Here is a 144,179-nt window from a genome sequence, read left to right on the forward strand (position 1 = left end):
CTGGATATGGACACGAGTTTTCTGTTCATTGTTACTCACTTGTTATGTCTAACATATCTCATGGATACGGTAACAGTTTGGTTATGAAGTATCCTCAAAGGCTCATGTGTTGAAGGCTTGGTCTCCAGCTGATAGATTCAATCATTGAGATATGGTTGGATCCTAAAGGCTCTGACTCAATCAGTGGATTAATACATTGAAGTAATCAAAATTTGATGGTATTATTGGTAATTGATCAATACTTTCAGCAGTATGGCTTAGTTGGAGGAAACGGGTCATTCGGAAAATGCTTTGGAAAGGTATTTTCGCTATAGTGCCTCCCCCAACATACACATCTCTCCCTCCCCACTCTCTTTTTCTTTGCTTTACAGCTGACATGACATGAGCAGTTCTATTCCATCACTACACTCTCCCATGATGCTCTGTGTCACCCCAAGCCCTCAGGGATGTAGCCAAGTGAAAATGGGCTAAATCCTCTCAAACCAAGCCAAAATAAGCCTTTGACCATTTTAAGTTGTTTTTCTCAGGTATTTGTCATGTTGATGAAAATCTGATTAACACAGATGTAGATAACTCTTATCTTCCTATGTGGCCACAAATTAAATATCATCTAATGAGTATTATCTGTAGCATTATCTATTTATTCCTTCTATCACTTTTCTATGTCATGCTGCCTTACACACTCCCAAACAAATGAAAGCCATGAAATAAACAGCACATGGCATTTTCTCAGAAATTCAAATGGCAAAGACCCAGAAAGTACAGGCATATCTAGTGACACAGCCAAATTCCTATCTGGGAGAGGAAGTGAACACTTTGTTTCTATCACTCTCATATGTGGAATCAACCACTTTTTCATCGTATGTTGAATTTCTACCTCTAGTTTCAAAATTAAAGAATGGATTTTTTAATATTCATCTAATTATCTCAGTTGTATGGGGTTTGTTCCTAAAATATGACTTTGACAAAAATATATAAAAGATTATACTTATTAGAACAAGAGTGGTAATTCTCCTACTAGCTGTATCTGCTAAATTAAATTCTAAATTAAAATTCAATGCATTAATATCAATTCATGAATAGTTTTAACTTCATATTTGTCTTGTTGAACACTACATTGTTGTTTGGCAAAAATTATAACAATAGCAACAGAAACAATCCTAGTACTGTCTCCAAAGTATGTGACATCAGCAATATAAAACAATGCAAAAGACACTGCTGTACATGTAATTTAATTGTCTGAATCCACATAGCTATAGTAAATTATGCTTGTTGTTTTTCCCAGGGAAACCAATACCAATAGGAGTGCAGTTTGTTCTCTGCCTCTTGCTGTGATTTTTGCTAGTATCTCAAATAGTATGATATGGGCCTACTTAGTCCATTTGATGGAAGCTAATTCTGTCCAGGAGACCTTGTTAATCTTTTTCACTGGAAGCCTATCAAAAACTTGAGATCTATGATAATAGTTCAAATAATAGCTCAAAATAATTTCTCCATAGGATAAACTATAGCTGTATCAAGATGTGAATATGTAGTTAAATGTCAAGTGTGGGACTTTTATTTTTACTTGACCAATTGATAATAACAGGTCAGCATTGAGAGCAATAGAGCAGGATACAGAGTCAGCTTTAATCCTTCTAATATGGAAATATCAAACTATACTCTTAATTTCAAAAAAGTCATTTAATTAAACTCAAATACCTATTTATCTTTTATTTTGCTTTCAAACTGGGCTGTATAATACTGATATGAAGAAGAAAACAATAGCTCTGTTGTAGCCTATTTAACAAAACATGATGAGCATCTAAATGCCTAATTTTTCATTGGTCAAAATCATTCACAAAGTGGGTGCATAATGTTAATAGCGAATACACATTTTTAAAAGATGTAATTATATCTTTCTTTGGAAAGTTCAACAGTTGGTAAAAGTCTTGCCACTGTATTATTTTTTCTGTTCCTTTTAAAATGAGAAAGTAGTAGAAAGTCACTGACTCAATAAGTTTTATAGAAAAGTATTTCTTCTTGTATAAAATATAAAAGTGGTACAAAATTTGGAAGAGTTCCTACCATTAATTATTGAGTTGGAATTTTTTTATGATTGCTTAGAATTTATTATGTGTCTTCATTGTGTTAAATGTATGTGCCACTGGGTTATAACAGAACTACCACACATGCAAAAATGTGTTACATTCAGTTATAACAAAAACAAATGTAGTTTGCTCATGATATTTTTCACTAAATTTAAAAAGCTGTCTTTACAAATATAAACAATCATTACTGAGGTAAATCATTATTCAACAAGTATTTTCTCCATATACACAATATACTCTGTACTACACAAAAATATTCATTCTTTAACATATGATGTCTATTGAGACATATACACTGTTCTTTGAGAGAAGAAAACATACATAAAGAAAAATAGTCTAAACTTTTGGTTGCTATAAGTACTTATACTCATGTTGCCTACACAACTAGGAAAGGCAGAGTCTCTGTCTATAATTTACAGTGTATGGGTGAATATGGTTAACTGGTTAACACATAGGTCACCAGACAGGTGCAGCTTGTGGTAATCTCAATGAATAGAATGATGGGATACTCATATGGGTATAGCCCATCACACAGAGGAGACCAGGAAGAACCTTAAAGTGTGGAGTGACACACTTTTCAGTTTGCCAAGGACAAGCCTATTTACACTTGTTCTGATATTGTCTGATTAGCCTTTTCCCCAAACAGTCAGAATGACTGAGGTAGAGTGGAACATTAAAGTAGATTAGACAGAATGATTGTGACTCAATCATTCATTGGTGATAGTAACTGAAATCAGGAACTGTGGATAAAAGATATAAACACACTAAAGAACTTAGCATTTCATCTATGTATTCATTTACATGTTTGTGCTTATATCTAGATTATTAAGTAACAACTGTGATTTAAAGATGCTAACAACAGTATAAGGCAGTAATTTCTGTTTTGGGGGATTATGGGTCTTGAGGAAAAGGAAGACATAGAATCACATGCATATTATTTAGGATTACATGGATCCCAGAGCAATTGCCAATGAGAAGATGGACCATGAAGGAAGGACAGGTCACTTTTACCTGTCAACAAAATCAAAAGGATTCACAGTGTAATGGACCCTGGATCTTCTATTAGGAAGTAAGTGTTAATCATTTGACAATTAAGACATATCCCTGTAGGTTCAAATTCTTAAAATTGAGAAAAGAAAAATGTAATTTTCCTTCATAAATTTCTTACAATTTTCCTATGGAAAACTATTTTTATGCTATTACCCATTAATATTCTTTTGAGTCCCAGTTCACGTGACAATACAATCTATGTTAAAATGGAAATGATGTAGATTTTTATGTGACAACCTGGAAAACATATCCCACTGAAGACTATCTGTCTCTGTAAAAATACTTCTTTGTTCATTTTTTATTAGCCTGACCTTTATTTATTTCTGGTAAACACCATAGCATTTTTTATTGAACATTGTTAAAAATCCTCCAAGTATGACAAAACATTTTAGATTAGATTTGTTTTTGTCAGTGTTCTCAAAAATGTTTGTGAACACATCTGAAATACAAAATAAATTACAATGATATTAGCAGGCTATTATGTTTTTATTTGGAGGTACATAATTTTTAACTGTTTAAAATAAAACTATCCATGTACATTTTATTGCAAACAGTAGGTAAAAAATTCTGTTCTACAGAATGCTATTCTAAGTTTTATATTTGATCAGTTTTTCATATTTATCACAAATTTATATGACATTTTCTCTGGCAAAAATATATGGTTTATTTTCAAATGGGGTTTTTCAAGAAATAGCAGGAAAACTTGTGCTACTGACTTACTAAGTCCTCAAAGACTTCTGGTCATGAGCATCAGAGAATTCTACTATTCCATGCATAAGTACGTTAGGACTCTTTCTACTTTTGGTTAATAATTGTGAGCCACATATCTATTTTTTTTTTCTTTTTAGTCTATGGGAATGGTTGGTGCAGGTAATAATTTTCTTCAGCTTAGAAGGAAAACTGGAAGGATCTCATAAAACATCTAATCACGCTTGAATTACGAAAACTAATCATCAACTTTGCAATCTTGCTCTGCTGGCCACTACTGTAGTGCAGATTCAAAAGGCAGACAATATGGACAGAAAATCCATTCAATTAATTACATTAAAAATTAATGTGCTAAAACTTAGAGCAAAAGTAAAACATATGAAATCCAAAGGATTAATGTCATCATTTCAGCCTTGTATATACTCTAAAGTCTGTGCATTTCACGATATGTGCAATTACATGGAAAGGAAAAAAATCAGTATATTTAAACTCTTTTAATGATATTACTACTAATGTATTTGAGAGAAAATTTACCAATCTCTGCAATATGTTTAAAATCACATCCCAAATTAAAATAGATGCATTTATGGATTGATTTGTACAACTGAAAAAACATTAGTGACAAAATCTGAGTGGTAGATATAAACTGTTCGCTGTAAAGTACCTTTAATATGATATACTTGGAATTTTCATTATAAATTTTGAAATAACTCTAAATAATGATCTATTACAGTGAAATTATATAAAATTACAGTGTAATCAGGTCTTGTGGCTCACACCCATAATCCTAGGTACTTGGGAGGCTGTGATCAGGAGGATTTGTGGTTTCAGGCCAGCTCAAGCAAAAATTTCTGGTGACCCTATCTTAACCAATATCTGGGTGTAGTGGTGTGTACCTTTCACCCCAAGTGAAGCAGGGGTCTGAAACTGGGAAAACCACAGTTCAAGGCCAGCGTGGGCAAAATGTCTCCCATCTCAATGGAAAAAGTTGGATGTGGTGGTACACTCCTGCCATCCTGGCTACTGTGGTGAGCATAAATAGGAAGTATGAAGGTCAGGTTGTCCTGGGCAAAAGCCAGATCCTGTCTCCAAAAACACCAGAGCAAAAAGAGTTGGAGGCATGGTCTGAGTGGTAGAGCCTAGCAATTTTAAACCCCTGAGTTCCAAACCCCATTACTGCCAAAGAATTATATTGAAATGAAGGGTACCAGCAGGGAATTTAAAAGACACACATCAATGAATTAAAAAAAAAAGAAAAGTATTCAACCTCATTATCAGAAAAATTAAAAAACATAATGATGTGGTATTAATGCACTCTTTTATTATTTATTAAATATTCAATTATGATACCCAGTTTGTGAATGAAAAGGTGAGGGGATTATATATACTGTTGTGATTCATGTAAGTCAGGTTATCTACTTAGAAGTGCTCCTTTTCAAGTGTGTTGAATAAATTCAATGAAATTACCTTAGATTCATTCTTCAATTCAAATTTTAGGAATTTACAACAAAAAAGAAAACAAGAAATAGCATGCAGTTCTATTTTCCAATAATTTGGAATGTGTATTCAAAATTTTTATTAAAGTTGAAGTTTAGCAGATATTTTAATTTTGTATGGGCACAAGTGTGAAAATTATCATAACAATATAAATTATTTACTGATATGCATTTGTATTATGATATAAGCCAAGCTGTACTAGAAATTCTTAAAAGTTAATTCTAACTGCTTAAAAGAAAGCATACATTTTATATGAATAAAACAACATTTCAGGAAGTGGAATTCTGAGATGAATGTTTTGATATTGCTTTATGAGACACAGAAGTGATGACATCATCATCTGTGAACTTGATGAGCAGAGAAGTCTTTAAATGTAGCACTATCCAGTAGCAAGTGGATCAGTTATGGACATTGGGCAACAGAGTTAACTCTACTTAGCCTTCAAGATCATGCCCTGTTCAAAATATGGAAAAATGATTTTTTTGCAATTAAACACTTCCTGGCTCAATAACTTCTGAAAATTTTAATTTAAAATCCTCAAAAGCATGTTAAGTTAAAGTATTGACTTATAGTTTTAATCAACTAGAAAAGACTGTACTTCCTTATTTCAATATTAGGAATTAAAGCTAGAAATTCAATCATATACATGCATTCATAAAATAGACAAGGTTACTGGCTTACTGTTTTCTGATGTCTGAATTGAATTAGGGCCATGTGAGGTATTTTTTGGGTGTGATTTTGACTTCACTGGTTATTTTAAATTATTAAGGAATGATAATGGGACATATCGTCTTAAGCAAAAACAACTATAATTTACAATATTCCAGAATGAGGGTGAAATAGGGACCATCCACTAGTGATTGAATCACTCATATAAATAGTATCAAAATGCATTTAATTTAGATTTCATATTTTAATATACATAGTATGATTTAATCCTTGTGGAACTTATGAAGTTAATGTTTTGAGGAACTTTAAATTCTCTCTCATTAACCTGCAATTAATTAATTAGGTAATAGCTGACAATAATATTGAAATTTGCCTCCAGAAATTTTCTTAGGAGACTTCACCCTGGATTTGATTCGTATTTTCTCATGAAATTTGGCAGTCTATGCAAAATTGTGAAGGCGAAGTAGTTACTTTCCATTACTTTCCTTTTCTAGTCATTGTTTAAAACACTGTCACAGCTGACAGAAGCCATGTTAACGCCTTTCTGAATTTACTGTTTCAACTACTCCCACTTTGTGCTTTTTGAGAACTCCTTCACCAATTTCACTGCAGTGTATCCAGTACAACCATTGAACATCTCTGTGGTTTTCTGATCTTCCCTATTTATTTTTGTCTTTATTTAAACAGCATATTCCAGTGTACAATCACCACCTGATATTCCATCTTTACAGTGAATTTCCATCGCCTCAACTCTGCATTGTTGTCTGACAAAATTAATCTACTTGGAATCTCAAATGATAAAGTAAAAAATTGTGGCATTAAAAAGCACACACTTACATTATGTTGAATGTTTCTTATCAGACTTTGTATGCAAAGAAAAACAAATTCCACTTTTACTGTTTAATCAGAAAATGTAGTTATTGGGAATTCTATTTCATCTTATGGGTCAGTCTAGTTATACACTGAAAGTGCCAATGGGAGAGCAAATTAGATTTTCCTGTAATGAGAACAAGCAGCAGGAGCAAAACACTAAAAATTATATTTTATACTTTATGTGTATTATTGGAAAATAAGAATGTATCTTACAGTTCTTAAAAATTCTTTATTTATGGTGAAAATATATCCAAGGGAAGGAAAGAAATTACTACTAATTAATACTATGAATTATTATTAGTAATTAATATTATTACTTAAGAATTGCATAAAACTTAATTTAACATTGCATGAACCCATTTGGAGAAATTTTAAGTTATATGAATCAACTCATTCTTTTTAATATTCTAGTCGAGTTTCCTTTTTCCAGGTGTTAAAAATATATTAACAATTTCATGTCATTTTAACAGGAGATTCTTATTTAGTGTAACATTTCATTTATACTCACTACCACCTATCATTTCATCTATCCCACTATCTCATACACTGGGAAAAGTTTGAATCGCCACACAGCAGCATGTAATATCGTATTTTAAGTTCACTCTTTAGCAGGTGTCTAAAACAGTACAAGTTCATGTTTCTTTGTTGTCAAAATGTGCCAAAAACTTCTTTAAGAAATTATTTTCTTTAAGGATATTGTAAATACATTTACTCCTTTGAATAAAATACATAGTCTAAATATGTATCATGTTCATAAACAAGTTATATAAAATTACATTTGTATGAAAATAAAATAAATAAACCATAAATAACATATACACATATATCTTTTAGTGCATTGCATTTTGATTTTTTAAAAAATTTTTGTTAGCATATAATAGTATACAGGGTGATACATTGTGGTAAGACCCCATTCTAAAATGTTAATATTTATTTATTTCATTTTTATATGTTTTGTGGTGCTAGGGCTCAAACCTAAGGTACTGCCCTTGGTAGGCATGCGCTCTACCAGTAAACTACGTTTCTAGTCCTTGGGGTTTTAAGATAGTCTCACTTTTTTGACCAGGCTGTCCTAGAACTCTTGACCCTCCCCAGTTCTGGGATAAGGGGAATGCGCCAGCACACCTGGCTTAGACCTCACTTTCCTGCTCGTTTATACTGCTCTTTTTTTTTTTTTTACGGTAACAGTGGCTTGAACTCAAGGACTTTAGCAGGAATTCTACCACTTGAGCCACTCTCCTGACCTTCTTGAGTTGATTATTTTGGAGACAAGGACTCACTTTATGTTTGGGATAACCTGGACCACCATCCTCTTATTTCTGCTTCCCTAGTAACTGTAGACAACAAACGTGCATTGCTGTGCCCGACCACTGGTTGAGATGGGGAGGTGGGTTCTGGTGAAGTTTTCCCCAGGCTGGCAAGTTGAAAAATGCGATCCTCCAGATCTCAGCCTCTCAAGTAGCTGAAATCACAGGCATGACTTGTTCCCCCAGGCTAGACTTTTTTTTCATGTACACCCAAAGCACTCCCATCATAGGAGTGTTGCAATTTCTTAGGAAACACATCAGTCTAGATTGTTCCCATATTCCATCCTACTGGCTACAGTGCCCCAAGAACTAAGTGTGCTCCATTATTATCCACTGAAGGAACAAACGGCTTTTCTGAAAATCACACATAGAAAATGGAGTCAGGGCTCCAAAGCAGATCTTTCTCTCAGGCTGAAGAACCACTGTTTAGAAAAGATTGCAAGGATTGTCTAACCTCTTAAATTTTATCCTTCCACCCTCTCCAAAGCAGAAACTGTGATGATTCTGGGTTTCAGCTAGTTTATTGGAGTGATCAGTGATAAGGGAGAGCAAGACAGAGAAGGAAGAAGAGCCAAATTAAATCCAATCTCAGGCCAACATTTCTATCGCATTTTTCCTGCCTCATTCCTCTTTACCAGTAAAGTTATTCTTAGGCTCCATATTTTCCACATTTTACCTGGGCCATGCATGGATAAGTGGATGAACAACCAGGTATAAAATAGTTACTCAGTTATTTGTTCTTATTAGTTAAAATAAAATTCAATTCCTAATTTATCATTTTTACATTTACTTATTTGTGTATATTTGTGCCCCCCTAACCACAAAACCTGCCTTTCTGCCCTCTTGTTCTCCGACTTTATTGAAAGATAATAAAAAAAAAAACATGGCATTTTTGGTAGTTTGAAATGAAGATAGGTATACAGAGAGATTCCTTGTGTTGCTTCAATGCACATGTATATTACAACCCAGATTGGTTCATCTCTACCAGACCTCTTCACTACTTCCTAGTCCCCATCCCATATTGGCCTCTAGCAGTTTAAGGTTATTATGTTCAGTCCTATGCAGTGAGCACATCAACCACATTCAAATATTTGGTTTTCTTCCTTTTTCCTATCCCTCCCATGCACAGTCTCCCCTTAGTGTGTGACCAATGTCCAATATTACTGCATTTGTTTTAGGTCTACAATCTGCATTGCTCTGTACCAGAAACTGATAAGCCCGGAGGTCAGCATAGGTGAATCATACTCCCTTCTAATTTCCAAAACCTCAAATTCTATCACACTATTTTTAGACATCAGAAGCTTTCTACTCAAGTTTGCATGACTTCATTTTTCAATACTCATACATGCACAGGGAATACCAATTTTCATTAGTTTTTGGGTTAACAGTATAATCTCAATTGTTGAGGATAGAGGGGGACACACACATACGTACACATAGGTACACATCAATCACTTGCATTTTCATGTTTATTATTTTCCTAGTATGATACTTTGATAGTATCTAGCGCTGTGAACACCACACCTTCCACTTCTCTCTGTCACCATGTCTGTTTTCCATTGGGGGTTTCGTAACCTCAGTGCTATAATCTTTCCCTTCATATTCTCATTTCTTCTCCATTGATGATAGTATTTTAGAATCTTCCTAGCTTTTGCAACTTTCTAGTTTTATTAATATTTTAATTTCGTTATTATTATCATGTTATCTAGCTTTATTATTTTCACAAAATGATTATGATGCTCGCCACAATCAGGCTCTCATGATCTAAGTCAATGCCAATTCTGAGATTTACTCACAGGCATACTAATTACGCTTTAAAACATCATGCTTATAATAATCAAAATATCTGTCTGTGTCATTTATTCTTTTTCTTAGCAAAAAGCTGATTAGCAGTCACAGGACTCAGCAACATTAATATTCCCAAGATGTATGGTAGAAAAGATTCATTACCTTTAAACCACACTGGAGTCATTGAACTGAATCATTTTATATGATTACAATTATCTTTGAAGCAATGTACTCATATAAATCTAACTAAATGCTTAAGTGGCCTATTGACCGGAAGACACTGTTAGTCTCTGGCTTGATTTTAATATATTAATGCCCACAAAATAATGCATACTTTCTATTGTGAAATTTTCTCTGTTGTGTTTTGGATCAAATAGTCATGTAAGTACAATTAGGATGAAAAAAATATATGGAGCTTTCTTTCTTCTTCACTACTCTTATCTAGCTAGCTAGCCAGCTATGTTTAGATAAGTGGGTATGTATATCCTTTACTTACTGTGATGAAAAACAGAGAAGATGCAGTGTAAGTCCATTTTCTCCATAATTGCAATTTAACACCTTAAACTTTCAACCAGCATAGCACACTCAATGGATTGTATGAAAATTCATGGTTAATTGAAGTATATCTTCACATGTTGAATCTAGCATGTGTACTTAAGAAAGACTTTCAGGGTGGTGGCTCAGGTCTGCAATCCTAGTTGTTCAGGAAGTGGAGATCATAGGAAGGATTAGGCTGGATGTCAGCCAGGGTAAATGTACACTATTTTAAAAATAACCTGAACTAAAAATGTGTGGAGTCATGGCTCAAGTGGTAGATCCCCTAGGAAGTACAATAGCCTGAGTTCAAATACCCCCAAAACTGAAAAAAAATAAAGAATTTATGAATCTTAAGTTTCTTATTTCATCTTCATTTTTTTAACAAAATTCCTTAATCAGATAAGCAGGAAATGGCAATATTAAACAATTCTCTAATATCACTGCTTTACTTGAAAAATTATATTGAATAACCCTGGAGAGTTAAAAATTTATTCATAAACCCAGATTCTCTAAATTCCGTGTTGATACACATAGGTCATGACAATGTGTTGAACTTACAATTTATCGAAAGATTCGTACACCTTTAAATTAAGATTTCTCAACATCAGCTACTCACAGAAATTATGCACAGAGCTTTAGCAAACCCTATTGCATGGCCCTGAGACATGCCAATTCTGACCTAATTCAGCCTTCCAGGGCTGGCTGGCAACCTGCAGTGTAAAATGCTCCTCCCACTGGTGCTAATGTGGAGCCAAAGTTGGAAAACATTTCCCAGGAGAGAATCAATAGGAACCTAGAGCAAAATGTGCAAAAAAGACAAGGCCTTTAAACTTGCCACCTTCTCATAAATTGTTTAGGGAAATAGGAAATCACATTGACATATATGAAATACCTGATAAAGGCTCTGATGAAGCCTATTATCTTAATAGTTTAAATAAAAAAACTAAAAACAGAGCACTCTTAACAGTACAAAATATAACAAATTATTTAGGTTTATCTCTCAAGCATTTTAAAAGATGAACAAGTTGGTAAAATAATTAAATATAACTGTGCCTGGATTGGCATGCTATTTAAAAGGTAAAATGCACATTTGTAGATATAAAACAAATATATAAAATATAATCTTAAAACAGTACTAATCTAAGCACAGTTTAGAACTGATAAAATCTGATGAATTAAGGTTCCCTAATAATGACTCAAATTGTTGTATGGTCCATCTATTGGATCACTGTCCAGAAGAAAATTCAGACAGAAATAATGAATTTACTATCTATGCACTAATTTAAATTGGTACTTGCAAGCTATAAACAAAATTTTATTTATAACTGTGTAGTGGGATTTTTAGAAATTTACTTAATTATCTGATACTTTGAGTTCAGTAAAGAACAATTATAAACTCTACACTATGAAACATTAATACAATTTAATTAAAATGTATTATGAATGATGGGATTATGTAGCCAGACCTTGTTATATTAATTATGTATGTTTTCTTTTCATGAATTTTATAGAAGGTATTAATATTTATCCTGATGCTTTATTTATTAGAATGTAAAGATGTAAATAATCTCATATAAATTAAAATTATGTTAGTTAATTAGAAAAAAATGCTTATTCATCACGTTCCTTTCCTTTTTAAAATTCTTTCCTCAGTTATCTTTCTCTTGTTAAAAGCTCACTAATTATTATCTTCATTATCAGAGCTGTTCTGATAAGGGTTTTCCATGAGTCCCATATGTGAATATAATTAATATGTAAACAATATAATTATTTTAAAACTTGAAGTTATTTTTTCTAAATAGCTCTGAAGTTCCTTTGAATTAATAGAAATGGAGGCATTAAATTTTATCAAAAGATTTGGCCTTTATTACTTTGTGTTCTCAATCATTTGTACTTATATATCATTATTCTCATGCTCCTGTCTGTGTTATGGATATGATAGTACATATGAGATAATATTACTTATGGGCTTAAGAGGAAGGGATATATGTAGTAAACATTGCCTGGAGTACAATAAATGTTGAAAATATTGATATATTTGTCAAGTGAATTTGAAAGGAAAGTGAAGAAGCTGAAAAGAGAGACATACTGAGAAAGAATCTGTGATCTTCACAAGCAGCAGGTCTTTATTAGGGAGAGGAGAATTGAGAGGAGCCCTTGGCCATCAGAGTAACACTCTGAGGGGGCAACAGCATGTATTTCTTGTAGGCTGGGGATTTTAAACATCCTGTGGTGGGAACAGGGAGGTTGGAGAGGGTATTAGGTGGTTGGGAAAGAGGATGGGAGAGGTGTTGGACTTTAGCGGGAAGGTCAGTAGGGTTGGGCAACTGTGGGTGTTGTTTTCTTGACATTCCAGCATTTGCATTGTTTCAGTGTTTCATAACATTCTAACATTCCAGGCTCTTTGACATACACACACACACACACACACACACACACACACACACACACACACACATATATATACATATATATATACACATACATAAGTGGCATAGGGGCACCCCCTGTCTCCTGGATACTTCCTGCTGGCTAGGGGTTGGGGGTGATGTGGTGATTATTGAGCCTGGAGAGTTTGTAGAAGCATGATGGCCTTGAACTGCTCCCCTGTGGTAGCTGAAGAAATGGCAGTAATACATTCCGGTACAAATTTTTGGAGGATATTAATGAGGCATGGTAGGAACATGACAGCCAAACAAACAAGGAAGAGAGGGAACACCAGTGGGATGATCCATGGGTATAAGGAAGAAAGAATATTAGTAGGCTGTAAGGATGTTAGCTGTTGGCCTATCCCTGAGTTTTCTTAACACCATCCCTAACTATGCCACACTTATTGGTGAAGAAACAACAATCCTCTCCTGGGAAGAGGCAAAGTGAGGAGATCTAATCCCCTCCTGTTTTGAACGCAGGATCAAACTGAGAAAAAATAAGAGGTCCTAGTAGAGGGAAGATCCATTCTATTCATTTAGCCTGGGAAGACCACTGTTCCAGCTGTCTATTGTTCATTGTCAGAGATTGGCATCCAGTTTCCAAAATCCTTTAATGACATCATAAATGATCCTGGACTGGCTGAAATAAAAGCAGCTTTGACATAAAAATGGCATTTATGGACATGGTTTTAAGTGGCAACCTGTATAAAGGAATGTTGTTTTCAGGAAATAAAGTGAGACATGCAGTTAAATACACATAAGCTAATGGTTATCAGCATAAGGAAAACCAAGGGACCTTTGGGTACAGACATTTGCTGTAGGTTTAAGTAGACAAAAGAACTGACAGCAGGGGACAAAGGTATGTGCAGTAAATGGTTCCAACCACAGGTGTGGCCTGATTGGTCATTACCTCAGTGTTTGTTGTGGGAGAGGTTCCAGAGTTGTTATCTGGAGGGTATTCTATAAAAGCAGTTTAAGTCTAAAACTACAAACACCTTTATTAAACAGAATACAGAGGAAGAAAAAGTCAGAGTGCTCCCAGTTATATAGATGGCCTAAGGGGAAATAATACCATGAGCATGGACTAGTAAAAAGTTAAGTTTGGAGCCAGCAAAAATAATTTGTTTTTTACTTAAATAGAAGGCCTTGGCCAAAAATATGAGTTTGCCTTCTGTCAGAGGTGCCTGCAATGGATTGAACATACAGGAGCCCTGTGTAAGATCACTTCTTTAAAACCTTTTGGCTTTAGTAACTTTTGAGAGTTCTAGCACAGGTGAGTCCATGCAGATTTTGAAAGCTTTTCTCCTCTTGACTCCAAACTGTCTCTGAAAAGTCTCCTCCAAAGATTTTGTCAATTAACCACTTTGGTTAATGAGAGTCACTCTGTGTAGGAATACATTTTCCTGGATGTTCTTGGCATTGGAGGGGAAGCTTCAGACAGGACATATGGGAATCAGTGCCAATTAAGACCCATTTGGTCCAATTTTAAGCAACAAAAGAGGTTTAGAAGAATTGTGCTTATTAGGCATCCATTTTTAGTTCTGTCTACACTATAGATGATATCCTGACAACTAAAGAATTTCAACAGACAACAGTTAAAAGTTTTGAAAAAAGCCAACAAAAGCAAGTATCTAGAAGTCTGACCTAATTGAAAACTAGGTACTAGGTAAAATTATTTTGGGGGTTTAATTGCAACCACTCTAAAGAAGGATCCAGAATGAAAATGAAAAGACTTAGAAGAGACATCATTAAAATGCTGAAAAATAGTTTGGGAACTATTAGAACATACAGTTATTTCCATTGCAGACTGCATTTTTAGTAAAATAAGTATGACTGACAGCATTAAAACCGCAACACTACATGCTCCTTATCAAAATTAGGAACACAACGACACAAACTTGCAAAGTCTAGCTTCATTAAGTTTAAATTTCTTACAATTAGGGGGAACAAAGTCTTATTTTCTAATGTATAAGTACATTTCATGCACTTACAGTAACACTTATTTGACTAAGATCTACATAGTCCAGGTTTTAAGTAGCAGGATTGCCCAAATGGCAAGGTTTTCCTGACTGTTACTGTTTACAAACAGCACACCTGCCAAGAGGGTTATTAACCATTTTATATGTCAAGAGTTTAGATGTAATGCTCTGGGATAAAGAACTTTAGCTGGTCAGTTAAATGTAAAGCTTTTGTACAGCAGTGTTGTTGGATTTGGGTCATATGCTAAGGGGAGAGCACATATGGGAGGTATGGGGATAGGTAGGAAATCCAAAACATGAAAGTGTTTGATGTCCCCACTGCAGAGGAACTAATACAGAAACCTTAAAGTGACAGAGGTCAATATGGGAAGTTCAGGTTACTAAATAGATCAGGAACTAGTGAAAAGGTCAGGAAGACATGAATCAATTTGGGTTGTAACACACTTGTGCATGGAAGAAATGCTTGGAATCTCTCTTTACAGGTGTCCTTATCTCAACTAGCAAAAATGCTTTGTCTTTCTTATTATTGCTTATGTCTTCTCTTCAACACAATTGAAGAAAAGGGTAGAACAGGTTCTGCCTGGAAACGAGGGCGGTTTGAGGGAGAGAGAGTGGGTGGGGAATGGGGGGAGAAATGGCCCAAACAATGTATGAACATATGAATAAATGAATAAAAAAACGTATAACGCTTTTGAGTAAGAGAGCTTTAGCTCATCATTTTACATAAACTTACTCTTTTAACATTGCAAATGTCTGTACAATATTGAGATAAAGTCTAGACACAGAACACAGGTATAAGGTGATCATTTAAGAGACCTTTGCATGAGGAAATATGTAAATGAACTCTGATTTAGTAGTACATAAAAGCTTGACAAGATCAACAGAAAACATAAGTAGGTACTTTAATAAAATCTTTCCATATACCAGCTTTTTGTAGATGCTACTCAGAGCAGAACAATATTAAGACAGCATTATTATTTTAGGGTCATAGAGAGTTAGATTTTAGTTTGACATGACCCTAGAAAATCTTTTAGGCTACTCTTGGATTATAGTGAACTTTAATTTTTTCATTTACTGAAGCTTTTATTATACACTTTTAAGTCTTACTCAGAACCTTTATATAACATTCTGAGCACTCTGATGGTTTGTACTTACCTCTCCTGTCCACATTTGGAACAATCTTTAAGACAAACCCTTCTTTACACAATCCTTTCTCATCCAAAAGCACTCTTTTTTCCCTTTAACTTTTTCCCAAAAATACACTCAAAATCTATCTATATCCCTTCTATTTGTTGACTTTGGAACTTGTATTTAAAAATAACTTTTACAAGAATTTTAAATTTAAATAAAAATTTTTAGTTAGTCTTATATTTTTACTATATTTATCCATATATAAAGGCAATTTTAAACTGTTTTTGTATACAATAAGTAACTTATAAAGACACCATTTGTTAATAGATCTAATTATAAAAAATTAAATGTAAATTACTTATGACAAAATGAAACAGGTTAAGATTACTGTCCATAAAATTATGCCTATCATTTAGTTAGACCTAATTAACATAACGTTTGAAAAACTGGTTTTTCTTAAAAGTAGCAGCAGAAGAGGTGGGGAAGAACAGGAGCCTTTCATTTTTTACATTAACTATTTAATAAGAATCATCCTAAGGAGGTTTAAACACACGCATTTGCAAAGAAGTGAGGCCTGAGGATAAAATGGCCACCGATTCACAAAATGGTGACATTATTACTCTATCATTCCCCTATTTTTTTCTTTAATAATGATGAGGGTAGGGGCTGAGGATTAGGAATTGGGGCAAAGCATTGGCCTCTTAGCTGTTTCCTGCAGGCAGGGGATGTTGTATGGGGCAAGATCCTCAGACTCCTGTGGTGTCCTGGTAGGGGCCCTCACATCAGTCCTCCAGATGGTTTTGGAGAGGCTGATATCCCTGCAGTTACAACTGGTTAAACTTTTGATTAGCAATAGCAGACATGCAGTATGATACAAGGATGGAAGCTAAAGAATAGGAGAGCAAGAACATAGGCATTAGGATGGGCATTGGCCAGGAGAACCACTGTGAAATGTTGTTCCCTAGAGGATTCCAAGTGCTCATTCTTTAAGAGGTGCTGCCACTGGGGGATCCCATTGAACTTCACAGCAGTGGGTGTTGTGAGAATGACCAGATGAGGGCTGGTCCACCGAAGTCCCAATGGACAAGATTGAAGATCCTTTAGGAAAACAAAATCCCCTGGTTTAACAGAAATTGTTATAGGGTGGGGCAGGATCTGGTCTGCATGCTCTCTGAGAAGTTCCCTGACAAGGTTAAGATAAGGTAGATAGTCAGCCAGAGGAGCAGGGTCTATTGGAGGCAAGTTTCCTAAGAGAAATGGGCAGCCATACATTATTTCAAAGGAACTCAAGAAGGAAGGGCTTCGGGGGGTGGTCTGGTGCTGGGGTGGGGCGGGGGGGTTCTCATTGCCCAGGGATTTGCAGGCTTTCTCGGGTGAACTGGTTTTGTTTGCACCTTTATTGGGGAGGGAAACAGTCTTGAGAGCATTATTATGTAAGACCCAAATAGAAATATTAGAATGAGGATAAAAAGGTGTCGGCAAAGGGCTGCATATCTAGGGATCCAGATTCTGCAAAACCCTGTAACTCCCAAGAAAGCTCTAAGCTGCTTTATGGTATGGGTGATAGAGAAATGGAGGATTGGGTCGATTCCATCATGACTCAGGGAGTGAGTCTGTACCTTTAAGACCACACCTAGGTAGGTGACCTGTGGGAGGCAGGTGTTGACTGTCAGGATTTAGGTTAACTGTAACACTCTTGGATAAAAGAGAGCTCTAGCTCATTATTTTATATAAATTTACATTTTTAACTTCATAAATATTTGAACCATACTTAGATAAAGTATAGACACAACACTGTTACAAGGTGGTCATTTAAGACACATGAGCAAATATGTAAATGAATTCAGATTTAGTAGTACTTAAAGCTTGACAAGATCAGCAGAAAACATAAATAATTTCTTTGATAAAAATCTTTCTCTTTAACAGTTCTTTGTAGATATTACTCAAAGCAGAACAATATTAAGATAACCTTGTCATTTTATAGACATAGAGAATTAGATTTTAGTTTGACATGATCCTAAAAATCTTTTAGGCAACTCTTAGATTATACTCAACTTTAACTTTATCACACACTGAAGCTTTTTATTATACACTTACGCAGACCTTCATACAACATACTAAACCCTTTCATGGCTTGTCCTTATCCTTCCTACTTGAAACAATCTTTAGGACAAACCCTTCTTTACAAAAACCTTTCTCATCCAAAAAACCATTCCTTTTTCCTTTAACTTCTCAAAAAATACATTCAATACTTATCTATATCCTTCCCAGTGGTTTACTTTGTAACTTGTATTTTAAAATTAACTTTTATAAGGATTTTAAATTTTTTTAAAATTTATTTGGTGTTGGAGTAACTAATTAGTATCCCTTGTTTTTTTTTAAGGAATTTATGATAGGCATAAGCCCTCATGGCCCTCAGGCTTGAGGGTTATTGTTTTTGGTGTGGAAACTGTGAGAGTCTTTGAGTTTTATTTGAATAAAGAGGCCCATCCAGGCTCATCCTACAGTCATCCCATCAATCCACACTGTGAGATCTATTGGTTCCTGAAGGAGGGGGCAGCAGAGATAGCTGCCTGGTGTGTGTGTGGGGGGAAGAATTTGAGCTTTTAGTGCCCCATCCAAGCAGGGGCACTGGAGTTTTAGGAACTATGAGGAAATATTGACAGAAGAGAAGTTCTCCCCAAGAGCAGGCCAGAGGCCAGGTAAACTAGTGCTCTAGGGGCTGGCCAGATTTGCCCCAATGATAACTTTTGTCATTGGATTGGGTACCGGGAGAGAAAGGAAAGACAAAGAAACAAACTCCACTGTCTAGCAGGAAAATGACGGTTAGCTTTTCTGCCATTATGCCTACACCGAGGCTCCTCAACATTGATTCCAGGAAGTGGAGTGTGGACAGTAGGCCGGGACCCATCAATCCATAGGAGGTAGAAATTTGCCTTCCATCTGGTGACAGTGGCACTTAGAACTCCAGTGATTACCTTTTCAGAGAGGGCAGGGTTCTGGTTGTGGGTGGGGCTAACTCCTGGGCTGTCCCCCCTTAAGCATTCTCTGCAGAAGTGCCCCTCCTGTCCACCATGGTAACAAGTTCAGGATGCAAGCCCCAGTTGAGTGGGGCCCTCTCTGAAAGCAGCAATGAGATCATGATGTCTCTTATCTTTTTCTCTCCTGTTAGTAAGTTCCTGCTCATACAGACATACAGACATTCTTTCATCCACAGACTTTGAGATTTTTATGAATATCTGGAGCAGAGTTAGAAATTTATCTTTGAGGAGAACCTCTCTCACCTGTGACTCTGAGTCCACTATGGTATGCTTCCTGATAGCATCCTTAAAATGCTGTAGAAAGGTAAGAGTTTTCTTCAGGGTGTTGCTGTACTACAATTACCAGGAAATAGGTTAGAAGATTGACTTTGGCCCTTTTTAGCCTTTCCACTATGAGATGGCTGAAGTGACATTAACTGCATTTATTTTCCTTACCTTTTTTTCTGCTTTTTATTTAGTAATTCTGGGGAATTGAACCCAGGGCCTTGCACATGCTAGGCAGACACTCTCTGACTGAACTATGCCCTCATCCTCAAATACTTTTTTTACCTGTTTATCTGCAATGGGACTTGAACTCAGGACTTTATGTCTGCAAAGCGGAACTCTACTTCTTAAGCCATATCATCAGCCCCTTTTAGTGTGGATCTGTAAAGGGGAATGCCTGTGCTCCCCACATTTCTAGTTGCCACAGGAATTGGGGCTCATTATAAATGGTAATCATTTCCAACCTAAGTGGCCTGGGCCAGAACCCATTGCTTTTCTAATGAGAAAAGTGTCTGATCTAGTAGAAGCATAATATCCTTTTATGTCAATTCTAAGGTTTGGATCACAGAGATAAAAGCTTGGATGCATTGTCTGGGCATCAGTGTAGCTGTCCAGATGTTTTTTAATTTCCCTTAGATCTGATAACTGGAAGGGGACATAGACTTGCCCTCTTTCTACCATTACCTGTTGAAGGGGGAAACACCCATTAGGAGGTTCTGAATATTAGGGTGACTAAGAAGGTAGAGCAGAGGGTGGAGCAGTAGGGGTGGGCCTTGTCACTGATAAGGGGCTTTTTTGGTCTTCCTTCCCCATGTTCATCCTGTGGCTTACAAAGAATGGCCAGCATTTGAGTATCTAAATAGAAAGTATGGAGCCAATCTGGGTGGTTTCAGAGATGAAAATGAGAAGTTTAGAGACCATAGTAATGCCCATTTTGCTGTTCCTGAGACTATAACCTTGAGCTAACAATTGACTTACAAGGGTTGGGTCTGGTGGCCCAAGATGTGAGATAGGGCTGGAGCAGGGCTTGAGCAAGGCATCGTCCCCTACACGTACACACAGGAGAAGTGACCCTGTCTGCCTAGGCCTGATTCTGTGGCCTATTGTCCCCACCCCCTTCCTGTGTACTCGTGCCTTCATGCATTTTTTTCTAGGGGAAGTGGCGGCAGGCCACAGGCACTGTCATGTGCAGCTAGTGGCCTAGGATGTATGTTGGGTCCTCTTTATGGATTCTCTTAGCTATGGCAGGCATTCCTACTGTGCCCAGTGGCTGGCAAAACTGTGCATGAGAGCAGCTGTTTGTTTTCCCTCCTCCTCTTGTGGGGGCAACATTAGGACATGAGTGTGGCAACTGCAGTTTTATTGTAAGCACTTTTGCCTCACTGGTGCCTAGCAGTTGATTTAAAATTGCTTTAGACTGAGGGGGCTGACAAACTACTGGGAATAACTTAAATCATAAGGTACCATGCTACAAGTCTTTCGTGGGAGGCCACAGTCCCAGTAAGCCCATGGAGGGGAAGGCAGACAGAGAAAAAGGACACATGTTGAGACCATGGAGGAAGCAGAAAAGGTGTCCTGACATGTTAAATAAGGGAGAGGAAGACAGAGCCTGGAGGCATGACACACGCCAGAGGAACTAGCAATCACCTGTGTCTCTAGGTCGCTCCCATTGACTGGTACTGGCACACTTTCAGCAACATGAAACCTCCACTCTTGGGTCACTGTCTCAGGCAGAAGGAGCATTAGACAGTGTGGAGAAGAGAAGCGGTCATCAGATGCCATAATCAATCAGGACTCCCCCAACATAGGGCTTACCTGAATAAATCCTGGGCTTGGTCTCGGCCCACAGGGAAGTAGCATGAGGTCCCCCAGAGCCAGAATTGCCTTGAGGCAAGAGTTGGCAAGGAGCGGGAAAGTCCCTCAGGAAGATAGGAAGAAACAGGCATGGTAAGCAGTGCAAGGAAGTCTGCTTACATGGGAAGGAGGAGACTCAGGTGAGGATTTGGTTGGTTTAGAGGCTGGTTTAGAGGCTAATGGAACCTGCACAGGGGAACAAGAAGTACAAGAAGGAGGGTTTGATGCAGAGATAGGAAAAGGAATGGACATAGGCTATTTCCTTCCATTTACCAGCTCACTCACAGAAATTGTATAAATCCCTTAAAATATTGGGATCAAAAGTGCCATTAGGTGGCCATTTGGAGGCATTGTCTAATGGATATTGGGGCCAGGTCTGATTACAGAGAAAAATGATCTTTTGGGGCTTAAGATCAGGTTTTGGGTGAAGGGTCCTAAGGTTGACCAGGAGACATCCCAATGGGGAGTCTGAAGGAATATGGGATGGTCCAATCTCCATGATGAGTCCTGAACTGAGGAGAGGATATGATGGGTGTCCCTGAGATATCGATCCCTCAGGAAAGAGTAGAGATGGGACTCCCAGGAGGGATATTTCTGTCACCAGGGGCCCACAATCCTAGGGGACCCAGTCCCCAGGGATGAGAGAGAGCCAAGACCTAATGCTAGGATTTCAAGGAAATGAGAAAGTGAGATCACAGCTCTGCATGTGAAGAGGACTCACAAAGAGAGGACCTTGAGGGAGGATTGCCCAGTAGTGGATGGTGATTGGAGATACGCTGGGGTAGAGGAAATTCCCTGTGAGCCCTGAGGATAAAACGGCCACTGATTCATAAAATGGAGACATTATTACTCTATCAGGCCTTATGTCATTGTGATTTCTAATTGATTTTATATTTCTAGCCCTGGGACCATGTGAGTCACTCAGGGTGCAGCGAGAACTGACAATATGACTTAGGAAGGACTTTTCTTTCCCTTTCTCCCTGTCCATTTCTGTCTCTGTTGTCCTCACATGGATGGCCAGTCCAGGAGAGGAGACAGAGGCTCTGGAAATGGAGTAGGAGGGGTGAAAGTAACCTCCACTATGGCTGATACAGATTTAGAGAAAAGTTTAAAAGTTACACACTACTTATATCTTGTGAAATTAGTAAAAAGGAAAGGATGACATAGAGCTGGGTTGAAGTCAGAGGAGGAGGTTTTTAATGGTGATGTAGCTGTGGATGGCAAGGTGTTGGGTGGAAATCCAGCCATGGAAGATGGTCTCTGGTCGGGACATCAAAGGAAAGGGTGGGAAAGCAGTGAAAAAAGGAGAGAGACAGTGGAAACGGTGGGGAGGAAGACTCCAGCCTCCATTCAGGGCCAGAGAGTGAACCTGGGAAAAACTGCTTTTCAGGTAACAGCAGAGAGCTGGCATCAAACCTACAAGCTCCAGGAGTTTGAACAAAGGGAGGGTTGGGACTTGAGATAAAAGAAAGTGTGAGTATAAGTGACCTCTTACCATTTGCAGTTTCTCACAATAACATTGTCAAGGTCTTGGAGGACAGTGGGATTAAAAGTTTTAAATTTGGGACATTTAAAGGAATTATCTAATTTGTATTGAAGTCAAATTTTAAGAAATGGATCAAGATTTTTCATTTTAGATTGTCCTTTAGGTCCAATTTCGTCAGATTGTATAAAAGACATACCAGGGGTGAGTCAGAGGAAGTCTTTAAGTGGGTACTACCCATGGCTAAGGTTAGGAAGATTTCATAGGGCATCTCCCAGAGAAAATTTACAAAACCAGAAAAATGAACCTTAGGCCTTAGGTAGACATTTCTAAACGAGGTAGCCTGGGGCTAGACTCAACAGGGGCCAAATGGCTGAAAGGTGAGATGGAGAAATAAGAATGACAAAGGCATGAATGACCAGAGACCAACACACCGAAATGCCATGGGGTGCCAGATGGAGAGACTAGATTTTATGTGTCCTTGTAGAAATTGGTGCTGGTGGTGAGTGTGTAGAGTGGAATCATCAGAGGGCCCTGCAGGAGGTCACAGTGGAAGGGGAAGTCAGGGCCATATGTATGGTCAAAAGGCCAGGCCCCAGAGTAGTGTGGCAGAAAATATAGTAGTGTTAGAGTCATGTAGAGGGTAGTGAGGTGGGAAAGGTAAGAGGGAGAGAGAGAGGGGTTCAGAGAGAGATCAGGCAATTTTGGGGATAGAGGTGGGCACTGGCTTCACCCCTTGTGGGGACTTAGGTGTCTCTTGGCCTTAGTGCCTCCATATCAAGCCCAGACTGGAGACCCCATGGGGGTGCACCATTGACCATGTGAGGATTGCCATGCAGTAACCCAAGAAGGTCATTCCCACCACTCGAAACTGTCTCCCAGGCTTTGGCACCAAATGCAAAGAAAGTGAGGAAGCTGAAAAGAGAGACATACTGAGAAAGAATCTGCAACCTTCACAAGCAGCAGCTCTTTACTAGGGAGAAGAGACCTGAAAGGGACCCTCAGCCATCAGAGTAACACTCTGAAAGGGGCGACAGCACGCCTTTCTTACAGTCTGGGGATTTTAAACATCCTGTGCCTGGAAAAGTGAGGTTGGAGGAAGATGGGCTTTAGATAAGATGGTTGGGAAGGAGGATGGAGGGAGGTGCTAGACATTAGCAGGAGGGTCTTTGGGGTTGGGCAGGTATACATTTTGCTTTCTTGACATTCCAGCATTTGAATTGTTTCAGTGTTTCTTGACATTCCAGAAGAATTAATGTCATTATTTAATGTCACAATGATTTCTTAGGAGATGAAGTGAAAGAACCTGGTTGCATCCTTTCCATGGATATTATTCAAGTAATCAAGTCAGCAAGAATGTTTGCTAAAGTGATTAGAATTATTTTTTTATAAAGAGAGGAAACATTGTAATGTTGGAGACTGGCAATTAAAATATCATGACAAATGTAGGGTGCTTGAGTAAGATATTTTAAGAGGGAAAGTAAGCAATAACTAAATCCAGAAAAAGTCTACATGAGAACATCAGCAAAGAATGATCTAATTGTCAGCCTATCAAAATTTTTTAAAATTCAATCAAAGATAAATAAGTTGACAAGCTTTAGAGTAAATCTAATGGGCACTTGAAAATGCAGGTAACATTGCTTTGAGAACAGCCATGTGTGCAACAGGTGAGGACCCTTGTGGCCACGGTTCTTCATTCAGTATTGCGTTTTCCCTTTCAAGTGATGATAAGATGATTGACAAAAGCATCACCTTGTCCTCCCATGACGTGTGTGTGTGTGTGTCTGTGTTTCAACTGACACTTGAAATTTCATTTCCTTCTTTTATACCTTTAAGTCAAATTTTTGACATTTTTAACTGATATGGTTTACAATTAACCAAAATATTAGGCTACAAAATAAAAACCAAAATTTATAAAGTTGATACTTTTGCAAGCTTTTCTTAGAAATCTAAACAATGCAACTTGGTGTCCATTAGTTCAAAAGCCAATCATCAGCTAGGTTCTAGCCTCATTGAATGCACAATGTGACAGTCTTTACATTTTAATGTTTACCTTTTTGTTGTCTTTAGACTTTTGTAAACTCACAGGGAACACCTACACTTTTAACAAAAATTTAAAATTGTTTTGGCAGTACTGGGACTTGAACTCAGAGCCTCTCACTACAAGCACCCTACTACTTGAGACATGCCCCAATCTTTTTGCTTTTAGTATTTCTTCAGATATCATCTTGTATTTTTGCCCAGCTGGACTTGGACTGCAATCCTCCAACTTCTGCTCTCCTGCTCCCATAGCATTACAGGTTTGTACCACCATGCCTGGCTTATTTTTGAGATGAGCTCTCACTGACTGTTTACCAGGGCTCACCTTAGACCATGATTCTTCTAGCCCTGAGATTATAGGTAGGCATTGCCAAACTCCAACTCACTTTTCACAATTAAACCTGAAATATAATCTAAAATGTTTTTGGACAATATGAACCACAAAATAGATGGTAAAATATTTTTTAAAAAATTAAAAATTTTTCACTACACCGGACTTCATCAAAACATGCGAGAGTATCCAAAAATTCTTTTTCATTTAAAGAATCTTGCTGTCTGCATTCTAAGCCTCCATTAATCTATTGTTCCAATAGTTGGTGAAAGTATTGTGGGTATTTCCAGAAATACCTGGCCACATCTATGACTGTTACATGATTCACAATAACTTGTACCAACAAATTATATGTGTTGGCTGTAGTCCAATGAATGTTAAAACTCACAAAAAGGTATAATAAGCTGTATTTCTCATACATCACTTAGTATAAATGTAAATCTGTGATGAAGTGCATAAAATGACTTGGTATACTTAAAACTTGTCCACATAAGTTTTAGTCTATATGGCAAGAAAATCATTCATGTGAATAGATAAAGAGAGTAATTGCATAAATTATAGCAAATAAATGACAGTGCTTATTTTTAATTTGTCATTATTCTAAATTCTCTACTTGTAAATTAATCACCTAATACTTATCAGAATGCATGTATGTGTTATTCATTTAAATAAAATCTGTAAATATTCTGATACAATCTATAAGTGTTCTGTATGTACTGTCTAAATATTTTTGAAGGTTAATATTTTAACAAAAAATGCAAATGGACATGCAGATACACAGGCAGAGCTTAGTCCTGGAAACAGAGATGAGATTACACTGTTTCCCTTATTCCACTAAAGTATCACTATGTGCTACAAGAAATTATAACCAAAATCTCTAAACAATGCACAGAGTGGGAGAAAATATTTGCAAATTATACATCTAACAAGGAGTGGATATTCATTATAAATAAAGAACTCCAAAAACTTCAAAGCAACAAAACACATGATGTAGAAATATCCAATAGACTTTAACAAACATCTCTTAAAACAAGTCCTGTAAATGGCAACCCCATATATGCTAAAATCCAAGTGAAAAACAATGAGATATCAGCTTGCCCAAATAAGAATGGTTCAAAAGTAAAACAAAACAAAAAATAGCTTGTGATGATGTGGCTGTTCAGGTATTAAAAGTGAATTCTTATCATTTTTGATATTTTGAACAGAACTAGAGATCAATATGTACAGTGTAAGGAGGTACACACAACATTAAAGAATGTATGCATCATATGACACCATTAGCACATACAATTTTAATATTCCAGTAAAAACAAACTTAAATAAAAAAGAGCTTTCAAAAACCAAAAGGTTTCAAGAGAAAAAACTTTCTAAAATTTACCAAAGTAACATTCATTCTTCTTCCTGGTTATTTAAAAATATGAACTTGATGCTTAACAACCAGATTGCTTTAGATATTTACTGAATTTAGTTTTTATAAAATAAGTGTTAGAAATTTTTTTCTATTTGTTATAATTTTATCTCTCTACATTTGCATTGATTGATAACTTGCCTGACACAAAGTCTAGGTTATTTTCTCGTTTTAATCCCTTAATCAAGACTAGCAGCTACTCAGTGGTAAATGAGTGTTGGACATTTTTTTCTTAATTTGGAATGCTTCCTGAATTTGCATGTCATCCTTGCACAAAGGCCATGCTAATTTTTTTCTGTATTGTTCCAATTTTAGTATATGTCCAAAGGGAGCACTGGGTAATGCAAATAAAATAATTTCTTCCAGCTTTTAAGCATTCAAGACTGAGTTCATGATAAAAGATCTAAACTGTATGCAGACACAAAGTTAAACAATGTTGCCTTAGCCACAGTGTTTATTGTTTTTGGGATAAGACTCTTTAAAATTATGTTTTTTGTTGGTAAGATTTATTTAATTTTTTTTAATTAGGATATGTTTGTTGTACGTGGGGAATTCATTGTGACAATTCCATATACGAATATATTGTACACCTCTCATTCTCCTGAAGTCATCTCTCTGTATACTTCTCAGGAATAGCTAGAGAAAATTTCCACGAAATAGTATACACAAATATTAATTTCACAAAAATTCTTTGACATCTAATTACATCAAAAATTTAAAAAAAAATAAGGCCATGTTAGTATAGTAGCATAAAGTCTTAAAGGTTTATATTTGTTGCTTTTCATTTTTAAATAGCCAGTTCTATGAATTTTTATCTTAGTATAATGGAAGGTTAATATCCACTTGAAAAGCCAAATTTTATTCTGTTAATGTCCATGAGAAATGAAAATTTCTAATGTAGTGCATTTTTATAGTGATAGTGGTCACATAAAATGCTTCTGCCCTATGAGTTTCTTCACTAATTCATCCTTGTTTTTTATTTTTCTTTGATTTTGTTTTACTTTGCTCAGTTATCTTTTCACTCTCCAGAAATTCATTGCTTTTGTAAATAATTGGGCTATTATTTGAAACAATTGACATGCTAATCAAACTTGTTTGCTTCAGATAATCAACCTGTCCATCAGACCCATTTTAAAACTAATTTTACCAAGAACCAGAAATTTTAACAAAATATCATTTGCCTGTAGGTTTTAAGGGCTAAATCTTCATTTTTTAATGAAAATTACAGAAACAGTGCTGACAGAGTGGCTCAAGTGGAAAGAGCTCCTGCCTTGCAAACCTGTGGTACTGAGATCAAACCCCAGTGTTGCCAAAAATATGGATTTTTGATGAAAAGGAAACTTCATTTTTATTATCATATTATTATTGTACTGGGGTTACATTGTGACATTTACAAAGTTCTTACATTATATCATAGTTGAATTCACCCCCCACCGTCATTCTCCTTTATCTTCTCCTCCCCTCATTCCTGGAATAGTTTCAACAGTTATCATTTGTCCATTTCATACATGAGTACATAATATTTCCATAATATTCACTATCCTATACCCTTACCTTATTTCCTCCCCCCTTCCACTGGTACCAACCCCCAGACAGAATCTGTTTTACCTTCCTGCTCTCTGTTTTTGATAAAAGACATTTTGGTTTGTTTAACATACCTCTACAGGGAGTTTCCTTGTGACATTTTCATGTATGTATGTATTATAACCCCAGTTGGTTTCTCTCCTCTATTTTACTTCCTTCTACCTTAGTCTCCTTCTTATGGTGATTTCATCAGATTTTAAAAGTCTATATTCATTCTTGTATAGAAAGTACATCAACCATATTCACCTTCTAAACTTCCTTCTTTTACCCTTCCTCTCTCATATGTGACCTCTCCTTATGTGACCTGTGTTTCACAGCATTGCTCGTTTTGTTGAGTTCGTATTCCACATATAAGAGAAAATATGCAGCTTTTGACCTTGTGAACCTAGCTAAGTTCACATAAGAGGAGGTTCTCCAGTTACATCCATTTACTGGTAAATGACAAAATTTCATTCTTCTTTTATAGCTGAATAAAATTCCATTGTATATAAATAGCACATTTTCTTAATCAGATAGGCTGGCAGTATCCTGCTGTGGTGGGGCAAGCCTGCTATCCCAGGAGGAGCCATAGGTAGGTCAATTTTTTCCAGATTCACCTGCACAAAAAAATGGAGAACCTATCTAAGAAATAACTAAAGCAAATGGGCTGAAAGTGTGGCTCAAGTGGCAAAGCACCTGACTAACAAGCACAATGCACTGGGTTCAAACCCTAGTACTGCCAAAAGAAAAAAAATTAGAATTGTCTGTCCTTCTCTGGGCCTTTCTCTCCTTCACCTAATTGACTAGCCTATTACTTTCTTCTTATAGGTTGGACAGAGAAGGAAAATTCTTGGGGATGAAAAATTTGAACTATTTTTTTCAAATTTTTGTGTTGAGTCCCCACAGACCAGACTCAACACAATTAATTGCTACTCTGAGTTTTTACTCTTAAATTAGTGCAATAAGTTATGATGTCTAGAAAAGCAGCATTTATTTACAATTTTTCCAATTTAGAAATTTTGAAGTTACTTTTTCTATTGTCCAATTTTTTGAGAAATATATTCTATTATTATTTTCATGTTATCATCAAGATAGTAGTAGCTAGTAGAAGCTTACATTTCTTCCAAATTTGTTCAAGTACCTTATATACATTGTTTAATTGGGTAAATATTTTGTACAAGTTTTCTCAGTTAGGATCATCATAATATTAAAATATTACAACCATAATTTCCTTACAGTAATAAGAATAAATATTTGGGATGCCTGGTCTGGATTTTTGTGTTGAAAAAAATGTATATTTATTTTAAGACTCTTTCAGATTTATGTAGACTTGGAGTTACTCAGGAGTGAGGCATGTTTTTTACATATGTCCTTGATGATGACTAGTGATACTTTACATTGATTGCCTTGCACTCAGTGGACCTCACTTCTGAATACTGATTGGGAGAAAATGGAGCCTGAGCTCAACCAAATGAGCCAAGGCAGTGGAGCTATAGCCACCCTCCAGAGAGCCCCCTAAAGCTTTTGTATAGTTTTCCAAATCTGTTTTTTCCACAGAAATTTGGTGTAAAGCAAGGTCCATCTGGGTTTTCATTCAGAAAGAAACATCAGGAAAATCTTTTTTGTAGACAGATTATTTTTTTCAATCATTTACCTAATTTATAAACGCCCATATGAAAATGATATTAAAACTAGTCACCTTTAAATTGAATGTAGATATTTAAGATGCCACCTCAGGTCAAAATAATTGGGTTAGTTTTTCAGCAGTTGTTTAAAATATACCAACTTTATGATAGTTCATAAGTATGGAATTCATACTTAAGTATTTTTAGTACAATAGTTCTATACCTAGAAGATAGTCTGGCACAAAATAGACATACATTCAGTAATTTTGAAAGAATAATTTTGGGCTTTAGTGCCAAATATATGTCTAATGCTACATTGCATTTTCTACCTAAACAGTTTATGGTCCTGAGTCTACACTAGATTCATTGTTGATCAAATGTATAATTATTTTGTGAATTAAACACAGTTTTTATAAATGTTCTAGAAGACTTCTAACACAAAGGAATGAACAATGAATGGATCATTCTGTTTACTTTTGGAGGAGTATTAGTATCTTTGTCCATTTCTTGCATAAAATAGCATAATTTACTTTTCTTTTTAACATAGAGTTACGCTGCTCTTTGAGATAAGGTGGTAATTATCTATTTAAAATTGCTCCTAGAAATCTACAATGCAATGATCCTTGGCAAATGTAATATTTGTTGATTATCAATTTCACATTCATTGAACTTTCTTGAGTGTGTTTTGAAATTATAGCCTCAGGCTCCTCCATTGCAGATTTCTTAAAAGTGGCATCCAGATAGTAATCATGATCAAAGTCACTGAGGCCTATGGAGGGTATGGTAGTACCTAAGGAGTTCCACAGGTGTCATCTTGAGTACATACTTTGTAATGCCTGTAACCAGAATGCAAAGCACTAGAGTCAGGGTGTTCACACCTGGGAGGGTTCCAATCTCAAAGATCTCACTGTGAATCTCTAGCCTTATGTATGACAGATACATAAGAGTAGAGATTCATAAGAAACTTATTTCTGGCTCAGACCTTGCCATTCTTTAGGAGTTAAAACAGTGTCACTGCCTAGAGTTTTATTGACTTCTAAAGCCAAAATCATAGTTTGTTTTGTGTTGGTGCTGCCATTTCTTGTATACACGCAGTAATGTCATATCACTTGGAAGTTTAGAATGCCCAAAAGCTTAAACGTATTAGATAAGAGTGACATTCTATATAGGGTGAGATAAAATGAGTACACAAACTTGAATCCACCCTGTATACTTGAGCTAATGTTAAAAAGAACCACTGCTTTTTTATATAGCTCCACTAAGCATAGAAATTGATTGTTCATATAAAACCACCACAGGCCAATTGAAAACATAGGTCTAAAAAAGGAGCAGGCTAAAATACAGAACAGGAATGGAGTGTAGAGTTTTTCAGATTAGACATGAGTAACATGTCTAACATAGGAAATAAAAAAATGTATATATAAATAAAATAGCCAACATTCCAGCTCCCAAGTTCAAATTAGCAGTATTAGTAAAAGTAATGATTATCATAGATACATTTTGACTGTGGACTGGGTACTGCTCTATGTATTTTTTGACTCATGAAAGCATAGGCAATTTTTTCATTAAGACTTTGTTTCTAAGATATCACTAGTGACACTTATACTACATGTTTCACTGCTCCATAATGAAGTTGTGATACTTAGAGCCTTCAATAAACTTTTGCTGCTCACTGTCTAGGCTGAAATAAAGTGAATCCTGCATATTTTATCATTGCTACAGTAGCAAGAAATCCATTAACCAATATTTGCACCAAAATATAAAAAGGGAAAAACAATTTTGCAACCACTGTTTTCATGAGTTTGTAATGTTTGCCTTTGTCATGAAAAGGGAGCTTAGAAAGGAGTCAGAAAGTTTTCAAGCAAGAATATAATGGGAAACTATAATTTGAGGGATGTGTAGGGTTCAAAGAAGAAAATTTAAACTAAGATAAAATTGAGAAATTATTTGACCAAGTAGAGTCAATCAAAACTCTGAGCCCTGGAAAAGGATAACATCTAGGCTATGGTTGGCTCTTCTACCCACTATTAAAACTATGGCACTGAATCATTGCTTCTAGTTGAATAAATGATGCAGAGAAGACTACAGGAAAGGTTGTTCCACAAAAGGCTGACATTCCAAAGTAAATCTAAAGAAAGAGTCACAATATTAAAGAAACAGTAATGATAAATACAACTTTCTTGAATGACTCCTTCCCAAAACTGACTTCCATCTTTTAAAAGGTTAGTTGTCCACTAGGCCTGCCACTGCTCTGGACTAAGTCTGACTGAGATATCAAACCACCCCAATACTCTGAATGAGTAGAAAAGGCTAAAAATAAACAATTAAATTTTTAAAAACTCAAAACACAATAATAATAACAACAAAACCCAACTGTACAGCATTCAGAAAAGATAAGTGTCCCAATTCTATTTTGTTAGATGTAGTCAAAAATGTTAATGAAATGCTAAGGAACTTCCAAATGTCAAGCCCATTGATTAGTAGAATAAGGTACTGGTTGGTTTGCTAATTGTGGGAGTGGAGTCAGTTTCTAGTCAAAGAATATACTTCAGTCCCAATTTATAAACACCCTGAAACATTTACAAAGCTAGATTTGTCAACTGTTCTTGACCAATGACCATTTTATTTTCTGTTCTTCTCCTGAGTGTTCATTGTGTTTGCCCTGTGACTGCTTCATTATTCAGTATTTGGAGAGAAAAGGAGTATTCTGAATATGTAGATCAATAGGAATCACATTTAGTCTTTCAGAGAGACTATTGCAGAGAATTCTTGGACTTTAGGATACTAAGACTGACTGAGATATTGGTTTCTTTCCTTGGGGAGTAGGGGAAATAAAAAAAATTCAGAAAACATCTTCCCCATTAACATTTTCTTGAGAGAATGTCTTTCACTTTTTATACCCAAAATTTAAAGAATTCTTATATATCTCCGTTTAAAGTTTTTTCACCAATATATGAATGGAAAAAATTTTAAAACCTCATTCCAACAAAAAATATGTGGGAAAATCTTGGGTTTTACAAAAAATTTAGCTACAAAAACTTATAAAGAATATGCAGATAGTTTGAAAACTTACAGAGAAATACCAAAGGGAATGTCATTCTCAGATGAAATATATCATAGTGTCATAATTAATATGTTCTCTGTTATTTTGAGACTATCGGACATATCACCACGTTGCCTTTCATATTAACTACTATAATTATCAAATACATTTTATAAAGTGTGAAGCTTTGGGCAAAAGCTATCTCAATGGGAAAAAACTGTCACTGAATCAAAAGCAATGGCTTTTTAACACCATTAACTGTCTAGTACTTAAAAAAAAACCAAGTTTTAAGCAATTTACACAATCGTTCACAATGTCTTCTTTCCCTGTGCGCAGTGATTACCAATGTAGACAAAGCCTGCTCTGTTAGCACTGACCCTTGAGTGAGGGTGACAAATTCACAAGAACAATGGCCCAGCAGAACTGTAATTAACACATAACCTAAATGAGGGAAAACAGTGTTTGTTCTTTTCCTGCTTTGGAGTGGGAAGGGGGTAGTTTTACTTGAACAGTGTGCTTGGGCCCTACCATTTCTCTTCAATTTCATTATGATTAAACTAGGACAAACATAATAATTTCTTGCCTGATTTTCTATAATCAACTTGTAATTGATTTTTCTCTTTTATTCATATTCTTCAACTCCTCTGCCCTGAGTTTCTTTTCCAAACCCAGAGATCAGAATTGTATCAATGTCAATTGGAGTGTGTCAGCTCTTCTAATGCATGATTGTCCCCTGTGGGTAACTGGAGTAGGATAGAAATGAGACTTATTAATGAAGTGCTTGAGGAAATGTGAGGCCAAAGTTTGCTGCAAGTCCATCATTATATATGTTGGAGTTCACACACAAAATAGGATAACAGAGGAAAGGGAAAGTTATGGTTAAATGATTATATACAATAAATACTTACAATGTGGCAGGCATGCTTTCATTCTCACAACACACAGACTTGTCCCGAATTTACATTCGAGGACACCAGTGACAGAAGGACCATGGTAAGCAACATATTCTATGAAATAAAACATTACTGAGATGGAATTTAAACTCATTTCAAAGCCTAAACACTTCACTTCTAACTGCACTAAAATCATGCTCTGAAATTTCAATGGATAACAACAAAAGGGGGAAGAATAATGACCTGTAAGTCACCATAAGGGGATTGGGAAAGTACCTGTTGCAGTGCTGAATGCCAAGTACATGTGCACTTTGTATTTATATTCTTAGACTTTTCTGGATACTTTACATAATACCAGAATGTATGTCTTCTCATTCATGGATAAGCAAATGGATATTCCTGATTTCCTATTGGCAAGTTAATTTATTTTGGAAGTATAAATAATAGAGTAAAATTTAAAAATGACTTTGTCTATTACTTTCTCTGTAGTATGAAAGCTTTCTTGGTGTTGGTCAGCATGTTATTGTTCATATTCCATGAAAAAATTAATTTTACTTAATGCTGCAGGTTTCCATATCAAATGCCATCTGCAGTCTCCACTCAAAGGTCAGTTCAGCTGTTTGCTCATTTCTGAGAAGAAGGAATATGTGTACTGAGCAAAGCATTAGAAATGCTCAAATTGTTCACTAATTACTTACTGTGTTGTCCAACGACTATAAGAATACAATACATGCCACTAGGTCAATTATATTTTTCTCAAGTAGAAAAACAATTGAATAATAAGAAGATATTTTAATAGTATCTAGCTTACCTTTCACATTTCATATGTGAAAAAAGTGAGTCCAAGATAAGATAAAGAATTTGTTCAGGGTTTTAAAGTATACTAGGGAATAAGAGTAAAATTAGGATCATAACTGAGGATTCCTGGATCCATGTTCCATATAGCATTAATAATAAAGGTATAATTAATGAAAAAAGCCTCCATGTTACACAGGAAATTATATCTCTATTCTTAAATTTATTAAATATCATGATTAGTAATAAAGTCAACAAATCTGCTAAAACTAACATACAATGTATCTTTCTCCATCATAATATTATGATGACATAATATTATTAAGTCTGTGTTTTCTCTGAACTCTCCATTCTAAGATTTATTTTTCTGATTTTCTATAACTATTCTTTTCTCACTTAGATCTACTAGAAACTCCATCTGAGTTCACTTTTCTCCCATCAGTTGTCTCAGCAGGGATAGACTACAAAAGTAACACTTTACTTTCCCGCAGTGTATTATATTTCATTTTGTAACTGTATAAAAAGATATTTTAGAAAAAAAGGAAAAGCTCAATGTACTATACAGAATGAATTTTGTGCAAACTTGTAAATACTACTTACTTGTGAATGCTAAAGAGTTTACAGAGCATTTTCATTCAATTTCACATCAATCATTTTACTCTCCCACCAATCTGGAGAAGCAGAAAAGAAAGTTTTATTATCTGTGTCATAGATAGAAAAGTTGGTATTGGAAGGTTGAGATGACCCAAGGATACAGTGGTATTAGGTGGTGGCCACTGAAGGTGGTGAAGCTACATTTTCTATTATTCAGACTTCTTCACTCTCTGATCCACAGCCCTTGCTTCCAGGCAGAACCTGTTCTTCCCTCTTCTTCAATTTTGAAGAGAAGACATAAACAAAAATGAGAAAGGCATAATGTTCTTACTAGTTTGAGAGCATCTGTATAGCTATCCAGAGAAATTCCTTTCATTGCTTCCATGCACATGTATATTACAACCTGAATTGGTTTGTCTCTACCAGAACTCTTCACTACTTCCCAGTCACCTTCCCATAGAGGTCTCTGTCACTTTAAGGTTACTATATTAGTTCCTCTGCAGTGGGCATGTCAAACTTTCAAGTTTTGGGTTTCCTACCTTTCCATTTTCCTTCTGTATGTGTCCACCCCTTGGCATGTGACCCATGTCTAATATTATTACTGCATTTGTTCTACACCTAAAGTCCACATATGAGGGAGAACATATGATTTTTGGCTTTCTGAGTCTAGCTAACTTCGCTTAAGATGATGTTCTTCAGTTCCATCCATTTACTTACAAATGATAAGATTTCATTCTTCTTCATGGCTGCGTAAAATTCTATTGTGTATAAATATCACATTTTCTTAATCCATTCATCAGTAGTGAGGCATCTTGGCTATTTCCATGACTTGGCTATTGTGAATAATGCTGCAATAAACATGGGTGTGCATGTGCCTCTGAGTAACCTGAGTTGCATTCATTGGGATTATCCCAAGGAGTGGTATTGCTGGATCATATGGCAAATCTATGTTTAGTTTTTTAAGAAGACTCCATATTGTTTTCCACAATGGTAATACTAGCTTGTATTCCCACTAGCAGTGTATAAGCATTCCTTTTTCCCCACATCCTCTCCGTCTGTTGTTGGTGGTGTTTTTGATGATAACTATTCTAAAAGGGGGAAGGTGGAATCTTAGTGTGTTTTTGATTTGCATTTCCTTTATGGCCAGAGATGGTGAACATTTTTTCACATGTTTTTTGGCCATTTGAGTTTCTACTTTTGAACAAGTTCTGTTTAGTTCAGCTGCCCATTTCTTTATTGGTTCACTGTTTTGGGGGGAGTTTAGTTGTTTGAACTCCCTGTATATTCTGATTATCAATCCTTTGTCTGATTTATAGCTAGCAAATATTTTGTCCCACTTTGTGGGTGGTCTCTTCAGTTTAGAGACCATTTATTTTGTTGTGATGAAGCTTTTTAATTTCATGTAATCCCATTTGCCTATCCTTTCTCTTAGTTGTTGAGCTGTTGGGGTTCTATTGAGGAAATCCTTGCCTACACCTATTGCTTCCAGAGTATTCCTTGTTCTTTTCTGCACTAGATTCAGAGTTTTGAGTTTGATATTAAGGTGCTTGATCCATTTTGAGTTGATATTAGTAAAGGGTGATAAACATGGACCTAATTTTGTTTTTTTGCAGGCAGATAACTACTTTTCCCAGCAACACTTGTTGAAGAAGCTGTCTATTTTCCATTGTATGTTTTTGGCACCTTTGTCAAAAATAAGGTGGGCATAACTGTGTGGATAAATATTCAGGTCCTCTATTCTGTTCCACTGGTCTTCATATCTGTTTTTGTGCCAAGAACATGCTGTTTTTATAGCAATTGCTTTGTAATATAGTTTGAAGTCAGGTATTGTGATACCTCCAGCATTGCTCATTTTGCTGAGCATTGCCTTGGCTATTCGCAGTCTCTTGCATTTCCAAATGAACTTTAGGGTAGATTTTTCAATCTCTGTGATGAATGTCATTGGGATTTTGATGAGAATTGCATTGAACATGTAGATTGCTTTTGGTAGTATAGGCATTTTTACTATATTGATTCTACCAATCCATGAGCACAGAATATCTTTCCATCTTCTGTAGTGTTCCTCAATCTCTTTCTTCAGAAGTTTGTAGCTTCTCCTTGTAGAGATCATTCATATCCTTTGTTAAATTTACTCGTAGGTATTTGATTTTTTTTTGAGGCTATCGTATATGGAATTGTTTCCATATACATTTTTTTTCAGTATGTTCATTGTTGGTGTATAGAAAACCAAATGACTTTTGTAGGTTGATTTTTTATCCTGCCCCCTTACTGACACTATTTATAGTATCTAGGAGTTTTTGAGGTCTTTGATGTATAGAATCATGTCATCTGTAAATAGGGATATTTTGACACTTTCTTTACCTATTTGTGTTCTTTTTATTTCTTCATCTTGCCTTATGTTCTGGCTAGGAATTCTAGGAATATGTTAAATAGGAGTGGGGATAGTGGGACTCATTGCCTCATTCCTGATTTTGGGGTAAAAGGTTTCAGTTTTTCTCCTTTAAGTATGAGGTTGGTATAGGTTTGTCATATATAGCCTTTATAATGTTGAGGTATATTCCTTCCACTACCAGTTTTCTTAGAGCTTTTATCATGAAGTGGTGTTGAATCATATCAAAGGATTTTTCTTCATCTATTGAGATGATCAGTGTTTTTTCTTTTTGCTTCTATTAATGTGTTGTATTACATTTATAGATTTGCATATGTTGAACCACCCCTGCATCCCTGTTATGAGCAGACTTGGTCATGGTGAATGATCTTTCTGATATGTTGTTGAATTTGGTTTGCCATTATTTTATTGAGGATTTTTGCATCAATGTTCATTAAAGAGATTGGCCTGTAGTTCTCCTTTTTGTACGTGTCTTTGTCTGGTTTTGTGGGATGAGTGTAGTACTGGCTTCATAGAATGAGTTAAGCAGTTTTCCTTCCCTACCTATTTCATGGAAAAGTTTAAGAGGAGTTGGTATTAGTTCTTCTTTAAAGGTCTGATAAAATTCAGCAAAAAATCCATCAGGTCCTCAACTTTTCTTTTTTGGTAGACTCTTTTATTGCTGCTTCAATTTCATTTTGTTTTACAAATCTATTCTGGTGGTTAATATCCTCTTGGCTCAATTTTGGATGGTTGTAAGTATCTAGAAATTTGTCCATTTCTTTAAGTTTCTCAAATTTATAGGAATACAGATTCTAAAAGTAGTCTCTGATGATTTCCTGGATTTCCATGATTTTGTTGTTATCTCCCCTTTTGCATTTCTGATTTTATTGATTTGGGTTTTTTCTCTCTTCATTCAGTCAGATTTGCCAGGGATTTGTCAATTTTGTTTATTTTTTCAAAGAATCAGCTTTTTGTTTGGTTGATTCTTTGTATATAGTTTTTTGCTTTTATTTCATTAATTTGGCCCTTATTTTTATTATTTCTCCACTTTTGTTTGTTTTGGGTTTTGCTTTTTCTTGTTTCTCTAGGAGACTGAGATGTAGCTTTAGATCATTAATTTGAGATCTTTCTGTCCTTTTAATATGTGCACTCATGGCTATAAACTTTTCTCTTAGGACTGCCTTGCTGTGTACCATAGGTTCTGGTAGGTCATGTTTTTATTTTCATTAACTTCCAGGAACCTTTTAATTTCCTTTTTTATTTCATCAATGACCCACTGATCATTGAGCAATGTGTTGTTCAGCTTCCAATTGTTTGCATATTTTCTGCTGTTGTTTTTGTTGTTGAGTTCTAATTTTAATGCATTGTGATCAGATAGAATGCACAGAATATTTCTATCTTTTTATATTTGCTGAAGTTTGCTTTGTGCCCTAGCATATTATCAATTTTGGAGAAAGTTCCATGAGCTGCTGAGAAGAATGTACGTTGTGGGGATGTTGGATGAAGTATTCTGTAGACATCAGCTAGGTCCATTTGTTCTATGGTGTGACTTAGTTCTAGGATTTCTTTATTGTTTTTTTGTTTGGATGACCTATCTATTGGTGATATGGGGGTATTAAATTCTCCCACTTCCACTGTGTTGGAGTCTATATGTCCTTTTAAGTCCTTTACATTATGATTGATGAAATTAGGTGCACTGATGTTGGGTACATATAGGTCGATAATTGCTATTTCCTTTTGGTGTTTTTCTCCTTTTATTAGTATGGAGCGTCCTTCTTTATCTCATTTGATCAATATAAGTTTGAAGTCTACTCTGTCTGAGATAATTGTTGCTACTCCTGCCTGGTTTTAGGGGCCATTGGTTTAGTAAAACATCTTCTTGCCTTTTACCCTAAGCCAGTGTTGGTTTCTTTCAATGAGATGGGTCTCCTGTAAACAATAGATTGTTGGATCTTCCTTTTTCATCCAGTTTGCTGAACAGTGTCATTTGATGGAGGAGTTGAGTCTATTGACATTCAGTGTTAATATTGATAGGTATGTGGATATACCTGTCATTTAATTGCTTTTGTTGTTTATGGGTTTGATTGTGAGCAACTGAATCAATGTTATTCTTTGATTCCTTGTCTTTTCTTCTCCTGCATTGGATACTGCCTGTTCTCTCATGTTTTTGTTTGCTTTCACTTTCTGTGTGCAGAATTCCTTTGGAGAATCTTTTGTTGTGGTGGTTTGGTTGGTGGTCATTTATTGTTTTTGTTTCTGTTTATCATGGAAGACTTTTATTGTTACATCTATTTTGAATGATTGTTTTGCTGGGTAGAGTATCCTAGTGTTGTAGTTATTTTCATTCAGTGCCTGGAATATTTCACTCCATGCCCTTCTTGTTTTTAATGTTTCTATTGAGAAATGTTGTGATTTTGATGGTTTTACCTTTGTATGTTATCTGTTTTTTCTTTGTTACAGCCTTAAATATTCTATCTCTATTCTCTTTGCTTATTGTTTTAATGATAATAAGTTGTGTGGAAATTCTATTTTGGTCAAGTCTCTTTGTTGTCCTGGAGGCTTCCTGTACCTAATGGGCATAACTTTCTCTAGATTTGGGAAATTTTCTGTTATTATTTTATTGAATATATTATGAATCCCTTTTGCTTGGACGTCTTCTCCTTTTTCAATGCCCATGATTCTCAGGTTTGGTCTTTTGATGAGTCAGTGAGTTCTTACATATTTCATTCCCAGGTCTTGAGTAATTTGGCTAACAGTTCTTTAGTTTTTCCTTTAATTTCCATTTTATCTTCAAGATCTGAGATTCTGTCTTCTGGTTCTTCTAGTCTGCTAGAGTGGCTATCCACAGTTTTTTATGATTCTATTTCATTCTTTCCTGAGGTTTTCTATATCATGTGTTACTTCCTCTTTAATATTATCTATTTTCATCTTTAATTCATTTATCTCTATTTATAGCATTCTCTGTTTCACTTTGTTGTTTATTTAGGGTTTCAGTGAGTTCATTTACTTGTTTTTGTGTCTTCTCATATTCTTTATTTTTGGTGTCGTGAAATTTCTTGAGTGCCTCTTGTACATTTTGTTTAACCATGTCTTGTATCACCTCCTTGAAAATCTCAGTGATTACTTGCAGGATTTCTTCTTTGAGAAAGTTTTTGTGGACATCATTGGGTTACATGGTGTCATTTATCTTTGTTTTGTTGGAGTTCAGAACTGGGTATCCATTTTCTTCATTTCTCTCTGAATCCTGTTTTAAATTATTTTTGGGGAGAGAATGGTTTCCATCCATTTTTCTTCTTCCCATCCCTCTAATTGTTTCTTTGCAACTATGTTCTTGATAGGCTAGTTGGTGCTTTTAGTCACCTATTTTCTTTCCCTTGATGGTGTTTTTGTTTTGTGGCTGCCTTGTGTTTTAGCTAAGTTGGTGTGCTATTTCTTCCCCTGGTCTAGGTGTAATTTAATATTTACTAATTGACAGGTTTAATACCTGACCAGTAGTTTATTTGTTACATAGAAGACCCTTTGGTGGTAATAGCTATAAGCAGTGGGAGTTGGGGTGTAAATGTTTGAAATGCTAACTACAGAAATTTGGTGAGTTACATCAGGTGGCACTAAAGGGGTGATGGGAAGTGGGGTGGGTTTGTGGGGAAAACAGTGTGGGGGCTGCTTTTTTTATCCTTGTGCATGTTTGGGTGTATTTCTGTTGTTGTAGGTGAAGTGTTTGTGTTAGGGATTGTATGGTTTTGGGGTTCTATAAAGTTGGTATAATAAGTTGGTCAGTGGATGATGAGTGTGAAAGAGGGTGGGGTAGTTTGGTGACAGGTTGAGGAGAATGGGAGAGGAAGGTGAGGGCTGGTAGAAGAGAGTAGATGAGAACAGCCAGAATGAGTTATTGCAGATGGGAGCAATGCATTTTAGCTCAGGAGAAAGAGGGATAGTAGATGGGGTGAGAGAAGGGATGAGAGGGTGATGATGGTAAATTTGATAGTATAGAAAGAGAGGGAAAAAAAGGATAACAGGAAAAAAATAAAAATAGAAAGCTCACAACAGCAAAACTAATATCAACAAAAAACTGGAGAAATAAGTGGGGAGAAATGAACATATAAGCAAAAACAAAAACAAAAATAAACAAACAAAACACACAAACAAAGCAAATAAAAAAATCCTCCTGGTTTAGGAACAATGGAACGTCAGTCTTAGTTTAAGTTCTGGAGTTGTTCCTTCAGTGTCCAGTCCTGGTGACAGCTTATAAGCAGAAGCTCTGCCATGGTCTGGCCAGGTGATTGGCTTGTGAGTAGTGTTATATTCTTCTGTCTTTCAGCTGCAGCTGCTTGGTCAGTTTCTCCTCCAGTGAGGTGTGGCAGTTTAAGTTTGCATGCTGTCCTCAGGTTCAGGAGAACAGCTCTGTAATCCACTAGTTGTACTGCTTTGGAGTGGCTTTTCATTGTGCTAGTTTACTAGTGGATTGTTTCTTGGCTCCAGCCCTTTCTCTGGGGCAGGGGCAGTGTTCCATCAGACCCCCTGGTGTTATGATGGTTTGCTCTTTGTTTTAAAGTTTTGCTAGGCTGTTTGACTTTTAGTGCTGCTCACTGGTTCAGGAGATGAATTTTGTGATCTGCTACCTGCCCTGCTTCAAGTAGTGACTTATCACCCACCCACTCTTGGCCTTCTTGCCTTTCCAGCATTTGTTTACTAATAATTTGTGGAGATTACCTCCTTGCCCCTCCCCTTTCCCCAGTGCACTTTCAACGATCCCACACCTTCCACTGTCATGTGTGCTAGTATATAGTTCAGTTTATTGTTCTTTTTTTGGGGAGGGAGGTCAGCCTGCCCAGGGGCTGTGCTTGTTTATCCTGAGAGTGGTTGGGGGAATTCCTAGTGATGCTTGGTGCTCACCTGTTTGGTCTGCTGGATGTCTCCCTGGCTGGTTTGGACCTGTTGGTGACAGTGACAGTGGCAGTGGTAGCCCACAAGTTTTCTCAATATTACATAGCATGGAAAAGCTTTCCACAGGGAAAGAGTGGTTCCCTCTTCAGAGTGAACCAGAGTGGTTCAGGGTGTCAGAGTTTTGATTCTCAATAGTGCTTTAATTCCACAAAGTGTTGCTCTAGCATTTCAGTAAGATTTTGGAGTCATGGAGCTTACTCCGTCTGCTTCTGCACCCTGGTCACCATCTTGGAAAAAAAGAAAACAGAGATATTGCCTTAGATTTTTAAGTAAGAGTGTGACAAAGAATTTAATATGCATTTCTATCACTTAATTCTCACATGTTAATGAAGTAAATAGGTATTATCACTATGGGAGAAAAATGAAATTAGGTTAATAAACTTTAAGTTACTTGCTGTTATTGATGCAACTAATGAGTAGCACTGTCAAGTATTTAACTAAGAAATTGTGAAGTTGCAGAAGAACCTCTGAATTATGTTGCTCTTCTCTCCTTGCTGACCTGCAAAGCAATGTTCAGACCAAAAAATGACAACAAAATCGAAGTTCTGAAACTATCAACTACTTAGAATAATATTCTTTTATTTTTAAAATCCAAAAGAAAAGTAAATAAGCTCACTGTAGGACATGGAGAATTTAAAAAAAATACGAAAATATGTGGCTAATGTTGACTGAGAAAATACTGCCTTTAAAATTGGTTGTGAATAGAAGGATGAATAGAAAAAGGGAGAGAAGAGCTATATTAAAAGTAGTTTCAGTTACAATTTTCCAGTTCAGAAAAAGAAGGAAATTGTCATGAGCTTTCACATGAGCTATTGTTCCCCCAACTTAACTGTGGGCAATTGGAGATGCAAAAAGGACAAACAATAGAACACAGACATGGAGAAAGTTGGGGTCAGGTGTGCTGGGTGCTTGCATGGAGATGCACAACAGCCTTGTTGATGTTTTGCTTTGCTTCTTTTCTTCTCTATTCTTTCAAGCCTGACTTCTTTACTATTCAAAACCTTGCTTCTTTTTCCAGTCTTTATAGTCTCTTTCCTTAGACTTGCACTGTCCCACATTTTCTTTAATATTTTTTAATGTCTTGGCCCTCAGACTTGCAATGTCCCATGTTCCCTTTAATCTCTCTTAAAGTCTTGGCCCTCAGACTTGCCCTGTCCCATGTTCTCTCTTAAAGTCTCAGTGCTTAGACTTGCAGAGAAACAACACCAGTCACATCTAAAAACTCTATTAGCATAACTCTTAAAGTCTTGGTTCTTAGACTTTCACTGTTCCATGTTTCCTCTAATCTCTAGCATAACTCAGCAACAGCAGCCAGCAGCAGTGTCATTCTTGCAAGCAGTCCATCAATCAAAAATCTCCATCCTCCTTCAGTGAATCTTTTATATACAGTGGCAAATGATGTGGAACAACAGTTCTCAGGGAGGGACAGGATATTGTAATAAGAGAAACCTGCACTAATCTCCCAATGTAAACAACTTAGGAAAAGCAGCTGTGAGGCATTTTGCTTTCACCCCCTTCTGTGGCTGGGCCATGCCAAACTCAGCCTGCTGATTATTTGACACAGCTTTGCTTATGTCAAGTTCTCAAAGGCTTCTCAAAATCTGCTCCCCAAAGGAAATTGTTTCAGGGAGTTATTCAAATGCCATTTTAGAGGACACAGAACACTATGTATGTTTATATACCAACTAATAAAAGAAAATCATTTATTCATGTCTTCCCCATAGAAAGAATGAATTAATTAAATGTCTCTTCTGGTATAATGCTATGCCAAAGTAACACCAATAATGTTAAGACTCAGAGTTCTGAGAGAAGAAAATGAGACATTTCAGTACTTATTTCAAAGATCTTAAGTGAGTTAAGAGGAGGTAGCCAGTAGAAGAGTTAAGAAGATAAAAACTAGAATTCCTTAAAGTATGTTGCTAATGAACCTTGAAAGGTTCTGAGCCACTGAGCAGAAGTTCTCAGGAACAGTAGGAAACCAACCAGAATTACAAAAACACAAACCTGTTTAGTGACTGAGGACTCAAGTCCTCACCAGAAGTATATGGTTTTACCAAATGCTAGAAGTCAGTGTTTAATGTGCTGAACAAACATGAGGCAGATAAGCCAGCCTTGGCCCTCAAGCATGGCTGAAAGACAAGAGCAAGACACAACACTGACAATAAGAAGATATAGGAAACTTTTTTGTCTTCCTCAGTTTTTCCTTATCATCTGTCATCTTTCTATATTAATGTATCTTGTAGAAGAATATAATCCCCTGCTACCAAAATAGACACTGTCCAGTCCTTAGCTATAGCTGTCTATATATTTTTGTCTGTGTAATAAGAAAGAAAAATAACATATGAAGCAGTAATGAACTTATAAAGGCCCTCATAATTTTAAGCACTTTGAAAGCTTTCCATAGACAAATTTTCAAAATTTCACAAAAATTCTAATAGATACCTGCATTTAAATACTTAAAAACAACAACTAGTGCATACTACTCCAAGCTACTCAGGAGTCAGAGATAAGAGAATGGTAGTCCAAGGCTGGCTCGGGGAAAGTTAGTATGAGACCCTGAGGGCATGGGTCAAGTGGTGGAGCACTTGCCTAGCAAGTTCAAGTCCCCATGTTCATTCCCCGGTAGTACAATGAATAAAAAAAATAGATAAATGAATAAATAACAGTAACTGTAAGGTCAGATTATAAATGAGTATATTGCTACTTATAAAATAGTGATTTTTTCCATTCCATTGTATTTAAGAAATGTGAACTTAATGCCATAATAGAAATGTTCATTAAGTTGCCACAATAACTTAATGGGTCCCTGAAAGATCTTCTGATTGCTGGACACTTCAAAACATATTTGCAGGGTTGAATTGATATTTTCATGGTGATAGATTTCAAGAGAATATTACTAGGTGAATTTCAAAATCAATTCCTCAGTTTACAGCAGCAACAATGATTCTTTTCTTCAGGAGACTTTTTAAATAAGTCGGGATAGTAATTAAATAGGTATATGTCTTCAGGGCTCTTAAAAGCAGGGTCAGCTCCCTTCTGAGTGTCTGAAAGCATTTTTTTTAAATTTCCATTCTCCAGGAATATTTTTAAAGCACACAGTATTCAAGGTTAGGAGAAATACTACTATTTCAATTCTGTTGTTTTTTGATGCTTATGTTCTGTCAGCGTGTTGAGAATTTAATTTCATTATTTTTTGTCTTTTATTAATGGGAATGACAATTCACTTTTCTTTTTTTTTTCTTTTTTTTTTTTTTCTCTTTACAAGTTTATTATCTCAGATGCTTGTTACAGTAATGGAAAGCAGACTGGCCAAGTAGCATTTGGTAAATGCCACTTGGTATTGTTCCAATTGTCACTGTTATCAGAAGGTCAAGCTGGGAAATCAAATTAAGAACAGAAAACAAATCTATGAAATGTAAGCTAAGAAGATAGCTATGGAGAGAGTCTTGCTTGAGTAACACATCTCTACACTTGGCTATTGAAGCTGTGTCATTGTCCCAAATTTCTCTCCCAGTTTACTTTCTCCCATCTTGATTCCTCCAATTGCTGAGTATAATTCAAGAACATTCACATTGGGAAGTCCTAAAGTTTTTAGCAAGCTGCTTAATTCCTATCCATGGGGGTAGAACTCATAGATTGACAAATTATTAAGTTATTAAATTGCTGGGTCTATGAAGAGTGGGGATAATTGCTCTTCCCATAGGTAGGTTCCACTTTTCTATTTAGTATTTTCACATGGACAATCTTTAAATTTTTTCACTGTATATTTAATAAGCTTCAGTTTCATTTTGATGTTCCGCATTGAGGGATTTTTTTTTAATTTGAGATTACTATGTTTCTTAACTCTGTGAACAGAGTTGAGATTTGTCATTGAACATTTCTGTGAATTCACTAAAATATTTTCAAAATTTACCTCTTCTTCATTCATTCTCTTTTCTGCTTCTGGGACTTCATTGACATGATGTTATATGTTCTTACTCTATCCTCTAAATTGTTCATCCTCTTTCTGTATTCTACATCTCTTTCTCTGCTATGCTTGCTTTTTTTTTTTTTTTTTTTAACTTTGTAAATTTGGCTTAAGTAGAATATATACCTAGCATGTAAAGGTCCTTTTATGTTCTATGGAACAAAAAATAATTATTGATGATTTGGAAAGATGAAAAGAAGCAATGGCCTCCCTCTGTGTTGGTTGTTGAGGTGTTGGGCAGTGGTAACCAGAAGCAGCAACAGTCTGCAAAGGACATTGAAGACTATCCACAACCCTCTCTGTCTGTTGACTTGCCATCCCTGGTAGCCAACAGTGACCTTAGAACTACCACAGAGGCAGAAGCAATAACCTTACACTAATTTCTCCAGCCTTTCTTAATTCTCCCTTTTTGGTTATTAACCATAATGCTTTTTGAGATTCTGTGGCAAGTTCCAATTTCTTTATCTTTGTCAGTACCTTAAAAAGGAGGCTTGTGATTTTTCTAATGCTCCAACTTATCCATTCTAACCCTTTCTTGCTCAGTATTGTCAATAATTTTGGAAGATTTAAGTTTGATATTAAATGCCCTAATCAATATTATTTAGTATGGCTGTTCTTCATGGAATGAACCTTGAATCTACTGGGGCCTACTCTTCTGCATTTTCTGTAAGAGCACTAATTTTCTGCTGTATCCAGTTTTCTGTGATGACCATTCCTGGATTTATTTATTAAATTGCTGAGTTCCATATATTCTGTATGTTTCTTTTTTCATAACTGCAATGTTTATTTTCCTATTCTGAAAGACATTCTTTTTTTGTGTGTGGTACTGGAGCTTTGACCTTGTGCCTTGACCTTAAGCAACCACCCCAGCCTTTTTTTTCTTTTTTTTTTTTTATGATGGGTTAGTTTGAGATAGGGTGTCTCAGACTGCTTACCTGGGCTGGCTTCAAACCATGATCCTCCTGGTCTTTGCCTCCTAAGTAGCTAGGATTACAGTTATGAGCCATAGTGCCTGGTTCTGAAAGACATTCTTAATTAAGAAGGTTAATAGTTATGTCCTGACATGAGTTCTACTGGCCATTTGATCTGGAATTGGCAGTAGTGTAGAATAATATATAAAAATTCAAGAACTGAGCTGAAACCATAATTCTTAACAGTGCTGCCATATGAGACCTTGGACTAGTTTCTAATTATTGAACACATTCCTCACATTGTCTTACTCACTAGAATGTAAATTTCTTGATGAAAACAGATTTGTTTGTTTTATCCACCACTGAATCTACAGGGTCTGGAGAGTTCTGAGTACATGATTATTAGCATCTAGTATGTGCTAAGAAATGCTCAATAAATATTCCTTGACTAAACAATTATCAAAGACAGATAGAGATGTTTTATACTCTGATCATTCTAGTTGGAAGTAGTTTTGGATCTGTTTCTTTTCCTGTTTGTATTTCTGGAGGCACATGTTTCAGTGTCCTACCATTGTCCAAGCTAAGCACTGCATTTTAACAATCAGTTTTAGGAACAAATTTGAGAGCTGAGATGAAGGAGTGCCTCACTCTAGAAAGGACTTGTGTTAACTTTCATCACTCAATGGAGACATTGCCTAGTCTTAGCCACAGTGAAATTTTTAAAATTGGTTTGATCAATGTATAAATATTTGTACTTGCTTATGGGATATGTTGTTATAATTCAAAGCATGTATACAAATGTCTAATGATCAAATTAGGACAATTATCATTTCCATCTCCTCAAATGTTGTTATTTTCAAGTGCAGGAATCTCCAACCTCTTCTCTGGGTATTTTGAAATGTATTACTAATTGTTGTAGATTGTAGTCACCATGTTACAACTTCATCCCATCTAACTATATGTTGGTAACTAATCTACTTTCTCTCTCTTCCCTGCTTTTCCACCCTTTTTATCCTCTTTCTATCCTTCTTTCTTTCTCCATATGGTCAACTTTTTTAGATTCCACAATGATGAGAACAAGCAGTATTTTTCTTTTATTTACCTAGCTTCTTTTACTCATCATGACCTCCAGTTCAATGCATGTTGAGACATGAGAGGAGTTCATCCATTTTATGGCTGAGTAATACTCCACTATATATGTACATATGTATGCATATATATGCCACTTTCAAATACATATTATACATTATATGCATACATAATATATATACATTATATGTATACATAATATACCATAATACCATTTTTAAAACCCAATCATTCTTCCATGAACAACTTAGTTGATTGCATATTATCACTATTATAATAACGCTAGGACACACATAAGAATGCAATCCTGAGGAAAATGAACAAACCTGGAAGCATCACAATACCAAACTTTAAAACATAATACAAAGCATCAGTCACCAAAACAGCATGGCACAGGTACATAAACCAGGAGAAAAGAACAGAAATTCCAGAAATAAGAAAGCATATTTATAAATAACTGATTTTCCATTAAGGTGCCAAGAATATACACTGAGGAAAGACATGTCTTCAATAAATGGTTCTTAGAAAACTGAATATACATATGTGCAGGAATGAAGCTAGACCCCGCAACTTTCACCATGTAAACAATACGTTCAAATGGATCAAGGACTTTTGGGTAAGGGCCAAATCTGTGAACAATTTAGAATGCATTTCATTGCCAGTCTTTAAAACAAGCTCATAATACTTCAGGACACCAAAGATAATTACTCCTGCTTGCTGGTGAGTCCACTATGGAGTGATCTTTCTGTGAGTCTCTCTGTTCCTGCTATCCCTAGTTAATGCAGGTTTAGCACAACTTTACACTTTCAAGTGCATTTTTAGAAGTTTGGATTAGGACATTGAAGTTGACAGTGAGATGCCTCAGTTACTCTTCTTGTCTCTGTGCTTTTATCATTAAAGAAGATGTTACAAAATAGGGATCACTGAACTTTAGATAGGTACTTCTTGAGTAGCAGAGTTAAGAAGCATCTGAACCAAGTATTAAGACAAAAGAGACAACTGTAAAATGAAGTCAGGAATGCTAAGCTTCTCTTCTGCTTTTAGTTAACTTGTGGGCCTGAGTGAGGAATCTGCTTTTTAGCAAATAGCGGTTGCTATATCTTCTTATAGATCTTCAGTGCTTTTAAGAAAATACTTTTAAGTCTATATACTGTACAGACTTTTAGAAATTTTTTGTTAGAAAGTTGATTCAAGTAGCCTCACCTGCCAAAAGCATATCTTCAGGAATAATTTACATAATAATGATAGTACATGTAAGATTCAACTATTTTCTAATACTTTCTGTTATTTTAGCAAGAGCTATTTTTAAAAGATGGGACATGAATTCAGAAAAAAAAAAAACTTTAGGTATGGCTTAGGTTACAAATGTGTCCAATCTTAAAACAAAACTGTATGTGAATATATACACATACATTTGCACACATGCACATATACACACATACCCAATGTCATTAAAATAACTATAGCAAAAGGGAGCTGAAAACTGGAAATATAATGAAACTTTTTGATTATTCTTTATCAAATATGTAATTATCATCAAATATCCATTGAAATCACAAATGAAAAGTATTGATTTCATAAGGTAAGTCTGATGCCTGAGGATTTAAGGATTATTTTTTGGCAAGACTGGTTTTGTCTATGAAATGCCAGTGTTTACAAATTAACTCTACTTGCCAACTCTTTAAAGTGATAACCTGTTCTACTTGATTAGACTATTGATGAGGTCTGTCTCTTTTCCTAATGGCACTATTTAGGTTTTCCCCTGTGTGGCTTGAAGAATGAAAGAAGGAAAGGTTGCTCTTCCTTTGTAATTGTGATTGGCCTTGATGTAATGAAGGCTGTGTTTCACTCCCATATTATCTCCATCACTGCCGTGATGATAACAAAAAGAGAACAGACCAAAGGTTATGTATAGATGCAACTGGTTGAAGGCAAAACATTTTAATTTACACAGAAACATGGAGAATGTAAAAATATTTTTAAAATCTCATAAACAAATGAACAAAATATTAAACACACAATAACTAAAGGACAATTTAGAACTGGCCTTAAATATGTGGAAATAAATTGACTTGGCAGGAATGGCATGCTGGTATTTTCAGTGTTTATCTAAATATTTTTTTGGGTGCATAATTCTCTGTAAATGAAGGGAAATGGTGTGAGATATCACTATTCACATTCCCTACATATCTTTCTCTGAACATAAGCAAGTAAAATGTAGAGAAAAGCCTGTTTATGTTTTGAACATCATGGTGCACAGCAAATATTAATCCTTTAATAGGGAGCTACAATATTCCTAACAGATGCTCAGCTGAAGTTATGCTTAAAATGGTCAGCTATATTTACCATGGCAGACTAGCTTATAGTGAGGTAGGCTAAACATAGGGAAAGCTTGGCTCTATGACCACTCCCTGACACACCTTGTAATTATAGTAAGTTAAAAAGAATGGAGGTCTTTCGCTCTTACACTGTTGGTGGGAATGTAGACTAGTACAACCACTCTGGAAAAAAATTTGGAGGCTACTTAAAAAGCTGGACATCGATCTACCATTTGATCCAGCAATACCATTCTTGGGGATATACCCAAAAGAATGTTACTCCAGAGGCACCTGCACATCCATGTTTATTGCAGCACTATTCACAATAGCCAAGTTATGGAAACAGCCAAGATGCCCCAGCACTGATGAATGGATTAAGAAAATTTGGTATCTATACACAATGGAATTTTATGCAGCCATGAAGAAAAATGAAATGTTATAATTCACTGGTAAATGGATGGAATTGGAGAACATCATTCTGAGTGAGGTTAGCCTGGCTCAAAAAACCAAAAATCTTATGTTCTCCCTCATATGTGGACATTAGATCAAGGGCAAACACAACAAGGGGATTGGGCTATGAGCACATGATAAAAGCGAGAGCACACAAGGAAGGGGTGAGGATAGGTAAGACACCTAAAAATCTAGCTAGCATTTGTTGCCCTTAATGCAGAGAAACTAAAGCAGATACTTTAAAAGCAACTGAGGCCAATAGGAAAAGGGGAACAAGTACTAGAGAAAAGGTTAGATCAAAAAGAATTAACCTAGAAGGTAACACCCATGCACAGGAAATCAATGTGAGTCAATGCCCTGTATAGCTATCCTTATCTCAACCAGCAAAAACCCTTGTTCCTTCCTATTATTGCTTATACTCTTTCTACAACAAAATTAGAAATAAGGGCAAAATAGTTTCTGCTGGGTATTGAGGGGGGAAGAGGGAGGGGCGGAGTGGGTGGTAAGGGAGGGGGTGGGGGCAGGGGGGAGAAATGAACCAAGCCTTGTATGCACATATGAATAATAAAAGAAAAATGAAAAAAAAAAAAAAGAATGGAAACTTCCTCCCTCATTGGTGGGGCACCTGAATATTGACACATTTGTATACAGGAGCCATGTCTGACACCTTCCCCTGACTCAGAGTTCAAAGGTGCCAGGTCAGATGCCCTCTGGCTCTAAAGTCAGTGGAGTCAGGTAAAGGCACATAATGTCTTCCTGCCTCCAAGTTTAAGTATAAAACTGAACTGAAATAAAACATGTGTTCTCTTCCAGATCCTTTCCACCCCACCTCTCCACCCCTCCTAGTGCGGAAATCCTCCTTCCTGGTAGAGCATATAATCCCTTTTCCTTTTCTTACAATAATACTCTTCTTTTGCACAACATCCTCCTTGGATTCTTTCACACCAGAGCACAAGAGCCAAGGTCTTCTGAAAACAGTGTTGGCTGTTAACAATAGTACTCTAGCAACATGCTTATTTTATTTCATGGTGATCTTAAACTGAAAGATTTTCCCAGATGCTAAGAGTTGAAAAAGTATAAGGATTATTTTAGATCACTTAGTGTAGTTTACTGTCACTTATGTTAAAGGTGGAAGTGTTGGGTCTGGAGACTTAAGGCAGATGAGTGAGTATCCCATCTCCCCATGGAGAGCACTATGATTCCTACATCCTGAGAAAGAGTTGTAAAGAGGGAGTTATAAATCTGCATTTCTTCATTCTGAAGAGGATATACTGGTTCTGATAGATCTGCCACAAGGCTGATGAGCAAAATGCTCTCAAGATTCCCCCCCCACCCCCAATAAGGGGCAAACAGAGCAGTTCATCTAAGAAAGCCTGTGAATTCATGACAAATGAAAAGAGCCCACCTAACCTTTACCCAAACCCAGAGTTAAAATGTCCATAAAAATCCCATTCTTTACCTGTGCAGGAAGCTACTGGTTTCTGAGTCCAGCTGCACTGCTCTAGCTGTAGCCTTTCCTTTCTCTCTAATAAGTCCTACTTTGTATACCAGCTTTGCTCATCAATTAGATGTCTCATGAGTGAGTTCCCTGGATTGTGATGGCAAGGACCCTCAACACCGGTCTGCAACACTTCAAACTGGCACATAACAGAAATGACTTCTTTGGCTGTTGGTATTGGAATGTAAATATGGGCCAATAATTTCTACCTTTCTGTTCGTGTATTTTGAGACAATTTTTATTGGAGTCCAGTTTTACAGGGGTTTCTGGAGAATGTTTTCTTCTGAGAAACAGACTCAAGAAGTATAGACCAAGGTGGTAAAGGGACCAAAGTACTCTACCTGCTGAGTCTTGCCTCTGTTCTTACATTTGCCCGTCTATCATTCCTAGGTATTGTTTTCATTTTATTCTTTAAGATCATATGTCTCTATGATAGTTCCTTTAAAATGCAATTAAAATACCTAAATACGTATGTAACTGACTTCGTTATCATTCATTAGCATCTCAGCAGGGAAGATTTTTATCACATTAGCTTGCTTCAGAGAGTTGAGCAACAAGGAAATGGGACTCAGTTCATGAATGTTGTGCAAATGAAGAGGCTGATCAGCATGATAATGGAATTCCCAACAAATTTAAATATAAAAACCTCTATGGAATAAAATATGCTGGCATGTGTATTACAATATATAACAGCAGACATCTATTGAGGACTCGGGAATGTTATAAAACTGGTGATTACAAATAGTATTGGAGAGAGCTTATCATTTTCCAATAAATGGCCTTTCATGCTTTTACCTGAAAGAAGTGTTTCAACCTTTACATCAGAAAAACAAACAGAAGAATTGATCAAAATATTTTTTCATTAATTTTTTTCTGTAAAACTTGCAGGCCTACAAAAAAAAGATTTGAATAGAAACAAAGTTATTATTCCCTGTAAATAGTACTTGTATTGCAGTGTTTCTGTATACACGTGTATGATCTTGGCTATTTTTACTTCCCGAGATCACTTTCCCTGAGCCCTAGATCTGTTTGTAATCTTATTACACCTATCACCATATATAAATCCTAGGGTAGGGCATTTCAAAGTTAGACTTACAAAGATATAATCCATCCTTTCCCCTTTCCAGTTCCAAACCTAAAATTTTTTTGTTTCAGACATGAATGAATAAATGGCAGAGCAAATACTAGGGGAATTTTCCAGTCTTGGCAATCTTTCTTCTCTTCTGTGGCTATGTCCTTGCCTTCTAATTTACTTTTGGATCTGCCCATCTCTCTTCTTTCTTGTAAAAGCTACTCTTGGATCTGAGAACCTTAAGGACAGATGAGTGAGTACCCCATTCCCCATTTATGGCACTGAGAAGCAGTTATAAACCTGCATTCCTGAACCCTGAAGAGGAGCTACCAGGACTCATAAATCTGCCATGGGGCTAATAAATAAAATGCTCTCAAAGTTGTTCATCCCCCCCCAAAAAAAAAAATAAGGGGGAAACAGACCAGCTCATCCAAGAGAGCCTGCATGTGCAAATCCAAGGCAAATAGAAAGAACCCACTTAACCAATACCCTAACCCACAGTTAAAACATCCATAAAAGGCCCCAGCCTTCACCTAAGCAGGGAGCCATTGGTTTCGAGGCTCTGCCTGCATTGCTCTTCCTGTAGCCTTTCCTTTCTCTCTAATAAATCCTACCTTGTGTATTGGCCTTGCCTCACAAATCAATAGCTTCCTCAAAAGCCAGTTCTCTGGCCTGTGAAGGCAAGAACCCTTGACACCAGTCCACAACATTTCACACTGGCACATAACATTTCTGGTGACTGCACAAAGTGACATCTCTCCTGGAACAAGGTCATTATGACTTGAGCACCAAACCAGCAAGAGATTGCTTAAGGTGTGGCCATGAGCCACTGGCTCCCTGCTGAATACTCCTGCTGGGAGAAACCCCTTTCTGAGGACTAGCCAAAAGCAGACTTCCCTGTGCTGCTCCCTCTCCTGTCCTGCATGAGCTTGTCATAGAAACCTAACTGAGAGCAATGGGAGATGCAGAAAAGACAACAAACAGAAGACAAAACATGCATAAAACTGGGGTCAGGTACGATGGGTGCTCAGATGGAGACACACCAGCCCCTCCACCTCCAATGAGTTTATTATATACAGTGACAACACGAGGTGGAGAGGCATTTCTTAGGGGAGGGGTGTGACATTGTAATCCTTGGGAACAGGAGGAACCTGTGACAGCTTCTCTCTGAATGTAAACATATTAGGAAAAAGAGCTGTACTGCACCTTGCCCATTTCTGCAGCCGAGGCTGTGCCAATCCAAGCATACAAATTACTGGGCATAACTGTGCTTGCTCCCTTCTGTGATTTGTGGCTGTGACAAACTCAAACACACAACTTATTCTATACATCTGTCAGCTACCAACAGCTTTCCTGTCTCTTTTTCTTTTCCTGTCTTTCTGAGGGACTTTCCCATCATGGTATGGAATCAACAGCTCCTAGCCAACTTTGGCTTCATTGTGGTTCTGGCTCTGGGGGGTGCTTTCTTCTCCCTCCCTATGGGCTGAGACCAAGCCCAGAGTTTATTCAGGTATGCCTTATGCTACGTTGTAGGAGACCTGATTGGTTTTTGCACCTGGCAATATTCATCTTCTCCCACCTCTCAATACCTCCTTCTGCTGGAGGCAGTGACCCAAGAGTGGAGATTTTGTGTTGCTGACAGTGTTCCAGTACCATTTAGTAGGAATGACCTGAAACCACACTTAATCATTAATCCCTCAGGCATGTGACCTAAGTCTTAGCTCTGCTCCCCATTCCCCACCTAGGATGTCAGATTGCTTCTTCTGTCCCTGCCAGAAGCAACAGACATACTTTTACTCACACACTCTCTCCCCAGTCCCACTGCTTAGTCCTTCATCTCTGTCTGTATTCCCTTCCCTGGGCTTACTGAGACCCTGGCCTTTCACGGAAAACTCACACCAAGTTACCTTATGACTTTCTTGAGTTACTCTCACACCTGGTTTGTCGTGCCCCCTGGTCCACACCAACTATAACTTGGTTGCTGGGAGCTGGCAGAGGCAAAGACATCTGCTGGAAACTGCGGCCTGAGGGGCAGACCCAGCAGGGATGAGGACCAACACATGCCCTAACTCCATTCTCATGAGGGGGGGAAGGAAAAACAACAAGGCACACTCATACACTGGGACACTGGCCTGTCCTGCCAGACTCCCTGGGCACAGCCGTGATGCCTGTCACAGTTAAGGCAATTCATAAAAAGGGCCCAGTGTGCATCCAAAGCTACCAGTCATACACGGTGGTGACTGCAACCTGCCATCACTCCCCCAAAAAGGGATGAGAGGAAAAATAAACACGTGCAAATGTGCAAACATGTACATGGGAGGAAGGGAAATGGGCCACAGGAGCAAGACTGGTCAGACAGTGTCACTCCTCCTGGGTATGGGGGGGACAATGGCACCTTGTTCAAGCCCCACTTCTAGCCCCACTTCATGCCTGAGCCTGGCCAACAAAGCCCTTGGAACCAATTTTTATCTCAAGGTTATGGTCTCCAAGAAGCACTAATATAACCTTCTGGGAACAGCCAAAACAAATGGGGGCATTGCTATGGTATCTAGACTTCTCATTTAAATCTTCTTATACCTTTGTCCTCAGCATAAAGAAATTTTCCTCCAAATATTGACATTAGTCATCTCTTTGTGGCACCGTGATGGCTGTGGGACTCCTCTGAGTACCCATCTCTATTTTACAGGCATTTCTCCAGGTGATGCTCCCCTTTCTTAAAGAGGTAGACTTTGTTAAAGAGGCTGCCAGCTTTTGGTAATATAAGGCTAAAAGGTAGGATCCTAGTTTTATTCACTGTGTCGGTACAGTGGCCCAGCCTGGTCAGTTACTGCATTTACTTTGGTACTGGCCACGGATGGCAGAAGGAAATTATGAGACAGGATTCCTGCTCTCGTTAGGTCAATCCACACTTGGGACACCAACAAGAAAAGAACTGACCCAGTTTTTGTTGTTGTTCCTCTACTAGATGGGATCTGCCTCCTCCAGACTTCTGGCCTCACTACCCAAGTGGTCTCCACTGTCTACTGAAATATTAGAAGGACCTTGACACTATTAATCTCAAGAAAAAAACCTTCATCTTTCTTCATACTGAGCCCTGGCCTCAATATCACTTGGTCAACCAACAGAAGTGGCCTTCAGAGGACTCCTTAAATTATAATACCCTACTCCAATTTCTGTAAAAGGGAGAAAAAGTGGACTGCGGTCCCCCATATATAGCTTTTCTTTTATCTCTGGGACCATCCTGAATGGCTTCATAACTGCTATCTAGATACTCAAATGTTGGCCATTCTTTGTAAGCCACAAAATAAACATAGGGAAAGAGGACAGAAAAACCACTTACAAATGACAAAGTCCCTGTCCCTATTGTTCCACCTTCTGCCCTACTTTCTAAGCCATCCCAATATTTGGAACCTCTAATGGCTGTTTTCCCCTTCAACAGTCAATGGTAGGCAGAGGGAAAGTCTATGTTCCCTTCCAATTACCAGATCTAAGGGAAATTAAAAAGGATCTGGGTAGCTATACTGATGCCCCAGACCAATATATTCAGGCCTTTATTTCTGTGATCCAAACCTTTGAATTGGCATGGAAGGACATAATGCTTCTCCTGGACTAGACTCTTTCCTCATTAGAAAATCAATGGGTACTAGCCCGGGCCACTCAAGTTGGAGATGATTTACATCTACAATGAGCCCCAATACCCATGGCGTATGGAAACGAAGGAATAAATATGGCCATGCCCACAGAGGCACAGGCAGTCCCCTTAGCAGATCCACATTGGGATCAAAATGATGAAGGAATGAATAGCATTGACACCACTTCATCCATCTTAAAGTAGAAGGGCTAAAAAGGACCAAAATTACATATCTAAATTCTTACCATGTGACTATATTACAATAAGGTCCTGATGAAAACCCCCTTACCTTTCTACAGCATCTCAAGGATGCTATCCAAAAGCATAGCACAGTGGACCCAGAGTCACATGTGGGAAAATTTCTCCTCAAAAATAAATTTCTAACTCAGTCAACCCCAGATATCTGTAGAAAACTCCAAAAGTCTTTGGCTGAAGGGGAAAAAATCATTGGACAAACTAATGCAACTAGCCATGTCTTTATACTATAATTAGGATGTCACTAAAAAGAGAGAAAAATATAAGAAACACCATGACCTAATCAGCTCTTAGGGAGTGCCCCACCCAGCAGCTGCCTACATCCTGAGCTTGATACCATTGTGGACAGTAGGGGTACTTCCACAAAAATTACCTGAAATGGGGACAGCCTTGAGGACAGTCCCGGCCCCCACCAGGACCTTGCTCTCTGTGCAAAGGTAACCACTGTAGGTCTAAGTGTCCTTCTCTCCAGGTGAAAGGTATGGTACCACCTCCTATGGATTGATGGGTCCCAGGGCCTCCTGTCCAGGCTCTGCTTTTTTAAAATCAATGTTCAGGAGCCTCAGGTAACCATAATAGTAGAAAATGAAAGTTCATTTTCCTCCTAGACAGTGGAGCCTGCTTCTCTGTATTACCATTCTCTTCTGTTCCCTTGTCCAATAACAAGGTTATCATTTGGGACATAACTGGCCAGCCCTTAGAGAGCTATTTTACTCAGCCTTTGACCTGATCTTGGAGAGACCTCCACTTCTATCACTATTTTCTCATAGTCCAAGACTCCAGTGACCCTGCTGGAATGGGATTTACTATCTCAACTAAAAGCTCAAATCCTACTCCCCCTCAGTGAATATCTTCATTGCCCCCTTCTTCAGGAACAAATAGATCACAGTGTGGACTGATGGAATGACTGTAGGGTGAGCCAAAATGGCCCTCCCAATTCAAATGAAACTCAAAGATCCCTCACAGTTTCCACATCAAAAACAGTATCCCCTCAAGCCTGAGGTATAATAAGGCCTCTTACCTGTCATAAATTCCTTAAAAAAACAAGGGCTACTAATTAGCTGCTCCAGCCCCTACAATATTCCTACTTTTGCTGTCCATAAGGGGCCAAAAAATGGAGGTTGGTTCAAGACCTCTGTCTCATTAGTGAAGCATTCATTCCCCTCCACTTAATTCTTCCCAATCCATATACTCTATTGGCTCAAATAGCCACAAAAACCCAATATTACTCTGTACTTGATTTAAAGGATGCTTTCTTTTGCATTCCTCTGCATCCTGACATTCAGCCTTTGTTTGCTTTTGAAGACTCCACTAATCTCTCACAAACACTACCTTGGAGAGTTTTGCACAAGGGTTTAGAGACAGTCCTCATATTTTGGACTGGCCCTAACATAGACTTATTAGATTGAGACTACCCAGAGGACACTTTCTTAAATATGTTGACAACTTACTCTGTGTGGAGCCACAGAATTCCTCTTCTCCAGGACAACTGAGTCCCTTTTAACTTTCTGGCTTCCCAGGGATATAATGTCTCCCAGGAAAAGCTTCAATTATGCCTCCCTCAGGTCACCTACCTAGGCATGTTCTTAAAGGGACAGACTCGCTTCCTGGATCATAAGCAGATCAACCCAATCCTCCATTACTGACTACCTCAGACCATAAAGTAGGTTAGAGCTTTCTTGGGAATTACAGGATTTTGCAGAATCTGGATCCCTAGATATGAAGCCCTTGACAGTCCCCTATACCAGCTCCTAAAAGATGCTCAGTGAGGCTCTCAATTCCTTTTAGAATGGGACCCTGAGAACACAAAAGCTTTTCAGGCTCTCAAACGGTCGTTCCAAACAGCCCCAGCATTGAGCTTGTGCACTTGACTTGTTAACTGCTGAAAATGGAGGAACATGCTTTTTCCTAAATGAGAAACGTTAGTTTTATACTAACAAATCTGGGATGTTCAGAGACATGGCCCACCAGTTAAAAGAACGTGTTACAAAAAGGAGACAATAGCTAGCCAATTCGTGGTCTTTCTGGAACAGCATATGGAGCTGGGTTCCTTGGGCACTACTTCTAGCTGGCCCCCTTTTTATGATCTTTCAAATACTCCTATCTGGGCCTTGAATAATAAATGCTCTCTCCAGATTCATATCTCAACAGGTCCAATGGATCAAATTCCAGCTCTTAGTCAAGGAATACTCACTTCTGCCTGCACATCAGCCCTCCATCCAGTTCTATGGGGACCTCTGGAGAGTACGTGGGTCAACCCCTGAGTTTAGTGCCACCACCCCTACCCCTGTCATCCCATTGCCAGCACAAAGCAGCCAGATGAGTCATTGCCCTTCTCCCCAACAGCACTTGGGTACTTGTCTCAGAGCAGGGACTTGTTGGGCCTGGGAATGTAAGTGACCAATGAGTGAATATCCCATCCCCATGAGGGCACTTTGAGCCCTGCACTCTGGGAAGGAGTTATAAATCTGCATTCCTGCACCCTGAGGAGGAGGTACAGGGTGTCATAATTTGCCACAGTGCTGATAAACAAAATGCTGTCAAAATTGTTTACTCCCCCAAAAGGGGTAAGTAGACCAGCTCATATAAGAGACACTGCACATGCAAATCCACAGCCAATAGAAAAACCCACCTAACTGATACTCAAACCCAGAGTTAAAGTGTCCATAAAAAGTCCCAACCTTCACCTGAGCAGGGAGCCAACAGTTTCTGAGTTCCACCACACTGCTCTACCTGTAGCCTTTCATTGCTCTCTAATAAATCCTAGTTTTTGTATTGGTGTTGCCTCAAAAGTCGGTCAGCTGCTTCACGAGTCAGTTCTCTGCCATGTGAAAGCAAGAACCCTTGACACTGGCCCACAACATTTCACACCAGCAGGTAACATTTCCAACATTCAGATCTTTTAGTCTCCAGTCAGAATTTCTGTTCCCACTCTATCTAATCTCTTTAAAACACTTCAATTTACCCAAGTTCAGCTCTCAGTGTACACTGAATCATGTTGAGAAAATGAAATACCATTTTAATTTAGTAAGAGTGCATAAGAAAAAAACAAAATGGGTCTTTATATATTTACTCAGATACTCCTTGCTCTCTTATAAAGTATTAATTTAAAAATATTTACACAGGAGACCATGCAAGGTATCAGTAATATATCACGTTAACTGAAAGCTTTAACAACACATTTGTTTTCTCTGCACAAAGAAGATGTCTGCTGTTTCTGGTATTGTCATGGGTGTTAGATGTCATGAGGAAATCCGCATATGCACTAAAGGTTGCTTGTGCTAAGAACACTTTCAAGAATAAGAGGCTGGAGTACCAGAGTTACAGTCAGGAAAGAAATTTTTATTGATAGAGAAATGCTGAGCAGAGAGATGCATACTGGGGTCCAGAAACCAGGTGCTCCCTTATCATTAGAGTGAGGCTATATATATATATGGCTTCTAATCTTACCTAAAGATAATTTCATAGTGGAATCCTATAGGTCCATTCTTGGCATGCACAGGCCTCCTGTATCTCCTGGTGAGGATCACTGAGCTGGTTCTTCTGCTTCTCCCAGGTCACAGGGGTATCCACATTCCTAGGATGTTGTAGGGCTGATTTATGTTTTGGGACTGCTGCCATATCTTGACTTCCTATATTAAATTCTAACCATATTTTTATGTCTCTGTATTTTCCTGTTTAGTTACGAATGTCCTAGGGTAAGAAACTTCTAATATGGCTCTTGTTGATCCCAGCCTCTCATATTCATCTTAAATTTCCCCTTGAGTGTGACTGTACTTAGGAACTTAGTTCTTATGAATGAAGTGTGGTAAAAATGATAAGGTGCTGCTTTTAAGGTTAAAGCACTATCTTTCTCTCTTCACTTGCTCCCTCTGATAAGGGAAGCTGCTATGTTGTAAGCTGCCCTCTCATAATTGGAGTGACCCCAGTATAAAGGAATTGAGTGAGAATAGCCTCCCCCTAACAATCAGTGAGAAGGTGAGGCTTCAGTTCAAAATCCCATAGGGAGCTAAATCCAACAAATGCCACAAGAGTGAATGGAAGCAGGTCTTTTTTTGGGTGAGGCTCAAAATGAGAGCAGTTTTTCAAAGGTCCTTAGATAGGAGACCTTAGTCAGACTTAGATTCTGACCTAAAGAAGCTATAAACAAAAAAAGTTTATCATTTGGGCCAATATGACTTGGGGTACTCATACTTGTTCAGCAAAAATAAATAAGGAGAGAGAGAGAGAGAGAGAATGAGAGAGAGAGAGAGAGCTTGTTTTCCCATTGAACCTCTAAAACCCATTTCCTCATTTGGGTGGAGTTAGACAATTTATGAAAGATACAAACTTTGTTCTTCTGGTATACATAGAGTTGACAGAACAATAAAAATATAAATAATTAAAAATAGCTATGTCAGACAACTGGCTTAAACAAGAGAGTAACTGGAGTAATTTGAGGATGGACAATGAGAAATGAATGTAAAAATTTGATTCATGTCAAGAAAAGAAAAATGCTTTAGCAAACAAAAATGCTTAGTGAAGTGTTTAAATCCTATGAAATGGAATATCTTGTTTTGCTCATTAAACACTAGAATTGAGTTAGGATTAAAGAAATAATTTTGTAATTGACTTTTGAAGCTGAATTATTTAGAAAAATAGAGGGAAAGTCTTAACATACATATTGCAGTGATTAGAGGAAAAATGTGGCGAAACTATGGGAGATGAGGAGAGGGCTAGAAAGAGAAAGTGGAATTATATCAGAAATTGAAAGTCATGAAAGGGATAATATTTAACTACTTCTTTTATGTGGTAAAATTTTGAGGTGATGTCACTCAAATCTTTAGAAGAGGATGTCCTGGATTAAATGTTGGTTCTGTACATTAATATGAGCCTAGTTAAGTGAATCATGAGCCTGCACTTATAATAAATATATTTAATCAATCTGTACTAGCCCAGAAATTAGAAATCACTTGAAATATTTTCAACAAGAGGACTTTAATGCAGAGGTTTGATTATGTAGATAATAGAGAAGCTGAAAAAATTTCAAAGGAGGAAGCCACTATCAATACTAATTAGAAGGGAAAGAATAAGGAGGAGGTTTAACAGAAGCCAGGCCCTAGTGTTGACAGACAGAAGCTACAATCTTGGGAAAATGTCCTGAAGAGCAGAAGCCACATAGGAACAAAAAAGATGGACAGTACCCAGCACAGAGCAAAGGGGCAAGAGAAAGAGAAATGGCCTGTCTCCTCCATATCTTTTTTTCTTATCTGTGTCTTCCATTATCCAAAACCCTCCAGAGACAGGTGACAGGGTGGCTTCAGAAATGAAGGTTTAGCACATGTGTTATACCCCACAGACAAGGGGAAAATTAGATCTAACATACCAAATATGGACACAGCCTGTATGTAAAAAGTATAGTCTCAGTAAATACCTGATAGAGTGAATGTAGAAGTGAAAGTTAATAATGAAGACAAAATTAAAACCAAGCAATGTTTCATCATGCTGTCATTAATGTACATTCTGACTTCAGAACCTCTTACAATTTGGGAGAACTCATTTAATTCTGTACGGGCACTCATTACAGCTTAGATCCCACACCACTGCTGCACCTGTAATATTTGAAAACAATCCTGGGGTAGTACAAGCTCAAAACAACTTAATTTCTACACATAAAGCTGAACAGTGCTGAGCTGCACTGGTGAAACCCGTCCCATTCCATGAAGTGTTTATGCTCTGAATTGTTGGACAGGAGTAGCAGATACAGTCAGATTTTTTTACTTAGCTGAAGAGTGACAAATCAAAAACCATTTCTGTAACCTTACTATAAATAGATTTCTAGAAAATAACCAATTATTGGTGCATTTAATGCTTTAATAAAGTCAAAGCACTGCCCAACCACACACTCTTTGGAACTCTGATAAGGACATTGAGAGGTAATCTATAGAACATGTATGTTTGCCTCTGTCTTTCTTTCTCCATTTGAGGTCAAATGGTCACAACAATCCAAGAATTCTCATCTACTTTCTACCATGACTGTCTGACGTTCCCCCACACTCAAAAACAAGTGCACTTGTGATAAAAAAAATTAACACAATATGATTGTATATATTCATGGTTTTTTTTTGTAAGCATGACACTAAAATACAAATGAGCCATGGATTGACAGGGAAACAACTTGACTTCACTCTCTTAATTACTTATTAGATCTCAAAATTGTTTTGTATAAAAATGGCATCATGAAATCTCTCAGCTAGAAATAGCTATGAATTGATGGCCTGTGTTTCATTTTTCTTTGCCTTCTGTCACAATCACACATGGACCTGAATTTCAGTAATTGGCTTATTTTTAAACTTAAAATGAATGAGATTTTATATGTGAAATTCTTTATGAGAAGAAAAGTACAGATCTTTGGCTTACATATTATTTTTATTAAACCCCAAGCCTTCCCTAAAGACTAATAAATGGGTCATTATCTTATATATACTTGGGGAAATTTTTTTTCTAGTCTTTGATGTAATAGCTAGCTAGATTTCTTAGCTGCCACTGTGTGTTTAAATTCAGTTTCCCTCAAAAGCAATGGATATCACAAATTCTATCAAAAGTGTTGAAGATTCTGAGTCAACTAGCACTGGGTGTCAAAGTTTATAGAGTCATCTCTGTACGAGGTGACAGTCCATTCGAAAGGCCACTCAGTTCAGCTCTCACAATTGTTCACTGAATTGAGCAAAGAAATATCCAATAAAAGAAAGAAGGAATTAAAGCTGCTGCTGAGAATAACCTGATAAAAGTGAGATCACCAAAATAAATTATTTAAGACCATGCCCTTGGGAGACACCAAGGAGTTCCAGGGACCCACTCCCTAAGCTGCATGCAGAACTGTGGTTACTTGTCTATAAAGGAAATTCTAAGATGATTAGTTGCAGGAAAATGTTTCACACATATACTTATATCAAGATTAATTTAGTTGTCCAACATTGATTAATCAGTATCAAAAATATCACAAATGGGATTCTTTATCTATCTGTATAGGAAAATAAAACATAGTAATGGAATATATTTTCATAATTGAAATACATTATGTTTGTAATGAAACTTAAATTGAAATTAGAAATATAATCCTAGAATATATGAAAAACTCACTATTAAAGGAATCTCAATTTATGTAGAATTGTAAATAACCTACATAAATAATTTTATATCAAGAATATATATTGTTATTCCTTACCCCTTGTGTATGAGATTTATACAGAATACAGTGTGAAAAAAAGGGTAAAACAGTAACTGGACAGTTAAGAAACCTGAAAAATACTAATTTGGTGAGGTAATCAAGGTTAATATTATTGGTATAGGAGATATGCCAAATGATAAGGATATGTTCACAGCTTATGTCCTTGATGTGATGTGATAAAAATAACACTTTATTCTGTGTTCATTTTACCTGTTAAGAAAAACGCTGCTCACAAAGAAAGCTCACGAGAAAAATTCATGCCCAATAGCAGGTTTAATGACAGGCAGGAGCCACCTGGCTGACCCAGGAGAGATGGTGTAGAAAGGGAGCCACTTCGGGCCAGGCAAGGCCTTTTATAGAAGAGGGAGGGTAAGGGTTTGGGCATGTGCAGGGGTCCCTGATGGGGGTGGAGCTTGAGTGGAGCTTGTCTTGGAGCATAGGAAATTTTGCTAAAGGGCAGGCCTGTTATTGGGAATGGCTCCATTTTTCAAGAGGTAAGACCTGAGGATAAAAATGGCTGCTAATTTATAAAATGGCAGAATTATTATTCTATCATTCCCCCATTTTTTCTTTAATAATGATGAGGGTAGGGGCTGAGGATTGGGAATTGGGGTGAAGCACTGGTCTCTTTAGCTGCTTCCTGCTGGCAGGGGGCATTGTATGTCCTCAAGTTGGGTCCTCAGAGTTGGGTGTCTTGATATGGGCCATTGTAGAGGTCCTCTCAGTGGCCCTGGAGGGGTTGATATCTTTGGAGAAGGAGCTGATTAAACCTCTGGTTAGTGGCAGTGGATAAACAATCTAGTAAGAAGTTTTATAGGGTCCTTATGATGCAGGGAAAGAAGCTTAGGAGGATGAAGATAAGGATAAGAGATATAAGGAGAGGTAACAGCCAAGAGAGAAAGAAAGGGAGATTGGGTCCAGTATAGGACAGAGGAGGATTTTGATCTACAAAGTTGGAGTTCTTTGCTTAGGTAGGATAGGGTGTTAATGTTTTGTTCTACTAATCCTGATTCATTAATGCAATAACAACACTTCTCAGAGGAAAAGGAAGGTGGCTCCCTTTTCAGTGGTTAAGAGATATAGAGCCCTGCAGTTTTGTAGAGCAACCTGAGCTAATGAGGTGAGTTGTCACTGAAGGGAGGATAGAGAGACAGAGGTGGTTTGAAGAGTGACTTGTAGGCAGCCTTCGAATTCTCTGGCTGAAATGAGACTGTGACCCAAGGCTCCTCCTGTGATCCCTGAGGCAGCTATAGGGGAGACCAAGCTAACCCCAACAATCATGGGCAAGAATGTGGCCTGTGGCTGTCTGGGTGAGTACAATCAGGAGAATTCAGCCTTTCTATAGAGGGTAAGTTGGGAAACCACTATCACCAAAAGGCAGGGGCTCAGAGTGGAGGCATTTATGCAGGTGTGTAGGGCATCATTATACCAGAAGTACAGTCCAGAGGGCGAGGGAGTTTGTGTAGTTATAGAAATGTTGAAGTGACAGGAGTTAAGGAGGCTAGTTTTAGAGAGAAAATGTTGCGTGAGATAACAGGTGTCTAAGGGTGATTGCTCTGAGTCAGCTTCCCACAGAGGCACAGAAGACAAAGGGGGGTGACATCTAAAATCTTAGGGCATAGGGGTTAGGGTGGGTACAGACAGATTGACAGGCACTGCCATTAGTAGAGGGCATTAAAGGGAGGTGCATACAAAACAGTGGGTGATGTTTATAGAACTGGTGGAGTTAAGAAACTGTATGGAGGTTTATATAATTTGTATCCAGGATGATAGAGTAGTGGATGAGGGATCTTTGGGGAGTTGGTCCTGGAGGGTCTGTTCAGCTTCCAGGATGTTTGAGGAGAGCTCTATTTGTGTCTGCAGGGCCATAACTAATTCCTTAGGTATAAAGAGTGTCACTGAGGCACAGGAACTGGCCATAACCCCATCCTACCATCGTGTGTCCCAAGGGTCAGGGATGTGGATTGTTATTGTATCAGAGTCCCCAAAGCAGAAACTTATTTCTCTGGCCTTCGCATTCCCAGATGCAACCTAATGTACTTTGCAGCTCCAATAGGGGCAGCCCCCATATTCCTTTGACCATTTAGCACCCTTTTTGCAATAGGGTTGTGTCTGATCAAAGAAGAAGCAAATAAAAGGGTGATTACTTACAGACATGGATTTGGGAGTAGTGGATATGCTGATGGCTTCATTACATCCCATAGGAGCACAGTCCCCAGAACCTATTTAGTGGGTGACCGAAGTCCAGTTATGTGTGTAGGTTTCTCAGACTTTGAATCTCCAGAGATATGATAGGGATGGGAACCCAACCAGAAGGATAGAAAAGATCCAAGTCATAAGAATGAGGAGAGTATAGGAAGTAAGGCACATAGGGAGAGGTACCCGAAGCAGAGAGCTGTGAGTTAGGGCCATCTCCACACAGAGGGAGAAGTTGTCTACAAGCCGATACTCAGGAAAATGGGGACGAGAATAAGAATTACCTACAGGAAGGAATGGAGTGAAAGCATAGGTGGAGTGGTTTACAGTGAGGCAAAAAGTATGTTGGATAATGAGTAGATTTCTTCAGGAGTAAATTCTGAGAGAGTACCTTGGAGATGAAGGTCGGATATCCAGTCTATGAAGTAGGGGAAAAGAAGGTAGAAAAAGGAGAGAAGCTGATTTTGCTGGGAGGTGGGTAAGGTAAAACCTCAGAGTGGAGTGTATTTATGAAAGAATAAAAGTGTGGGGAGGCACTGACAGGAAGAAATGGGAGGGGGAAGTATAAAGAGTGAGTAGGCAAGATGCTAGTTCCCTAGGCATAGGGCTCCTGCTCATGCCCTGGGAGTCTCCCTGGGTATGTCTCTGTCTTCTGGGATCTTGGGGAGGCAGGAGATCTTTATTTTTCTTGGTCCTTTAAGAAGAGATTGTTAGGTCTTTTGTGGGGCTGCGAGTTTTAGATTTTGAACATGTACCCAGGAGAGAAATCCTGTTAGCTTAACAGCCGTGGGTGTGGTGAGGACGACCTTTAATGAGCCTATCCACTTTTTGTGCAGGTGGCCGGGTGTGGTTGTACTTTTTTAGATAAACCAGATCTCCCATTTGAAGGGGGGAGTTAATTTGGTGGTGTCAGAGGACTGTGGCAACTGATTGTGAGCATGAGACCAAAGGAGAGAGAGAAGAAAAGTGAGGAGAGGATTGAGGACAGTGGGAGAAATGTTATAGGGTTGTGGCTGAACCGTGATAGGGAGGAGTGGACAGCCGTAATGGAGCTCAAAGGGGCTGAGCATGAGTCGTCTTTTTGTGAGGGCCCACAGGTGGAGAAGGACTAGAGGTAAGAGCTTTGTCCAGTCTAGGTGGACCTCGAGGAAGACTTTGCTGAGAGTACTTTTTAGTGTGTGATTGGCATGCTCAACTTCACCTAAAGATTTGGGATGATAAGGAATGTGAAATCTCCAGTGAATATTTAAGTCTTGTGCCAATTTTTGGGAAATAGAGGAAACAAACTCAGGCCTGTTTTCTGAATGGATAGAGGCTGGGAGACCAAACCATGGGATGCTATCTGTGACCAAAATTATTGTTACTGTGGAGGCCTTTTTATTGGTTACAGGGAAGGCTTCCACCCATCCTGTGAAGGTGTCTACCAATATTAGGAGGTACTTAATCTTCATATATGTGAAGTCCACCTGCCAATACATGGCAGGGAGGCATCCCCTGGCTTGGTGGGTAGGAAAGGGAGGGGGTCTAATATTGGAGTTGGGGTTTGTATGCTGGCAAATTGAGCAGGATTGGATAATCTGTTTAAGGTCTCCTGGAGATAGGGAAATGGATTGGTGGAGAAAGGTGTAAAGAGCATGAAGATTAGGGTGGAAAAGCTTATGTAAATAGGAGAGAAGAGTTTTAACTTCAGAAGGGGGAAGGGAGAGCTTATTGAGGATGAGGAAACTGGGGTGAGGGGGGTACATGGTTGATTGGGGTGCAGTTTTGAGGGCAGTTATTTCCTCTGGTAATTATGGAAGAGTCAGTTTGGTGGGCTTTGCAATGAGTAATGCCTACCTGAGAAGGAAAGCATGAAGCCTCTAAGATCTGGGCTATTAAGGCAGTATTGATAATGGGAGTTCCCTTTGTAGTTAGGAATTCCCTTTCCTTCCAAATAGCAGAGTGGGACAATAAAGTGTGGAATGCATACTTAGAGTCAGTGTAAATGTTGACAGTTTTGCCTTTTGCCAGGTTTAGGCTCTGGCCAGGGCAGTCAATTCTGCCTTTTGGGAAGTAGTACCCAAAGGGAGAAGGCATCCCTCAATTATGGTAGAATCAGACACAATGATGTATCCAGCTCTTTGCTGTCCATTGTGAATGAAGGATCTGCCATCAATGAACCAAATGTAGTCAGCCTGAGAAAGGGTGCCCTCCTGAATGTGGTCTGGGCAGGGGAGGAGCTCCTCAAGGATCTCTGGTCAGGAGTGAGCTAAGGGTGTTGAAGAGAGAGGAAGAAGAGTGGCTGGGTTAAGTAGGGGACACAATCCTTGACCAAGGCCACCTGGAGGGATAGGATATGGGAAGGGGCATGGAGTAAAGTCCCTTTATGTGAGGAGTTCTGAGAGGCTATGGGAGGAGTAAACAGTAAGGGGGGGACCCAAAGATAAGCTTTTTGCTTTTTTGGATCAAGAGTGAGGTGGCTGCCAGGGCCCTAAGGCATGGGGCCCATCGCTTGGTTGTGGGGTCTAACTGTTTGGAGAGGTATGCTCCTAGAGCAAAGGAGGACCCTATGTTGTGTCCCAGAACTCCTATGGCAAAACCTTGCCTCTCAGAAACGTAAAGGAAGAAGGGACAAGTGAGGTCCAGCAGGTAAAGTGCCAGGGCTTGTAATAGGGCTTGTAAGAAGATTTTAAAATGACCTGACACAGGCCGAGAGGGGTCTAGGGGCTCTTGAATGGGACCCTTGGATGCCTCATACAGAGGCTTGGTCATTAGACTGAAGTTGGGCACCCAGGTTCTGAGATAGCCAACCAGGCTGAGGAAGGAGAGAATTTTGGCCTTGTTGGTGAGGGCAGGAGGAGAGGCTAACAATGCCTTATGATCTAGGGTGATAGCCTTTTGAGTAGGGGAGATAGATAGGCTCAGGTAAGTCACCTGAGTGAGAGAAGGTTGAGCCTTGTTAGGGGACACACAGTATCCTTTTTTCCCCAGAAAATTAAGCAAGAGGGCAGTGTGTTGTTGGCTATCCTCGAGAGAGGGGCTTCAAAGCAGGAGGTCATCTACATATTGGAGGAGTTTATTTGTGGAGAGCTGGAGGATGAGAAGGTCCCTAACCAGAGTTTGACCAAAGAGATGTGGACTGTCCCGGAACTCCTGAGGCGGAACAGTTCAGGTCAATTGTTGGGAAGTATGAGAATCTGGATCAGTCCAGATGAAGGCAAAGAGGTTTTGGGACCATAGGTGGACAAGGATAGTGAAGAAAGCATCTTTTAGGTCCAGGACTGTGAAATGGTTGGTGGTACTGGGGATGAGAGACAGGAGAGTGTAGGGGTTGGACACCACTGAGTGTATAAGGAGTCACTGCTGCATTGACTAAGTAGAGGTCCTGCACCAGCCTGTAAGACCCATTGGGCTTTTTTTACAGGCATAATGGGAGTGCTATAGGGGGAGTGGGTTTTGTGAAGCAGACCCTTAGTGAGAAGCTCTCAGAGGAGAGGCTTTACCCCTGTAAGTGGATTAGAGAAATGTGATGTTGAGGTTGGTTTGGGAAAACAGAGGGATCCTTGAGAGTAATAACAATTGGCTCATGATGTGTAATGACTGCAGGGTTTTTGAGGTCCCACACGATGGGGTCCAGCAGTGTAGCGGATAAGGGCAAGGGGTCAGGAAAGGTTTGTGGAAGCAGGGCACCCATACTGGCAAGGAAGGGCTGTGAGGATGGAGACAAGGGGTTAATGGCTTGCAGCTTAACAGGGGGTGGGTGTAAGGTGAGAATGGACTGGAATTTTGACAAAATGTCCCTTCCCAAGAGTGGGGTGGGGTAATTAGGGAGGATTAGGAAGGAGATATCTTTTCTATCTCCTAGTATGCAGGTTAAATGAAAAGTCATTAAGGCCTGGGTAAGAGTTCCCTCTACCCCAACTATGGAGGTTAAAGAAGGCTTGGAAGGTCCCCAGAACTCTGGCAAGGCAGAAAAAGTGGCACCAGTCTCTATGAGGAGAGAGATAGGCCTACCTTCTATGAGGGCAGTTACCCTGGGCTCCCAGGAATTATGGTTGTTGGGCCTGGGAGTCCTGGGCTCAATCAGTCATCAGCCACAGTCACTAGTCCTAAAAGACCAGTTAGGGAGGAGGGACAGTGGGGGGGCTTAGACCCTTCACCTTGAGGGGTGGAGGAGCAGTCGACCACCCAGTGGACCTCCTGTTTGCATTTAGGACATGGCCCTGGTGAACAGCATGGTTTAGGACAAGCAAGGGCCCAGTGTCCCTCAAGGGCACACCTAAAACATGGGCTGTGAGGTGTTCAGGATTTTTCCTGGTCTCAGGAGTTAGAGGTCAGAGGCTTTTGTTGGAGGGCTTGTTCCAATATCTGGAATTTAGCCTTATCTCTCCTCTCCTTACCAGCCCTTTGCTGTTCTTCTCAGTAATTATACACCTTTAAGGCCATGTTTAAAATTTCACAATGTGGAGTCTGAGGGCCATTTTCCAGCCTTTTAAGTTTTCTTCTTATATCTGGGACTGACTGGGAGATAAAGTGGGTCATAAGAATAGTTGTCCCATCTGTAGTTTTAGGGTCAACTTTTGTATAGTGTCGTAGTTCCTCTGTGAGCTGGGACAAGAAACTAGCTGGATTATCTTCTTTTTCTTGTTGAATTTCTCTGAGTTTATCAAAATTAACAATCTTTTGGGCCATCTTTTTTAATCCTGCCACTAAACAGGTAACCATCTGATCCCTAAGTGTTCTGTCACTGGTTTAGTAATCCCAATTAGGCTCCTCAGTAGGAATTGCTGTAGCTCCTACAAGATGGGTGGCAGTGGTGTGATGGCTCATCTGCATGTGCCCTAGACCCATCCCAGACCCTTTGTCTCACCTCTGGAAGGAGGGTGGAGGAAAGAATGAGATAGATGTCATGCCAAGTAATGTCATAGGATTGAACAAAGTACTGGAACTCTTTAACATAAGAATCTGGGCCAGTGGTGAAAAAGCCAAGGGGCTTTTCTATCTGAGAGAGGTCAGTGAGGGAAAAGGGGACATGGACCCTCACAATGCCTTTGGCTCCAGCCACTTCCCAGAGAGGGTAGATGGAAACTGGTTGGCGTGGGGGGTCTGTGAGAGCGAGTGTGTAGAGGGCTTATGGGATCCTGTGGTTCTGGGTGGGTGGAAGGGTGGGTGGGAGGAGGGGCTGAAGGAGGGGCGGAGGCCAACTGCTGAACAATGGAAGCCCATCTCTGATAAGGTGGAGGCTCATTAGCAGGGTTGAAAGAAAAGAAATCTTCAGAGTCAGGAGGGGGTTCAGAAAAGGATTTGGCTGGATTTGAGACTGGTTTAGAGGCTAGTAGGACCTGTGCAGGGGAACAGAAGTACAGAGGGAGGGTTTGGTACGGAGATAAGAAAAGGATTGGATGTAGGGAAGTTCCTTTCATTTACCAGTGGGCTCACATAAACTGTATAAATCCCATAAAATATTGGGATCAAATGTGCCATTAAGTGGCCACTTGGAAGCATTGTCCAATGGATATTGGGGCCAGGTCTGATTACAGAGAAAAATGAGCTTTGGGGGCTTAAGATTAAGTGTGAGATGTAGAGGTCCAGGATTGGCCAGAAGACATCCCAATGGGGAGTCTGAAGGTATTTTGGATGGTCCAACTCCCATGGTGAGGCCTGACCTGAGGAGAGAAATGGCAAGCATCAGCGAAATATCAAGTTCTCAGGACAGAGAGAGAGAGAGAGACAGATGTGGAGCACCCAGAGAGAATGTCTTCACCATGGGCGGGTCATGGTCCCTAGTGGGGAACCCAGTTCCCAGAGACGAGAGCAAGCTGAGACCTAGCATTAGGGTTTTGAGGAAATAAGAGAGAGAGACCACAGCTCTGTGTGCAAGAAGGACTCAGTAAGGGAGAGGGGACCTTGAGGGAAGATTGGACAGTGGTGGATGGCAGTTGGAGGTGCACTGGGGTGAAAGAACTTTCCTGTGAGCTAGTGAGAGAGTGGTGTTTTCTAGGATCAGGGGTCCCAGTAAAGCAGCTCAGATCCCGGAGGAAGGGAGAGAGAGAGCGGGATGGGTTGGGGGAAGCCAGGAGAGCAAGGTCAGTGTCAGGAGTGCACCCCAATCCAAGTCATGGCACCAAATTTTAGGAAAAATGCTGATGCTGCTCACAAAGGAAGCTCATGAGAAAAACTCACATCCTAGAGCAGGTTTAATGACAGGCACGAGCCACCTGGCTGACCCAGGAAAGATGACACAGAAAGAGAGTGAGTTTGGGCCAGGGATGGCTTTTCATAGAAGAGGGTGGGTAAAGGGTGGAGCTTGGGTGCAGCTTGTCTGGGAGCAGGGGAAATCTTGTTAAAGGGCAGGGCTGTTTATTGGGAATGGCTCCATTTTCCAAGAGGTGAGACCTGAGGATAAAATGGCTGCTAATTTATAAAATGGTCACTAATTTATAAAATGGCAGGATTATTGTTCTGGCAATACCAGTGTAAATAAGTCTGTCTAGCCATGAGAAAAACATCAAACTCAGATTGAGAGACATCCTATAAAACCTAATCAGTACTCCTTAAAATATTAAAGATTTTCAAAAGCAAGGAAAGCATAGAGGGACATAAAGAGATACAAGAATGAAATATAATGTGGGATCCTGGAACAAATAAAAGTACATCACCTAAAAACTACAGGAATCTAAAGGATGTATAAACTTCAATGATAGTACATCAGTATCAGTTCATAAATTGTGAAAGACATACCATAGCAGACCAGGGAAAACCAAGTGAGGGATCTAAGAAAACATTAATAATTTCACAACTCTTTTGTAAACCTAAAACTGTTTTAAAATGAAACTGTTATTTTCATTATAATTATTAAATCATATTTTTATTAATGGATTTTATTAATAGTTTTTATTAATAGGTTTCACTGTGACATTTACATACATATGTGTCATGCTTTTCAAGGTTTTTAGAAACCTAGATTTGGAAAATCTAGTTAAACTCTGAAAAGAAGGAAAATTTCCATGAGTCATGGCACTAAATTTTGGCTAATTAACCAATTAGAAATTCACCATGATTAAGAAGTAATGTTAACATTTCACAGTAAAACTTGGTCCAGAGTTAAATGCGTAAAATTTGATTTAAAATCATGACATCTAACATACATGGGACTGGGCTAGCTATTCCTCTCCCTTCACCCTCACATGGTCTGTGACATTTCCATCTCCATAGTTCCTGCTCTCAACCGTGATCCAACTCTAAACACACTGTCAAGCCATATTGTGTATAAAGAGTTGTCTTGAAGAGACAATGGGTAGGATTAAGTGTAACTCACATATCAAGCATTACAAAGAATTTCTTTAAAGCTCTTTTCTTCTTGACTCAAAGGTCGAGAAGGCCATTTATGCTTTTTTTCCTATTTCCTACAATATTCTCTCTCTCTCTCTTTTTTTTCTTTCTGTAGGAATACCTGACTGTAGCTTCCTTCTGCTCTTGGTTACTGAAATTCTATTGCTTTTGTAGCAAATTTAGATGACTATCCCCTTCCTTATGAAAGCTTTGCAATTATCAACATCTTAAATGACTTGAACATGTCCCCTTAGACTTGTCTTTTTTAAAGAAGGTAATCTTATAGATAACATTTTTTCTCTTCCATATACAATATCTATTCAAAAGTATATATGTAGTAGTATGTATTGAACTTTTTTCAACAATTATATTATGCAAAAATGTATTAGACATTTTCAGAAATTGAATCATGACATTCATATTTTCATCACTCTATAAAGGAAAAATCAAATATCAGAAAGAGATATTTTGAAATGTAAAATGATTAGCTCACTCTAAGTCTCTGCCTGTAGTGGCTTAAATGATTGAGGTTGTAAACTTGGATTACCATGAAAATCCAAAAAAACTTGTCATCAGGCTATTGAATTAACTACTGGAAATAAGCACACATTTCCTAGTGGAGTTTTAGGAACACCTGAGCTAACAGAGATAGAAAGATCACAAGTCAAACCAGAAATGCTCACTCACAGAAGATAATAAGAATATTTACATTTGTGTGTTATGAAAAAATCTCACTGTGTGAGCTATTTTTTTTAAATTTCTCATGTGCTATTAACTAGAATGTTTCTCACAAATATTCCTTTTTACTAACTTACTAATTTTTACTAACCTAAAATTCATAGTATTTTATGTGCAAGTATTCTATTGCTATACAATGAGTGTGAATGAGGTAACCTCATTTCCTTACATTTCAGTGGAAAAGAGAGGAACTGCAATATACAAGGTTTCCATAATTGATATACAAACATATTGCCCTAGAAACATAGAGGAGTTAAAGCAAATTCTCTCTGAAATTCTGAGATGATTTCATGGGAGAAATACCATTTGTTCCATTCTCCAGGGCAGGATTAGCACTATCTAGCAAAAGTATGAAGATGGTTAAGATGTTAAGTCTTGGGCATGACAAGAAATAATAGGCTGGGGTAATTGAAGAATTGAACAAAACTCAAAGAAAACTGGAAGCTAAAGCTAAGTTATAAAGATGTTTAAACCTGAACATGTGTATCCAGGCTTTCTCTGTACCAGTGGTAAATAAAGATGTAATCAAAAGAAAGGAAAGCAAGATTGCTTAAATACACCAGATATAAGGAGCAGTGCAGAGAATGGTTACAAATTCACTTAACCCATTTCTCTTTTTCCATGGCCATTGTGTTGGACCACCATATTTCTGAGACTTCCTTGAAGTTAAGTTACAGAAAAAAGGAAGAAATAAGGAAATTGCTTATTTTCATCCTAGAGATGGCTTAGTCTATGACAAGACACCACATGACTGTTCTGTGTCTGTGGTCTGCCCAACAGGAAATGAGATCTTAACACTTCAGGCTAAACTTTTTTGTAACCAAGTACACCTGATTTCCTCCTTTAGACTTGTAACCTAAGCCATAAGCTTTTTATGAGGCTCTTCACAGAGAGGTTAATGGTCTAAAATATTGATCACTCCTGTCATGGTTATATTTCACTTGTCACTAGGGACACACAAGAAGTAATATTTGTATCAGTCAACTTTCCACCATGATAATAAAAGTTCTATGATTATTATCTTCTAAAGGCAAATGGCTTGTTTAGGGTCACAGTTTTGGAGGTGTCAGTTTAAAATCTCTTGGACAAATTGTTTTGGGTCTCTGATGGGTATGTCACATGGAAATATCAGGGGGCAGGGGTGGAGCAAAACTTCTTGCTCCATAATCCAGGGAACAAATATACATTAACAGAAAGGGGTCAAGGTCATATAACCCCCTTGGGACACACTCACAATATCTAGGGACCTCCCTCAATGACCCCTACTAAAGTTACACAGCATGCCCCAGTTACTGCCACCCTGGGCAACAATCCTTTCACATGGGGTATTTGGGGAACAGTCTACATCAAAACTATAAGATTGTTTTAACCCCAAATATCTAAAATGCATAAACAGTGAACTAGAGGATAAGAATGAAGTCTCATTTGTGCAGTTGAGTCCTTAAATCCCTAACATTACAGTACAAAGAAAGTACCTTTTCTTTCTTCTTTAACTGTTAAAACTTGGTCGGCAGACTGTAAAGATAGTAGTCTGAGATTTAATTTAGGATTTGTTCATAATCTCTGTGACTTCTCAAGAAATGGCCAGTAATTCGTGGTAAACTATATTATCCTAAAAAATGTAATCAAGTTATTTCTTTAAAAATGACACAATGTTTATGAGAATTAAAAGTAGTAGAAATATTGAATGTTTGGAATCCTATATATAATAAATATTTGATATCTGCTACTTAGCTATCCTTCATATTATATCATTAAATGTAGGTATTTATAAACATATTTCAATTTAAATAGTTTTTTAAAAAAATTTTAGTGCTGTGTTAGGGGTACATTGTAGCATTAACAAAGTTCTTATGATGTATCATATATAACATACTTGAATTCACCCCTCCATCATTCTCCTTTAGTTCTCCTTCTCTTATTCCTGGAATTGTTTCAAAAGATCTCATTTTTCCATTTGTGTACATGTGTACTCAGTATTTGCACCATATTCACTCTCCTATACCATTTCCCCATTCCCATCCAGTAAACAGCTGTTAAACATTTTTTATGTTATATTCTTACCTCCATCATTCATATAAAAGAGTCACAGAGAGAAAAAAAAATCTGGAATCTCTCTTCTGTTTTATATTATTTTCTTTTGTTTTGGTTTGGTTTGGTTTTTGCAGTGCTAAGGATCAAACCCATGGCCTGACACATGTAAGCAAGTGATCTATCACTGAGCTGTACTGCAGTCTTCCACTTTTTAAATGAACCAATATAATTCCTGCTCTAAAATTATATAACCAAATCAAGTGAATACAGAGAGTGCAGATGAGCTCTACCCTTTCTCTTGTTAAGATACAAATAGTGATCATAAGTGTGGGCCACTTTTTCACAAATTATTCATACTCCCAGTTATTAGTGTTGGTCTTCTCTTATGTACCTGATGTTTCCAAATTTGAGACACAGAAATATTTTTGTAGTTTCCAAAGGAAATTCTGTTTTCTTAATGTATAGAATTTATCATGTCCAGGCATCCCTCTTGAGGAATTTTAACTTAATAGTCCAGATCTTTGTGTTTGATCATTTTGTTTTCTGAAGTGGTTCAGATTCATATTTCTTTAAAAGTACGTCTTTAATGTCATTTCTATATAACAAAGATTCAACTATACCAAAGCAAAAACATCTGTGTATGTGTTCAGTAAAGTAAACATACAACACTACTTTAATAATATAATGTACTTTCTCATCAAGTGTATAAATACATTGACTGGTATCTCATTTCATGTCAGATAGAGGCAGCAGTGACTGTGAGCAGAGGCTTTGGAGTCAGAAGATGCTTTCCTGTCCCCATTTGCTATATTTTTATTTGCTGTATTCCTTAGTAAGACCCAGAATCCTTTTCTCAGTTTTCTCAATTTTAAAGTGATGTCAATTATGAACATACTTTATATTGTTTCACAATAATTAAAAACTTAGTATAACTATAGTTTCTAGCAAAATTCTTGTCTCAGTAAATACTCCATACATTGCTGTCAAAATTAACATTCTTCATGATATATTTGTTTCATTATTTCTTGTAGACATTGACTAAGCAGAGTATTTAGAAAATTCAAAACTTGGCTTTTTGCTGATGTACTGAAATATTCTAAAATTTAGCTGTAGCCCTGTGCTAGGGTAGCTCAGTGGTAAAACACCTGTCTAAAATGAAAAGAAAATATTTTAAAAGTAGAGCTGTTATTTACCTGTTAATGGAGAAACAATAAAGCCAGCATATCTTAACTATATTTTTTAGGAATCCTGGAATAAAGTAAGTTCTTAGCCTGTTATTTTTTATTTTGTTTTTGATCAGGCTATTATTTTTATTTCATTTTGTTAAGAGAGATAATTAAGGATACTCTTGAGAAATACATAGAAATTGACTGGGTAGGTAGTTCATTGGTAGAGTACTTACCATCATGAGCCCTGGGTTCAATCCTCAGCATCATAAAAAAAAAAACAAAAACAAAAACAACACACACAAAGAGGAACCAACAACCCAGAGAAATAGCAAAAAGTTGGTAACATAAAATGGGCATAAAAGGATGAACATAAAATTAACTGATTTCTTGCTTGGATTTCTACTGTGTCTCTCCATACATTGTTCTACCTCTCTTCTTGCTGGTCTACAGTTCATTCTCCCCACAGAAGTCAAAGTGGGTTTTGTAAAACTGGAGGAAGATTATGTGACTATTCTGCTAAAATTTCTTAATGACTGCAGTGCACTTTAAATAGAATCTCAGATCCTCACTCGAGTTTATGTAAACTCTGCATCATCTGTTTCTTCCCCTCACTTTGAGCTAAATTCATACCACTCTCTTCCTAGTTAATTAGAATTCACCCAATGCCTATTTCTGTTCTTTGAGCACCCTTGTGTTCATTCCAGCACAGACACTTCATATTTGCCATTTTCTATGCTTGGAAAACTATGGATCTGGAGTTTAATAACAATTCCATATTCCTATAATGTAGGCTCTTAAGCCAATTATGCCTTCTTTCTAAATGAGGCTTTCTCCAAATACCAAGTCAAAAGTGTGACCCCCATACTCCCATTGTCCAATCCTTTAGCCATCATCAATCACTTCACATTTGAATTTTCTTGACATGATTGCTTTAAGATTGTCTTATTCACTCATATACTTATTGGTTTCAAGATCCTTGCTGACTTTTTCCAATATTATATTTCTAGCACACGTAACAGTATTTCATAAATTATAATTACTATATGGGTTATTTTAATGAACAATAGAATGTGAATTAAAAGGGAAGTTTGTTTTGTTTTTTTTTTTAATTTCCCCCAGATGAGAAAATAAACTAAGACACAGACACTGATGTTTCAACAGTATCTCATCAGTACATTTGGGACAAAAAATATTGGGAAAGATACTGATGATTATGGGGGTCATGAACATTTCACCCTTTACTAGCTAATATATATCATACATCAATACCATCTTAGAAACACTAAGTATGGACAAAAGTTTCAACAATCCATTGAAGTAGTGTAAATAAAACACAGCCAATTTATCAATAAATTTCGCAGAGTCCCCTCAAATAAACTTTACATCTGACATTTGCTCTAAATAAGCTTTTATAATCTTTCCTCATCTTTTAATTGGGTGACATATTTAAAATACTACCTTTAATTACTGGCCCATAAAATTATCTTTTGGAATTAATTTTATTCATATGCATTTTTAAATATTACCTTATATTCATTTGCCTTAAATTAAACCCTGAATTTATTTCTAAACCAACTTCAAATATATTGTATCATTATCTCTAAATAGGCACTCACTTAACTATTTTTAAGTAATATTTCATATTGTTTTATAGCAGACCTTGGCAAAATATGGCTTCTGGACCAAATCTAATTGGAACAAAATAGTATTGATTTTCTGTCAAGCCTGTTTCTTTATGTATTTTTCTATGACTGTTTTAACAACATTGTGACAGAACAATTACAACAGATATATGGTGAACAAACCTGAAAAATGCATATTATCTGTTCCTTTTTAGAAAAAGTTTCCATATTTCTACTTCAAGCTGTAGTTTTGTAGCTATTAAAAACTGTATGAAATTCAGGTCATTTTTCTGAGTCAGCTTTACTAAGTTATAACTGTCTCTGTTCTTATAAAGTATAAAGATTTCCACTCTAGGTCTCTTATGAGCCTTTAAACATGGATGGCATTGCCAAACAAACAATACTTGGTTTTTACTAATTTCTTAATAAAACTTCCCATTAACAAGTTACTTTGTTTAGTAGGAAATCAATAAATTGCAATGTAAGTTAGTAGACTACCTTATTTCAAGCTTTTAAAGAAGTGATTAGAGTCTCTAAATGGATGGGCAATTACTGCCTTTGCTAACTAACTTTGTACTTGTAAATAAAGATGCTCAATTTTTTGCAAATACTTACAGCACTCAGCCTCTTCACTTTGAACCTCTACAGTTGTGAAAAAGTAAACTATAAGAAAATTTTAAGTGTCTGATGTTTACATGAACATGTAAACTTAAGATGTTTATCTAAAATAATTTCATTAATAGTATCTTGGCATGTCATCAGTCACAGAGATAGAAACAGCTTTCATTTAGCAAGTAAAGTTTTAAATTTTCACAATTCACCCCAGATAAATGATGCTCTTATGGCTCTTGATTCCAAAGCATACTTTCAGACAATGAAAGTTTGAATTCATTGTTAAATGTCCTAATACAAATAAAGTGGCTGATATAACCATGCCAAGATGAAACTGACTTGATGTTAAGTCATTTTGTCAGAAGAATAGAATTTGTCCATATAACAAATATTGTTACTGATGAGGATTTTTTTTTTAAGCTTGGAGGCTTTATACTCTTTTTTACAGTAGAGATTATAAAAGACTGACAATTTTCCATCTGTAATAGAGTTTCTGACCATTTTGGCCAGAAATACTAGCTATAGCTTAGGATCAGAGAAAAATTATACTGATTGCTGGAGATTGCTTTGTCCTTCAAGATCCCAGTAGCTGGCTCTTTTTGGTCATTCTAATCTCTTCTTTAAACACCCTGGAAGATTCTCCTCACTGCCACACAAGCAGCTGTGATTTCAGGACAAAAATTTCAGAGTTAGCTATATCATTAAATTCATATTCATCACTATCAAATGAGACTTTGATATTGGAAACAAAGCTCACTTCATTTCTTCAAATTGGTGTTTTCCTCATTGCTATAATTATTTGAAAATTTGATAGCAAAATGAATTTATTGACAATCTGACTTTTGGGCACATGCAACTTGTTTTTGCTGGATATGAACAGTATGACCTGTGCAAAATGAAAATTCTCTGTCTATTTACTTTCCTGTAAAATGATGACAATAACAAACCCTTTTTGTGATAGCATAAATGACACCTAGCACAGTATTACTTCTCATAAAAAATACATTATTGTTACTGTGATGCTCCTCTCCCTCCTCCTCCTGATGATTTTTCAAATACTTTAACCTATTTGCTAGTTTTTCACCTGAGAAATCAGGAACCTGATGAGATTAGTCCCGTACTCTTTTATTTCTTCTCTCATCATGTCTCAATAGAGGTCTTGGCCTCTTCCTATCTAAGGCCCATTTTCTCTATCCTGAGGTTCCCAATGTCTTCCTGTTGGATGGTATTTATTGTTCAACTATTTTATGAAAAATATATATATTATTTCATTATAAGCAAACTGTGGAACCATAGAATATATATTTATGGCTCCTGTTGCATTAATCCACTTTATGGTCCCCCTTATATTTGTAAGGTGGAATAAAGGCTTCATAGTGCTGTTAGTCATTGGATATTTCACCAACATGAATAGGTCTCCTGATTCTTTTCACATATCAGTACAGGCAAGGTACTGGGTTCAATCCTTAGCGAAGGAAGAACGGAAGGAAGGAAGGCTGGCTAACAGTTTAGGGACTTGTTAACTATTAAAACTATTAATAGCTTTTTAGATGCCAGGTCCTGAGAAATCTGAACAATCAACAGTGAATGATGATGACTGAGGGATATAAGGAAACACATGGTCAGGCTTGTATTTTAATAAAAGAAACCTGATATTTATCTTAGGAATTAATATTTCTTCTTTTCTAAGATAGATATCATTTCCCAATGACCACTCTTTCTTCATCACTAGACTATTTCTCTTCATAATTAGATATTTAGAAACACTGCTAACTAAATATAAAAAAGAGCAAGTGAATTACTAGCCTCATTTTCTTTGCCACAGTTACAGCTATCCTACAGAGGAGAAAATACATTACATGAGAAAAGCACTTGAATTTTTTTCATGAACATGCCTTCAACAACTCATCTTTGAAGCACAAACAAAGCATCAACCTTAGGAAATGTGTCTTCTCAAATGTTGTTAAAAATCAATTTGTCTGATAATTACATCTTGTAGTAATTGCATACTTAAGATTTAAGATGATATGTCATGTTATATTTTAATTTTATACATCTATTTTTCTCTTTCTTTTGTCCCAGACTCCCACATCCTATGGCATCTGTGGAAATTACAAAATTGCAAATGCCAGATGGTAGTATAATCATTAAACTCAATCTAATTCCATTTCTGTGTTGATTATGAAACAAAATGATCAAATTTGTGGATTTTTCTATTCTGAATTTTTTTGCATGAAAACAGTGTGTTGGGTTTTAGAAACATTGTGGTCATGAATTATAGAATTTTTTCTGCTAAACCTACATCTTTTAATGTTCTAAAGTTTGATTGGCTAAATTGATATCTACACATAAAAAGTATAAATAATATACTAAATTTGAACAGAAATACTAGTACATTCCACATAATTAATTGAGAAAAAATTTTTGATAGGATCTATTGATATAAAAAAAAATCCAGGAGAACCTTGTTCCTTGTCATCATGGTGATTTACTGGGATACTCTAGGGCATCTTTCCCCACAGATTTCTTTTATAAGAAAATTTAGGCACCAGCTAAGAGGTTCCTACAATCTAAGGTTTGTGAAATGAACCACACTGAAACTGATTAAAAAAAAAATTCTTTGCATTTGCTTGCCAAAGCTCCTCTCCACAGATCAGTAACATCTGACAAAAAGGAAGCTCACAACTTTTGGCTCCTTCCTAAGAAGAAAAAGAGAAGAGCAGAACATATGTCTCATGTCCAGATAGTGGGAGAATTATTCAAGTAACTGGTTTCTATGATGTTTGAGTATAAATATCAGTTTATGCAAATTACATCTTTATTCTGCATGTTATATACATATGGGAATTCTAGAAGGAAAACATTAAGAGAAAGGGATGGAAAGCTTATTTGAAAAAATAGTGAGAAAAACCCTCCCATATTGGGTAAAAGGTTGACATTCACATTCAAGCAAGAGAAATGTGACTGATTGCATTGACTATATGTATATCAAAGAATTCCTCAGAGAAATCTTGCAGGATAGATGGAATCAGGATGATATATTCAAAGTGTTGAAAGAAAAAAAAAACAAATACTATCATATAAGAATACTATACTTGGCAAATATGTCCTTTAAAATGAAGAGTAAATAAATACCTTCTCAGATAAACAAAAGCTGAAAGAATCACAACTGCTATACCTGCTTTACAAGAAATGTTACTAGGAGATCTTTATGTTGAACCAAATGACTGCTAAATAGCAACAAAAAAGCATGTGAAAGAATAAAGCTAACTGGTAAAGGTAAATGTATAACACATACAGAATACTGAAATGCTGGTGCATAAATCACCTTCAGTTCTTGATATACATTTTAAAACATGAATGTATGAAAATGTAACTAACATGGACTGGAGGCATGGCTCAAGTGGTATAGTACATGCTTACCAAGCACAAAGACCTGAGTTCAAACTCCAGTACTATCAAAATGATAAAATAAAATAGCATACTAATATATACACAGTATAAAAGATGCAATGTGTGTCATCAATAACCTAAAATATATGTATTGGAAGTAAATGTGTGGAGTTTTTTTTTCTCATGCAATTGAAGTTAACTTATTTAAAGTGGAATGTTATACTTATAAGATGTCTCATGGAAGCCCTATGGTCACCTCAAAAAAAAAATCCATAGGGGATACTTAAGATAAAGTGAGAAAATGAATAGAGCATATCCATATGAAACACAATGGAACACAAAGGAAGAGAACAAGAAGCAAATATGGGGGGAAAAAAAGGTACAACAAAATGGCAATATCAAATCCTTTTCCATCAGTAATATTTCAAATATAAATGAAATAAATGACCTAATCAAAAGATGCAAAGTAGTTGGAAAAAATGGTATAAGTATATATTTTCTGAAAGAGACTAATTTTAGATTTAATGACATACTTGTGCATAAAATAAGAAATATATTCCATGCAAATGGTAAGCAAAAGAAAACAAAGCTGAACACATTTATTTCCGATAAAACAAACAGCAAATGAAAAACTGTTCCAAGAGACAAGGAAGAGCATTATATAATGATAAAAGAGTTAATCTACCAGGATGATTGATCAATTGCAAGTAGTGAAGGTACCCAACATCACAGCCCCCCAAAATATGCAACAAAGATTGACTGAGCTAAAGGAAAACACAGACAGCACCATGATAACAGGAGGAAACTCACCACTCCACTTTTTTTTTCATATTTCATGGCAGCATTATTTATTCTTGTACACATCAGTGACCATACAAGTTGCCAATAATAGGAAGTCATTGCTTAATATGCAACTGGCTAATATATAAAAATTAAAGGGTAGCTATTGACCACCTCTCTTTGAACTGAGGAAAGAACAGCCAGACAGAAGACCAATAAAGAAAAAGAATTCAACAACAGTATAAACAAATTGGAATTAACTAACATATAGAGAATAGTCCACCCAAATCAACAGAATGCACATTTTATTCAAATACACACAACATTAAACAATGTGATAAGCAATGTTAGTGAGAAAATGAATCTTAACAAACTTAAGAAATTTGAAATCATACCAAGTATCATTTCTGAGTATAGCTGAATGAAACCAAAAATAAATAACAGGTACAAAATTGGAAAATTCACAGCTCTGAGCACATTACACAATGCATTCTCAAATCATCTATGGGGGAAAGAGAACGCTACAGAAATATCTTGAAGAAAATGAAAACATAATACCAAAATTTATGAGAGGCAATAAAGACAGAACTAAGAAGTTTAATACAAAGGGTATATATTTTAAAAAAATCAAGGATCCCAAATAAGCATCTTAGCTTTATACCTTATGAAAAAGAAGAATCAAATATATCTAAAATTAGTGGAAGGAAGGAAATAATAGGTTGTAGTAGAAATAATGAGAGAATAGAAAATCAATAGAGATAATAAACAGCATTGATTGAAAATGTTTTAAAATGGACACTCTTAGACTAGAAAAAAAAAGAAAATCAAACCAATAAAATAAAAAATAAAAGAGCAGGCATTAAAAGTGATGCCACAGAAATACATAAATTATGAAAGACACGATGAAAATTATATACATACAAATTGGATAACCTAGAATAACTATGTAAGTTGTTGGTCACATACAACCTACCAAGATGAAATCATGAATAAATAGATAAAGTGAATAGACCTATAACAAAAATGTCTCTAGTATGAAAAAAAAAAAAATCCCAGGATCTTACAGCTATAATTAGAGGACTTTTATAATCTTTTAAAGAATAAATGCTAACTCTTCTCATTGTCTTCTAAAATACTGAAGAAGAGGAGATACTTCAATGCTCATGGTATGAAACCAGATATACTCTGATGCCAAAGCAAAACAAAAATGCAAATATACACAAAAAAACCCTACAAACTAATTCCTAATAAATATAGATGCAAAAATCATCAACAAAATACTAGCTAACAAGATCCAATAGCATCTTTATAGGCTTTTATGACATGAAAAATTCAGATTTATCCCAGGGATGCAAGGATGATTCTATATGCAAATGTTAATTAATGTGATACACAACATTAACAGAAATAAAGGGTAAAATCACATGATCACATTAAAATCCAATAAAACAGAATTTGACAAATTCAACATCCTTTATGACAAAAACAATAAATTATGACTTGAAAGAAATTACTTCTACACAATAAACACCCTTGGTGTAAAGCTCACAGCTATTTCCTATTAATTGTCCCACTTTTTTTAAAAAAGTGAAACCCATTTTTTCTAAGATCAAGAACAGGGATTGAATGCCCACTCTCACTAATCCTTTTAACACAGTACTAAAAATCCTAGCTAGAGCAATTAGTCAAGAAACATAAATAAAATGCTCCCAATTTGTGAACAAAAAACTGAAATTACTTTCATTCACAGAAGGTATGACCTTATGTATGGAAAGCCCCATAGATTTCACACAATAACTGTTAGAGGGAAGGAAGAAAGAAGGAGGGATGGTGGGAAGGAAGGAGGCAAGGAAGTTGAGAAAGTAGAAAATAAGTGATGGCAAAGATGTGAACAAATCTGAGCACTTGTGGAATAATGGTGGGAATATAAGGTGATACAACAGATGTGAGAAACAGCATGGAGTAGAATTCTCAAATATTAAAATAAAACTAGCGTATAAATAAACAGTCCCACTTCTGGGTATTGATCTAAAAGAAGGGAAGTTAGAATCATGAAAAAATATTTGTTTCTCATGTTCTTTGCAGCCTTATTCACAAAAGCCCAAAGATAAAAACAACATAAATGGGTATTGGCAGATTAACGGATAAAGAAAATGTGAATATATATACATTTTTATAGTTCATGTATGTGATTAGATATATTTTATGTGCGTATTTAGAGAGGCAGAGTATCAAGTAAAGATGACCAGATAAACAGAAAAAGAGAGAGAGTCTTAGCTTTGAGCTGCTGTGAGAGAATACCACACACTGGGTGATCTGCAATGAGCAGCAATTTATTGGTGTACAGTTCTGGATGCTGAGAGGTCTAATCTAGGGGCTACTACTTAGTGAGAATCTTCTCATTTAAGTTATTACATGAAGGCATCAAATGATGGAAAGGGAAAAAATAGGTGAGACAATTCCACTTCTGCCACATTGACATTAGTCTATATATAAGGGCAAAGTTTTCATGACCTAACATTACTTAAATAGTCTACCTCCCAATATATCGTCACAATGTGATTAAATTTCAGCAGTTTCGGAGAGCCAAACTTTCAAACCATAATACTCACACACAAATATACAAAAAAAATTATTCAGCTTTATAAAATAAGCAAATCCTGTGATTGGCTGCATCATAGATGAAACTCGAGGACATTATACTAAGAGAAAAAGCCAATCACAGACACAATAATGTATGATTCCACTTCTAAGAGGCATCAAAATACAAAAATAAACTCATAGAAGCAGAAAGCTGGATGGTCGTTGCTTGGGAATGAGGAAATAGGAAGTTGATATGTAATATGCACAGATAGAATTTTATTCATTCGAGATGAAAAGCTTCTAGATATCTGGTCTACAACCAAGTGTATGTAGTTAATAATACCACATTGTACACATAAAATTATTAATTATGTGTTTTACTACAATAAAGTGTTCTTTGTTGTGACAAAATTAGAAGGAAATGATCACTGATTACTATATTATTAAAATAATTGTGACCTGATTAAAAATACTTTTGTGTATATAAAACAACCAATCATGATTGACCTGAAATATCTCATTATGCACATTTAGTATAAGAATATGATCTAATGTAGATTAGAAAAACTAAAAGCAAAAATTCTAAGGCTGACATCACTGTACCTAATATAAAATTCTCAGCAATCTGGGAGACCTTATGCTTGATCATTACTAAAGGAGAAAAAAATTGTTCTATTTTACAATGCTCTTCTAATAATGAAATAATTTATTCTAAAATATAAATGTTAATAAAAAAATACAAACAAAATTACTCCTATTTTAGCAATGATTTTGAAGTTGCCAGCATAATTTGAAAAAAATAAAGAATATGAAGATAGTCTTTCTTTTTCTTAAATATGCACTTTACCTTGAACAAACCATTAACATCTTTGATTTTACCATGGAACTTGTTGGACAACTTTTACCTTGTGATTTAACCTGAAACCCTCAGCTGAGTGCTGGTGGCTCACACCTGTAATTACAGCTACTTAGGAAGCAGAGACCAAGAGAATCGTGTCTCAAAACCAGCCTGGGCAAATAGTTCACTAGAGCCTATCTCAAAAATACTCAATACAAAAAACGGCTGGCAGAATGGCTCAAGTGGTATAGCACCTGCCTAGCAAGCATGAGGCTCTGAGTTCAAATCTGTGTACCACCAAAAAAAAAAAGCTGAAACATTCCTTTGTTACAAGACTTTGTATCAGCAATAACTCATTCAAACTTCCACAACAGATAAGAGATTGATAGAGAAAAAGATGAAAGATTAGCTTCCTGGAACTATTTGAGGTCATCTGACATAGGAAGAATGAACAATGCAGAAAAGCACATCATAACATTTTTATGCTAGGATAAAATATTTTTATCATATTACTAATATTTTGAAGTGATGTTGCGGCAGGTTTTTATGTGGTAGAGGGAAGTGTTCAGAAGTCAATGTAAGCAGCCTTAAGGTAGGGTTTTTTTTGTTTTGGTTTGGTTTTTTTGCTATTTTGGTTTGTCAGAATATGCACTCTTTGTCTAAATCCATTCTCAGTTTGTGGGAGAATTAATGTGCTAACCTGGAGGAAAGCCAGAGAAATCAAGGAAAGGGCATTCTTAACTTAGAAAGAATCTCTGTAGTTGATTTCTTTACAATTTGAAAGACGTAGAATGTAGTGAAAGAAATAGGGAAATATTCTTAAATTATTTGTGAACAGATTGAAATCTGTTCCCAATCTCAAATCTTAAAAAGGCAGGTTTTTCCTTCTATCAGTTTCTCTCAAAAGGTGGTATTAAGTACCAGAAAGAAAACTCTGATTTCTGGGAAAATCTCCAGCTATATTGAATCAGAGTCATGGTAGATGATATTCCAGGAATCTGTATCTTAAATATTTTCTGCAACTGAAATTCTCTGCAGCACCAAAAAATTTGTTATTATTTTGTTTAAAAACTTTGATTGATGCGTATTAATTGAGATCTTACTTTTTCATACAAAAAGGGCAAATGCTCTTTATCAAAACTACACATACAGAAGCTAAACCCATAGTTCAAACTTCATGTTGATTTGAATGGGTGGTTCACATATCTTCACTGAATGCTTCTGGTCATGCTCATCACACTTAATCAATACTACATTCAAGTCTGCACAATTAACTGTCATTACTACAGGTTATTACCATTATGAAAGTCGAGTTGGAAGTTCATCGTTCAATAAGTTCCTGATCATCATACTGTTTCTTTTCAAACTCACAAAATAATTTTGAAAAGCAAAAAGTGGTCGTTCTGAGCATTTTGAAAAGAATCATCTTCATTTCATTTACTCTGTGGTGTAGAAAAGAATTTAAAATCTCAGAAGTCTGTTAAAGAGAGTGTGATATAGTGTATCATTCAATTTTTCTCTTCTTCAAGAAATAAGGATTATTTCTGTGACTAAACTAAAGTTTGAAATCCCCGAATTATACACTTAAAAAAGTACATATTATTTAAAGACTGCAATTTGTTTAAGTCATCCCTATGAGCTCTAATTTATATGGTTCTACTGAATTTCAGTCTTCTATGCACAGCATAATAACAAACATCAAATGGTAAAGGTGCATCTGTGCTTTATTTTTTACAGCATAGTTTTTGTATACAAAGCTTGTAATTAATTTGATGGGTAATTGTGTTAATTTAATTCTAATTTAATCTACTAACTATATTATTTTGAAGTCAAAGACTCTTTAATTTATTCTCTACATAAAAAGTATAATCATTGACAAAACAATGATTCAAATAAACTCTAAGATTTCCATGCAAAGCTTGAATGAGAAAGAGCAAATTAAAAAGACATAAATTCTTGCTTTACATAATGATGTCCATGGTATACAATACAAGAATTACAATGGCAGTCAGCAAGGCCTTTACTCAAATTTTCTTCCTGTGAATTGAGAATTTCTCCTTAGTTTTGAATGTGCTTCATTTTGGCAGAAGACACACTCCTTGGCCAGAAAGAAAGGTCTTTACTACTTATGACACAAGCAACATGAACATTAATTTTCCTTGTCTTCTCACCAAGATGGTCTTAACATGCCCCACTGTTGACAAATTTTAGATGGAGTCCTTGATTTTTAGGCTCACAATTTCCTTTTTCTTAGAGCTCTCTCTTTACCACACTTGTAAACAAGGATTCTCTCTCTCTCTCTCTCAGTGGAAGTGCAAATCATCACTCAGCAATCTTTACCCACTAGCCCACTCTAGCACTTTAACACTCTCCAGTCACTTGTTCAGTGAAGTTCAGTTTCTCTCTCTAATTGCAGTAGCCTTGACCCTTGTTATTCAATAGTCTTGAATAAAGTTTCCATTGCCTGTTTTACTTTCAGGTTTAACTTTTCTTTCACATCCTGGATGCTGAGCTAATTATGGGTTTATGTCACTGCTAAGGAAACACAAACTTTGGAAACTCCAATGCCTTAAGGGAGTTGGGAACAAATTGGTCCCAACTTTGACACAGTTGAAAAGGCAACATGCCCTTTTACTAACCTCACAGCAGACAAATCTACTCTTGGAATCAGAGGGAAACTACTTTTCAAGATTTAAAACTTGTTATTCTCCCAATATAATTTTGTTTTTAAGAGATAATACTAATAATGTACAGAGCTAATGTTTATTCACTTGGTGAACAATTTGAAAATACTAAGTTGGACAGTTTTAATTTTGAAATAAAAATTCAAAAATTTTTCATTTATCATTCAATCACTTAATAATTCATTTATTCAGTTATGTTTTCAATTTTTTTTGATTGCCTAATATCTGTCAAATGCTCTGAACAAGGGTTACAAGCTCAAACACAGTTTGTTCATGCTCTCTAGGTGCTCCAATATAGTAACTAAGTAATTAATTTGCAAAGAATGTGCCACATTCAAAAAAGTCACAGAAAAAGGAAAAGCAAGACAGAAGCAGTTTCAAAAACTGAGGCTGTTTGTCAGAAAAAGAAGAGGAAAGGCCAGATGTAAAGCAAAAAAGAAAAGAAAAAATGGCTTAATAAGAAGTGTTTGGGAGAGCAATAAATACCATTTGGTATGGCTTATGTTACCTGGAAACATTAATGTGGTCAATCATGAAGGAAAGTGCAGGTTATCATGAGGAATTTGGCTTTATCTGCTGAGGATAGGAAAACATTTAAGCACTTTAGACAACGGAGTACCATTTTCAGGTGTGAATTTGAGAATGGCTACCTTGACAGCTACGTATTTTGTATTCTATAGAGAGACTATAACTAGGAACCATCAGTCTTGAATTAATTCTAGGGCATGTGAACTCTGAAGCCCTCTTTTTCCATAATATATTTATTCTTAAAACATACATATGGTGTGTTTTTGTCACTCTTCATACAAATTGTCAAATTACTTTTCAAAAAATTGTACAGCAGCATCATTTTTTAACCTATTTAGTTTTGAAATCAGCACATTTAAAGAAAACTAGCTATTGTCAATTTATCTTTATCAGTTTATTAAAAATATGCCATTCTAAGGATACATACTGTCATTCAAAATGTACAATAGCACATTTTCTTCCATGTTGAAATAGTCCTAAGTGAAATATCAGATGAAATGGTAGCTAGTTTTTAGGGGTGATAGTCTGTGAATATCAGTATTTGAAAACCCAGTAACACACTAGGTGCTGAGTAAAGTTTTCATATCAAGGACGTGACCTGGGACTGCCAAGAACTAAAGGAGCAGGAGTTCATCTTCTCCTCTGTAGTCCCCTGGGCCTGGGACATAAATTCAGTAGAATGGCAGGCAGCATTCTCAATACTATTTGAATTTATTCTCTCTCCCTGTGTAGTTGAAGGTGAAGAGTAAGTTACATACAAGCAGTGTAAATTAACTATATATTGTTTTCACTTTGTTTTCTCTGCAAGAATGCTAATTTAAGACCATATATTAGCCAAGAATATCATTACTATTAAAAAGAGGAGAAATACGTTCTTTGTCTTTTGATTTTAGTTTATTCTGAATGGATTCTCTATTAATAGCCATTGCCTTTGAATTTATGATTAGATATTTTATTTTCTTTATTTTATCATTTTTGTATTTACTCACATGTGTATACATTGTTTGTGCCACCTCTCCTGCCCTTTTCTCCAAACCCCAGTGACAGGCAAAACCTATTCTGCCCTCTTCTCTGATTTTGTTGAAGAGAAAACATAAGAGATAATAAGAAAAACATAGCATTTTGCTAGCTTGAGATAAAGATAGCTATACAGAGATATTCCTAGCATTGCTTCCACACACATATGTGTTGCAACCCACCATGGTTCGTCTCTACCAAATCTCTTCAGTACTTCCTAGTCCCCTTCCCATCCTTCCCATTGTGGCCTCTGCCAATTTAGGATGACTATATTCACTCCTCTACAGTGAGCACATCAAACACATTAAAGTATTAGGTTTCCTTCCCTTTTCCTATTCTTCCTGTGTGCATCCTCCCTTGAGTTTGTGACACATGTCCAATAATATTACTGCATTTATTTTAGGTCTATAATCTGCATATGAGGGAGAACATGAGATTTTTGGCCTTATGAGCCTGGCTAACAGCTTAAGATGATGTTCTCCACTTCCATTCATTTACTTGTGAATGTCAAAATTTCATTGTTTGCAACCGAATAAAATTCCATTGTGTATAAATACCACATTTTCTTTATTTATTCATCAATAGTGGAGCATATTGTCTGTTTCCATAGCTTGGCTCTTGTGGATAGTGCTGCAATAAACATGGATGTGCAGGTTCCTTTGCAATAACCAGCGTTGCATTCCTTCAGGTATATCCTTAGGAGTGATATTGCTGGATCATGTGGCAGATCTATGTTTAGTTTTTTAAGAAGCCTCCATATTGTTTTCCAAATTGGTTGTACTAGCTTACATTCCCACCAGTAGCGTATGAGGGTTCCTTTTTCCCTAAATCCTTGCAGCATTTGTTGGTGGTGTTCTTGATGATAGCCATTCCAGCAGAGATGAGGTGGAACCTTAGTGTGGTTTTGATTTGCACTTCCTTTATGGTCAGGGGTGGTGAGCATTTTTTCATATGTTTTTGGCCATTTGAACTTTTTCCTTTGAAAAAGCTCTGTTTCATTCAGTTTCCCACTTCTTTATTGGTTCATTGATTTTGGGGAAGTTTAGGTTTTTGAGCTCCCTGTATATTCTGGAATCAGTCTTTTGTCTGGTGTATAACCTAGTAAAGATTTTCTCCCACTCTCGGTGGTCTCTTCAGTTTACAGACCACTACTGTTTTTGTACAAAAGCTTTATAATTTCACATAGTCCCATTTGTCCATCCTTTTTCTTAGTTCTGGGCTACTGGAGTTCTATTAAAGAAGTCCTTGCCTATATATATTGCTTCCAGAGTATTCCCTGCTCTGTGTACTAACTGCAATGTTTTGGGTCTGATATTAAGGTCCTTAATCCACTTTGAGTTCATACAAGTATAGGGTGATAGGCATGGATCTACTCATACTTTTCTGCAGCAAGAGAGCCTCTTCCCAACAACATTTGTTAAAGGGATTGTCTTTTGTCTATCATGTTTTTGGCACATTTCTCAAAAATAAAGTGGGCATAGCTGTGTGGATTCATATCCAGGTCCTCCATTCTCTTCCACTGGTCTTCATGACAGCTTTTGTGCCAGTACCACTTTGTTTTTATTGCTTTTGCTCTGTAATATAGTTTGAAGTCAGGTATTGTGATACCTCCACCACTGGTCTTTTTGCTGAGTATTGCTGTGGCTGTTCACAGTCTTATGTGTTTCCAAATGATCTTTAGGGTAGATTTTTTAATCTCTGTTATGAATGTCATTGGGATTTTGATGGGAATTGTGTTGAACATGTGGATTGCTTTTGGTAGTATAGCCATTTTTACGTTGTTGATTTGGCCAATCCATGATCTTTTCACTTCCCGTAGTCTTATTCAGTCTCTTTCTTCAGTGGTTTGTAGTTCTCCTTGTAGAAGTCATTTATATGTTTTGTTAACTTTATTCCTAGATATTTAATTTGTTTTTTGAGGCTACTGCAAATGGAATTTCTTCCCTATATTATTTCTCAATTTGTTCATTGTTGGTGTATAGAAAGGCTACTGATTTTTGTTTCCTGCTTCATTGCTGAATCTGGTTATGGTTTCCATGTGTTTTGGGGTAGAGGTTTTTAGGTCATTGAGGTATAAGATCATGTCATCTGAAAACAGGGATACTTTGACCATTTCTTCACCTATTTGTATTTGTTTTATTTCTTCTTTTTGCCTTATTGCTCTGGCTAGGATTTCCAGGACTATGTTGAATAGTAGTGGGGAAAGTAGGCATCCTAGTATCATTCCTGACTTTAGGGGAAAGGGTTTCAGTTTTTCCCCATTAAATATGATATTGATTATAGGTTTGTCATTTATGGCCTTAATAATGTTTAAGTACATTCCTTCTATTTGTAGTTTTCTTAGAGTTTTTATCATGAAATAGTGTTGAATCTTATCAAAGGATTTTTCTGCATCTACTAGGTTTTTGTCCTTGCTTCTATTAATGTGCTCTATTACATTTATAGCTTTGCTTATGTTGAACCATCCCTGCATCCCTGCATCCCTGCATGAACCGACTTGCTTATTGTGAATGATCTTTCTGATATGTTTTTGGATTTGGTTTGCCATTATCTTGTTGAGGATTTTTGCATCAATGTTCATTAAGGAGATTGGACTTCAGTTCTCTTTTTTGGATGTGTCCTTGTCCAGTTTTGGGATGAGTGTAATATTAGTTTCATACAATGAGTTAGGCAGTGTTCCTTCCCTTTCTATTTTGTAGAAAAATTTAAGGAGTGTTGGTATTAGCTCTTCTTTACAAGTCTGGTAGAATTCAGCAGAGAATCTGTTAGGTTCTGAACTTTTCTTTTTTTGGAAGCCTCTATTGATGCTTCAATTTCATTAGGTGTTACAGATCTGTTTAGGTAGTTAATATCCTCTTAGATCAGTTTTACATGCTCATAAGTATCTAGAAATTTGTCCATTTCCTCAAGATTTTCCAATTTCTTGGAATATAGATTCCCAAAGTGGTCTCTGATGATTTCCTGGATTTTCTTGGTGTTTATTGGATGACTTACCTATTGGTGATGGAGGATTATTAAAGTCTCCCACTACCATTGTGTTGGAATCTGTATGTGCTTTAAAATATTTTAGTGTATTTTTTATTAAATTGGGTGCACTTCATTGGGTGCATATAGGTTGATAATTGTTATTTGTTTTTGGTGTATTTCCCCTTTTATTAGTATGGTGTGTCTCTCTTTATCCCATTTGAACATGTAAGTTTTGAGTCTACTTTATCTGATATAAGTATTGCTATTCCTATCTGTTTTCAGGGGCCATTGACTTGGTAAATCTTCCATCCTTTCAAACTAAGCCAGTGTTTATTTCTGTACATAAGATGGCTCTCTTGAAAACAACAGATTGTCAGATCTTCCTTTTTAATCAATTTTGCTAAGCTGTATCTTTTGATGGGGGAATCAAATCCATTAATATTCAGTGTTAATATTGATAGGTATATGGTGATTTGTGCCATTTAGTTGTTTTTGTTTTTTATGGATTTAATTGTGTGGAGCTGATTCAGTGGTACTCTAGAATTACTTGTCTTTTCTTCTAATATGGTTTGGTACTGCCTGTCCACTCATGGTTTTGTTTGTTTTCATTTTCTGTGTGCAGAATTCCTTGTAGAATCTTCTTTATTGGTGGCTTGGTGGTCATATATTATTTTAATTTCTTTTTTTTTGTGGAAGATTTTTATTGCTCTGTCATTTTTGAATGATAGTTTTGCTGGGTAAAGTATCCTAGGGCTGAAATTATTTTCATTCAGTGCCCAAAATACCTCACTCCATTGCCTTCTGCCTTTTAAGGTTTTTGTTGGGAAATCTGCTGTTATTTTCATGGGTTTATCTCTATATGTTATTTTTCTCTCTGGGAGTCTTTAATATTCTTTCTTTGTTCTCTGTGCTTGTTATTTTAATGATAATATGCTATGGGGAGGTTCTATTTTGGTCAAGTTTATTTGGTGTTCTGGAGGCTTCCTGTATATGAATGGGTAAAACTTCCTGAAGATTTGGGAGATTTTCTGTTATTATTATATTGAATATATTATGTATCTTTGGCTTGCACCTCTTCTCATTCTTCATTGTCCATGATTCTCTGGTTTGGTCTTTTGTTGGAGTTGCTGAGTTTTTGCATATTCCTTTCATAGCTCTTGAGTTGTTTGACTAAGATTTCTTCTATTTTTTCTTTAATTTCTATTTTATCTTCACACTCTGAGATTCTGTCTTCTACTTGTTCTAATCTGCTGGAGTGGCCTTCCACTGTGGGTTTTCTTTGACTAAAGAGACTTTTTATTTCCAGGATTTATATTTGATTCTTTTTTCTGATGTTTTCCACATCTTTGTTCAACTCTTCTTTTATATTTTACATTGTCATCTTTAATTCATATACTCTCTTTTTATATTGTCCTTTGTTTCACTCTGGTGTTTGTTGAAGTCTTTACTGAGTTCATTTATTTGTTTCTTTGTCTTCTCATGTGCTTTATTTATGATGTCTTGACATTTCTTGAGTGCATCTTGTTCATTCTGGTTAACCATGTCTAGTATCTTCTCAATGAATTTCTCAGTGATTTCTTCCAAGATTTATTCTTTGAGGATTTTTTTGTGGAGTTGGGCCTCCTTAGTGACATTTATCATTTTTTGTTGGGGTCAGGAGGTGGGTGTCCATTTTCTTCATTTACCACTGAATCCTGTATTAAATTATTTTTTTGAGGACAGTGATTTCTGTCCCCTCATCTTCCCAATGCTCCACTTGGTGCTATGTAACTATGTCTTTGTTAAGCTACTTGGTGATTTTGATTGCCTAATTTCTTTCCCTGATTTAATTTTTTGTGTTGTGACTGACTTGATTGTTAGCTAGGTTGATGTGCTCTTTCTATCCCTGGTGTAGAGGTGTAATTGAGCAATAATAAATTCACAGTTTCAATGCCAAAGCAGTTGTTTTCATATTATATAGAAATCCCCTTGGTGAATATATCTATAAACAGTCAGAGTTGTGGGGTAATGGTTATTGGATTAGATATAGAATTTTGGGAAATTGGTAAAGGTGGCACTAAAGGAGGGGACAAGTAAAGGAGTGGGTGGAGGAGGAAGAGGTATGGGGACTGCTGGGTTTTGTGGCCCTTGTGTTATTTGGGGGTATTTGTGTTGTAGTGGAGGGCACTTGCATCAGGGATTGCAGGGGGCTTGTATTGTGTATAGTTGGTACAGCAGGATAATGAGCAGGTGGTAAGTGTATAGGAAGGAGAGGTAGTGTTTTGACAGGTTGGAAGATAGGTAGGGGGAGGTGAAGACAGTGGGAGAGAGTGGGTGAGAAGGAACAGAAAGTGTAGTTGAGAGGGAGAACAATGGATTGAAACACAGGAACAAAAGGTAAAGTGAGGAGGTAAGAATAGGGATAAGAAAATAATGCTGGTAAAGTCAATAATACAGAAAAAAAAACACGCAAAAAAAGAAACACAACAAAAAATACCAGGTACAGGAACAACAAAAAGTTCAGTTTTTTGCTAAAAGTTCCAGCAGTATTCCTTAGGAATCTAATCCGGATATTGGCATACAAGTGGGAGTTCTAATGTGGGCTCACAAGGTGACTGGCTTGTGAGTAGTATTTGGTTCCTTCTGTCCACAGGGTTAGTGCAATTGAGATGTGATGTGAGTTTGCCAGTTCCTGAAGCATGGTCAAAACTATTGATTTCACCAGGTGGCAGCTGTGTTGCCCTTCAGCTACAACTCTGTTTGGTCAGTTCCACCCTCAGCAAGGTAGGGCAATTCAGTTTTGAATGCTGCTCTCTGTCCCATGAGATCAGCTCTGGGACCCACCATTTGCCCTAGTTTGGGAGGTTGGCCTATCATCTCACTCCCACTCTCAGCCTTTGTGCCTGTCCCAAACTCTGCTAGGTATTAGTTTGCCTCCTCTGGGACATTGGCCTGTTGACTCCACTTCAGCTCCTATCCTTTGTTGCTTTATGCATTGGTTCACTGATAGTTCAGCAATGAGATTTCGGCTTCTTGTCTCCCACCTAGCCCCCAGGGCAGGCTCGGTGTTCCACCCCTACCTCTGCTGTCAGTGTTAGATTAGTTTTCTGTTTATGCTGTTCAGTTTTGCTGAGGTCGGGGCTTCAGTCTGACCAGGGGTTATGCTTTACTATGTTCTTGGTGGGTGTGTAGGGGAGTTGTATGTGGTGCATTAGCCTCACCTATAATTCTGCAGATTCATGCAAGCAGATTTGGAGTTGGCTGGTGTGGAGAAATGGCCCCACTTTTCTCAGTGCAGTGCATCAAAAGGCAGCTTTCTATTGGCTAGGGGTCCAGGATGTCTCAGAGTTTGATTCTGATTGATGAACTGTCTTCTGCTTGTTGGGAGAAAGAAACAACAACAACAAAAAAGAGAAGCGACCACGGGGGCTTTTTTTACCAAGGGCCAGACACGCCTTGCTGGCTGTGCCATGCAGGATTTTTGTGGTTGTTAGGTGCAATTAAAGGCTGATTTAAAGGTCACTTTTTGAATTTTATGTGCACCTAATATGATGATTGTTATTTTGGCTAGAAGCAATCAGAATTACCCAAGTGTAGCTCTGACATCTCAAGGTGGTTTCTGTAGTCATGGAGCTTAAGATTTCTGATTCCCTACCCTAACCACCATCTTTGAGTCCCTCCTCCACATATTTTCTAATCAATTTCAACACAGCAATTTGTTTGGTGGAAATGTAAGAGTATAATAAAAAGTACGTCTTTATTTTCTTCAGTTTCTGATAAAAGAACAGAAGGAGAGATTCTGAGTGTCAACTAAATTGGGCTTTTTCTGTCAAAGGGCTAGCTCAGATGGTAGAGCATAAGACTCTTAATCTCAGGGTCATGGGTAAAGTTTGTGCTTTTAACAAAGAATTGTTTGTCACTGGATGTCTCAAACTCAAACTGATAGTTTTAAGGTAAACATTTTCCAAAAGAATCTCTGCTCCAAGGTCCCCTTGACTCAAGGGTTAATTATACACTTGGTGATACCATTCCAGGTCAAACAGTCATTTTGGGCCTCAGTTTCCCTGGAATCATAGAATTTCCACTTCACGGGCTACCTCTTTATCTTGAGTGTACCAACCAAATTATTTTTCTTATCCATGCTCTCCAATCATATCTGCTTTTCCCTTATGCCCACCCCTAATCCTCAACCTTCATCAGTCTGGATGACTGTGAACCTAAGCTCCCAACATTAGATTGAGGGACAGTACTGCATTAGGTATAAAACCTGAGGCAGTCTTTCCATGCAGTGTTCTTGTTTGCCTGATTCCAGTTGGAAGCACACCCTCCTACAGAAGTAAATTTTGGCTTGCCCATCAACTTTTGAGCACATGTCTGATTTGTGATTAGCACCCCAATATTTCTAACAGCATTATTCTTTTATAAAGCATGCAATGGACATATTCATGCAGGATTTATCTTAAAATAGCAAATCTTCTCATGCAGCTCTTATCTCCCCAAGCCATGTAAGAAAATACTATGGGTTTGGATGGTTTATTTGAAGGGTATCCACAGAATAAGGGAATGCTGTGGCACTTCTTCTGGGAGACAGGAGAAATATGAGAAATGATCAAGGGATAAACACTTGTAGAGACCAAAGATGTCTGTGGGCTGAGCCCTTTTGTTTGGTCAAATGCTTTCTGAACAGCAGAAAGCTGCTGCCCTCCATGGACAGAAGGACAGGGTAGGTGATAGCATAGCTCTTGTCCTTTACCTGTGGTTGAAGTCATTGAAAGGATGACCTTTGCACAAGTTAAGGTATGAGAGCATATCCTATATCTGGCAATTGTTTAGGGTTGCTAGCATTTCCAAGGAGCAGAGAGTATGATACATGAAAGAAAATCTCCATTTGAATCATAGCCACATAGAGCCAGCAAAAGCTATGGTTCAACAAAATCCATTGCATAACACAAATGATTCCTTTCTCTTACCTTTCTGCTACTCCTTTGCATGTCTCCAAGCCTGTGTTGGGGGTAGAGACACCATGGATATGGCATTAATCAACTTTCTGACACTGTGACAAAATAATTAACTATGGGATGTCAAATAAGATGATCAATGTATGTGGAGAAAAGGTTTATTTTGTCTCACTGTTTCACAGCCCATGATCTTTTCTCCCTGTTTTTTGTGCCTGTGGCAATAGAGTACACCTGATGGGAGCACATGGTACATGAGGCCTATTTACCTCATGTCAGTCAGAAAGCAAAGAGAAGGAGAAAGGAAGAGGCTGAGGTTCCAACGTCTTGTTCAAATGCATTCCTTTTATTACCTAGCTTCTCTCAAGTAGGTCTCTCTCTAACAGGTTATACCACATCCCAATAGCACTACAGGCTATAAACACATAGGCTTTTGGGGAATATTTCAGATCCAAGCTAGAGTAGATATGATGTCATAGTGAGGTTCTATTCAGATGAACCAGATATTTTAATAACTAAATGTGTGAGAGTTACCTTAATAAAATTTTTCTTTCAATTGAAATTTATTAGAAAGTCATTGGATAAACTTAAAATTAAGCAAAGGTAATTTGATAAGGCATAATTGAATGCAGAGTCTAAAGAAAAGGAAAGTCATCTTCTATTCATATCTTATAGAGTCCAGCCCTCCTCCATTCAATTAACTAGTTGAAGAGTATTAATTAATTAGCAAACTTCATTCAATATTTTCTAATTATTGTACCTGTAACCTCTTCATTTTGGTTCTATCAGAACAATTTTTGTGTTTATGTTTATATCTTTATATTTTCCCTATGTAATCTCTTCAATATCTTTTGTAGGCTGAGTGAATCATTCACATTCTAGAAAGCACAGCAAAGTCTTAGTATATTATTATCTTCAGTAATTCACAACTAATATTTTCTTTTCAAATTTGAATTGTTTTGTTCACTGTTCTCAAGTAAGTAAAGAAGACCAATGATATAACTTCCAGACTTGCTTTTAGGACTAAGGAACTTACTACTTTGCTGTTGGCAGTGTATTGACAGACTGCCCTCAGTTCTTACTCAATCTCAAAATCTTTCCAACCTCAGAGTGTTGCATTGACAACATACATCATACCTTCCCTGATGTATATGCATGTAAACAGGAGGAGCCAAGGTTAGAAAAGCAAAACAAGCCTGGTTCCTGCTCCTAAATCAACTGAAATGTCTTTTTACAATGTCAGAATCTATGTTCTCTGCTGTCCAACTCTGATTCCTTCCCTGATTTTCCACAGGATTGGATTCTAGAGCCTTTAATGGATACCAATATCTATCTCTACCTCTTGACCAACATTTCCATGGTTCTCAACCATTTATCACAACACCAGTTATTAAATAACTTTATTGTGTCTGTGACGTTCTGATGGCTCCTCAGTCATACCATAAGGAAATCAATGTAGCATGTTTGATGTGATTATGTGTGAGTGTGTATGTCTGCATGAACATGCTTGTACACATACACACTCACATGAAGACTCATTTACATTCACACACATGCACACTCATATAGCAGAGAGGAGAGCATTCATCTGTTTATTAAAGTACTTGGAATGGACAAGTCCAAATTATAAACTCTGGAAATACCATTCTCTGGAATTTTACTTATTCATTAGGTGATGTGTTTTTAAAGCAAGAAAGTATGGACACTTTTTAAATAAACAGGTGGTCAGTGTAGTGTCTATATCAATGGGGACAAAGTACAAGTTCTAACACATGAGGCAAGAGATGGTAAATAGAAAAGTATGGTGTTAACACCAGCAGAAGTTGAGAGGGACCCCTGTGAAACCATTTGAAGCTAGAATTGATGGGACTTGGTGATGACATGAATAATTGAAAGCACTTTCTTACTGTTATAAACTGTATAAATACATTTGAATAGAATCCAAAATTATTTTTAAGTTAAAGTATTTAGAATTATATTCTATAGAAATAAAAGGAAGAATTGATTCTTTAGTCTCACATGTATATCTAGGCTAGTACTGGAGATAAGAGATAAATGTTGCATTATATATTATTGTTATTTGTGCATATTTGAAGCCAAGAATCATTCAGATTTAAATTTACACATCTTTAAAGCATAAAAACTGGAATTGAATAATTTATGAACAGTAGCACTTAGACTAAAAAAGGATACAGCATAATTTGAAAAATTACTGACTAAAGAAATTGTAAGGTTGAATGCATACAAGGTAAAAACTAAACTCCAGATAGTATCTTAAGATCTATAAACGACAGTCCAGGTGGAAAATTTTCAGGTTGAAGATTGCTAATGAGAAAATCTGAATAATTTAGGCAAATTTCAAGGTCAAAAGACCCCACAGCTTTTAAACTTTGTAATAAATCCCCAACTCATTTTCCTAATACTAAAAAACCTGTAGCTGAATAAACCTAAATAAAAAAAGTACAAAGATAACTCGTAAACATTAAATTGAATTCAGAGGTAGAGAGTTACCCTATTTTACTTTGATTTGGTGTGTGTTTATCTGTGTGATCAGTTCCATGATCTTTCTTTAGGCATGGTGTCTCATGCCTATACTACCAGCAACTCAGGAGGCAGAGAAGAGAAGGACTGCAGTCACAGGCCTGACAGGGCAAAAACACAAAACCCTATCTGAAGAATAAGCTAAAAGCAAAAACAGCTGGGGAAAAAAATGTAAGATATTTCTAAGATACTGAATATACTAAAATTGAAATAATTTATAGAGGACACTAAATATTAATTAGTGATGCTTAATTATAATAATTTTAAATGTGTGTACTATTATCAAGCAAATGTGTATGTATTTTCCCTGTGATATTATACTTGTGACTATGATCAATATGATTATGAATATAAATCCAAATAACCATTCCTAAGGATTTTTTCTATAAAAAATTACAAATTGCTTTAGACTTAAATTTACACATCATTAAAGAACAAGAATTGCAATTGAATAATTTCTGAGCAGTAACTACCTCAAGCTTGTAATCCTAGGTACCTGGTGGAAAAGGGAAAGTGAGAATCAAGGTTGGAGGTCTGCCCTGGCAAAAGTTCAAGAGACCCCATCTTAAACAATGGCTGGGTGCCATGGGGTACACCTGTCATCCTTAGCTACACGAGTAAGCAAAATAGAAGGGTCACAGTCCAGACCAGTCCCAGCATAAAGGGAGACCTTATCTCAAAAACAAAAAATGCAAAATGGCTGGTGGAGGTACAGTGGCTCACATGATAGAGGATCTGTCTAGCAAGTAGGAAACCCTGAGTTCAATTCCCCAGTACCACCAAAACAAACAAACAAAAAAAAAAAAGAAAAGAAATGCAAAGGAACTAAAAACTAGACTTATTACTAAATCTGTAATAATAATGTTTATAAATATGTGGAAAACGTACACAAAAATGCTTCAACATTTTTAAATGTTCAAAACTGCTACAGCCAACAGTTTTTTAAAAATATGTGAAAGAAAAATTTTCAATGCTTTCCATAGTCTCATTTTTGAAATTTGAATCCAAAAAGAAGCATTACGGTTTTTTTAGAATTTTTGATGTAGCAACCACAGTACCCAGTGTATGTTTTCCTTTTCTCCTTTCATGCAGTAGTAACTCCTAATACATTTAGATTTCTTGACATCTATTAAAAACTAAGAACAGTTTACTCCAAGGGGAAGCATGGCTTTGTCAAATGGTCTCCTATAAGTAGCACAACAGGGAAAAGTAATTCAGTGTTCTACCTTATTTTCAAATAATAAATAGAAGTAAAATAGAATATATTTTTCTTCTATTTTCATTCTTTCTCTTTCTCCCTTCCTTCCTTCCTCCATCCCTCCTAATTCCACTCCCTTCTTTTTCTTTCTTTCATCTTTCTTTGTACCTTTTCCCTGTTTTCCCTTCTCTCACCTCCCTCTACTTCCTCCTTATGCTTCTGTCTTCTTTGCCTTCTTTCCTCCCTTCCTTCTCCCTCACTATTTCATTCTTTTTCTTTTCCTTATGTATTCTACAATGGATAGACATTTGTATAATTTTGAATTAAAGTTTACGTAACTTATAATTTTGTAAAAATGAGGAAAATACACCGTAATTGAGAACTTCATTTGAGGCGCAGCCCTCCAATGCAAGCATCAGTCTTTTTCTTTCCTTCTTCTCATTCTTCTCCTTCTCCTCATCCATTTCCTCCTTAGTTACAACAGAACCACAGCAGCAGTGGTGTATTAAACTTTGAGAAAGAAAACAGTGTTTTCCAAAGGACACTTTTCTTAGTAGGATTCTGATTTTTAAAAAGAGCTTCTATTAAAAGAAATCTCTTTTATAGTAAAAGCTATAGAAGTCACAAGTGCAATAATTAATATCACAGCAGTATGAGAATTCAGTCAATTAAAGAGTGTTAAGTACAAAAATGATGAAAGATAAAGTTGGGAAAGGGTAATGGGGCAGTAAGCACTGGGTTTTATGCATCTCATTGTAGAAAATTCATTTGCACTGTTAAAAAAGGGACACTAAGTTAATGTCATGAAATCTAGGAAATCCTGCCTCATAATGGCTCACAAGACACTGGGAAAATGGCCGACATGGAAGATTACCACTGCCTCTATTCGTCTTGTGCAACTCTGGTTACAGTGTTCTACAGATTCATTTTTATTTTCATTTTTGAAGTGTTTATTATTTTTAAGAGTACCATAATTTATAAACCCCAGGCAGGATGTAGACAGACAATATGAAGACTGAAGTTTTGTTCATGGCTGAAAAGGATCATTTAAAAATCATATGAATACAAACAAGCTTTGCATAACTGATATGTAAATGTTTTTAACTTTGAACATGAGTAAGGAGTTTAACTATATTGCTTTTTCAGTCTTTGTAGTTCCCTTTGTCATTTGAAGGTGTTATGAAAATTCAAGGTCTTTGATTATTGTTAAAAGAGACTTTTTCAAGTATTTTTAAAGAGAACTATTTCCACTTAGACTAATTAAACTATCCTTCCCTGAACATAATTTCTAGGCAGAAATTTCCTTTATGAAATCATCGGTATAAAAGAAACCCAGGTAACCGAAATCATACTGGAGTCAGCCTGTCTGATTTGGGATTCCAGTTTTTGTCTTTTTTGTTTGTTTGTTGTTGTTTTGTTGGTTCTGTGATACTGAGGTTTGAACTCTGACTTTGCATTTGTTAGACACGTGCTCTCCAGTGTACCTGGGCCGTTGTACATTTTAGTTAATTTATAGATAAGTTCTCTCACTTTTTACCAGCCTTGGATTGTGATCTTCCCAATCTCAGCCTTCTGAGTAGCTGGGATTACAAACCTGCCATCAGCACCACCAGCCTGGAATCCTAATTTTAACACTGACTGACTTTTTGACTCTCTGCAAATTGATGAACTTATGCAAAACATGTTAAATAACAACTAGGTAGATCATTGGATTGTTTGGAAAATAAAAACAAAGAAATTGTAAATCCCTTGTGCAATCATATTTATTAATATTTTGTTCTGCAGTCAGATTATGAAACCAAACATATGTTTTCTGTTATCAATGTTTATAATCTCAGGGAGAGGCAGAGCTGTATAACAAAAATTGTAATAACATATACAATTTGGTATAATGACTGCACTACAGAGGAAATTCCTTAAATTCCTGAAAAAATTTCAGAAAATTTCAAAATGAAGTTACACATGAGGCTAAAAATCTTAAGATGTTTAGAGTCACCAGAGGCAAGAACATGTACGAAGTCTGAATTCTGTAAGAAAGCTGTGTTTTCTTCAGTAATATTGGATATAATATTCAAGTACAAAGAGGTTTATCCATGTTCTTAAAAATAAATATTTTATTCCTTAGATGACATACACCATTAAGGAATTTTTCAATAAGAGAGTTAGCTGTGTAATTTCATAGTATCAATATTGAAATATCAAAGTTAAATATTGATCACAAAGTTAGAAGAAAAGATGCAACTCAAGGTATTTGTCATTTTGCTTGTTAATATTATGACAAATGTTACACTAAGATGAACAATGTTAATTATATTTCCTGAAAGTCACAGAATGCATTTAGCAAGTAAGGAATGGAGTTTGAATACAAGTATGTGTTTTTAAACTGCAAATACTTTGAACTATTCTACTTCATTAGTTAGACTCTAATTTAAAATGTTTTAGATCCAATATAGAGCATATGTTAATTTTTCTTTATAGATCATGTGATAATTGGGATTTCAGTGGGAAAACAGGAAAATGGCTATAGCCAATAGAGAGTACAGGAGAAAAAATTTGGGCAACAGCTGAATTAAGTTCATGCCTATTAAAAATCAGTCATAATTTTTATCTGTCATGTTCTGCTTTTCTGCCTGAGCAATGTTACACCTACCTTTAACTTCAATTTTGCAATTACTATTTTATAAAAAACAGGTACACTCAAGTCACTGGGCTTCTCAGGAAAATGATTTCCTAGTGACTTATGAAAAATTGTCTTACTCTATTGTCAAGTATAAAACCACGTAAATCTAAAACTCTAAAGTAATAATATGGTTAGTCTGTTTTCTGTGAAGTATTCAAATGAACATAATGTTAAGAACTGACATGCTAACTGCAATTTTGACATTTTATTTTTAAATTTGTTTAAAATTCTTACTTTATATTTCTGGCTTTCAGCTATGCTTAGTCTCATAGGAATCTGTTTTACAACATATGCTGACTATACTAGAAGGAATCATCTATCCTTTTTTGGAAGGAGAATGGATAAAAGATGAACTAACAGGTCTATTTCCAACTCAGTGATCCTATAAAGCAAAGGTTCCTTCTGTCTGCACTGTGAATATTGAGATTATAGTAAAAGATTCTATTGTATTATTCAAAACTATTGACCTTGGCTCTTGAGTGAATATCTCTTTTTTTTTATTTTATTATTTATATGTGCATACAAGGCTTGGGTCATTTCTCCCCCCTGTCCCCACCCCCTCCTTTACCACACACTCTGCCCCATCCCTCTCCCCCCTACACCCTCAATACCCAGCAGAAACTATTTTGCCCTTATTTCTAATTTTGTTGTAGAGAGAGTATAAGCCATAATAGGAAGGAACAAGGGTTTTTGCTGGTTGAGATAAGGATAGCTATACAGGAAGTTAACTCACATTAATTTCCTGTGCGTGTGTGTTACCTTCTAGGTTAATTCTTGTTGATCTAACCTTTCTCTAGTTCCTGGTCCCCTTTTCCTATTGGTCTCAGTTGCTTTTAAGGTATCTGCTTTAGTTTCTCTGCATTAAGGACAACAAATGCTAGCTAAATTTTTAGGTGTCTTACCTATCCTCACCCATCCCTTGTGTGCTCTCACTTTTATCATGTGCTCAAAGTCCAATCCCCTTGTTGTGTTTGCCCTTGATCTGATGTTCAAATATGAAGGAGAACATACGATTTTTGGTCTTTTGGGCCAGGCTAACCTCACTCAGAATGATGTTCTCCAATTCCATCCATTTACCAGTGAATGATAACATTTCGTTCTTCTTCATGGCTGCATAAAATTCCATTGTGTATAGATACCACATTTTCTTAATCCTTTCATCAGTGGTGGGGCATCTTGGCTGTTTCCATAACTTGGCTATTGTGAATAGTGCTGCAATAAACATCGGTGTGCAGGTGCCTCTGGAGTAACCTGTGTCACAGTCATTTGGGTCTATCCCCAAGAGTGGTATTGCTGGATCAAATGGTAGATCGATGTCTAGCTTTTTAAGTAGCCTCCAAATTTTTTTCCAGAGTGGTTGTACTAGTCTACATTCCCACCAACAGGGTAAGAGGGTTCCTTTTTCCCCACATCCTCGCCAACACCTGTTGTTGGTGGTGTTGCTAAAGATGGCTATTCTAACAGGGGTGAGGTGGAATCTTAGTGTAGTTTTAATTTGCATTTCCTTTATTGCTAGAGATGGTGAGCATTTTTTCATGTGTTTTTTGGCCATTTGAATTTGTTCTTTTGAGAAAGTTCTGTTTAGTTCACTTGCCCATTTCTTTATTGGTTCATTAGTTTTGGGAGAATTTAGTTTTGTAAGTTCCCTATATATTCTGGTTATCAGTCCTTTGTCTGATGTATAGCTGGCAAATATTTTCTCCCACTTTGTGGGTGCTCTCTTCAGTTTAGAGACCATTTCTTTTGATGAACAGAAGCTTTTTAGCTTTATGAGGTCCCATTTATCTATGCTATCTCTTAGTTGCTGTGCTGCTGGCATTTCGTTGAGAAAGTTCTTACCTATACCTACTAACTCCAGAGTATTTCCTACTCTTTCTTGTATCAACTTTAGAGTTTGTGGTTTGATATTAAGATCCTTGATCCATTTTGAGTTAATATTGGTATAGGGTGATATACACGGATCTAATTTCAGTTTTTTGCAGAATGCTAACCAGGTTTCCCAGCAGTTTTTGTTGAAGAGGCTGCTATTTCTCCATCATACATTTTTAGCTCCTTTGTCAAAGACAAGTTGGTTATAGTTGTTTGGCTTCATATCTGGGTCCTCTATTCTGTTCCACTGGTCTTCATGTCTGTTTTTGTGCCAGTACCATGCTGTTTTTATTGTTATTGCTTTGTAATATAGTTTGAAGTCAGGTATTGTGATACCTCCTGCATTGTTCTTTTGACTGAGTATTGCCTTGGCTATTCGTGGCCTCTTGTGTTTCCATATAAATTTAACAGTAGATTTTTCAATCTCTTTGATGAATGTCATTGGAATTTTGATGGGAATTGCATTAAACATGTAGATTACTTTTGGGAGTATAGACATTTTTACTATGTTGATTCTACCAATCCATGAGCATGGGAGATCTCTCCACTTTCTATAGTCTTCCTCAATCTCTTTCTTCAGAAGTGTATAGTTTTCCTTGTAGAGGTCTTTCACAACTTTTGTTAGGTTTACACCTAGGTATTTGATTTTTTTGAGTCTATTGTAAATGGAATTGTTTTCATACATTCTTTTTCCGTTTGCTCATTGTTAGTGTATAGAAATGCTAATGATTTTTCTATGTTGATTTTATATCCTGCTACCTTGCTATAGCTATTGATGATGTCTAGAAGCTTCTGAGTAGAGTTTTTTGGGTCTTTAAGGTATAGGATCATGTCATCTGCAAATAGGGATATTTTGACAGTTTCTTTACCTATTTGTATTCCTTTTATTCCTTCTTCTTGCCTAATTGCTCTGGCTAGGAATTGCAGTACTATGTTGAATAGGAATGGAGATAGTGAGCATCCTTGTCTGGTTCCTGATTTTAGAGGGAATGGTTTCAGTTTTTCTCTGTTAAGTATAATGCTGGATGTAGGTTTGTCACATATAGCTTTTATAATGTTGAGGTACTTTCCTTCTATTCCTAGTTTTCTTAGAGCTTTTATCATGAAATGGTGTTGGATCTTATCAAAGGCTCTTTCTACATCTATTGCAATGATCAAGTGGTTTTTCTCTTTGCTTCTGTTAATGTGGTTTTTTACATTTATTGATTTTCATATGTTGAACCACCCCTGCATCCCTGGGATGAAGCTTACTTGGTTGTGGTGAATAATCTTTTTGATGTGTTGCTGAGTTCGGTTTGCCATTATTTTGTTGAGGATTTTTGCATCAATGTTCATTAAGGAGATTGGTCTATAGTTCTCCTTTTTGGAGGTGTCTTTGCCTGGTTTTGGGATAAGTGTAATACTGGCTTCATAAAATGTGTTTGGCAGTTTTCCTTCCCTTTCTATTTCATGGAACAGTTTAAGGAGAGTTGGTATCAGTTCTTCTTTAAAGGTCTGATAGAATTCAGCAGAGAATACATCAGGTCCTGGACTTTTCTTTTTGGGGAGACTCTTGATTGCTGCTTCAATTTCATTTTGTGTTATAGATATATTCAGGTGATTAATTTCCTGTTGCTTCAGTTTTGAATGATCATATGTATCTAGAAATCTGTCCATTTCTTTAAGATTTTCAAATTTATTTGAATATAGGTTCTCAAAGTAGTCTCTGATGATTTCCTGGACTTCCATGGTGTTTGTTTTTATGTCCCCTTTTGCATTCCTGATTCTACTAATTTGGGTTTTTTCTTTCCTCATTTTAGTCAGGTTTGCCAGGGGTCTATCGATCTTGTTTATTTTTTCCAAGAACCAACTTTTTGTTTCATTAATTCTTTGTATGGTTTTTTTAGTTTCTATTTCATTGATTTCAGCTCTTATTTTTATTATTTCTCTCTTTCTATTTGTTTTGGGATTTGCTTGTTCTTGGTTTTCTAGGAGTTTGAGATGTATCGTTAGGTCATTGATTTGGGATCTTTCAATCTTTTTAATATATGCACTCATGGCTATAAACTTTCCTGTCAGGACTGCCTTAGCTGTGGCCCATAGGTTTCGGTAAGTTGTGTTTTCATTTTCATTGACTTCCAGGGACTTTTTAATTTCCTCTTTTATTTCATTGATGATCCATTCTTCATTAAGTAATGAGTTATTTAGTTTCCAGCTGTTTGCATGTTTTTTGTCTTTACTTTTGTTGCTGAGTTCTACTTTTACCGCATTGTGATCAGATAGCATGCACGGTATAATTTCTATTTTCTTATATTTGCTGAGACTTGCTTTGTGCGCTAGGATATGATCTATTTTGGAGAAGGTTCCATGGGCTGCTGAGAAAAATGTATATTGTGTAGAAGTTGGATGAAATGTTCTGTAGACATCAAATAGGACCATTTGATCTACTGCATGTTTTAGATCTTGGATTTCTTTATTGATTTTTTGTTTGGATGACCTATCTATTGATGATAATGGGGTGTTAAATTCTCCCACAACCACTGTGTTGGCATTTATATATGTTTTTAGGTCTTTCAGGGTATGTTTGATGAAATTGGGTGCGTTGACCCTGGGTGCATACAGGTTGATAATTTTTATTTCCTTTTGGTCTATTTCCCCTTTTATTAGTATGGAATGTCCTTCTTTATCTCGTTTGATCAATGTAGGTTTGAAGTCTACTTTGTCAGAGATAAGTATTGCTACTCCTGCCTGTTTTCAGGGGCCATTGGCTTGGTAAATCTTCTTCCAGCCTTTCATCCTAAGCCTATGCTTATTTCTGTCAGTGAGATGGGTCTCCTGTAAGCAACAAATTGTTGGATCTTCCTTTTTATTCCATTTCATCAAATGGTGCCTTTTGATGGGTGAATTAAGTCTGTTAACATTAAGCATTAGTACTGATAGGTATGTGGTGATTCTTGTCATTTAGTTGTCTTAGTTGTTTGAAGGTTTGATTGTGTGTACCTAAGTTGAGGTTACTCTCTACTTTCTTGCTTCTTCTTTTCCTGTGGTTTGGTGCTGCCTGTCTTTTCATGGTTAAGTTGGGTTTCACTTTCTGTGTGCAGAATCCCTTGAAGAATCTTTTGTAGTGGTGGCTTTGTAGTCACATGTTGTTTTAGTTTCTGCTTATCATGGAAAACTTTTATTGCTCCGTCTATTTTGAATGATAGTTTTGCTGGGTAGAGTATCCTGGGGTTGAAGTTATTTTCATTCAGTGCCCGTAAGATCTCACCCCATGCTCTTCTTGCTTTTAATGATTCTGTTGAGAAGTCTGCTGTGATTTTGATGGGTTTACCTTTGTATGTTACTTGTTTTTTCTCTCTTATAGTGTTCAATATTCTTTCCTTAGTTTCTGAACTTGTTGTTTTAATGATGATATGTCGTGGGGTAGTTCTATTTTGATCTGGTCTGTTTGGTGTCCTGAAGGCCTCTTGCATCTGTATGGGTATATCTTTCTCTAGATTTGGGAAATTTTCCATTATTATTTTGTTGAATATATTACGCATTCCCTTCGCTTGCATTTCTTCTCCCTCTTTGATGCCCATGATTCTCAAGTTTGGTCTTTTGATGGAGTTGGTGAGTTCTTGCATTTTCTTTTCACAGGTCTTGAGTTGTTTAATTAATAGTTCTTTGGTTTTTCTTTTAATTACCATTTCATCTTCGAGTTCTGAGATTCTGTCTTCTGTTTGTTCTATTCTGCTGGATTGGCCTTCCGTTTTTGTTTTGCAGTTCTGTTTCGTTCTTTTTTCTGAGGTTTTCCATATCCTGGATGGTTTCCTCTTTAATGTTGTCCATTTTTGTCCTGAGTTCATTTATCAGTTTATTCATCATGTTCTCTGTTTCACTTTGGTGTTTATACAATGCTTCTATGGTTTCCTTTATTTCTTCTTTTGCTTTTTCAAATTCTCTATTTTTGTTGTCTTGGAATTTCTTGAGTGTCTCCTGTACATTTTGGTTGACCCTATCCAGTATCATCTCTATAAAATTCTCATTGAGTACCTGTAGTATGTCTTTTTTTAAATTATTCTTGTGGGCTTCATTGGGTCCTTTGGCATAGTTTATCTTCATTTTTTTGGAGTCTGGATCTGAGTATCTGTTTTATTCATTCCCCTCTGGTTCCTGTACTAATTTTTTGCTGTGGGGAAACTGGTTTCCCTGTTTTTTCTGTCTTTCTGTCATTGTCCTTGGTGTTGTTACTGCCCCTGTACTGTGTGCAATTAAGTATTTTCTAGCTTGTAATAATAACAATGGTAATATTTAGAATGGAAGGGTGAGGTGAGATGGAAAGCAAGACGTTAAAGAAAAGGGAAAAATAAATACACAGACAAGAAGGAGAAAACAGAACAAGGTATCAGACAAGAAGGTTTCAAAGGTATAAACAGGGAGCGTTAGTGTACTAATTGACAGTAAGCTGAACAGACATTAGAGAGACAGAGAGTGGATTGAAGATCAAAAATGAAAAAAATAAAGATAAGAATAAAAATAAAAAAATAAGTGAATGAAATATCTATATATAAAAATGAATTAAAATAAAATGAAATATAGAAAATTAAAAAAAAAACCAAAAAACCAAAAAACCATAAAACCTCCACGTTCAAATGCAATGAAGTTTTAGTCTTAATTTGGGTGTCCGTCTCAGTCTCCAATCCTGGAGATGGTGCCTCAGATGTTGTTCTGTAGTTGTCTCTTCAAAGGGGATGCATAAAGTATAACAAAACTACACACACACACACACACACACACACACACACACACACACACACACACAAAAAGCAAGTGTTCCAAGTTCAAATGCAATACAGTTTCAGTAAGTTTTTCAGTATGCAGGTGTAATTCAGTTGTTCTCTCATCAAAGGTAGGGAGAAAAAGAAAAAAAAAGAGTCTGGAGAAAGTTCTGAAAATGTTATCTGCGGCTGTAGCTTGCCTGCCCACTGCTGTCAGCCTGCTGTTGCTGGCAGTGTTATTTATGCAGATCTCTTGGGTGAGCTTAGCACTCACCTGGCCCTGCAGGCTTTGTTTGCTCAGAGTTATTCTGTGCAGGAGCGTCTGCTACAAGCTTTCCCCTTTCCAAGCACACTGAGGAAGGTGACACTGCACCCATTTTCTCAGGCCTGCGTGTTTATTTACAATTCATGTGGGAAGTTGGTTTTCCCCCCTCTCCTGTGGAGTTTTCATCCCACCACCACTTTTACAAGCTTTCCTGCTTCTGATTACTGGCCAGTGCTGCTGCTCTTGACAGCCGCCATGTTTGTTTATAGTTCATGTGAGAAATGGGTCTTTCCCCCTCTCCTGTGGAGTTTTCTTCCCTCTGCCACTCTCACAAGCTTTCCCACTCCTGGTTGCTAGGCACGTGCCCCCGCTCCCGCCAGAGCCTCTCCGGCCTTCTTGGCTTGTTTATTTACAGTCCCGGGAAGGATTCCCTTCCCCCAATCTTCGGCACTCAGTGCGCCCCACCCTCTTTCCCACGTGTCTTTATTGTTCTTATTGCTTATTAGTCAGTTTCTCTTTTTTCCCCGGGTGGAGGTCAGTCTGTCCAGGGGGCTATACTCTGGCCCAGGCTTGTCTGTGGGAGTACTGCAGTACCATGAAGCTCACCTGGTCTGCATCTTCTCAAGCCGTCTGGGCACAGGCAACTGGCGGCCCGGTGTCCCTCCTGGTTTGTCCGTTTAATGTGAAGTGGAGATTCTCTGCGCCGGCTGGAGGTGTGGAGGGGTCAAAGTTATGCCTCTTCTCAGTGATTATGCCTGCAAAGTGTGTCTCCAGTGTCTCCAGCGTCTCTCCAAGAATTCACTATAGGAGGTTCGCTTTCTGCTTCCTCCCTCTAGCCACCATCTTGGAATCTCCCCGAATATCTCTTTTGTCATTAAACACTTTAAAGAAGATTCTCAGAGATTTATTAAAATATGTCATGTTAAAATGAATATATTGCATTATGTGTTCATCTGAATATATTTACTTTTTGTTTAAATTTTGGTTTAAAATTCAAACTTATTCCAAAGCACAAGTCATTGTCTTCTTAAAAATCTATGAAGGTTTTATATTTATATATATGTATATGTATATGCATATGTATGCTCTAAGGCTATTGGAAATTCTTAATTAAACTTGGTCATATTGAGCTGATTTTCATAATTTACTTTGTAATTAATCTAGTTGTACATTTAATTTTATATGATGTTTAATACAGTTCTTGGTTTTCTTAGTTGCTTCTGTTATTATGAATTACTTCTTCTGTTTTTGAGAAATTGAATAATTAAATGAATAAAAATTAATAGAAAATAAAGAGAGAACTAAGAAGATGAAAATTTTCTTAAATTTCTAATTATTTAGAAAATACATAGAGATATACTATGAGTTATCTCACTGGTAAGTATAAAGTAGTACCTAAATCTTGCGAATCATATAAACAGATTTCTTTTTTTTTTTTTTTTGAGATAGAGTCTTGCTATATACAGCAGGCTGTCCTGAACTCTCTGTGTAGTCCAGGCTGACCTCAAACTCATGGTCCACCTCTCTCAGATTCCTGAGAGCTGGAGTTACAGAGTGTAAGACCACACCAGGCTTAAAAATAGATTCTTTTTATAATAAATAATTCAAAGATCATTTTAAAGTCTTCATTAAAAATTTATTTATTGTAATTGCATTGTAATATGTATTGTAATTTATTTTAACATGTGTTGTATATAGTAAAATAATGAAAGTGATCTCCTTAGAGTCCCCAATAAAAAGACAACAAGATGAGAACTCTCACAGGATTCTTAGAGTATAGAATTCCTATGTTTCCTACATTTTTCCCCTTCAAAAATTAAAAGGTAGTAAGTCATACAAATCTTTACTTTTAAGACATTGAATTTAGTAAACTTAGTATAACCTATATTAGTACAACTGTGGCGTGAAAAAATTCAATTTCTAAAATATTTGTTCAGTGAATTCAGTTAGATAGTTTTAAAATTATTATAATTAACAACTTATAATAATTAAAATTATATAAATAAAAATCAATGTTCACAGTATATTTTTCATTATGAATAGGTGTTTTGTTATGTTCTTTAGACATTTTTAAAACTATGTTCCAAAAGCTAATGTGGAATTCATGTTAAGTGCATTTTCTCAGCAAGGTGACTTTTACAGTAAGTTTTTACCACAGGCATGCTTTACAATATACACATGGTTATCAGGGCTTAAGTGACCCATTGAAGTCTGATCTGGAATGCTGTTTGCACAGGCACTTTCTCAACAGAGCTGACATTGATCATCTGTCAATTTGATTTGCTAATCTTATGAGACTCATTGTAAACAAAATAACTAAATGTTTGCAAGCCCATGGAGAAAACACTTCAGGTTGGCATTTTATTTGTTTGACATAAGCATTCTTTTAATCAAGTACAAAAATAGAAGGAAACACTAACAGCCATACTTTTTCCTTTTTATGAATTCTCACCTGCTGATTGGATTTTAGGCAATTAGAATTTAAAAACAACCAATCTAAAGGGCAGAAAAGCCTAGCTTTTAAAGTTATAAAACTAGGCTCTGGAACCAACAAGCACATTGTCAATGAAGACATGAGACCATCATGTCATATCATCTGTCTTAGTCATGCCTTGTCACTGGGCTCGATGCCTAATAAATTGTACTTCCAGTCAAAGTTTACAAGGCAAGACAGTACATTTTCAAAAACTGTAAACACAGATAATATATGACATTTTATAAATGCTACACAATCACAATTAGTTTAAAAGATATGAAAAGTAGCATATATGGCATGCATTTTGCAAAGATCTGCCTGAAGACTTGTCCATCTCATGAATTCCTATACCAACAGAATAATATAGCATGTGTGTGTTAGCGAAGGAGGAGGAGGGATGGGCTGTAGGTCATTAAGTGTCAGAAAGACAACAGTATTTCAAATAATATATATGAATAATTCTGTTTGGCAAAGGAACAGCACTATACACAAAGAATGGTTGTTTCTCGAACCACTGACATAGACAAATGTTTGTGCTTTGTATATAGGTAGGTGATTTGCATTCAAATGGGGAAATTCTTCTATTGCTTAAATGAGAAAGCATAATCTCTGAACACTAAGAGAGAGCATGGAGATTTAAGAATGTGTTTATCAAATGCAGTAAATATTCCTTAACATTTTTTATGAAAGGATTTATAGCTAACTCAAAATATCTGTGGGTTTATATAATTAAAATACATTTTAAATGAATGAGACAAAATACAAATATAAATTCTGTATCAGCAATATATAACTTCCCCCAAAATTATAAAACCACAGGAGATAAAACTAATGAAAAGTATCTCCAATTATTTTGAGTATGTCAGAAAGAAGAACACATGTATCATTTGTACTTCTTCTATCCCAGATTAAGTCCCATGATGCTGTCTCTTTCTTCTGAGTGTTCTCCTGCCATATTGCTCTGTGAATCTCATTGCACATACTGGTCCTCTAACCTGATTGCTAAACCAGGCAACAGAACTGTAGGTATCTATATTTCTTACCCTTTAACTCCTCATACACACTTCCTTACTGAAATTCCACAACGTTTACATTAGTAGAGTTGTTGCTACGTAATTCTAGAACTTTATTTTTCTCAAATCCTCCACAGAAACCATTAAATGTGGATTGTTTTATCCTAAGGGGCACTCTGCAGTTAGTGTTCTCTGTAGCACTCCAAGCAGACTTCTTCTTAGAGATAATTTTCTAATCTGACACAACAATATTATTTGAATTTATTTACACCAGTCAAGTAAACAAAAAGAAGTCTTGAAAGTTCTCATGTTTGGCTCATCACAGGTTTTAGGTAATATCTGTGGATTAAATTTACCTCCTACTTGAATATTACTTCTAATTATTCTTTCATTTTTGTCAACATTATCCATGGCACATGGTTTATGGAAGATAAAAATAATTTTAATTTATTATTTTCTACTGATATTTATTTAATTGATGTTATGCCACATTTTCTTGTTGCTGTATGATGCTATTTTAAGTGGATGATGTGATATTTTGGATACTTATTTGAGCTAAATATAAAATTGAAGTTCGCATAATTGTATTGCTTTAGTAATTTAAACTTTCCTAATTTTCCAAAATTGTACAGTGATATTTTGCTAGCAGTTTATTTTTTTGATTCTGAAAGCCTATTTTATTTTTAATTGACAACATCTATCAACCTCCCTTTCTGAATAGATGTTTATCAAACTTGGTTTTATTATGCACCACACTAAGCACTGATTATTGGAAAACAAAATTATTTGCAGACATTGCTTTGAAGAAGTTCACAATCAATTGAGAAAACAAATGAGAAAGTAGATGCAAGCAGTAGTAAGATAGATATCCAATGTCATATAAACATAAAGTCTGACATGAGCATTGAAATTAGCTATTACACTACCTGGTCTGGGTTGTCTATTCATCCTCAGTCATTGATGAGGCTGCAAATTGTGAACATTAGCTTCCTTCAGTGAAATGGTAAGAAGACAAAGAGAGATGGAATCACTAAAGAAGGGACTGCAAGAGGGAATAAATAGTGAGATATGGGAAAGAGAGAATAGTAAAAGACCAGTTAGTGACAGTCCTATATTAACCAAGCTAAGTTTGTATTCCCCCCTTAAAGCACTATAAAAACAGTTAAAAGTAATAAGAGACTTAAATAATCACATTTTCATTTTTTGAAAGGTTGGACAGCATTATAGCTCCAGACAAATCTAGAGCTCATGAGATTAATAAGAGAACCATGGCAAAAATTCAAGTGAGAGAAAAGGCTTTAAATTAAACCCATGCCAAAGAGAAAGGCGGGAAGATCTTTTAAATGATAGACATTAGGAGACAGTCTGCAAAAGCTTTGACAACTGGAAAACAATAAGGTCCAGGAATCAAATAGGCTAAGATAGAGAAATATTCTAAGTGTATGGCCCCAACTCAAATTAGCCTAACTTACTCCATTTTGTAAAAGAACCATTTTGTCTGACAAGAATGCTATTTTACTTTGTTTTGCAGAAACTGTTTTTTTCTGAACTTAAGTGGAACACCATTCGCATCTTCTTGACAACATATTTCAACCACACGATGTCATAGAAAGGATTATAAAAGGTAACAACCAACCAGTCTGGCAAAACATTGAAGAACTAACCACCCCAGCAGATACCTTGGAAATGCCAGTTCCAAAAAAAAAAAAAAGGTGCCAGTAGTATATTCCTTCTACACCTTAAATGCCTATAAACTCCAGTCCTAACCTCATGCTGATACTCAGAGGTACTGCCCCTCTCCTCCCTTTGAAAGTGAATAAAGCTTGCTTCTGTCATGGACTGAAACATAATGCTGTTTATTTTTTATATTATTTTTCCTGAACATTTTCTATACTTTATTCTTCTTCACATTATTAACAACCACTTACCCAAACATTGTATGCACATATGAATAAAAGAAATTAAAAAAAAAAGAATGGATCAGCTCTAATGCTGTTTAAATGGAAATATGTGGCTACATCTAAATATATAGAAAATAATAATATAATAACACTATATATTAGTATATATAATAAATATATATACATCTAAATATTCCATTTTACTCTTTAAGTAATTTAACTTTCAAAGATACATTTATTTTATGATAATATTAATTAAATGTTCTTCCTTCTCCTATTTCTTTCATATTTTTTCTTAAATCTCCATCATAGAATGCTGAGTTATAATGTTTACATTATTCATCAAATCTCTGGCACACTTTTTCACATTTGCCTGGTGTGAAATTGGAAAACATCTTGCATTTCAACTCACTGTTAACAAACCACCATCATTGCCTTAGCACAAGGGTTACTTCATGTTTTGGTTTTTTCCCCTATTTTCTAGCCCCCTTTCCATTGCTTCCCTCTCATAGGAAACCATTTGTAATGTGGCTGATGCATGCTGGTAAGCACAGATATACTCTTATAAAATATGGTGTGGTTTTCTCTGCTTTCAGTTTCATTAAGGGTCTTATAAATTCCACCTCTGTCCTACTTTTCATGTCCATTCTTGTTGGGGGACCAATCCATGTCACATATCTGGTTTATTATTTCTTATTGCTGTAGGGCATCTAGTAGTTTGATTTACTGTATTTTCCTTTTCCATTCTTCTAGAGATTGATATTCAACTCCCCACTGTCATATACCAACCTTGCAAGAATTTTCTGTGGGATGTATCTAGGAGTGGAATATCTGCTTCTGCTTTCAAAATTTATTTTCTTCAAATAGTATTGGAAATTTTCTTAGACTGTGGGTTTCAAAATATTATTTAATTAGTGACATTACAGCAATAGGCTACCTACATGCAAAAAATAAGATGAAGCCTATTTCATTCTTTAAGACAAAATAACTTTCAGATAGATAAATATTCAAACATTAAGAAGAAAGGAAGTCATATTAATACTGGAAGAAAACAAATATGAGAGAAGAGAAAAAAAAATCTGTCCACTTTTCTATCATGCCTGTTACCACTCTTCTTCATTCTTGCTCATCTCTATAGTCCATTATTCCCATAATTTTCACAGATTATTTTAAAAAGAATGACCAGTATTATTTCTCCCCTGTTTAAAAACATCACCAGCACCACCACCACCAAAAAACTTCTCCAAAGCTTTGTAATTCTAATGAACGTTGTGATCCCTACCTCCTCTTCAAATGCTTCCACTATTACCCTTGCAGGCTGTTCCACAACCATACACTCCTCTTGAATATGCCAGTCTCTCCCTTGTTTTATAGCACTTCCATTGTGCTATAAAACTAACATTGTCCCATCTGCCTGTGTTATTCTTCTCTCTGCTATTTGGATGGCCAAACTTGTTATTAATATCTGCACAATCTAAAATGGCCACCCAGGAGAGGTCTTTCAACTGTATTTGAATTCTCTGGATAGCTTTTTATTATTGATTATATTTGTGTTTATTTGTTGATTTTTTCTGCCTTCTTTTCTAAAAAAAATTTTTTTAGAAAAAAATTAAATAAATAAAAATAGGTACCTTTTGATCTATTTTGTCCATGTTTCTGAAGAAACTGCATCAATGCATGGAACACAATGCTTACAATTATTTGTTGAAAAAATTAATCAAAGTACACAAATATATCTACAGATAACTTTTATAACTGAAATATTTGTAATTTCATTATATTTTAGAAATATTTCATAAGTTATTTACTTGTATTCCTCTAATACACATAGTTCTCTGACTCCAGGGTAAGCCCACAAAGGTAGTATTGAACATCTCACCTTCAAATCAAGACTAAATTTAGATTTAATGAGCTGATCTCCACAAGCTGTGCCTTGAAGGCTAATGACTGACATGTGTTTAAGAAGTCATGATCACATCAGGTGAGCAAAGGGTTGACCATGACCTCCTGGGTTCTCACTTGTTTATCTCATATTTGGAGGGAGTGTTTCCTCTGCTTTTCTTCTGCAAAAATAAAAACATCTTTTTCTTCTATCACAATTTGTTTATATTGTTGAAACTAATTAATTTTACATGAAATTTCAGTTTCAAAATAAGAAGTGGTTTGTAACTGTATGCTGATATGGTATAATTGTCTTCATTATTTTCATAATAATCACTGAGACAGTTTAGCTTATTAAATATACAAGACAATATATAGATACATGTGTGTGTGTTTGTATGTGCACATACAATAATAGTTAATTTTATATCTTCACTTTGCTAGACTGATTTCTTGGCCAAACACCAGTGTAGATGTTATTAACAATTGATCAGTTCACTTTGAGAAAAGCATATTGATTCATATTGTGGGTAGGCCTCATCTAATCAATAGAAGGCCTTTAGAGAAAACACTGAGGTCTCCCGCAGAGCTACAATATTAACTCTTCCTGTATATCTAGTAACCTACAGATTTGCCAGCCCATGGGTCAATTTCTTAAAAACAAATCTCACCATCTCTCTCTCTTTCTCTCATTGTCTGTCTGTCTCTCTACACACGCACATATAGACACACACATCCCTATACACACACTATTGGTTGCTTCTCTGTGTTTTTATATATACACATATATATGTATATCTTTCATACACATATGTATGCATATAAATATACAGGCAGACAAATACACAGATATATAGGTGCATAGGTACATGTATATTAAGAAAATATTTAGAAAGGATTTTATTTTTTTACAAATTTAATTCTTAGTTGGCAATTAGCACATATTCTAAAATGTGAAAAAATATTTAATAAGCAATTTAAGCAACCATATAAACATATAAAATGGATAAAATGCACTATGTTAGAATTTTATTAAGAATATATCCTATCCAGTAATTTCAACAACCAAAGTGGATTGATTCTATGTGTACATATTTTCTACCTATGAAGATTGAGATTCTACCAATATTAAAAATATTAAAATTACTCATAACTAATCTCTATTACAGTTTAATTTATAGCTATGGATGTTGAGCTATAATTGTAAGAAGCTGACATTATCAAGAATAAAGTGTGTTATTGATATTTGAGAATTCTAATGAGGTTCTCCTTAAGACCTTCAGGGAGAAATGAACTATCTCTGAACATTAAGTGTAAATTCATCACGTAATGGATTTGCACAGAGTTATGAAATCAATTCAAAGATGTCTCCCAAAGCTGTCAGATCCAAATGTAATCTGATTAAGGAAGTATTGATATGTCTAAAGAATGACTGTGAGAATTAAAATAGGGGCCCTTGAGAAGGAAAGTGAAAGGAGGCAGGGAAGCAATATTGGGCTCAGCCTCCCAGCAGATTCTAGGAGAAGTAATTTCAGATAAAAAAATGATCACTGATAGAGGCTCCATGTTGAACAAGCCAGCTCCATGAACTTTCTTGGTACAATGAAGTGCACAGCTCTCACAATGACTTACAGACCCTAACGTGTGGTGTTCCTAGTCCATAGATACTGCTCTTAGCATATTACACACAATGTCTAAGTCCTCAACTCAAATAGGTAAGATATGTACTAATTTCTCCACTTAATAGCAAGTAATTTCTTCAAGGTTTCAGAGCTAACAAGTTCCAGAATAAAAGCTTTCAACCGGTTGTGTCTAACTTCAAAACCCATATTCATTTACTGTACTAAATTGATAATATTTCCCATATTCAGATTATAAATTTTGTAAGTCCAGTTGTCATTATACTTCAGGTTTAATTTTCTTCTTCAAAGGCTGAACCTGTGTCTTATGCAGAAATTGCCTCTCCACACCCTGATGCTTCTACTTCTTGTAAATTACAAATTGGCATAAATTTGTAATTTAATCTTGAATTATACTTGACTTCTCAGTTGTTTTTCAAAATAGTGTGTAACAGCCAAAGGATAGACACCTTCCATTTCTTCAGGATTGTAACCACTCTTTTGTGATTAAAATGACCACCACCCTGACCCTGATCTCTACCACCTGGTGTGCTCTCAAACCAGGTCACCAAGAACATCAGGGGCTCTGACATATTCCAAGATGGCATACTCGGAGTTCTCTTTTTGGCAAAATCCAAAGGACAGCCTGTGAAAAATGTACTATTTCAAGTTTCTATCAGTTTACTCAAAGATGACATGTCTCTTGGAACACTAGTTTTATTTATTTGTTTGTTTATATATCTATGCATCTATCTATGTATTTAGATAGCTATTTACAGTACTTGAGTTTGAACTCGGAGCCTCACACTTATTAGGTAGGTGCTTTACCACTTGAGCCAGTCCACCAGCCCTTGTTTGCATTGGTTGGCTTGGAAATAGGGTCTTACTTTATGTCTAGACCAGCCTGGACTGCAATCATCCCCTTCATACTACTCCACATAGCTGAGATGACAGATACACCATCATTCCCAGCCATTGGGTGCCATGGAGTCTCGTGAACATTTTGACAAGGGGTGGCCTAGAACTGTGATCCTCTGATCTCCTCCTTCTGAGTAGTTAGGATCACAGGCTTGAACCACAATGTTCCACATCCTTGGCTTGATTTTCAACAAAGATATTTGCAAGTGTGAGTTTTATTATCTTTTGAAGTCGAATTTCCTCTAAGAACACATGGTTTTTTTGTGAGATGGCATGCCTATTATTTTTCACTTTTGGAATCTTTTTACAGAGAGATAGACTTACACTCACCATGTACTTATATCAGTTGGTGTAGAAATAGCAAAAAGACTTAAATTTGACCAGACTGTCTGTTTACGTGTTACATGAGCACCACTAAAGTTCCTCTAGGCCACCAACCAAATACCTGATTTCCATTAAGATTGGGAAGACATTGTCCTGCTGACAACTCAGGGCACTCATGGCAAAATGTGCTCATTGACTGCTGGGCTTGAGTAGCAAGAGGAAAATTCCATCCTGCAGTAGCTCAGAGTAGCTTAATGTGCTTAGTACTGGTTAGCTCCTCTCCAATAGAAATACTTCATTCCTTCGCTGCTTTCTTCTTTTTTTTTTTTTCCCTAAGTAATTTACTATTGTTTCAAGAATACTGTGGAGGTGGTCAGTGAGATGGAGTTACTTATTACAGTTATTCTTTTTAAAACATTAGTAGGTCAATACTGATTGAATGCTTCTGAGACAAGGGGTGGTATTGAGCTTTGGGGACTCAGTGAGAAACATGATACTGTGGTTGGTTGCTGTCCTCACAAAATTAATTCTCTAGTTGGTTATGGAGCAGTAAATCCTTAAAATTTCTTTTGTTGCTTATTTATTTATTTTTGGCTGCTGCAACATGGAAGTTTCTTTATATTTGCATGTTTGATTTTTGACCATTAGATACATTTTATTATTGATGATTAGAAACCTACTTAAAGCTGGGTGCCGGTGGCTCACACTTATAATCCTAGGTACTCAGGAAGTAGAAATCGGGAGGATCGTGGTTCAAAACCTGCCTGGGCAAATAATTCTGAAGACCTTATCTTGAAAAATGTCCATCACAAAAAAGGCTGGTGGAGTGGTTCAAAGTGTATACCCTGAGTTCAAGACCCAGCACCACAAAATAAATAAATAAATAAGAAACCTGCTTCAGCCAATATTAAATCAAGATCAATGCCCTTTTCATTTCTAAATGGTGAAAAAGTGTTTGAAATATCTCTTTTGTTTAGAAAGAACATTTTCAGGCCCATTAAAATTGCAAAGGCAAAAATAAGATTTACTAATTTTTTTTTTTAATCTGAAAGAAATGCAATTTTAATTGATAATATATGCACATTTCATCCACTAGGAATATTGCACTTTCAGTCATGTAAAATATAAACAGACATCATTATTATCTAAATACTAGATTTAAATAAAAACACCCATTAGGGATGGCAATATTGATCTTGTGAAACAATGTACTGCAAAGTTAACAGGCACACATTAGTATTCATTATCAAATCTATTTTATGAAATTAAAATTCTGATGATGTTTAAGCAGAATCATAAGATGCATATTTATATTGGTCCCCATGACAAAAATGTCATATTATCATTGCCTAATTTATGATATCAGATTAACTTTTAATTAAATAGAGTAATTTCAAGAGATCGATTGTGTAGCATGTTGACTACAGCTAACAACACTGTACCACAGTTTTAGGTGGGCATGTTTGCACACACCTAGTCCCAGCACTTCAGGACACAGAAGCAGGAGTATTGCTTGAGCTCATGAGTTTGGGAAGAGCCTGAGCAACATAGAGATGTTGTCTAAAAAAAATGTGTTTTTGAAAATTGCTGCTTAAGTTTTAAGTGTTCCCAGACACTAAAAATATATGAAGTAATGTATATGTTAATTAGCTCAAATTATTCATTGTAAAATTCTATAATGTATACATATTTCAAAACATATTATGCAGGTAAATATGTAGGATTTTTGTCAGTTAAAATAAATAAATGTTAAAAGATGAATAGTCTGCCATTTTAATATTATATATTAAGTAATTGAAAATCAATAAAAAACTGCTGAAATAATAATTTTTAAGTTAATTAAAATCATATGATTTAAACATAGTGATGAGCTCTTCTGAGCCATAAAAATCACCTAAATAATAAAATAAAATAGATGGAACATTAATAAATTAAGGGTGTTCAGCTTTTGAAGTGCTTCCACCTTTTCTTTTAAAAAATAAAGCACCAATAAAGCTGTCAAAAAGAAACCATCCTAGCTGGTGAGGCACAGTTAGATTCATAAGTGCAACAAAAGGATCACTGCCTTCACATGTCATTGAAGGAAGAAACAGGAACCATTCACCTAAGAAGAAAAGGTACCTTTCAAACACTGGTATAAGTATCTCCAGATTCTGGTGAAAAACTTTTGTAAGCAAAGTGAGAAAGACTTACGATTTCTTTTGCAATTGATCTTTCATGACCCTATGTATGCCAGCAAACAATAAGGGAAAACTTGTCAAAATCTTAAACAATTTTACGTACTTTATCATTAGAGATTCTCTAACCATTCCCCCAGAGCCTGCTTCTCAGAGCAGGTGAAAATGATCTTGTTTTTAGATTGAAAGAATGCAAAACAATTTTTTTCTGGATTCAATTAATACTAATATTCTTAAGAATATGAGAATGAAATTTTGTTGAACATATTTGTAGAGAACACATAAAGGCACTTGGTTAACAAAACACTGATGACAATTACTACAGATCTTTGTTGTGTTCAACCAGGTAGTGTTATCTTGTAATTAGAAATGTTTTCTGGGTGGAATCTAGCATAGTTTACCTGAATTTCAGCCATGAGCGCAGGAAGCACCAGCCTGGGAGACTTCTCATTACTGTTAATGCTTGGGCTTGCCTCAGGTGTCACTTTGTTTCTCAGAACCCTTATCTAATAAGTCTTCCTTCATATGTGGCACCTGAAACCAGCACTAAAAATCCCTAACCTATTGTGTTGTGAATGTAAACTCATTAATGCCATGTGCAGACTACAGAAGTTCTGGCCTTTACTTAGGTAATCTGGAGATCACCCTCTGGAGCTTTGTGTAAATCAATAAACAAAGTAGTTCTCTACAATTTAATTATTTCCAATTTCATTTGTAAGTCATCATTTTCACTGCTAACTTCATATGTCTCAATCTGAATGTTTTCTTATATTTTCACGAATTATTGTGAATTGGATTTTTAAAAATTCAGACATAGGCAGTGGGAGAATGGAAAAGGCCTTGTGTTGCTAGGGAAACCTGATACTGAAGGTTTAGTGACAACTTCAGATGGCATTGTACAGCAGAGGCTGTCAAAATGAGAGAACAGGAAGGGAACCTGCTGATGCGAAGAATGAACTTGGAATGTTTCTTACTGATTCTACAATGATCTTTATAACAGAAGTAATGCAGACTGTCTTTTTCTAAAGAAGAATTATAATAAAGAAAACATCAAGGAATTTATAACATTGAAAAGTAGAATAAATGAAATCTCACCTTTGTGAGTTTGTAGAAAGAACAAGAATTACTGGGTGCTTTAGAGTTTTGTCAAATTAAAATTCTCTTAGTATATCCTGAAACTGCACTTGTATTTGAATACTTACCTACTTTTATTTGTACAGTTTCAGCTTGCTAAATTAAGCATAAATCTTTTGTATTATAAGTTATTGTGTAGTAAATGTGTGAAAAAATACATCTTATTAATCTTTTAAAAAAGAAATTATTTTTTAAAATAGTAAAAACATGCTGTAGACAAAAGTTCATTTTTATTTGTAACAATAAATAAAATTATGCATAATTATGTATATTTTAAATGTAATGTATTCTTTGTTGTATATAACTTATATTATTTATATGTGCTTCCTGAATTAAGGTGCTTTAACATTTTGTACAAAAAAAAGAAATATGGAATATTAATCCAAAGAAATGGATAATTAGTGATTGTTGATAGTCTCCCTAGACAACAAAGTATTTAGAAATACAGCATAATATGAAGTACATACCTACTTATATTGTAAATGAATCAAATTCCGAGGTCTGGTGAGAATTTTGTGCAGAGGAAAAGCCTGCCTTGACTTACCAGTGAAAGGGTCACTCCTGTTGTAGAATGATGACTGGAGGAATGTGTAGGTGGACGTGGGAGGAAGGGAAACAAATGGGAAGTCAACATACTAGTTCAATATAGTAAGGTGCATCAAGTTGGAAATAATAAGATAATATCCACATTCTGGATATAATTTTAAAGAGTTGATAAATGAGTTGATGGATTTGTTGTGAAGTATGACAGAGGAATGTACCCCAGACTAACCTCATCACTCCACTGCTGCTATCCAGTCAGACCATCACCATTGATCCTAGGGGCTAATATGAAAGTCCTTGAATGGATCTTGTTTCCATATGGCTTTTCTCCTACTCCTTTCCTTTACTTATTTTTGGCACAGAAATATATATAATGTTAAATATTTAATAAACTCTATAATGCTTACCATTTCACTTAGAATAACAGATCACAGTGGTTGCAATGACCTAAAAGACCTTTTTAGATTAGTTCTTCTGCTAACTTTTTTTGTATTGATGATCCTGTTCTAGACACATTGATTTCCTCCTGGTGCTTCTCAAAGATTTCAAGCATGTTATCTCTTTAGGTCTCCACTCTCTTTGTCCCTTTTGTAAAAATCCTTTTCTCCCAGCTATCTTCACTCCCTCAAGCTAATTGTCTAACCTCCAGTGGTTCGAGTAATTCTTAAGCTATCAGGAGAGTCTACATTAGCTTTCAACTTCATATTACCACTCCTTTCCCATCCCCAATTCAACTGCTTCATTTTCCCTTGTCCAGACTTTTGATGTATTATTTAACTTGCATTGCATTATCTGTATCCTTCTTCTCAAGTGTATTAAGAGGATATTCTTAGTTTTTTACACTGTTGCACAATAGCATACAATATTGTATGAAAGCATAAGTACTTGATAATTTTTTGCTACATAAATAAATGAATGATAACTGTAAAGATGACAACCTGTAATAATGAAGAAATTGAGCTTTAGTCACAGGTAAGTAACCAATATGATATAAAGGAAATTGGGGTGTGGAAGGAAGTCAAGCATTAGTTCCTACACATTAAGTTTGAAACAACTACCAAACATGAAGGTAAGAAACAATGGAAGCAGCTTGGAGGTCAGGATAGGGATCCAAGCTATAGATACACATTTGTGAGTTGTTCATATAGATTGTCCATAAGGCTATGAGACTAGATTAGACCTTCAGTTCTGGGTCATTGCAACATTTTGGGATGTTGGAAATGAAAGGAGGTGGACAGAACAGTAAGAAAGTGCAGTCAGAGAGGTAATTGACGGATGCATCTTGAGAAGGAAGGAATGCTAATTCTTTCATATTTGCAGTCAGGTGTTGAGAGCACTGGACTACAGTCACCTTTGATTGTATAACTTTCATACTTTATTACAAAGATGGATATCACCGGCCACAACAACCCAGTGGAGTTCAGTACACTGGGCTTCCTCAGGCCTTCTCCACCCAAACAGTCAACAGAGATGGCTTTGTCTTAGGTCTCTAAGACCATGTGCAAGTAGGATAGTTCTCAAAAGTATTGATAAGAGTAAGGTCTCAGGTCTTTTCTGGTCTTACTTCCTTACATTTAAAAAGGAAGTCATTTTCTTCCCAAACTGCAAAAGACTGAAACAAGAGAAAGATAAAAATATTCTTCCTCAAAGACTACTCCTCATAAACAGCTCTCTCTTATTTATGAATTGAGTTTGTGAACTCTCTCTAGATGATAGGTGAGAGAGAGAGAGAGAGAGAGAGAGAGATCGATTGATTCCTTCTGTTACTACAACCCACACAAAACAGATTAGGAGAAGAGAAAGAGCAAGAAATTTTGTTAATATATCATCTGACAAGATTAGCCCATTTTGAGAAAGATCTGATATGGTACACAGATCTATCTTAAGATTGTGGAATCCAGACCTCCAAACCTAAATGTTCATTCCAATATTCTCTTTTATCCTTTTAGAATATCACTAATGTCTGGAAATCCATCACTTAAAGGAACTTTCATACCCTACAGTCCCCCAAAATAGCAACAGTTTGACTATGAGTTCTTTTTCTAGTTTTTGAGTTTTGCAGAAGCAATACAGAATATTTAAGAACTTGGCGACTGGTATAATAGGACTAATGTCAAGCCTAGTTCTTCTGATTAGCATCTCTGTGATCTTTTCATAGTTTAAAGATTGATGCAATGATAATGCCTGCATTTGAGGACTATTAAAAAAGATGAAATGACTTATTACATCTTTACATTTGCATTCCACCCCCTATACACACACTCACACACACACACACAATGCAAATGATGGCTAGTGTCCCATACATAGTGGCAGGCATTATTCAGAATTCATGTGAAGGGTTTGTACATAACCACATCAGATGCTCTTATGGTACCTTAAGACTGTGAACTGAAGTCTTTTTTTTTTTTTGGTGGTACTCAGGTTTGAACTCAGAGCCTCAAATTAACTAAGCAGGTGCTCTACTGAAGGGAGGACTGCAGGAGGTCCCAAAAGGTGATAAGTGGTCAAGGACCCCTCCTCTTTCCCAGGAAACCTCTGTCTGCACCTGAGAGACATCTCTGCCCTCAGTCAATACAAAAGGCTATAAAAACTCAATCCCCACTCTGACCCATGAGACCACTGTTTTCCAGGTCCCTCTGCATTCCCCACTATGCAGTCTTTCTCTTCTCTTCTCTACAAATAAAATCTTTCTGACCTCTGTTGTTGGAGACCGCCTGTACTTTCATTCTCAGAGTGGGTCAAGAACCCTGAGAGCCTGAAATTCCTGCACGTGTCTTCTGTGCATCACTACCACTTGAGCCACTCCATCACCCCTTTTTGTGTTGGGTATTTTCAAGTTAGGTCTCACAAAGTATTTGCCTGGGCTGGCTTCAAATCATGATTTTCCTGATCTCTGCCTCCTGAGTAGCTAGAATTACAGATGTGAGCCAACAGCTCCCCTATGTGAACTGAAGTACTATTTATTTTTTTCTTGTCTTCTACTTTTTGCTCTGGATACTCTACAGTTATTGATTGAAAAAAAGCAAATGCCAGAACTTACACACATACATAATGCTTACTCCTACATCCTTACAAAACATACAAGTATTCACCAAACAGCACAAAGAAAATTCAGGAATGTGGTTCTATGCAAAACAAAGTTAGTGTTTAAAAAATTAGGGATCCCATTTATTGTCTGCAAACTTCCCATTCCACGGTGAAATTTTGCTAAACTTTAAAGGAATTTTTTCTAAAATAAATAATGTCTTTATTATCAGAAAAGAATTCAAGTTCTCAAAAATAAATGCACAACAAACATATTAAGAGTTAAAACCATAGAAGCTCTCTTCGTTTGAAGTACTCACAAACATTTAAATGTAAATGGTGTGCTCCTCAGCTAGAACAACTCATTGTTGAGAATTGAGTAGCTATTGAAGCTTTATTCCCTGTAGCCAACCTACTAGCATTTTTTTAGCTCATTCCATCCCTGAAGATCTCCCCTTTGAGTCTACAACCCCTTGTGGAAGCTATTTTGGTCTCCTTTTCTTCACACTTGAAAGACTACTGCTCCATTTTCTCACTGTCTGCTTACTTCATATCTATTACAATCTTCCTTCTGCTTCTTCAATCCTTCAGAAATAAGTTTCTTGCTGGTGACCAGTAACCTCCTTTGACTACTTCAAATAGCCCCATAATTCTCTTTCTCTAACATCAAGGATTAAATTTCAGTTCTACCATTTACTAGTTGTATGACCTTTGTCAACCCATTAAAATCTATGAATCTCAGACTTTCACTTATCAGATTGGTTTTCTAAAATGTATCTGAAAGCACTAAACATTCCTTTCTGCTTTTGCCCATTCTGTCTTCTTTTTCCTATTTGAATCTTTTGACTCTGGTTTCCTCCTTGAAAATCTCTGTTTTCTTGGCTCCTGTGAAAGTAAACTGTCCAATTCCTTTGTCTTTTTTCAATGACCTGGCCCCATTTTCCTGGCTCCCCAGGGGAAAGGGATTGGTACGAATGGCACAAAAGGCTTAGCCCTCACTTCTCCCATAGTCTCTTCCTTTATCATCACAATGCAAACTGATAATTTTGAATTCCATATGACTCAAATAAACATTTTCATCTTTGTTTCAAAAAATCAATTTATCCTTTTGCTGTTTTGGTTGCTCTATTCATCATTGTGGTTCTAATTTTACATCTTTCTGCAGTGGTTCTGAGCATAATGACAACCAAGAAAGTCATGATTTGATCAGTGCTAAAACCATGCCATTTAAAATTGATTATTGCCATAATAACTTATTATCAAATCAATTCCATATTAAAAGAAAAACTCTAGTAAGATTATCTCTCATATCAAAACTTCTATTGACCTGTACAAACTAGCATGAACTGACATATATCTGAATCCTCTGTTTAATATTTTTCTTAGTACATTTAAGCACATAAATAACAGAAATTGAATCTCCTAGTTCTGGAGACTGAAAAGGCCAAAATCAAAGCAAAGAGAGATTTGGTGTCTGGTGAGGGCCAGCTTTCAGTTACAGATGAAGCACTTTTTCACTGTGTCTTCATGTGATAGAAGAGAAGAGCTATATATTCATCAGCTTGTTTGTAAGTGCAATAATCCCTTGCATGAGGACTCTACCCTATCAGCTGATCAATTCCCAAAGGTCACAATTCCTACTAGTTTCAACTTGGGGAAAGAATTTAAACATACAAATTTCATGGGAAATATTCAAACTTCAGCAGTGCCTTTCTTTCCATTAAATCATACACAGATTCTATCTTATCAAAAGATCAAAGGAGCCTAATAAATTCAGTGGTATTCCCCTGCTTTTCAAAATGAATGTCAGGAAGATTAAGCAGAATTTGTAACACCACATTTGATTCTTCAAGTCTGGCCCTGAAGACTTCAAGTAACTTTACTCTTCTGGATAACTTCCAAGACAGGCTAAGAATCAGCTTTGGGATCTTATCGTTTCCTTTCTTTTTAGAACATTACAGTACTGAAGCATGTATTTTGTTTTCATTTTGCCAAGTATATGTAAATGACATTTATATATATAAAATATATATGAAAGTAGCTTACATATAGCTGTACATAGTGATTTACAATTTTTTGTTTAACTGGCAATAAATTAGATATTTTTGAAAGAGTGTCACGAGCAGGCGATGGTGTAAAATAGGCCATCAGTCAGGGGCTAAATGAATTAACTTAGGCAGGAACTAAGTTGTTCATACACACACTTTATTGCAGGGAGTTACCATCTAACACCCAATAGCACCTCAGCCTTCCCCAAGCTGAGCTAGCCTTGTGATCTGATCTTAGTCCATTGGCGGCTGGCTCTGAACCACTCCTGGGTAGTTCTCAGTCTTGATATGCCTCCAGAACACCCAGGGAATCTGACGGCATGATGCATATTGCCAATCAGGAGGAAGTGGTGATGGTCTCGTGGCGAATGGCATTTAAGTATTTGTGCCAGAGTGGTTTATCAACACCAGCTTAGGGTTAGCTGATCTGCATATTGGTACAAGCTTAGGGTTGGCTGAATTGCATATCGGGCACCATATGGTATGTGTTTACATCATAAGGCTTACAAGTGCACACAATACTATTTTCATGTAGATTTTACAGTCTATTATACATTTCATATAATTTTCACTATGTTTAATGCACAGAAAACATAGTACTCATAACAATCCACCCCCTGTCTCTTCAAACAACCCAGTTGACTGGTGGGGTGAAGAAAAGTCAAAGGTTACCTAGAATACTAAAACACACATCTCAAAGTAAATATTCATATCAGAACAATCACATTCACAGCACACCTTAAATCTTTTTGTTCCACAATTGTAAGAGAGTGGTAGAATTAATAAGAGTTATTCATTTATCAGCCATGGTCAAGGAGCCGTTATGCACAGATTTCAGAAATGTCTTTTCAAACAAGAGTGGGTGTATAACACTGGGAGTAAGATGAAAAATGTCCAAAGTAATCACAGGGAGTCCTATGATTCCAGGAGAGGTGGCAATGGATAGCAGAAACAGATGCACACAAATGAGATGCAAGTATGATAGCCAAAAACCCTGAAGAAGGTGGATGGGGGTTGATGCATTTGTTGAAATGGCATTGGAGAAAATTCCTTGTGAACCAGGGGAAATGATGGTGAAGTTTATAGTAATTCTTGTCTCATAGGTGGTTAGGAGGCCAAGTGTTGTTATCAGGTGGTATGGGCTGCCAGAAGATGGTGATAGCCTTATCCATAGGGGAAATAGCCTGTTCATTAATAAGGCAAATGTCTTATTATGTTCAGTGCAGGAGCTGATGTCCAGCTGATGTCCCAATGTAGGACCTCTGTTCAGGCAGATGACAATATCATGGGAATCGATCCAATGTCCCAGTTTGTCACTTAGGGTACCTGCTGAAGAACCTACAGTGCAGGTCAGAGGGAAATTGAGGAGTGATGCGATCCTGTCAGGTGTTAGAAGACGATGTTGATAGTAGATGGTCAGTGGTCCCATCAATGTTGGTGGAAATGTTGCAATACGGTATTTATCCTTTCTCCATTGTTTGGCCTGGAGTCATAGGACTCCCTGCCATTACTTGGTGTGTCCAGTTCATCTCATCAAGGATGGGCAATAAGTAATCTTGGTACATGAAGGTTGTAGGCATGAAGAAAGGTATGAAAATAAAGTAGGAATAATAGTATTGCCGATGTGAAATTAAGTATAAGATTTATGCAGCGAGACCGATAGTGCATGCTGCTATCGTTGCTTTAGCAAAGGTAAGGTATGCAGAGTTAAAATCATCAGAGCTTGACATAGTGGTGATGAGGATGTCTAGTATAGAATTGTAGGGTGAGAATGAGAAAGGTAATGATGGAAATAGTGTAACAAAGTGATGGCAGCTGTAGAACAGAGGATACTAATCATCCATGTCTCCTGCATTCTCTGGTGGTAGCTCCGTGGGTCCTGTTACAAAAAGAACAAAAAGAATTAACCTAGAAGGTAACACACACGCACAGGAAATCAATGTGAGTCAATGCCCTGTATAGCTATCCTTATCTCAACCAGCAAAAACACTTGTTCCTTCCTATTATTGCTTATGCTCTCTCTACAACAAAATTAGAAATAAGGGCAAAATAGTTTCTGCTGGGTATTGAGGGGGTGGGGGGAGAGGGAGGGGATGGAGTGGGTGGTAAGGGAGGGGATGGGGGCAGGGGGGAGAAATGACCCAAGCCTTGTATGCACATATGAATAATAAAAGAAAAAAAAGAAAAAAAAAGAAAAAAAATATTCCTTCGGAAAATATACAGGTGGCCTGTGATGTTTTTTAGAGAATCTGTATTGGTCATATCTAGCCTTTCAATTGATGAATGCCATATATTCCCAAATACATCTGCATATCATGGGTCAAAAAATGATGTGCAATGCCTGTTCTTCCAGGGAGCAAACTGGGATGCATGGATTTTGAGTAGTGGGTTTCAGTTGGGTATGAGGAGAATCAATCATTTTCAGCACATCTTTGGGTGCAGTGTGCAATAAGAAAGAAAAGAAAGTTGGGTACAAAACAACTCTGTTATTGACAGTCAATGCTGCCAAATAATCTAGTGGTGCACCCACTGTAACAAAACAATGTTTGGCTTAGTGGTGTATGCCCAGATCATGGCACAGTAAGTGCCTCCAGAACGTTATGTACAATGGTTCTGGGTAGGTTCTATTTATACCCTTATGGATAGAGAATCTAGAATTGAAGAAATGACAACTAGAGATAGGTCTATATAGATCTAAAAGGCGACATAACACAAAGAGGGTGTCAGGATGAATTTGCTGGTGTTCAATAGTGTAGAAGAAGATGTCCTTGAAGAAATTTCTGCCAAGAAATTTTGTGTTCCAATGACATCTATTATTGAATTTCCTACTCTGGAGGTAGTGGAAGTGCGATGCCATGATATGTTGTATGAATCTTCCATGTGGTTTCCTTTAAGACTTTCTTCTCTCTGGACCTGCAATATGCAAGTAGGAATTTAATAGTAATTATTAACACTAGCAACAAAATTGCATGGTGCCACAGATCTTGAAGTCATTGCCAAAGATTAAAATGCCAAATACAAGTCAAATTCAAGCATGCAAGTATTCAAGCATACAAGCATATTCCGCAGTGTGTGGGTTTGTAATTGGAATGAGCAAACACAAAGGTATCCATTTCCACAATATGTATTATTTTATGTAGGATTTCCAGTTCAATGTCCATCGGTTTAAATTGCTTCTGAATCTGTGTGTGCATAGACTGGAAGACATGTGAATTTTCTTGGATGTATTGATCCAATGTATTCAATTGTTCTTCAGCTTATTCTGCTGCAATTAAGTCTATGCTTATGATGTCTGGAGTGATGTGCTTGGATACTGAAAAGTAATGTCATGCTTCTTAGAAAATGTTGTCCCAAACTTGTCTAGAATAAGACGTAGTATTCTACTACCTGTTCAGGGTATGAGTAAATGTGACATTTAGTTTATATGGGCTGCGAATGGGATGAAATCCCTCATTTAGCCTTAGTTTAGCAGAGTTAAAACCTATGAGTCCCCAGGCAGAAAAATTCCAATTTTTAAAGAAAACTTCAATGATCATGTTGTCTGCTGTACATATTACAAAGTTGTTGTGACCCAAAGCTTGTACAGCATCAGCCAATCTCATTGGAATAAGTTCAATTCATTAAGTTCATGTTTTAATGGCTCAGTTAAAACATAGAGTCCTTGAGTGATTGGTATCATTCTGTCCTGTGAATAATAGAAGGCCTTGGTGTCATTGATGTAGAGGAGCAGGGTAAGTGGTTACAAAAGTATCGCCCAACTTCCTTGGGATGGTGGTAGTGAAATGAGTTGTCTTAGCATTGTCCAGGAAAATTTGCAGATGTATACTGCAGATACCCCTACAACATTCAGAGTGATAGCTATCATCCATGATGGTCTTGAATGTTGGTGTTTCCCGACCCTGCCCAATGATGAATAGGGTACAAAAGTCATTCATCACAGTGTCTAGGTTTTCTTCAGCTTGAAGGTACTGAATAGCATGTGCATTTTTCAAGATCTCAGCATACATTTTCTGGAACATTTGTAAATTATGCTGCTCCATCTTACCAATGCAATTTTTTTATTGCAAGCACTTCTAAGTGCATATTCTGAACAATGTGATGGAGAGTAGTAAGTCCATCTGACAGAGCATGTATGGTTTGCATCTGTTTGACTGTCACTCTTTTGAGGTTCTCAGTGGTGACATAGAGAGGTGCTGTCAAGGATGCAGTGATGTAGAGGTAAGAGCGATACCTAAGAAAAATTCTGCACTGGCTGCTAATTGTAATGGTTTCCTGGCATGAACACTAGTTCCCTAAGTAAAGGTGGGAATCTTAATGTTTGGGCAGAGGAAAGATGGCAGTGCCAGTTCTTGAAGATTAAGAGTCATAGTAATTTCCCTAATTCTGGGGTTGGGTGGAGCACAAACTCTCGTGGAGAAGATAGGATGTATCAACAGAGGCAACTATCTTTATGATATCTCTATCATAAAGATAGAGAGGCAACATTAAAGAGCAAAGGTTTATATTATTTTGGTCGAGAAACTAACAAATTATGAGTCATAATATTGTAGTAAGAACAAGACATATATATAGTTATGATTCTACTTGAATTTGAACTTTAAAACCAATTGCAGATTCCTGTGGGGTCAGGGCTGACTGTTTTTCCATGAAAGGAAGAAGATTAATGAATAACATGGAATGAATTGATTCAAAGAAAACAAAATCATGACTAAGAGATTCCCCCTGCTGGAAATATAAATACTTTATCAGTCCTCTGGTGGCAAACATGCCTAATATTAGAAATATAATGTAATTTTACAGATATAATATATCATATATGTGTATATACATTTTTATATCATCTCTGTATGTGCATAAACCCAACTCATAATTAAGTTGGAAACTTTTAAAGCAAAATAATGGAAAAACTAAAACAGCAAACTGTGATCAGGTTCTAGTTACATAATTTATAACTGCCCAACCTAGTTTTATGTGTTAACAGTGTAATTAGTTCAGAGAAGAGGGGGTTCAGTAAGGATTTTGGTACTTTTGTTCATGTTAATAGAAATTACTGAGGTTCAATCTTTCATGTACAAACATATAAGAGCCCTTAAAATATGTAAGATTTTGTAAAACTTAATGTTATTGAAGATTTACTCATACTATTATTTACAAACATCAATTTTAATGTTGTCAATGTCAAGGTTTATAAAGCAGAAGACACATGTCATTTAAATACAGTTGGGGACATAAAACATTTTTGCACCTATACTTAAATAGTTTAAAATCTGGTTAATTTATTATATCATTTAAAGAAATATAGGTTTAGTATCCTTTATGCAAAATGTTCAACACCAGAAGTTTTTAGATTTCAGACATTTTCAGATTTTGGAATATGTACATGTACATAATGAGATATCTTGGGAAAAGGACCCAAGTCTAAACACGAAACTTAATTATGTTTCATGTAGACATTACACACATAACCTGAGGTAATTGTGTATAATATCTTAAGTAATTTTGTTCACAAAACAAAGTGGGTGTACATCAAACTATAAGAAAGCAAAGGTGACATCAAGAAGAAATCATTGTTGTTTTCCCCAATTCCTGAGGATAGGTAAGACACCTAAAAAACTAGCTAGCATTTGTTGCCTTTAACGCAGAGAAACTAAAGCAGATACCTTAAAGCAACTGAGGCCAATAGGAAAAGGGGACCAGGAACTAGAGAAAAGGTTAGATCAAGAAGAATTAACCTAGAAGGTAATACCCACGCACAGGAAATTAATGTGAGTCAACTCCCTGTATAGCTATCCTTACCTCAACCAGCAAAAACCCTTGTCCCTTCCTGTTATTGCTTATACTCTCTCTACAACAAAATTAGAAATAAGGGCAAAATAGTTTCTGCTGGGTTTTGAGGGGGGGAGAGGGAGGGTGTGGAGTGGGTGGTAAGGGAGGGGGTGGGGGAAGGGGGGAGAAATGAACCAAGCCTTGTATGCACATATGAATAATAAAAGAAAAAAAAATAAAAATATATGGCAAAAAAAAAAAGAAGAAATCATTTACTCACACTTTTTCACACATAAGTACTAAGCAATAAAGGTATAACATGCTACTAATACAGTGAAGCAATGTGTTCAGAGTAACTAAGCACAGTGGTGTCACCAGGATCCCTGCATCAGCTGCTTAGCAACATCAACTGCAGACAAGGACACCTGTTTTTGGTGAAACGTGTTCTTAGTTTTATTTCCTAAGTGAGAAGGAACATCAGAAGCAGTTAAGGGACTGGGAACTAGATCTTCTAGGAATAGGGAGGCATCCTGCTGGGAGGATTTTATAAATGTCCCTTCATGGTTGATGGCTCTGTATTTTGCCTATTTCACCATCAGTCAATGAATGACTGGATATCTTCTTTGGTATCCACTTTTTCCAACTTACTGATGGACTCTGATATTTCTTTCGCATATGCAAGAATGTCAGACATCATTTTCTATCCTTTGTCACACAGAATTTTCCAAAGTTATTGGTCATCACATCACTGAACATGGTTCAGGCCAGAGGTTGTGCCAATCATGCATAAGTGATTCTTTAGTCCTATTTTCCAAGCTAGGACAACAGCCTATATGGCACTCTTTATTCTAAGTTACTATCAAACCCTTTCACACACGTGTCTCCATTTATTGATGCTAGTATGCTGTTTAAGAAAGTGCTTTTACATGTATTCTTCATCTATCTGAGGATAAACTGGTCACATGACTGAATAAATGAAGTCACACTTTGGGTAAAGTACATGGCACAGACATTTTTGATGAGAATTTCTGCTGGAGGATGAGCAGAACAGATGTCAAGGAATAGCACCATCTTTCAGTCTTCATCTAGTACAGGGTCCCTGTAGAAGCTGTGGGTACAAAATGTATGTGTAACCAATCAGAAGAGATGTCCCTAGTGATTCATGCCTTTTAATAATGGACAGTACCAATGTCACCCCATTGAAATGGTGATGACAGGATTTTTCCTATCACAGCAAGTTTGCACTTATTTGTGCCTGATGCATTGGCACAACCCAGAACAGCTTTTCTCTCCTTCACCTCTTAATCTCTGTAGGGCAGTCTCATTTGGTATAGTCACTTGGAACAATCTATTCTAAAACAGTCCACATGCATTGTAGTCTTGTTCTGGTGTCAGACTTATATCAGCTGTGACCTTGGCAAACCTATCAGTGGAGTTCTGTGCTGCTGTTCATGAACAACAGAACAGACATTTAAATATTAACATCATGAGTTTCTAAAATTTTTGCAACCAGCCTGCCAAGTATTTGGAATTCCCTTCAGCATTCAATTCATTTTAATAAAGGGTTGCTTATTCATAAGCATTATACTATTAAGTGAGTGTGTTCACCATGATGCTAACAGATCTATTTTTTCAGTACATAATGGAGATCTTCATTTTCAGATTTATGAATTGTTTTTCCATTTTCATTAACTTCTATTAATCACTTTTCCACATGGAGCTTAAATAGTTTACCTTTTTTTTTTTTTTTTTGTGGTGGTACTGGTGTTTGAAATCAGGGCTTTTTCCTAAGTGGGCAGGTGCTCTATCACTTGGGTCATACCTCCAGTCATTTTTGCTCTGGTCCTTTTGGAGATAGGATCTTACTTTTTGCCCAAGTTGGCCTGGACCTGATCTTCCTATTTATGCTTCTCATTATAACTGAGATGATGGGCACATGACATCATGCCAACCTGTTGGTTGAGATGGGATTTCATGAACTTTTTGCCTGGTTTGACTTCAAACGACAATCCTCCTAATCACAGCCTCCCAAGTAGGTAAGATTAGAGTCATGAGCCACCTACACCTGACTCCTCTTTTTCTTATCACTTATCCTGCACAGGGACATCTTCAGGCAATTCTGACATTTTCAATCGTATATTTACATGACAAAGCAGAAAATAAGCGCCCCCCCCAAACAATGCTGTAATGCCATTGATGCATCTGTTCTGCAGAGTTGCCAGTTTGTCTCGTCTGTAGGTCAGCCTGTGGGGAAGCATCTTGGCATGCACAGAAATCACATACCACAGTAGGAAGACCTTTATCCCCTTGCATTGAGTTAAGTGCTTTCATTTTGATTGTGCCCCATCACAGAAAGTTGGGGGTGGGATTTTGCACTTGCTGTACCACATTATCATAAAGTTTTAGATTTTTGAGCATTTCTGAGTTTGGGCTTTTAGATTAGCAATGCTCAGCCTGTAATCAAAAATGGAATTTGGAATGTGGCCAAGGGTATTGTCAAGACCAAATTGGTGTATGGCCAATATGATTTTTATTGAAAGAGATTCTGAATGTTTCAGAACACAATGGTTACACACAGATACGCACACACACGTACTTTTTGTTGTTATTTCTAACTGTATTTTTTGCAAGTATCAATATAAATTACTATTTGGAAAAGAATGTAAAGTATTTTAAAATTGGTTCAACAATTGTGAGATCTTCACTCAAATATAAACGTAATGATGCTTTGTAAAATACTTTTTAATTTATCAGATCTGAGTCAAATGCTAGTTATTATTGCTAGCAGATGTTTCTTCTATTTTTAGTTGGCTTTATGAAATAACTTTTGCAATTCATTTAAAACCAACTGCAAATAAAGAATTATCTCTTGATCTGGCTATAATCAGAAAGTTGGAAATAATAAGCTGTCTCATCAAAACAATTAAAATGGTCAAATTTTTCTGTTTATTTAGAATAAAGTTAATACTTAATACAGTATAAGTCTTAGTATATATACATATTCATACCAAATTACTGTTGATTTGATTTATAAAAATTGCTTAAGCTTTTCAACTGTGTTTGTTTTTATGTGCTCCATGCCTTTAGTACATCAGAAAATAAAATCTCCTGTGTTTTCAAGTTCTAAGGAAGTTGTACTCCATCCTCCACAATGGTCAATGCATGCCAGCAGACCACTATTTGGAGTCTGCAAACAAATTCTAACTAGTTTCTAATAAATACAGTATAAGGCAAGGATGAGCTAATTTGTAAGAGAGCTTAAGTAAACCCTTTGAGAAACAGAAAACATTGTTCATCTAGTAAGTACATTTTGGAAATCCAGATAACATTTTTTAAAATAAGAAAGTCAACATTTAATGTTCAAATTATTTTTAGCATTTTTAAGTTATATATATTACTTCTACAGGGGATTTCATTATATATGTCTACAATGTATCCTGGTTTGGTTCATCCTCTCCAGTATTTTCTCTTTTCTCTTTCCCCCTTCTTAAATTTTTGACTTCCACAGGTTTTAATGTTACATATTTATACATATATAGAAAATACATCAACCATATTCACCCTCCTTTACCCTCTTCATTTATCCTCCCTTCCCTGCTAGTATCCTCTCCTTAGTATAGCTCTTTTACATCCCTGTCCTTCATTATTAAACTTCTGTTCATTGTTTCAGTGGGATTTGTCTTGGTATTTTACCTGTAAATATGTTGTATTTTAATCAGCCTAACCCCCTCTATTACTCTTCCCTACCTTTTTTCTTCTACCCTGTATTGTTCAACAGTTTTCTGTGCATTTTGTGTATTCTTCAGTGTATTGTTCCTACACAAATGCAGTTTTTCAATATTATTAACTCTTTATCATTCTCTTCTTCTTTCCTGACTCTTCCAAGTTGAGATTAAAATGCACTAAAACAAAATAAGCAGTATGAAAAATAATAGGGTGATTTAGTTGTGATTTTTGAAACACAAAAGATTCACAATGAAGCAGTTACTTTACCACCAAATTCAGCTTGATTATCTTCTAAAAACTAAAGGTTGCCTAATGAACTGATATTGATTCAACAACAGCTAACAGCAGCCTCAATAATCTTTGCAATCAAATTTGTTTACTCAAAACAGGGCTTTAGTGTGTACTTAAAACACTCCTTTAGTGTGTGTGTATGTGTGCGAGTGTGTTTGTGTGATAAAGTAGTATTTCCTAACTTTAAGATATATATATTCCCAGAAAAATTATTGCAAAAAAATTTTCAAGAAAAGGAATATGAAACCAACAGGAAAAGAAAAACATGCAATGAGAATGAAAAATTTGTGCAAATCATATAGGCACTTTTATTTACTAAAATAAAAGAATAAAAATGTGTAATAAATAAAAATAATACTAGTGACACTTTACTTAAGTCAACTCTTTGTACTGAGAATTTTAATCTATTCCTCTTTAACTTTTTAAAGAATATTGCTGCCTGCAAAATAAAACTATGTGTCCATATCACTTCTGATTGCTACTAATACTTACTTAAATACATGCTCAAAATTTCCTGTGTAATTGGCAACACATGAAATAATTAATTCTCATCTAATAATGCCTCATTCCAATCATAAACTTTACAATTCTGGACTCTGGATACAGATGTGCTTGAATATTTAGCATTTTAAAACCAATTCTCATTCTACAAACATTGCATAGCTGAGGAGATATAAAACATTAGCTATGAAATCTGACACATACCCTTTCTCCTTACCCCTATTTTCACTTATTTTCTTTATTGCCCACTATGTATTTACACCACTGAGACCAGAGAGTGGGGCAAGTAAGAAAGTTTGCTTCATTCCCTAGAACCCAAAAGAAAGAGTATCTTTATTAAAATGATGGATAAATGAGGAAAGCAGTGAGCTGGGAAAGCAAACTTCCATTTCCACATATCCCTGAGCTTAGATTTCTTCTGAATCTATGAATCTATAAGTAAGATTAAGAACCAAAGTAAGCTTCCCCTTCCATTCAAATACAAATGTTTAGTATGTGCAATGACATGGGAATATATTAAAACTAGTCTTCGCAGACTGCCGCATTCACAGTGTTGGCAAAGTTTAAGTGTAAACTCATGGACTTGAACTCACATATGTGATTGGATCAAACTTTGATTTTCATGAACTTGAGCTTACACCTCTGGGTGGATAAAATGCATGACAGAAGGTGTTTGAAGAACTATAAATCAGAAAGCATTGGATAAATAGTTCATGAATACTGTTTTCAAGATTTAAATTTTTATCCAAGTCAATTTTACTTCAAAGAACATATTTATTTTAATTTTCACAGAAAAATTCTATAGTATTTATTTGTACTAACAGACCTCATTTTACTGTGTTTCAAGCATTAGTTTGTGTTATTTTTAGGAGCTGAAGATATAACATATATTTGGTACAGAGAAGCACTATTTTAATGATTTGTACCTACCTGGATACAGCAACATGGTGATTTGAAGTATTGTGATATGTGCTGATATGCAGATAAGGTTCATTTTAAAGTATTTTAACTGTAGTGTTTTGTTTGGTTTCAATTACTCTCCATAAACCAATGTATTTGAATTGTGCATTATAGTTTTTAAAGTTCTTTTTCTGTGCATGAACTTATTTGATATATGCACCAATGTTGTGGGTAGGAATAGAACTGTTAGTATTGTACTGATAAAAAAGTAATTTAGAGTGGCAAAAATGAAAATGCTTCAAGGACATGCATGTAAGTGGCTGAGCAGAATTCCAAGATACGTCATTATTTTAAACAAAGTATTCTCCTATTAAAATTCTCAGAATAAAATGTCTTCAGATTCTGAATCAGAGTAAGCACCAGAAACTAAGCTCTTTTCCGGTTGTCTTTCCCAAAATGTTTTGACAAATACTTTTCCCATGAGAAGTGTTTTGAGGCCAAATAATTTTGGAATATGTTGAATCTCAT

At 36.4% G+C, this 144,179-nt stretch overlaps 1 long non-coding RNA gene and 1 other non-coding gene across 2 annotated transcripts; both read right to left on the reverse strand.

Moving 5' to 3' along the window:
* Positions 1-26,710: 26,710 nt before the first annotated feature.
* On the reverse strand, positions 26,711-26,814 carry LOC141416297 (U6 spliceosomal RNA). The gene has a single exon (XR_012441047.1). It is a non-coding gene; the product is annotated as a U6 spliceosomal RNA (small nuclear RNA).
* A 7,640-nt stretch (positions 26,815-34,454) lies between these two features.
* LOC141420795 (uncharacterized) lies at positions 34,455-78,600 on the reverse strand. The gene is made up of 3 exons (XR_012445443.1): positions 78,390-78,600; positions 42,257-42,534; positions 34,455-35,268 (listed from the first exon to the last, which is right to left on the reverse strand). It is a non-coding gene; the product is annotated as an uncharacterized lncRNA (long non-coding RNA).
* Positions 78,601-144,179: the final 65,579 nt, after the last annotated feature.

This window comes from Castor canadensis, chromosome 1 (genome assembly GCF_047511655.1).
Source record: "Castor canadensis chromosome 1, mCasCan1.hap1v2, whole genome shotgun sequence".
Taxonomy (NCBI): domain Eukaryota; kingdom Metazoa; phylum Chordata; class Mammalia; order Rodentia; family Castoridae; genus Castor; species Castor canadensis.